At 42.4% G+C, this 144,179-nt stretch overlaps 1 protein-coding gene across 1 annotated transcript; it reads right to left on the reverse strand.

Annotated features, from left to right (window-relative positions):
• Window positions 1–41,020: 41,020 nt before the first annotated feature.
• JPH1 (junctophilin 1) lies at window positions 41,021–118,520 on the reverse strand. Its single transcript, XM_068525827.1, has 5 exons — window positions 118,142–118,520; window positions 112,765–113,524; window positions 58,641–58,759; window positions 48,317–48,957; window positions 41,021–41,101 (listed from the first exon to the last, which is right to left on the reverse strand). Exons 1-5 carry the CDS (start codon window positions 118,518–118,520, stop codon window positions 41,021–41,023), a joined length of 1,980 nt encoding a protein of 659 aa, XP_068381928.1.
• Between the last annotated feature and the right edge of the window lie 25,659 nt (window positions 118,521–144,179).

A 144,179-nucleotide genomic window follows, 5' to 3' on the forward strand; every position in this document is an offset into this window, starting at 1 on the left:
CAAACTCCTAATTTATCCCTCCCCCCACTCCTTTCCTCTTTGTTAACCATAAGTTTGTTTTCTATGTCTGGGAGTCTGTTTCTGTTTTGTAAATAAGTTCATTTGTATCATTTTTTTAGATTCCACATATAAGTGATATCACATGATATTTGTCTTTCTCTTTCCGACTTACTTCACTTAGTATGATAATCTCTGGGTGCATCCAATGCTGCAAATGGCATTATTTCATTCTTTCTTATGGCTGAGTAATATTCCATTGTAAATATGTACCACATCTTCTGTATCCATTCACCTGTGGATATTTAGGTTGCTTCCATATCTTGGCTATCGTGAATAGTGCTGCTATGAACATTAGACTAAACGTATCTTTTCAAATGATAGTTTTCTCCACATATATGCCCAGGAGTGGGATTGTTGGATCATATGTAAGCCCAATAATTTCTAATTTCTAATTTCTAAATATCCTTTAAACATTTTTACCCTCTGTGCTGCTCTCTTAATTCCAACTCTAATCATTTCTCGCCTCCTTTTGACTGCCTGTATTTTCAACTGGTCTCCCCCTTCAGAGTACTCTCTTTTCTAAATAATCCTCCAGTGTGAACTTTCTAAAATGGGAATGTGGTCATATTATGTCCAATTAAAAACAAAATCCTTGGATTGTTACCTGGTATCTTCAGGTTCAAGTTCAAACTCTTTGGCATGATAGACGACTTTCCATGAATTGGCCCATTCTCAGCTACACTTGCAGCTGCTCCACCCTGCTGGGTTACGACAAGCCCCCCTGCCCTTGCCCAAGCTCTTCCCTTTGCCAGGAACACCCTCGTTTTCCCTTGTCCATTTGGTAAACCCCGCTTAGCCTTGCAGCGCCCAGTATGAACATGACCTCCTCTTTGAAGCTTTGTTGACCTTTCCAAGCTGGGGAAAGTACCAGCCTCTGGAGTCCCTCCCCACCTGCACATGCCCTTCTTGTAAGACTTACCACTCTCCACCATAACCCATTGACTTTCCTGTTTCTCGTGCCGTCTTACAGACTGGAATGTTGCTGAGGCATTCACCTCTGATTCCGCAGCATTTAGCATAGTGCCCGGCCCTCAATAAATAATGGTTGGGTTACTACAGTACACTGGCTCATCCTTTATCTATCTATCTATCTATCTATCTATCTATCTATCTATCTATCTATCTATCTATCTACCTACCTACCTACCTACCTACCTACCTACCTATCTACCTATCTATTTAAGTTTATTTACTTAAAAAATTGAAATATAGTTGATTTACATATTATGTTAGTTTCAGGTGTGTTACATGAAGATCTGACATTTACATGTGCTCTCTCATCCTTTAGCACATTGAAGCTGCTGATAGATTTGGCTTTGCCTTATTCCATCCTGGTCTCCCTATTGCATGTGAACTGGTTCTAGACTTGTTTTAGGCTTCAGTTTTTATTTTTGTTTTTTTTTTTTAGAACTAGCTTGGTTTTTCTCCTGAATCACATTGGAGGGCGTACATTGGACTAATTCATCTGTAAGTTCCTCTTAGACTCTGATGTTATAATCACATCTAGTGGGAATAGAAACTAGGGGCCCCAGAGTCCTGTCCCAGCTCTGCCACTAAGCAGCTCGGACAAGTCACTTAGCCTTGAGCTTTGATTGTCTCTTTTGTAAAATGGAAGAATATTCTTCTACATATTTTTGAAGATTAACCAAGTACTGAAAGTCTCACATGCAAGGCAACCTCTTTAGGGTGTTACGCCACATATTTCTACATTTTATACCATCTTGAAATAAAGAGGGACACGTGTCGCATGGCTGCCTGGTCTTGCTATTTTGAATCAGGAGAGGCCGTATCAAAAATTGTGGGTGAAGTCGTGAGGAAATAATGCAGAGTCCTTAAATAACCCAGAGCATTCAGAACATACCACAAGACTCTCTCAGAGAAGTGGTCTAAGAATCCCTCTTTTGAAACCTGGACAAGCTGAGATGGAATTTTCTGGGGTGGAGCTGTGATGACTGGGACGTGTCTGCCTCATTGGGTCTCTGTGAGCGCTGGGCTGGATGAGTTCAGGGTGTTGCCCTGGAATATTCTGCTGACGTCCTCTTCTGAGGCCATTGATGATCACAGATGAAGATGTCTCTGCTGTGATTTAGAAATCCTGGAAGCCCCCAAAGAATGCTCCAAACATAGAGGCCCAGAAGCTGTCTTGTGTAACAGCTACAGAAATGAACAGAGGGGGCAGGAGACAGGAGCAGGGACAGAGCCTGTATGTGGATAAACCAGTCTCTTTGCATACAGATGGCCATGGACACATGAAAAGCTGTTCCACATCACTAATTATTAGAGAAATGCAAATCAAAGCTACAGTGAGGTATCACCTCACACCAGTTAGAATGGGCATCATCAGAAAATCTACAAACAACAAATGCTGGAGAGGGTGTGGAGAAAAGGGAACCCTCTTGCACTGTTGGTGGGAATGTAAATTGATACAGCCACTATGGAGAAAAGTATGGAGGTTCCTTAAAAAACTAAAAATAGAACTGCCATATGACCCAGCAATCCCACTACTGGGCATATACCCAGAGAAAACCATAAATCAAAAAGACACATGCACCCCAATGTTCACTGCAGCACTATTTACAATAGCCAGGATGTGGAAGCAACCTAATGCCCATTGACAGACGAATGGATAAAGAAGATGTGGTACATATATACAATGGAATATTACTCAGCCATAAAAAGGAACGAAATTGGGTCATTTGTAGAGACGTGGATGGATCTAGAGACTGTCATACAGAGTGAAGTAAGTGAGAAAGAGAAAAACAAATATCATATATTAACGCATATATGTGGAATCTAGAAAAATGGTACAGATGAACCGGTTTGCATGGCAGAAATTGAGACACAGATGTCGAGAACAAACGTATGGACACCAAAGGGGGAAAGCGGGGGGTGGGTGGGGTGGTGGTGGTGGGATGAATTGGGAGATTGGGATTGACATGTATACACTAATACGTATAAAATAGATAACTAACTAAAAAAAAAGTAGGGCAATAAAAAAAAAAGTCTGTTTGAAAAGACTTACTGAGCAACTGTTATGTGTCAGGCTCTCTGTCAAGTTCTGGGAATGCAAAGGTGCATGAGAAATGGCTTGTGCTTGTAGTGGAGGAGCTGGGAGAAACGGTTTCGCATCAGCAGGGTCTGTAGGAGGGGAATACCCCAAGGCAATGTGGTCCTTCCCTTAGTGGATGAACACCACTGAGCGCACTGCAGAAATCAGGGACCAGGCTGCCTGGTGTAGGGTGTACAGGAAGCCTGGCCTGCTCCCCACTCCATGCAGCCCCTTCCCCATAAGTGCGTGACTCTGTTCTCCTGTCTCTACACCGTGGTGGCCTAGCTGCATCCCAGAGGCTCAGAGGCAGAACCACTTGTGTGGTTTGAGCTTCAGGCCCCCCGAGAGAATGTTTGCTCACACGTGTGGTTCTCCTTGATCGACACCAAAGACATTCCCACTTATTACAGATAACTTCCCCTGAAGCCCATATCATTTGACCTTTCACTATTATAGATGCATTCCTTCACATGATCAATGGAGGATCATTTGAAAAGTGAATAATTCTGCAAGTACTAATAATAGCTAACACCTACTGATATTTCCTCCTTGAGACTCTGGTTTAAGTGCTTTACAACTATTAACTCATGTAATTCTCACAACAACCTAATGAGGTAGGTGTTTCTATTTTCCCCATTTTACATATGAGGAAACGGAAGCACAGAGCTATTCAGTAACTTGTCCAAAGCAGGTCCCACAACTAGAAAGTGGTAGATATGAGTTTTGAATCCAGGCAGACTGGCTCCAAATTCATGCTATTAATACTATGCTATTTTAGAAAGAGCAACATTGAGCCTTATTAGCAATTACTTCTTTAAATGACATTAGCTTATATTTAATAAGTATTTATGGTGTTGCAGATACCACACTAAGTGATTTTTATTATTTATTGTTAATAAAACCCAATAGTGTAGGTACCATTATTATTACCGTTTATAGGTGAGGAAAATAAAGATATAACTTGAGGTCACATAAGCAGGAAATATGGAGCCAGGACTTGAAATCAGGTAGTTGAATTCCAAAGCCCATGTGTCCAACAGGACACTAGACTGTGACGTACAATTGGGTGGGAGCATGACGTGGAACACCCAGGAGGAACGTTTCCTCAGGGAGAGAGCGGGCTCTGCAGCATTCCTGGGGAGAAGGGGATGTGGGACAGGATGGAAAAAACCTTTCCTCCCTCCTCGGTTATACCTGGGGCTGACTCTGCCCTCTGTCCAGCTGAGAATTTGTGGGAATACTCTTATCTACTAGAACCTTACTTAATAGACCAAATATTCTATCACTAAACTTTAAAATCAGGAAGGTTAAAGGTCTTCTATCCCAACATCCCACCTAATGCCATATGTAAGTTCCCTGGTAGACGCCAACTCTCCCTCTACTTGTACATTCTCATTCACAGAAGCTCACTGCTCCTCCAGGCAACCATTCCTTTATGAATGATGTGAGGAAATAATGCAGAGCCCTAAAACAACCCAGAGCACTCAGAACATTCCAGAAGACCCTCTCAGAGAAGTGGTCTAAGAATCCCTCTTTTGAAACCTACCTATCATTGCCAAATTAGTGGGCTGAAAATCTGCAGCCCTGTAACTTCTATTTCTACCCCTTGGAGCTAGACAAATTGAACTCCTCTGTTCCTGAGCCCATCTCCTCATCATTTCATAACAGGTCCCTTCACTCTGTGGGCTCTTGACACACCAACTTTCTTTCAGGCAATCCAAAAGATCTCGCGCTCTGCTGCCGCAGGTCCTTTGCTCATGCAAAGGACCAGCCTTTCCTCTGTCTGGAAGGCTTTCACCTCTCTTCCAATTCATTTTGTTAATTTAGACTTTTACTTTCCCTTCAGCTCAGTCATTTTCTCACGGAAGCCCTCCCTAGTTCCTCTGACTTGGTCAAATCTCCCAGTCATAGACTTTCAGAATATCACTGTCTTAGATGAGGTTCTTCAAAAGCAGAGCCTGAGGCAGGGATGTGTGTACTCATGATTTACTGAGAGCGGGAAGGAAGGAAGGGAGGGAGGGAAGGAAGCAAGATAGGGATGGAGAAGTTGCTGCATGGGAATGTGGTGTTATGTTCTGGCTTCAGCCTGATCTGGAGGGGAGCTCTGGAGGGTAGACTGAACTGTAGAGTCTGTCCTACCTTTGGGAAGATGCTGGGGGCTGCTATACTCCCCACTCATGTACTGGTCATGGGCTGTAGGGGTGGGTTAACTTCCAAGCACTTCCTGCAGATGTTGATGGGCAATCCTCTTGAGAAGGTTGTTGCACGTTGAGGCTTTAGATGAAGACTTTGGGGATGGGCTCACCAGCCCAACCAGTAAAAGGTATCTCAGAGGGCTGGGTGGGGCACCAGCCAGAACCTCGTCTTCATAGAATTTGCCCAAGTAAAACTTTTACATTTACATGTGTGATTGTTTGGTCAAAATCTGTCTCTTCCTTTGGAGCGTAATCTCTTTTTAGAGATTGCATCTTTGTTTGTTTATAAGGTTTCCATGTGCCAAGCTCAGGGCTTGTAGATAGACAGTATTCAGTAGGTCCTAGTTGAGTAAATAAATCGATCAACAAAGGAATGGATGAAGCCTACACTTCCTCTTTTGGATGATAACTGTCTCTTTTACTTCCTTTTCTATTTATCAGCTTTTGGACGCTTTCAATTCCATTCTGTCCCACGGACTATCTTCCTTTCTGGCTTCCTTGAATTACACTTTCCATCCTAAGAATCCTACATCCTGGTGGTTAACAAGCCAGGGCTTATAGAGACATTCCTTAAGTGCTTGTTCTCAAGAGTGGGGACCAGCCTGCTTTTGTAACAATGTATAATTGTCAAGAGCCTCAAGGAAAGAGAAAAACACAGCAGTTACCATTTAGATCAAGATTCCCTTGTGTTCTCTTAATGTTGCTTTCTGGGTGTCAGGGGAAACAGTGGTGACATAGTCTTTTTTTATTCTCTTGGAAAGTTCCATGGCCAACTTCCCATTGACCTTTTGCTATATCTCACTACCCTGCCTTATAGTACTATTTAGATGAATGAAGATTTTTATTAATTCTTGCTAATTTGTCCATTGGCTTATTTAATTAGCCAGATCCCACTTGTTGCCATATAGCTTGTTGAAGGGTCAGGGCCCAGAAGCAATGTGATGAGAGAAGGCTAAGCTTTGGTGGTGGAGAAACTGTTTGGAGCCTGAAAGCTTTTAGAAAGTTGAAGGCACTGAGCGCTGGGCAGAGGGGCTTCTATCAGATGATAGGAAGTTCAGAGGCACAAGGAGTCTGGCTTAAATCTAGAACTGGCTCTATCTATTGGACGAGGCAGTAGAGTTCTAATGAGTCCTCTGCTTTGCAGAAGTGTGCGTGTGCGTGTGCGTTTCAGTTAGTCAAAAATATTGGCTGGGATCTACTATCATCGAAGCATTGTTCTAGGCCCTGGGAATATAACAGTGAATGAGATGACAAAGTCCCTGCCCTCAAGGAGAATGCTGTGTGTGTGTGTGTGTGTGTGTGTGTGTGTGTGTGTGTGTGTGTGTGTGTGTGTGTGTGTCTGTGCACATATCCAACCCTGAGATTTGCAGCTCTCTAAATCTGCACCTAAAACACGCATGCTCATCTGAGTTTCCACAACCTCTCCTTCCACATGTCAGAGCAGCATGGTGTTTGGGACAGAGCACGAGGCCAGGCGTGGAAAGAGCTGGTATCCATCCTCGGCTCTGTATGGTCCAGCTGGATCACCTTGGGAAATATACTTCACCTCCCTGAGCCTCAGCTTCTTCATTTATGAAACAGAAGGGTTGGAACAAATGGCCTGCAGCTGTAGAATTCTATGGATGCCTTTACTGTGGGCCTAACTATGTGTTGGGTACCTTTGTGGGATCTCATTGGAGTTCATCTTCTCATTTAATTCTCTGCGGAGCTGGTGTCACCCTTGATTTATAGATGAGGAAGCTGAAGCCAGAGAAGTTGAGTTACTTGCCCAAAGTCACTTAGCAAATTAGTGTTAGAGCCAGGATTAGACCCATTAGACCCAACTCCACATTCAGTGCTATTTGTCGTCGGCACGGCTGACCCTCCTCCACTCCTCAGCCCTCGCCCCATCCTTACATCTGCCTCTCGCCCCACTCGTGTGCCTGCTGTCATCAGGGACTGCAAGGTGGGTGGCTTTGGTGGGGAACCAGGAGACAGAGGTCCCATCAGGACTGGCTCCGAGACTCCCACTGCCATCCTGTTTTCAATGCCTGTCTCTGCAGCTTATCCCATGCTTGTACCAGCGGATCAGAGCGTCAGCGGGGAAGGGAGAGCCCCAGGCAGGAACGCTGAGCACGTGGGAGCAGGATTTAGTGTTGTCAGCGAATCTGACACACACTTAGTGATGTGCGCAATAGTTATATTCTGCAGTAATGAAGAATAAATAGTAAATCGTAACATAAATCTGATTAGTGTTAGATTTTAAAGGTCAAGCTAAGCACTGGTCATTTTAGAAGAAGACCTGGCCACAGTAGGAAATTCTTCATATTCAACTTTCCCCCCAGATTACTCTTGTCCCAGCTCTCACCTTTCCCGATTGTGTGTCCTTGGGCAGTGGTTCATTCAGCTCACTGACCTGCAGTTTCATGACCTATCAAATGGGCACAATAATACTATTTCCTGGGGTTTTGGTAAAGATTAGATAATGCCTGTGGAAGCACTTTGTAAACAGCAAAGTGCCAAACAGATGTTAGTTATTGTGGTGGACGTTGTGCCATCCTAGTGGCTGGGAATATAAGAAAGAAGATACAGGCCTGGCCTGTGAAATGCTGTCTTCTTGAAGCCCTGTGGTTGCATCCAGGCTGCCTTTGACTTGAGTGTTCCCGTTGCTGCAGGTTACATATTTTCCTATTTCTATCACTTCCCTTGGTTAATGGTACACAAAGAGCAGACTGAGTTGATTTAAGGCAATACCTTCTTTCCTCCCGTGCAAAACTTCAATCTCCTAGTGTAGATTTTCCTAACAGCAGCATTCGTTTGTCAGCGACCAAGGGCACAGTACAGAAGCAGAAGCAGAGTAGATGCTGGTGTGGGCTGCTGACGGGGAGGAGAAGCCCCCAGGGTGGCCTGGCCCAGGAGATTAGGAGCGAGGGACCTTGCCCACCTTCGCCCAGATGTAAGGGGTGAGTGTAGCAGAGACTGGCCACTGGCCACTCATAGCAACCGTCCTTCTTCCATTATGCAGAGAGCGCTCAGTCTGAGCTGAGCACATGACCGCCAAGCTCTGTTACACTTAGATGTGGCTTTGCGAATAAGTTCTGTGATGTGAGCAGAAGTGATGCTGTGTGCAGCTTCTGGGCTGTGCCCTTAAAGGGATGAGGTCTTTTTTTTTTTTTAATTTTATTGGAGTAGAGTTGATTTACAATGTTGTGTTAGTTTTAGGTGTACAGCAGTGATTCAGTTATGCATATATTCATTCTTTTTCAGATTCTTTTCTCATATACATTATCACAGAATATTGAGTAGAGTTCCCTGTGCTCTCCAGTAGGTCCTTGTTGGTTATCGATCTTATATCTATCTATATAGTAGTGTGTGTATGTTAATCCCAAACTCCTGATTTATCTCCTCCCCCCACTGACGTTTCCCCTTTGGTAACCATAAGTTTGTTTTTGATATCTGTAAGTCTGTTTCTGTTTTGTAAATAAGTTCTTTTATAGCAATCCTACTCCTGGGCATATATCCAGATAAAACCATAATTCGAAAAGATACGTGCACCCCAATGTTCATTGCAACACTAGCACTAGCTATTTGCAATAGCCAGGACATGGAAACAACTTAAATGTCCATCGACAGATGAATGGATAAAGAAGATGTGGCACATATATACAATGGAATATTACTCAGCCATAAAAAGAAATGAAATGGAGGTATTTGTAATGAGGTGGATGGAGTTAGAGTCTGTCATACAGAGTGAAGTAAGTCAGAAAGAGAAAAACAAATACAGTATGCTAACACATATATACGGAATCTAAGGGGAAAAAAAAAAAAAAAAAAAGGCCATGAAGAACCTAGTGGCAAGACGGGAATAAAGACACAGACCTACTAGAGAATGGACTTGAGGATATGGGGAGGGGGTGGGGTGAGATGTGACAGGGTAAGAGAGTGTCATGGTCATATATACACTACCAAATGTAAAATAGATAGCTAGTGGGAAGCAGCCGCATAGCACAGGGAGATCAGCTCGGTGCTTTGTGACCACCTAGAGGGGTGGGATGGGGAGGGTGGGAGGGAGGGAGATGCAAGAGGGAAGAGAAATGGGAACATATTGTATATGTATAACTGATTCACTTTGTTATAAAGCAGAAGCTAACACACCATTGTAAGGCAATTATACTTCAATAAAGATGTTTAAAAAAAAAAAAAAGAAGATGTGGTACATATATACAGTGGAATATTACTCAGCCATAAAAAGAATGATATAATGCCATTTGCAGCAACGTGGATGGACCTAGAGATTATCATACTAAGTGAAGTCAGTCAGTCAAAGACAAGTATCATACGATATCACTCATGTGTGGAATCTAATTAAAAAAGGACACAAAGGGACGAGGTCTTTACTCAGTCTCCTCCCCTTTCTGTAGGCTGGAATGTTGGCATCATGGCTGGAGCTGTAACAGTGAACTTGGACTATACAATGGAAACTGCCTGCTGAGAATGGCAGAACAACAAGATCAAAAGGGCCAGTGTTGCCAACACCATAGAGACATCGTGAATAGTAATGGATTGCTTACAGTTGGCCTGTCACATGAGGGAGAAACATATCCTATTTTGTTTAAGCCTCTGTTATTTTAGCATTTGTTATAGCGACTGTCTCTTAGTCAGTACAGTGAGAAAGGGTATTTTGTGCCCTGGTAAGGACCGACACTTCCATGCACCATGGGAACCATTTGATGAAGTCGTTGTAATTTAGCGGAATGAGCTTGGATGTCGATACTGAAAGGCTGTTTTGGTGTTGCCACATAATAATTGTTGGGGACGTTATTAACCTCTCTGTGTCTGTTTCCTGATCTGTAAAATAATAATAATAATAGACATAATGGTACCAGCTTCTCACATTTTATTGGGCACATAGCTTGGTTCAGGTGCCACACGTTGTTTGGATTAAGTGAAATAAGAGTCTTAAGTAAACAATACAAATGTTAGTTATTTTAAACTTTGTTATATGTCTATAAGCATTATTATTTAATTTTTCCCATGCTGATTTCTTGTTTATTTCAACTGCTTATGGGCATTGACCATTTCTGAGACTTTGAATCCCCCAAAAGACCTAGTTCAAAATTGAGCACATAATAGATACTTAGTGAATATGTGTTGAAGGCATAGCTTTTTTTTTTAATTAATTTTTTTTGGAGTATAGTTGCTTTACGATGTGTTAGTTTCTACTGTACAACAAAGTGAGTCAGCTGTATGTATACATATATCCCCTCTTTTTTGGATTTCCTTCCCATTTAGGTCACCACAGAGCACTGAGTAGAGTTCCCTGAGCTATACAGTAGGTTCACATTAGTTATCTGTTTTATACATAGTGTCAATAGTGTATATAAGGCATAGCTTATTTTTAAGTGGGGATACTTCTATTCACAGAGTGACATTTTATCTTGATTTAAAAAATTTTAATTGTTATATACATAACATAAAATTTACTATTTGAATCATTTTTAAGTGTACAATTCAATGGCATTAAGTACATTCACAGTGTATAACCATCGCTGCTATCCATTTCCAGAATTTTTCCATCATTCTAAATAGAAACTTCGTACCCACTAAACAGTAACTCCTCATTTCTCCCCTCCTCCAAATCCCTGGTGAACTACTCTACTTTCTGTCTCTATGATATTGCCTATTCTAGGTACCCCATATAAGTGGGATCATACAGCATTTGTCCTTTTGTGTCTGGTTTATTTCACTCAGCATAAATTATCTCAAAGTTCATCCTGTTATAGCACATGTCAGAATTTCATTCCTTTTTAAAGCTGAATAATATTCTATTGCCTGTATATGCCACATTTTGTTTATCCATCCTTACATTGACGGACACTTGGGTTGTTTCCACTGTTTGGCTGCTGTGAATAATACTGCTGTGAACATGGGTGTGCAAGTCTTAATTTGATGTTAAAGCAGCAACTTGGGCCTCACATCTGGAATGGACCCCTGTGTTTCTCTGGGGCAGTGCAGTGCTGGGACGCAGCTCCAGTGTTTCTGTCGGAGGCGTGCTTGGGATATCGGAAGGGTCTTGTGGATGCCTAGTCACGACATCTAGTCCCTGGCACAGCTATGAGAATGTTCACAGTTTGCGGCATCTCCTTACTTTGCACAGAAGGCCTCTAAGGGACGGGAAGAACACAGGGAGGATGACATCGGCGTGGATGGGCACAGCATGTGTTTGTGCAGGTGGATCTCTTCCTGTCCTTTCCTGGATGTGACATGTCCAACCTGCTCTGGGCCGACTGGATGAAGATGTGCATCGATTTGCTGAAGAATCAGAGGTTGGTGTCTCGGAGCTAGAGGTCAGGCTTCCATATCCTGGGACTGTTAGTGCTGTATGTGTTTGGCTGATAAGCCTTTGGTTGTTGGCCGTCTGTTGTAGACGCAGAAGCTGATGACTCTGAAGGCATGTTACGGCAGAAGAATGCGCGGGGAATGTGGCCATTACTCCGGCTCCTGAGAAATGCAATCAGGAGGATTCTTACTTAGGTCATGTAGCTCCGAAGACACAGCTCCCCAGGCCTGCAGGTTTTATACCAGCTGCCAGTGACTTCTCCAATCTGTGTCAACAGAGAAAGCACTGCACGGCCCTGAAGTCTCTCACATTGATCCTGCCGTCTGTGAGATCAGATTCCAGGATGATGGAATTTTGAACATCTTTGAGTCTCAGACGAAGTCAGATGAGGACAGTACAGGCAGGTATTCTCATATGACCTTGGTTTTGGGATCTGTCCCTCTGAGTTTCAATCATTCGGTAAAAATTCAGATCCTTTCATGCATTGTGGTTGTAAACTGTTTGTGTTTACTGCTTGCTAGACTGTGTAAAAACCCTAATAAGACACACTAAGAAAAATAAGGATGTTGGGCTGTTAGGAAACAAAGGACTTAAATTTCATTTTTTGGTTAACTGTACAAATAAAAGAGTTTATGGAACGCTATAGCTCCAAACCCAGTGCCTGGGCTGCAATGCCCTCATTTTTGTTGCTTGCTGGGTTTCTAAAAATTTAACTAGTTCCCTCTCTTTCTCTCTCTCTCTCTCTCTTAAAAATTAAACTATAGTTGATGTACATTATTATATAAGTTACAGGGGTACAATATGGTGATTCACAATTTTTAAAGGTTCTACTCCATTTATAGTTATTATAAAATATTGGCTATATTCCCCACATTGTACAATATATCCTTGTAGCTTATTTTATACCTAACAGTTTGTGCCCCTTAATCCCCTACTCCTATGTTGCCCCCCCCCGCTTGCCTCTCTCATGTTTCTCTCTCTCTTTTTTAATTGCAAAAGAAATATCTGCATATTGCCTTAGCCTAGGAAACAAGAGCTTGAATGAAAGTGCTGTTGCATCATCGGGAGGTACAATGCCAAGGTGGCCAGAGTGAGGGAATTGGAATTGCAGAGGCTGGGAGGAATGGGAAGCAGATATAAGGTGGGGCGTTACTTCACAGAGACACAGAAGGTGACTGCTGCTTCACGGATGGATCTAGCCAGTTTCTCAGCCCCATGTGTTGGCTCTGGACGAGATATGCAGAAATGCCATACCCTTGAGCAGTGTCTCTGGGGACGAGTGAGGAATAAATTTATTTGTTGGCTCCCTCCCATCTCCTGTGTTTCCATACGGTGAAGTTCACCTACAGGGCATTATTTCCCCTGCACTCCCAGGTTGCCCCCCTGACCCCTTAGCGGCTGCAGAGAAGTCAGACCCCAGGGTGTGGTACTTCATCTGAAGCAGTGGGAGGAGCCAGAGATGCTGGCCATTTACTTCACCTGGTGGAACCAGTGTGTTACAAGGGCAGCAGGTGAGTGGGGCAAGCATCAGAGGTCTAGGAGAGAGCTGAAGCTAGAGAATCCAAGGCAGCCCCTAAGATGTGTTGATACAGACATGGCAGACATTGAAGCAATACTAAAGAGTATTAATAAGTTTCCCTTCCATTGCAGACCTTCAAGTCACTGTCTGTAGTTTGCCACAATATCCCACGTGTACCAAACTCTCATCTATGTTGATAAGATTGTATTTTTGCTGCTTGTAGCAAACCCCCCAGATATGTGGCTTAGACAAGATAGAGACTTATTTATAAAAGTCAGAGGAAGCCGGGAAGGCAAGAGGAAGGCAGACCAATGGCAGCTTGCTGGTTATCATTGTGTTCCATTGTATGTAGCATGGCTTCTATCCTCAAAGTTGCTTTATGTTTTCAAAATAGTTACTGGAGCTCCAGCCAGTTCCAGGCCAAAAGGAAAAAGAAAGAACAAAAAGAGGTGCTCTCCTAGCTGAGTGAACCCCATTTAAGCAGTTTTCTCAGAGGCCCTGCCTAATAATGTCCACTTATGTCTCATTGGCCATCCCTAACTGCAAAGGAGCTGGGAAATAAGGCCTACTTGGCAGGTACCCTGCAGCCCGGAATAAAATCAGGGTTCATTTAGTAAGAATAAAGGAAAGAATGAGTACTGGGTAGACAGCTAGCAGCTTCATTTTACACAAATTCAACACCTTGCTTGTAAAAATTTAGTGCATCTTGGGTATTGCTCCAAAGTAATGCATGTAAACTTACTTCATTAATTTGAATACCTGCATTGTATTTTATTGTGTGGAAATACTAAAATTGACTTAACATGTCCTCTGTGGGTAGATACTTAAATTATTTCCAATATTTTGGCTATTATAAACTGTGCTGCAGTTAACATCCTTCTACATATGTATTTACTCATTATTTGAGTATATGTCTCCAGGATAAATTTACAAATGAGGAATGGCTGGGTTAAAAGGGTAACTGTAATTTACATTTTACCATATATTGTCAAATAGCTTTCCAAGGTGTTGGCATTAATTTATATTCTACCCAACAGTATATGAGTGCTTATTGCCTTTCAGATAAGCACTGTGAAAATAATACAGATAACACCGTGTATTATTAACCTTTATGACTCCCTCCAACTTGATAGGTAACAATGGTATCCCATCAATTTGAGTTTTACTCATTGTGACATTAACTTTTTAACTGATCTTGGAAGTTGTCAATTTTACCCGTTTCCTTGTCCTAAAGCAGTTTAGGTCAATGGGTATTCATGTTACTCTTAAGATTCAGAAGGAAAGATTAAAATTTTCAATTTACAGTCCATTCTAGTGGATTAAAAAATTTTTATACATGTTAAAAATAACAGTTTTATTGATATATAATTCACGTACCATAAAATTCACCCTTTTAAAGTGTACAATTCAATGGTTTTTAGTATAGTCACAGAGTCGTGACTCTATTATCTAATATCAGAATATTTTCTTCATCCCCAAAAGAAACCCTGGACCCATTAACAGTCACCCCCATTCCTTACCTCTCACAGTCACTCATCTACTTTCTGTTTCTGTAGACTTGCCTATTTATCTATTCTGGACATTTCGTATGAGTGGAAGCATACGGTGTGTGGGCTTTTGTGACTGGATACTTTCACCTGGCGTAATGTTTTCAAAGTTCACCCATGATGGAGTATGGATCAATGCCTTGTGCCTTATTTTATTTTGGTAAAATATACATAACATAATATTTATCATTTTAATCATTTGTAAGTGTACAATTAACTGGCATTAAATAATGCATAGCGTTGCTTACCCATCACCACTATCTATACCCCAAACTTTTTCATCATCCTCAGGGTCAATTCTGTAACCATTAAACAGTAACTCCCCTTTCTACCTCCCCCAGTCACTGGTAACCTGTCTCTGTCTCTGTGAATTGCTTATTTTGGGTACCCCATATAAATGGAATCATGCAGTAGTTGTCCTTTTGTGTCTAGTTTATTTCATTAGACCATGATTTTTCAAGGTTCATCCATTTTGAGGCATATATCAAAGTTCTGTTCCTTTCTGTGGCGGACTAGTATCCCTTGTGTGTATATAACACATTTTGTTTATCCATGAATCTGTTGCTAGACAGATTGTTTCTACCTTTTGGCTCTTGTGAATAATGTTGTTAAGGACATTGGTTTATAGATGTCTATTTGAGTTCCTGCTTTCAACCCTTTTGGATATATACCTAGGAGTGGAGTTGCTAGGTCATAAGGTAGTTCTATGCTTTACTTTCTTAGAAAGCACAAACTTTTCCACAGTGGCCACACCATTTTATATTCCCCTCAGCAATGCATGAAGTTTCTAACTTCTCACGTTCTCACCAACACTTGTTATTTTCCATTAAAAAAGAATTATAGCCATCCTAGTAGGCGCAGGTGTGAAGTGAGGTGTGCATTTTCCTAATAAGTTAATGATGTTGAGTGTTTTTTCATGTTCTTATTGATCACTTGTATATCTTCTTTGGAGAAGTGTGTATTCGGATCTGTTGCATTTTTTTTTTTTTTTTTAAACGTTGAGGGTTGACAGGCAACCAGATCTGTATTTTATTTATTTATTTATTTATTTATGGCTGTGTTGGGTCTTCGTTTCTGTGAGAGGGCTTTCTCTAGTTGTGGCAAGCGGGGGCCACTCTTCATCGCGGTGCGCGGGCCTCTCACTATCACGGCCTCTCTTGTTGTGGAGCACAGGCTCCAGACGCGCAGGCTCAGTAATTGTGGCTCACGGGCCCAGTTGCTCCGTGGCATGTGGGATCTTCCCAGACCAGGGCTCGAACCCGTGTCCCCTGCATTGGCAGGCAGATTCTCAACCACTGCGCCACCAGGGAAGCCCCTGTTACATATTTTTAAATTGGGTTATTTGTCTTTTAATTGTTGAGTTGTAAGAGTTCTTTATCTTTCTGGATAGAAGTCACTTGCAAAATGTATAAAAAAATGTACGATCTGCAAATATTTTCTCCCATTCTGTGGTTTTTTCCACTTTCTTGATGGTGTCCTTGACGCACAAAAATTTTAAATTTTGATGAAGTCCAAGTTATTTAGTTTTTCTTTTGTTGCTTGTGTTTTTGGTGTCATATTTAAGAAACCATTGCTTAATCCAAGATCGTTAAAATTTATTCTCATGTTTTATTCTAAAAGATTAGAGTTTTAGCTCTTATATTAAGTCTCTAATTCATTTTGAGTTAATTTTTATATATGATGTGAGGTTGGGGTGAAACATTTTAAAAATCATCTTTATAAAACAAGAAGTTCTTCATTACATTTAAATGGTATACATCCTCCCTTAGCTTTAGCTTATTTTCCTTCAGTGGAGAGTTCTTCATTCATTCACGTACTCAACTAATATTTATTGAGCAACTGCTTTGTGCCAGGCTCCAGTATAGAAGAATGCAAAGGGGAATAAGGACTAGTCTCTATTTTCAATGAGCTAACAGTGGAGAAGGAACACAGACAAGGCAACCAATAACTATTGGATGCTGTGGCAATAGGAGGGGCACTTAATTCATCTTGAGAAGGTCGGGGGAATGTTTCTCTGGAGAAATTGTGATTGACTTGAGCATTGAAGAATGAGGTCAAGCTTGTCAGGGGGAGAAGTGCGGTGGGGGAGAGATAGCATTCCAGGTAGAGTGAAAGCACATGTAAAGAAAGTCATGGAGCCCATGAGGAACTGTGGTACGTGTGTAGACAGCAACATGAGGTTGTTATTATGTGAAGTACCATATTAGGGGTCTGTATTACAATTCTGGCAGCTAAAAAACAAAGGTGAGTAGACCTTGTTCCTGGAGGCCTTTGTTACTATACAGATAAGAAGTTATGAGAGGCTCAACTCTCATAATCAGGGGCAATGGAAGTGAAGCAAGAGGTAGATTCAAGGAATATTTCAGAATATTGAACTGATGAGAGTTGATGATGGATGAGATTTGCCAGTGAAAAGGAAGAGAGGCCTAGCATTATAGCTCTGGGAAACTGGGGGGACAGGGGTGCAGTTAATTCACTGAAATGATGAACTTAGTTAGGGACCTAAATATTGTAAACATCTACCACATTTTAAGTAAACCTGGGCCAGGTCCAAAGCTTTCAAAAGGCTTCAAAGATGCTTAAGTGTTCTACTCTTCCTTCAAAGACCAATTCAATTTCTTCCATCTGAGCTCTGGAATTAAGGTGTTTCTTATACCATTGCTAACACATTACTGGATCAGGCTCATGTTCCTTTCCCTCCCTCCCTCCCTCCCTCCCTCTTCCCCTAATTCCCTTTCTTTTCCAATACTCTTTTGCAAGTTTGTATCGAGCTAGCCTATTGCAGGCAGGGGAAAGAAAGAACCCAGGACTTTCCAGCACTGCTTGTTTGCTCCCTGGGCTGCGGTTCCTCTGTATGTTGGGGAGTGCACCAGATCCCAGAGGGTACAAAGGAATTTGCTTTCCTGCTGGTTCCCTTGGTAAGAGCACTGCATGGAACAAGCAGATGCCTCATAAGGAGGAAAAGCTGTTGCTGGAATAGGAAATGCGGATAATTGGCATGCTTCCTTCATCTGCCAATGCTGCCCTGAAAACAAGCCTCCACGGAGCACAGCTTTTCCGCAGTGCAGCTGTGGCTCCCAGCACGCAGAGTCTGTTCTCTGGGAATTAGAAACACATTGATCAGAGCTGTAAAAGCTGATGGCTAAAAACAGTCCAACTGCATATGTCATCTGACAGTTCAGTCGATGGGGCCGTCAGGGTGGTGAGCGAGCCAGCTTTTTGCTGCTGCTTTTGCTTTGCTGTGACCCCACTTTTCAATGGCAAGATAATGGGCACCTGCGCTTCGTCTTCAGGCCCGAGAAACCCAGGGAGCGGGGAGTCAGTGCAGGTTGGTCTCCTTTGCTAGGGTGCAAGCTGTTGGAAGTCAGGGGCGTGGAATTTAATTTTGCATTTCCCGTAGCACCTAGCAGTATTCTTCCAGGAGAAAAGGTAGGTCACGTCATTCCCCCAAGTGCCTTCTGGGAAGGCTGCAGCTTGGCTACATCCTTGACCCTCTCTTCCCTGGCTCACCCTCAGGTGAGCTTGCGGGACTTGGAGCAGGCCTTTGGGCCACCACTTTTCCGGGATCTCTAGAGACAGCGGACAAAGGACTGCCTTCTCCCTGGTATCTGGGGAGGGCTGAGGGACTGGTTGAAGAGGGGAGAACCTGCTTCGCCTTGGGACCTGGGACAAACACTGACATTTTATAGTTGCCCAGGAGGCTGAAGTTGGAGAACTCTTGCCTACAGGAGTTCTCTCACCTGGAGGTCCTGATGACGCCGTTGGGAACACCCCCTCCACGAGCCTCAGGTGAGTGGTACTGATTTGCTGGCTTGTTCACCGAAGGCCCACCTTCAACCCTTAAGTGGTTTGCTCGTGTACCAGAGCCCACAACGGCCTGACTTGTCTGCCTGCAGGGCTGGGGTCGGGGTATGGGACACAAAATCAGGAACAGGCCAAGAAAGAACCACAGCCACTGGATACAAAAGCCAAGGTGGCTCTGTCCAAAGCAAAGCTCTTTCTACAGACAAGGTAAGAAAGAACTTTAACCAAAAAGAATCATGAAAATTCTTAAGGAGATAAAATTAGACCTTTAAAGAGGCTTTCTGGAACTAAAGAACTCTGGTTTTTGAAGAAATTCAATTCAATAGATGTATTCCGAGCTCTTATTACTGTTTTAAAAACCTTATGCTGAGTGCTACGAGGAGTACAGCGATGACCGAGATTACCCCTTTGCTCAGGGAGTTTACAGTCTATTGAAGAAAAAGTTATATGTAACTAGACGTGGTGCAAAGGAGGGTGACATGAGAGCTTATATGAAGTAGGAATAAAGTGTTTTTGCACGTAGAAGGAGCCATTAGTTCTAAATGGCAGATGAGAGAAGCTTCACGGAGGGAACACTTTGCCAGCTGGGCGGTGGGAGATGGAAGGGTCTCAGCCTGGGGGAAGGGCGGGCAGGTCAGTGAATGCAGAGCTCTGGGAGCAGAGCATTGAGGCCGAGGGGTGTCGTGGAGATGAGGTTGGAAGGTGGTGAGGAGTCACATCAGAGGGTCTTGGATGCCATATTGAGAAAAAAATTTTTTTAATTAATTAATTAATTTCTTTTTGGCTGTGTTGGGTCTTTGTTTCTGTGCAAGGGCTTTCTCTAGTTGTGGCAAGCGGGGGCCACTCTTCATCGCGGTGCGCGGGCCTCTCACTATCGCGGCCTCTCTTGTTGCGGAGCACAGGCTCCAGACGCGCAGGCTCAGTAGTTGTGGCTCACGGACCTAGTCGCTCCGCGGCATGTGGGACCCTCCCAGACCAGGGCTCGAACCCGCGTCCCCTGCATTGGCAGGCAGTTTCTCAACCACTGCGCCACCAGGGAAGCCCCCATATTGAGAAATTTGAGGGCCGTGGTGGTGGATGAACAAAGCAAGACCTAGGCCACCCCTGAGGGGTTTCGCGGGGGTAGAAGCAGCGTGAAGGACCCGGACTTGGGCTCAGGCCGCACTCAGGGTTCAAGGGCTGTTGTCTCCCTCTCAGCTGGTGGCCCTTCTGTTCTGGCATTGCTGATGTAAAAAGAGAAATGTCCTGAGAACTAGGAATCATGTATGTAAAGTGTGTTTGGTACATCGTGGCCTCTCGGTGTAGGTCTGCTGCCTGAATAAACAGCCCAGGGAGAGGCTTGGGTATGATAGAGTCAGGTTATAGTCGGCGTATTTGAGGCTGAAAGTAGCTTGTGTGAGTTGCCTGGGCCAGTCAGAATTCCAGTTCAGATTCGAGCCCAGAGCCCACGTTCTGCCCCTTGAATAGCACTGCTCCGTGGAGACAGAGGCCGACGCAGAGGGGTTTATAACCCGTGTGTGTTGCTGTCTTTGAGGAGTTTACCATCTGGCCTCTTTAACACGGGAAGTTGGCCTTCGAAGCAGAAGCTGCCTCCGGGCTGTGGTGCTAGTGAAATCAGAGGAGGACCAGTCCCTGAGAGAGGCTGTGGTGATGGGGGGCGGGGGGGCTTTCCTGGAGGCAGCCGACCTCCCCGTGGACTTGGCTGAAGAGAGGGAGTTCCAGGGTGGTGGGTACGCTGAGGTGCTGCCCCGAACCCGTTTTAGGAACGAGGGACTTACTCCTTCAGCTGCTGGACGTGCTGTGGGAAGATGGCCCTCAGCTGTCACCCTCTGGCGATTGCCTCAGCTGAAGAGAACTGCCTCACTCACTCAAGGTCCCGTCTCCTTCCAGAGGAAGTCCCTGCTCAGTGACTGACCAAGGCCGGGTGATAGACCTGTCCTCTTCCCCAAGCTGGGACAACTTGGAAGGTTAGCTCAGCCCTCAAGCTCTCTGTAGGGTCGGTCCAGTGACGTCCTCCTTGGGGCTGCATCACAGCTCAGCCTCTCCCTCTCCTGCTCCTCCTTTCCTGGTCTTTCCACAGGTGCTGACCCAAGAGCATCCCTAACAGACATCTGCCTGCTAATCCTTGTCTCCGCTGGCTTCTTGGAGAATCCCCTCTATGACATCTGGGTTCAGAGGATAACTCGTAGCTTTGGGCTGCAGCTGAGCCTACATGGTTCAGACGTTCCCTGGGTGCTGTGTGGTGAGAGGGCAGAGGTCAACGTAGAAGGTTGATGGGTCCCAAGAGCCCACCCGTGCGTGCTCTTCTAGGACCTGGGGCCTGTCCCTGCCCCCCACCTTCTGCCTACCCCCTTAAAATTCTTGTCTGGGATGGACACATCCCTTAATGCCTGGTGGGACAGAGCTGAGTGTGCGTGGGTGGTAGACAGTGGCTGGTGGGGATGGGAGGGGGATGGGAGGGGCGTCAAGTGGGGGAGGTACCATCTTCTAAACGCCTTTGCAGCTGCTCTGTCGCATGGAGAGAGGAGCAGAGCGTGGAGAGGATAGTTAGGAGGGACTGGCTGGGAATGAGGTTCCGTGTTGAGTGGGAAGGGAAATTCAAGCCTGGGGAGGACCCCTAAGTGGTCTCAGTCTTTCTAACCTGTGCCCACTTTTGATGGATGTAAAAACACCTGCTCGAAAGGATCACTAATATGCAGAACAGAGAGCCCAACATCTGCAAATCTCCAACCAGGAGAGTTCCATTGGGATTGATTTTCAGTCGTTTGGATGATGAAAGAAGCTTTATGCACACAAAATTCTAATTTGTAAAACTGAGACTCCCCATTGGAAACGCTGTCTTAGTAGAGCACAGCAGCCTGAGGTTGTGTCGATATGAAGCCGGAACGTCTGATGGGCTGGGGCTGTGGGTGCCCCGTTGGTGCTGAGCAGCTCCTGGAACTCAGGGACCCCAGGAACCCTCTTGCACACTAGTGACAGGAGGGCACATGCTTGACAAAATCTCTCCGGCTGCCTGTGGCTGTACACACACACACACACACACACACACACACACACACACACTTTCCAGTGAGTTTTCTGAGTGGCTCTCTGCTCCTTGTCTGGCCAAGTTCTCATGGCCAAGTGTTGGCCAGTTGGAAAGTCAAGACCCAGCAGGGGACTGGCTCCCATATACCACCCTCTGACAGTTCTTCCTCAGATGCCGAGAACCTTGTATTGAAAGTGTCTGGCCTGGTTCCATGAATGCACGGGGGCTTGTTTCCCCGTCTCTTCTCATTTTCAGGGCAGTGAAGGAGCTGGTGTACATTCTTTAATAAGGAGGTCACAGGCTCAGAGCTAGGTTGGAGAAAGCTTTGGCTTTTGTACCTCTGGCGAGTCCTAGCAGCAGCGACAGAAAGGGCAGACTGGGGGCAGAGAGGCTGGTTGGGACGCTCTTGTCATCCATCCGACCAACCAGTGGTCACGAGGAGCCGAGCTGGAAGGGTGGCAGTGGGACTGGGAGAGAGGATCATTTGAGACACGCTGGAGGCAGAGTGGGGGGGAGGTAACAGTGGCTCCAACAGGGAGAAGTCCGGTTTCAGCCCCGAGGGAATGGTGGCTGACGAAGCTGTGAAAAGAAACTAGGAAGTTAGTTCTCACAAACCCGATGAGACAGTCTTCAAAAATAGATCTGGTTTCGAATTCTAGCTCTGTTTACTACTAGCTGTGTGCGAACCATTGCATAGACAAGTGTGATTTGTTGTTGGTTTTTAATTTGTAAAATCTAGGATGACAATGATCACTTCATAGAGTTTTTTATTGCAAAGAATAAATGGAGGGAGAAAATATCACAAAGCCTTTACCGTAGGCCAGTACACATCACACGCCGATGGTAGTGACTGGATAGAGCCTGATTAGCACAACTTACGAGGCTGTAGCAGGGAGATGGTCCTGTAGAGGAGAGAGGACAGTTCTAGCTGAGCTGCTTGGGGAAGGGAAGACCCATGGAGGACTCGAGAATTTACACTGGTGTTTCTTCATGACTTTGATATTAAAGGGGTTCGACTTTCCCAAGCACAGAAATGAATTTATTTAGAAAACAGTCTCTTATTTTTCAGAGTAGATACAAATGACAAGCGTGAATACTGTTGATAATCTCTTTCATACTTACATAAGGTTGAAATTATTTTCTTTCATTTCCATTATAAGAACAGCTGAGCTTTTTTTTTTAAACATCTTTATTGGAGTATAATTGCTTTACAATGGTGTGTTAGTTTCTGCTCTATAACAAAGTGAATCAGTTATACATATACATATGTCCGCATATTTCTTCCCTCTTGCATCTCCCTCCCTCCCACCCTCCCTATCCCACCCCTCTAGGTGGTCACAAACCACCTAGCTGATCTCCCTGTGCTATGCGGCTGCTTCCCACTAGCTATCTATTTTACGTTTGGTAGTGTATATATGTCCATGCCACTCTCTCACTTTATCCCAGTTTACCCTTCCCCCTCCCTGTATCCTCAAGTCCATTCTCTAGTAGGTCTGCCTCTTTATTCCCATCTTGCCCCTAGGTTCTTCATGACCATTTTTATTTTAATTTTTTTTAGATTCCATATATATGTGTTAGCATGCAGTGTTTGTTTTTCTCTTTCTGACTTCATTCTGTATGACAGTCTCTAGGTCCATCCACCTCACTACAAATACCTCAGTTTCGTTCCTTTTTATGGCTGAGTAATATTCCATTGTATATATGTGCCACATCTTCTTCATCCATTCATCTGTTGATGGACATTTAGGTTGCTTCCATGTCCTGGCTGTTGTAAATAGAGCTGCAATGAACATTTTGGTACATGACTCTTTTTGACCTATGGTTTTCTCAGGGTATATGCCCAGTAGTGGGATTGCTGGGTCGTATGGTAGTTCTATTTGTAGTTTTTTAAGGAACCTCCATACTGTTCTCCATAGTGGCTGTATCAATTTACATTCCCACCAACAGTGCAAGAGGGTTCCCTTTCCTCCACACCCTCTCCAGCATTTATTGTTTCTAGATTTTTTGATGATGGCCATTCTGACCGGTGTGAGATGATATCTCATTGTAGTTTTGATTTGCATTTCTCTAATGATTAATGATGTTGAGCATTCTTTCATGTGTCTGTAGGCCATCTGTATATCTTCTTTGGAGAAATGTCTATTTAGGTCTTCTGCCCATTTTTGGATTGGGTTGTTGGTTTTTTTGTTATTGAGTTGCATGAGCTGCTTGTAAATCTTGGAGATTAATCCTTTGTCAGTTGCTTCATTTGCAAATATTTTCTCCCATTCTGATGGTTGTCTTTTGGTCTTGTTTATGGTTTCCTTTGCTGTGCAAAAGCTTTTAAGTTTCATTAGGTCCCATTTGTTTATTTGTGTTCTTATTTCCATTTCTCTGGGAGCTGGGTCAAAAAGAATCTTGCTGTGATGTATGTCATAGAGTGTTCTGCTTATGTTTTCCTCTAAAAGTTTGATAGTGTCTGCCCTTACACTTAGGTCTTTAATCCATTTTGAGTTTATTTTTGTGCATGGTGTCAGGGAGTGTTCTAATTTCATACTTTTACATGTACCTGTCCAATTTTCCCAGCACCACTTATTGAAGAGGCTGTCTTTTCTCCACTGTATATGCTTGCCTCCTTTATCAAAGATAAGGTGACCATATGTGTGTGGGTTTATCTCTGGGCTTTCTATCCTGTTCCATTGATCTATATTTCTGTTTTTGTGCCAGTACCAAACTGTCTTGATTACTGAAGGTTTGTAGTATAGTCTGAAGTCAGGGAGCCTGATTCCCCCAGCTCCATTTTTCGTTCTCAAGATTGCTTTGGCTATTCGGGGTCTTTTGTGTTTCCATACAAATTGTGAAATTTTTTGTTCTAGTTCTGTGAAAAATGCCAGTGGTAGTTTGATAGGGATTGCATTGAATCTGTAGATTGCTTTGGGTAGTAGAGTCATTTTCACAATGTTGATTCTTCCAATCCAGGAACATGGTATATCTCTCCATCTATTTGTATCATCTTTAATTTCTTTCATCAGTGTCTTATAATTTTCTGCATACAGGTCTTTTGTCTCCTTAGGTAGGTTTATTCCTAGATATTTTATTCTTTTTGTTGCAGTGGTAAATGGGAGTGTTTTCTTAATTCCACTTTCAGATTTTTCGTCATTAGTGTATAGGAATGCAAGAGATTTCTGTGCATTAATTTTGTATCCTGCTACTTTACCAAATTAATTGATTAGCTCTAGGAGTTTTCTGGTAGCATCTTTAGGATTGTCTATGTACAGTATCATGTCATCTGCAAATAGTGACAGCTTTACTTCTTCTTTTCCGATTTGGATTCCTTTTATTTCTTTGTCTTCTCTGATTGCTGTGGCTAACACTTCCAAAACTATGTTGAATAATAGTGGTGAGAGTGGGCAACCTTGTCTTGTTCCTGATCTTGGAGGAAACGGTTTCAGTTTTTCACCATTGAGGACGATGTTGGCTGTGGGTTTGTCATATATGGCCTTTATTATGTTGAGGAAAGTTCCCTCTATGCCTACTTTCTGCAGGGCTTTTATCATAAATGGGTGTTGAATTTTGTTGAAAGCTTTCTCTGCATCTATTGAGATGATCATATGGTTTTTCTCCTTCAATTTGTTAATATGATGTATCATGTTGATTGATTTGCGTATATTGAAGAATCCTTGCATTCCTGGGATAAACCCCACTTGATCATAGTGTATGATCCTTTTAATGTGCTGTTGGATTCTGTTTGCTAGTATTTTGTTGAGGATTTTTGCATCTATGTTCATCAGTGATATTGGCCTGTAGTTTTCTTTCTTTGTGACATCTTTGTCTGGTTTTGGTGTCAGAGTGATGGTGGCCTCGTAGAATGAGTTTGGGAGTGTTCCTCCCTCTGCTATATTTTGGAAGAGTTTGAGAAGGATAGGTGTTAGCTCTTCTCTAAATGTTTGATAGAATTCTCCTGTGAAGCCATCCGGTCCTGGGCTTTTGTTTGTTGGAAGATTTTTAATCACAGTCTCAATTTCAGTGCTTGTGATTGGTCTGTTCATATTTTCTGTTTCTTCCTGGCTCAGTCTCGGAAGTTTGTGCATTTCTAAGAATTTGTCCATTTCTTCCAGGTTGTCCATTTTGTTGGCATGTAGTTGCTTGTAGTTATCTCTCATGATCCTTTGTATTTCTGCAGTGTCCGTTGTTACTTCTCCTTTTTCATTTCTAATTCTATTGATTTTTCTCCCTTTCTTTCTTGATAAGTCTGGCTAATGGTTTATCAATTTTGTTTATCTTCTCAACAAACCAGCTTTTAGTTTTATTGATCTTTGCTATTGTTTCCTTCATTTCTTTTTCATTTATTTCTGGTCCGATCTTTATGATTTCTTTCCTTTTGCTAACTTTGCAGTTTTTTTGCAGCTGAGATTTTTATTTAGCTATTTATTCATGTATCATTGACATATAACTTTAGTTTCAGGTGTACAATATCATGATTTGATATTTATATGTATTGTGAAATGATCACCACAATATGTCTAGTTAACATTCATCACCATTAATAGGTGCAATTTTTTTTTCTTCTGAGAACTTTTGATTTGTTCTTTGCAACTTTCAAATGTACTATAAGATAGTATTCTTAACTATAGTCACCAGGCTGGACATAATATTCCCCATGACTTATTTACTTTATAACTGGAAATTTTTGCTTTTTGGCCCTGTTCATTCATTTTGTCCACCTCCACCCCCACCTCTGGGAACCACAAATCTGGTCTGTTTCTATGAGGCTTTTGTTTTTGTCTTTAAGATTCCACATATAAGTGAGAGCATATGGTATTTGTCTTTGTCTGGCTTATTTCACTGAGCATAATGCCCTCAAGGTCCATCCATGATGGTTGCAAATAGTGAGATTTCATTCTTTTTTTATGGCTGAATAATATTCCACTGTATGTATACGTGTATGTATATAGATACCACATCTCTTTATCCATTCATCTGTTGGCAGACAGTTTATTTCCATGTCTTGGCTATTGTAAACAATGCTGCACTTAACATAGGGATGCATACATCTTTGAATTAGTGTTTTTGTTTTGTTTGAATAAATACCCAGATTTGGAATTGGTAGTTTTATTTTTAATTTTTTGAGGAACCTCCATATTTTTTTCCATAGTGGCTGCACCAACTTACATTCCCCACAATACTTCCCAAGGATTCCCTTTTCTCTACATCCTTGTTGACACTTGTTATTTCTTATCTTTTTGGTAATAGCCATTCTAACAAGTGTGAGGTGATATATCACTGTGGTTTTGATTTGCTTTTTCCCTGGTGATTAGTGATATAGAGCATCTTTTCGTATACCTGTTGACCATCTGTATGTCATCTTTGGAAAAATGTTCAGATCCTCTGCCCATGTTTTAATCAGATTTTTTTTTGCTATTGTGTTGAATTGATATATTTATATATTTTTGCATATTAGCCCCTTACCAGATATATGATTTGCAAATATTTTTTCTTATCCAGTAGGTTGCCTTTCACTTTGTTGATGGTCTCTTTTGCTGTGCAGAAGCTTTTTAATTTTATGTAGTCCCATTTGTTTATTTTTGCTTTAGGTTTATTTTTTGCCTTTGCTTTTGGTGCCAAATTCAAAAGACCATTGCCAAGACTGATGTCAAGGAGATTACCACCTATGTTTTCTCCCAAGAGTTTTATGATTTCAGGTCTTACATTCAAGTCTTTAATCCATTTTGAGTTAATTTTTGTGGATGGTGTAAGATAGTGGTCCAGTTTCATGCATTTGCATGTGGCTGTCCAGTTTTCCAAACATCGTTTATTGAAGAAACTGCTGTTTCCTCATTTATATTCTTGGCTTCTTTGTCTCAGATTAATTGACCGTATATGCATGGGTTTATTTCTGGGCTGTCTATTCTGTTGCATTTATCTACGTTGCTGTTTTTATGCCATAAAATGCTATTTTGATTACTATAGCTTTATAATATACTTTGAAATCAAGGGGCGTGATGCCTTCACCTTTGTTTTTCTTTCGCAACATTGCTTTGGCTATTTGGGGTCTTTTGTGGTTCCATACAAATTTGGGGATTATTTATGTGAAAAATGCCATAGGAATTTTGATAGAGATTGCATTGAACCTTTAAATCACTTTGGGTACTGTGGACATTTTAACATTAATTCTTCCAATCCGTAAACACAGAATATCTTTCCATTTATTTGCATCTTCTTCAGTTTCTTTCATCAGTGTCTTAGAGTTTTCAGTGCTCTTTCACCTCCTTGCTTAAATTTATTCCTAGGAATTTTGTTCTTTTTCATGTAATTGTAAATGAGATTGTTTTCTTAATTTCTCTTTCTGAGAGTGTATAGAAATGCAACAGATTTTTGTATATTGATTTTTGTATCCTGCAACTTTACTGAACTAATTTATTCTAACAGTTTTTTGGTGAAGTCTTTAGGGTTTTCCATATATAATATATCATCTGCAAACAGTGATAATTTTACTTACTCCTTTCCAATTTGGTTGCCTTTTATTCCTTTTCCTTGCCTAATTGCTATGGCTGGGACTTCCAATTCTATGTTGATTAAAAGTGGCAAGAAGTGGGCATTCTTGTCTTGTTCCTGATCTTAGAGGAGAGGCTTTCAGCTTTTCACCATTGAGTATGATGTTAGCTGTGGGCCTCTCATATATAGCCTTGTATTATATTATGGTGAGGTATGTTCTTGCTCTACCCGCTTTGTTAAGAGTTTTACCAAAATGGATGTTGAATTTTGTCATAAGCTTTTTCTGTATCTTACTGTGATGATCATGTGATTTTTATCCTTTATTTTGTTAATGTGGTGTATCACAATGATTGATTTGTGGATGTTGAATCATCCTTGCAGCCCTGGAATAAATCCCACTTGCTCATGGCATATGATCCTTTAAATGTATCATTGAATTCTGTTTGCTAATATTTTGTTGAGGATTTTTGTGCCTATGTTCATCAGAGATATTGGCCTATAATTTTCTTTTCTTCTGGTGTCCTTGTCTGGTTTTGGTATCAGGGTAATCCTGGCCTCTTAAAATGAATTTGGAAGTGTTCCCTCCTCTCCTATTTTTTGGAAGAGTTTGAGAAGGATTGGTATTAATGCTTCTTTGAATGTTTGATAGAATTCCCCTGTGAAGCTACCTGATCCTGGGCTTCTGTTTGTTGAAGTTTTTCATTACTGATTCAATCTTGTTACTAATAATCAGTCTATTCAAGTTTTCTAATTCTACATGATTCAGCCTTGGTAGATTGTATCTTTCTAGGAATTTATCCATTTCTTCTAGGGTGTCAAATTTGTTGGCATGTAATTTTCATGGTTGGCATATAAATTTCATCTCTTATGATCCTTTGTATTTCTGTGGTATCAGTGGTTTCCTCCTTCACTTCTGATTTTGAATCCTCTTTCTTGGTGAGTCTAGCTAAACCTTTGTCAACTTTATCTTTTCATATATGTAAGGTTGAAATTATTTTTTGTTACCATTTTAATAGGAGCTGAGATTTTTTTTTTTTTTTAAGTTACTTTTTTTTGTTGTTGTTGTTGTTGTTACTTATTTATTTATTTATGGCTGTGTTGGGTCTTCGTTTCTGTGCGAGGGCTTCCTCTAGTTGCGGCAAGCGGGGGCCACTCTTCATCGCGGTGCGCGGGCCTCTCACTATCGCGGCCTCTCCTGTTGCGGAGCACAGGCTCCAGACGCGCAGGCTCAGTAATTGTGGCTCAAGGGCCCAGCTGCTCCGTGGCACGTGGGATCTTCCCAGACCAGGGCTTGAACCCGTGTCCCCTGCATTGGCAGGCACATTCTCAACCACTGCGCCACCAGGGAAGCCCGGAGCTGAGATTTTTAAATGGGGATTAAATGATAATGAAAATATACTGTTTACTTAACAAGAAAAGTTCAACGGTGTTATTAAGGATCCAAGCTCTTTCCAACTTTCTGCTCCCCTGTTCTTGTTGAGTTTTTGTTCTTATGCTTGTTCCCTCATGATTGCAATATGGTTGCCATAGCAAATAACATCACATCTACACCCAAGATAGAACAAAAGTGCATGTTGCAGCATCATTGAGGTCTCTGCTCTGTCTCTTTTTTTTTATCAGGAAAGCAAAAAGTTTTCCAGAAGATTCAGCAGAGTTTCACTGGCCAGAATTAGATCACACGGCCACCTCCAAGGATTAAAAAAGGCCAAGAAAGCAAAAATTTGGCAAGGAGGAGCAAGATTGCCTGATAATCATTCCCTACCCTAGTGGGAGATTTTTTAAGCAGCTGAGGTTTTGGAATAAGGTTTTTGGCAACTTAGAATTCTGGTTTATCCAGTGATTTATTATTTAACTGTAGATCAGTAGATATGTTCATGGGTAAGTAGGTAGTCTCTCTGTTTTCTAGGGGATAAGAGAAATGAAAGACCATTTTAGAAGAAGAGATGTTTTTGCCTTTTTGGTATCCTAGGGCCTACAGAAGCCTAATTCCCTTTCTTTTCATTCCTTTTTTTTCTCTTTTTAAATTTCAGTAAATAAAAAGTAGTGCTCTCTATATAATGATTAAAAATGACTGGTGGACTTTAAATTTAAATTGTTGCTTTTTAAATTTATCTGTGAGTGCAGCAGTGGGCTCAGTTGCACAGGAAGCTGAGACAACAGGAAGGTGGACAAAGAAGCCAATTCCACCTCGTGCAGGAAGGGGCTTGTGCAGTAGTGATTAGCAGCTGCCCCTTTACTGCCCTTGGACTCGGTGGCAAAGCCTAGGCTCCTCCTTGTAAAGAAAAACTTTCTTGACCCTTCATGGAAGATAGCTTAAGCATTCACAGATATTTACAGTAGTTTAGTCATCAAATTCCTTGTTATAGAATCGATTTAAAAATTGTGCATTTGATGTGATAATTCAGGGACCTCAGACTCAGGGATAAAACAAGTTATTATAGTAACTTGAAACACCTTTGTATTAAAAAACCCTCAAATTAGTGAAATTAATGACAAAATAGTCATTTTTTTGAAGGGAGGCAAATTTTAAATATCTCAAAAAGTCTTCTGAAGATAGATCGTGGCGATGGATGTACAATGATGTGAATGTACTTAATGCCACTAAATTGTATACTTAAAATGGTAAACTTATGTATATTTTGCCACAATAAAAAAAAAATCTGAACGTAGTCTTGTTGCGGGACCTACTCTAATGAATAGGTAGAATAATTTGTAAAGAGAAGAGCAAATAATTGCATATCAGTGGATGTGTTCTCTTTACGCTCAGTACGTATCTTGATCGCGAAGTGTTCTCTTGCACTTTGGACCTGTATACCCAATGGCGTTCTCTCCATTTGGCCTGTCTCACCAACACCTCTGATCTCAAACTGAGTTCAGTGTCTTCAGTTTACCTGTGCACACCTGTTCCTCCTCCCACCTTCCTTGTCTTAGTTAAGGGGCCTAAGAAGCACCCAACTGCTCCAGCCTGAAACCTGGGTGTCGTTCTTGAATCCAAATTTTCCTTCAACCTCCACACCCAATCAAACACCACTTCGAGTTAATTCTGTCTCCTCAGTGTTGCTCTAATCTGTCCATTTCTTTTCACCTCCACAGTTGCCACTCTAAGGTAAATAAGGAATCAGGAACTCTCCTCTCCAAATGAGCTCCCAGCATCCATTCTGCCATCCACTTATCTTAATGTCTGAAAAACATTCAAGGTGTTAAGAAACACTTAAAAAAATCGTTTTATTGTGGTAAGACCACTTAACATAAGATCTGCTCTCTTAATAGATTTTAAGTAGAAAACAGAGTATCGTTATCTACAGATAGAATGTTGTACAGCAGATCTCTAGAATGTCTTGCTTTACTGAAACTTCATACCTGTTGATTAGAAATCATTTTCTTAACCAATAGATGATCTGTTGGCTTTCGTGGAAACATCATCAAATTGCTTAGCAAACTTTACAAAGGCACTCAGCCATAGTTTTTGCCAAATGGAAATGAGTGACATCTAAACTTCTAAAACTATCTAAAACTTCTTACTCTTCCACAAAATATTCACCCCCCCCCCCATTTAGCATAGTAATATTAACACTGTAACACACAAAAAAAGGGGGGGGGAGTGATATCTTCAGGGCAAGTTGTGGAAGATGGCTATCTTACACTAGTCCGTGAGTTGCCCAAGTGGGCAAGGTGATTTCAGTTTTATCAATTCACTTATCAGTCTTATTGGACATATACGTGTACCAGGCACTGTTGGGGCAGAGACATGGGCCAAATTCCCCACCCATGAGGAGCGCACAGCCTAGTAGTAGAGACAGGTTTGAAAACCAGATGATTTATGCAATGAAGTGCTAAGAGTCAAGCAAGGTGGTCTGGAGTCATTGAGGAGGGACATTCCATGGAACCCGGGAAAGCTTCCTAGAGCTGGAAAGTAAAGAAGATCTGTATTTGAGATCCAGTGCTGCCTCCAGATCAAGCCCTTTTTCCATTTCAGCTAAGAATGTAATCGATGTGGCAGGCACGGGATTTTAAAAATCTCATTATTTTCATTTGCATTTCCCTGGCTGTCCGTCAGGTTGAGCATCATTTTATGTTTATTGACAGCGTGCATTTTCCCTTCTGCGTATTGTCTATTTTTGCCATTTGTGTAAAATCCTAATGTTGAAAATAAACTCGGAGGCAGATAGGGGACTTGTCTGATGCTGATTGTAGGACTGATTTCCTAAGTCCTACACACATCTCCTGACAAAAAATAAGGATCGGGATGTTTTCCTAACCACCCCCCCTGCTTCCTGCCAATATCTGTCTTCTCTCTGCTAACTGAGCTTCCTCTTCTAGCCTGGTGGTCGCTGAGGAAGGTCGGCTGGACATGACGGAATCTGTATGTGCAGACACTGTCGTGCGTCATCTTTAACTGCGTAGTTTTTTTTCTTCTGTCAAAACTAGGGGAGAAAGTCTACACAGATGGACAGAGGGAGTTATGTGTAGGTTTGCAAATGTGAGCACTGTCTGATAAAACGGAAGTTTTTGAGCGTGCAGATCTTAGAGAATGAGGTCCAATTTCATATCTGGTTTGAGAGATATATCTATAGATAAACTACTACATGGATCTGAGAATGACTCTCATTCGTGTAACAGAAAATGCCTGAGACGTCAGTGTTTCATCCCAACTAATCCTGAGGACTCAACCTCCATGTTGTCTCGCCTGATGGCAGCCTGAAGGGCTCTCCACCTGCGCCCTGTGTTCTAATCTCTTGGTGGCCAGAGGAGAGAGCCGCTGAGATGTAGGGGAAGGAACATCCAGGACTTGGAGCCAGAGGCACCTGGCTGGGAGTCGTGGCTCTGCTCTTATCAGCTGTGTTTTGTTAAACAATTCTCTCCGCGCCTCTGGGCCTTGGTTTTCTCCTGTGCAAAATGGGGAGAGTGCTTTGTAGTTCCCAGAGTTATTTTAAGGATCAAATAACATGATTGCTGTACACACATTAGGTATGCATGTATTCTTTTTCACTCTTCTTTCTTCTCTTTGCCACACCACACACACAGCCAAGCCAAGGGCCTTGGCTGTAGTTGGTGCTTGATACATGTGTACTGCTTGATTACATACAGCGGTGGTTCTCCAAGTGTGGTCCCCTGGCCAGCAGCATCTGCGTCACTTGGGAACACGTTAGAAATGCGAAAACCCTGACCTACTCAATCAGAAACTGTTGTGGGACTCAGCAGCGTTTGACTTCCAGGTGATTCTAAGGCTCGTTCAAGTTTAAGAACCACTGCAAGTCTCCTTCCTGCTGTGGTCAATATAGAATGAGATTTGGCGAGAGGGGAAGAGAAGTGTGTTTAATGATATAAAAGCTATTTAAAGTCCCAGAAGGTGACTTTCATCTAATGTTAGGTTTTCCTTAAAATAGTGAATACAATGTTTCAAGAAGGAGAACTGTTTCCTGTTACCCTTTGGAGAAAAGCAACCACCTTTAGCTTAATGCAGGGTTTGAGATAAGCTCTCTGGACGTGGCTATCCACTGACCTAGAGCAGATAGATACCTTCTTACCCTCTTTTCCGTTCTTTTTCTATAAATATTAATGACAGAACTTATAAACTAATGCATGCTACACTAACTCCTGAGCTCTGGGAGATCTGACATGATGCTGTTATTTCTGATTCAATATATTTTAATTTAAAGGCACAGCCACTTGCCTATGTTCATAACCACAGGGATTAAACATAATAGCGGGGCCCATTAACACACTTCTGTGTATCAGTGAAAATCTTGACGCTCTACATGGATCAGGAAGCTTGCTCCTACAGCCAAGAGTGTCATCACCGTGGCAAGCCTTTGTCAAGCTCGTTTCTAGTACATCTTAACTGTAGCTTTTACTATAACGTTTCTGTGATCAATAGACATTAATGAATAGTTGTACCTAGTGTATATAATGAGTGTTCCGTATTATTAAACATTCCTAAGCTTCTTAGGAGAAACGCATTAATACTCACCAGTAAACCTGATGATCATTACAAGCTTTGATTTTTAACTGTCTGCCTTTTGCTTTTGATAAGGAACTCATTTAAATGATTTAAAGTACAACTGATTCTCTATGCAGATACGTTCCTTCGGGCAGGACCTGATACTTAATAGCCAAAGAATTTCATTTCAGTGAATGTAAACAAACATGAATTGAGTAATCATGAAGAATAAAGAAAACAATTTAGGTGATACAAACAAACTTTATTTTACACTTGATGAAGTAGATAGTTTTCTTTTGGAGAATTGCAAAATGGGGCAGAAGGTAGGAAGCTTTTATGGGATAAAGAATAAAGAACAAGGAAAAGAGAAACTGAACATATCTAATTGGCTGGAGCCACAGAGTCAACTTTGGGGTGAGAAGGTCTAGGTGGGCTTGATGTTTGGGGGTTGATTGGCTGACTGTATATATTGTTTCTGGTCAAGTAGAGCAGGGACTAGAAAGTTATCTACGTTTTGGTTTGCTGAACTGGCACCCTTGGCAAGAAAGAGTCCATCTTGGGCCTAGAAGTTTATTGATGAAGGAATAAGTAAACATTGCTAAGAAAGGTGAAAGTGTTAAGTGTAATCATACCTGCTATATGCTGAGAGTCTACCAGGTGCCAAGAACCTGACTGACCTTACCTACTTTGATTCTTACAAAAACACTATGAGGCAGATATTATTGTTCCCATCTTACAGACACCAAAACTATCCTTAGAGGGTCCCCAAATGGACATGAGATGTTTGGTGTTGGCATATCCAGTGAATATGGGGACGACTCAAAAGGAGGTGTGTCGCTGGTTTCGTAAAACTGCATCTGAGAAAGTGATGTGCCTGATTTTGAGGCCTTCTTATGCTTCTCTATTGGAATTAATATCCTCAGTTAAGTTGACCTGTTTGTCAAACTGCACTGGTGCGTTGTGTGTGTCTAAGCTTGCCCCTGGTGTGGGGAGCCTGATAAGGAGTGATGCTACGATTAGGTGAGATGGAGAGCTGGGGCCTCCCGGGGCACAGGGCATTGGGCAGTGTACTGAACACACAGGCAGCGTGAAAACTCCTGAGGGCCTGGAGCAGGGCAGCAAATAGGTTTCGAGTACTTCCTTTATAATTTACTCAGGTAGTCTTTGGAAGTCAACACAAGTACAAGGTAAATTTATAGAGTAAACCAATAAAAACTTATAGTCTGCTAGGATCTATTCTGGTTAGTAATACTCTTTTGTGAAGGAGAAAATGGACATGATTATTAGAAAAAAATGGAAAGATAATTCAGTGCACAAAAATTCTAATAGAAGACAGCCAAATTGCAAAGTAAGGAAATATTCTTAGTGCCCAATGAGAAATAAAAAAAAAAATTAAGAATTCCTCACATTACTTGTTGTATCCTGACAAAACCCATTGGATGTAGTTAACACCAAAACTTTTATTTGAAGCACAAATATGTTTCATTCTTTAGTGCTTTCTTGTGTTGAGATTATTTCCCAAATTCTTGCTTGGTTTCAGTGGATTGATGAATAACAAGACTTAAGTGATACTTGTTTATCCTTTTGAATATTGTATGGATTTGTAGGTTTCTAACCTCTCCTTTTATTTGGTTCAGTTATCTGATATAAAACTGCTTTTCAAATGCCACGCCTAGTTCTTAGGTGATGGGGTCCACCACCTCTTAGCTCCACAATGATGCTACGTTTGAACATCTTCTTGGCCTTTACCACCTTCGGAAACAGCTACCTGATTTCTAGGTATTTGCTCTAGTGGTCAGAGCGATTGTTAAAACATGCCTAGAACATGGGAAAATTAGATGACTCTTGGCTTCTCACCTTTGCCTCCACTTTTACTGAATTAGGGACATGATACTTAACTATCAGATTCTTTTCTTTCAAATATGCGCAATAAGTGGCAGGAATGTGGTATATACAGTCTTAAACTAAAGCCCTCTTCCACTGCTTTCCCTGAAGCAAGTATCATCATGAATTCCACTGAATGTTCAGTATTGTTCTTGATTATTTCATGAATGAGTTTGCTTGGGGCAAGGATGGGGACAAGGGAAGACTTGTACATCAACATTGCGGTCATCTTCCACTGATTTTATCTCTGCCTCCACACCTTCTCTCCAAAATTCTTTTCAAAGATCGATAATACTCTTCACCACAGTAAGCAAACAGCCTTAACAATCACTAGCTGACCAAATCTCTGGCCCTCACTTGTTGTGTTAATTCTGCTAATAGTTTACCTAAATCCGACTTGGGATTCAAGAGAATACCAAGGCAATTCTATGGAACACTAAGATAAAGTATCAAAAGAACATCGTGATATATATCTAAATCTTTTAGGCCTTCTATGTGCAGTTTCTGGGGTAATCCTAGAGATCAGGTTCAAACACAACCCACACCAAGTTCATTTGTAATATGCCTCTTACTCCAAAGTACCAAGCAAGATAGCACTTAAGAACTAAACGTTTATTAGTAATATTTAGTATTTTTTAAGGTTCAAAAATCAACATCTTATATAAATACCTAACTGAAAGTTAGGAAACTTAAATACACTTAACATTTAGGATTTTAAGTACCTTATTCAGAACTTTTGATAGACTCTGTTATAATTACATCAACTGAGTAGCACTCAGGAACTTACGGAAATGGGCTCATTCAACCCACACTGTTACCTTGAATTTCGTATTTTCTGCCTTTTCATGGCTGATCAGTATGATAGTCTGGAATGATGCTAGTCAATATATGAAATGAAAAAGCACAGCATTTAGTCATATCTGGGACTCTGATACAAATATTCATAACTTTTTGGCTACATGACCTTGGGCAAGTCATTTACCTGCAGGAAATCTTTCACAGGGACCTTGTAAGACTCTAATGAGACGAGAAAGTTCTTTGTAAAGCAAATGTCTCGTATCCTACTACATTAAAAATCACATTTTAGTGTAGAGACGGAGCTCTGTAAGTGTGGCCTTCGATTTTCACAGTGAGAGAGACTCAATGACTACCACTGAAGAAAAAACATCATATGACCTGTGGCATAATTAACCTTTATAAAGAGGCCTTTAGTGGGATCTTACTATATTTTTTTAATGTGTTTGAAACACAGGAATTAAATTTTCCCCTAGTTCTTCCAATTAGTAAAGGCTAACAGGTACAAAGCAGTTCCTATGCGCCAGGTACTGTACTAAGCACTTAACGTAAATAAGCTCATTTCCTCCTCCTATGAGGTGCTATGGTTATACCCATTTTACAGATGAGGAAACCAGGGACACAGGTTAGAGAAGAATCCCCAGTCAATCATGACCACAGCCAAAACTTCATCCATGTTCACTGCATTCATCAGTATTCACTGCATTCTATATATGCTGATATTTTCTCCTACTCCCATATGTCAGACCCCTGTAGAGGCTATGACAGAATCCTAAGTCCTTTCTGGTACTTTCGGGGTAAGAAGGAAATGTTGGACACAGGTAATTGATACACCTGGGATAATCGAACACGGCCTGATGGATCGTTACACTGTCCTGGCAGAATATGCCACGTCCACAGCTGCCTATGAAGTTGGAGAGAAGAGCCTACACCGCTCTCCAAAGCCTGGGGGAGGGCTGCGAGTGCACAGTTTGAGCCCAGGGAGCTGCTCACCACGACTCTTGAAATAGTTATTGTACGAAAAGGGCACGGAGAATATTTTCCAGATTTCCCAACCACACGGTCTTCACCCTAGCTTTGGCTTCAGCCACCAAAACATGTGGTTTGGACACGAATCTGGAGTCAATTATCTTTCTAGCACCCTGTGCTTCTCCCGCCTGCTCCAAAGTAGTCTGTTCTGTGTTCTGTTCCCTTAGGATTTGCTAGGAGATGAATCATGTGAGTTGATAAATCTGTTAACACCTAGAGGCGGTAACTGGGCATTGTTTACGTGGGGGTCTTCGATACCTCAGCCCTCAACAGGAGTGGCTAACTTAAAAAATTTTCAAAGCGCCGTGGCAGCTCCGTGGGAAGCTGTTCTGGAGAAGGTCCGTTTATTGTACCTCACAGGCTGCCTGCTGATGCACGGAGCCAGCCGACACCAGCACCGAGGATGGCTTCAAAGGCTGCAGGTTCTAGTGGCAGCAAGTTTATTCGGCTGCACTTTGGACCTAAGCAGCAGGGGCCAGGGCAACATAGTAATTTCTTTGGGCCACAATGGTCAAAAAACTGTAACTGAAAAGTGCCCATGCAGGAGAGAGACTTACTCCATCTTTAACTTTTCCTTAAAAACAGGAGCAGATTCAAAACCCGGGATAAGGCACTAATACAATTAACGAAGGCAGTAAAGCAGAGCGATGAATCTTACTTTGCATAATTATTCCAAAGGCCCAAGATGAAAGAGACGAAGAAAAAACTTAACGGTGCAGCGTAAGACCTTCTGCCAGGTGGGTTCTTTGAGCACTGCCCCCCCCCCCCGCCATTTCTATTATTAATTTCTCAGCAGATCTTTCTTTCACCACCATCACCAGCCAAAAATTCCACATAACTCAAGACAGTAATTTACTCATAAAGGAAACACACCTGCAACTTTATTAATAACCAACTTTTTTTTTTTATTAGAGCAGATACAGTTGTGAAAACTGTACATGATACATTTTGGTTTCAAGGATTATAAATAACGGAACTCGCAGGTAGGGAGTTCTTTTTCACAGCAAGAAACTTTAAATAAACAAAGTCATGTTTTATTAAGTACATTGGCAGACTTCATGTGCTGTCCAAAATGTAGAGTACAGTATAACAACCCATTAGAAAGAGACTTTCATGTAAAATACAGCTGTGCACATTTTAGAAAAATACCAACAATTTGAGCTTTGTTTTTAAAAAAGCTTATAAATCATACATACATTTATAAATGGAACCAACATGCTCACTTTATAAACATATCCTTTATTATCTGTTACCCATTATTTCCAAAGCATTACACATTCGAAATAAACACTTAAGATTAAATATTTTATTTAATTTTTTTAAAAAATCAGCTTTCCCAGCATCGAGAGCTATGGGGTTAGGAAGGAGCAGTGAGAATATTGAGACTGACACAGGAACTGAAACGTTTCTTGGGTAAAAACGTATACTTCCTAAATTTAAAAGTCAAAGCAAAATGTAAAAAATAAATAAATATACAAGTTGTAATTTTTATTTGCTCTCTTTCTGCTTTCTTCTTTATTCCATATTGGTCACACCCAGGATTCTCAACATATTGTACTTCTGCAAAAACACCACTGCGTTCCTGCCCTGCAGGTGACAAAGCATTCAGTCCGCACCTGTGCTAATATGGGAATTGTCTCTTCTGCATCGGAACCGCAGCAGATAAGGCAAAAATCTGATTAAACCATGCAGATCGTGAAAATGTTTAGGAATAGCTCCCTCTCCTCAATAACGTCTTACCAAGATTGGACAGATAACTTACCTCCCCTGATTTTCTTTTCAAATAATTATTTTTATAAAGACCACGTAGTTTCTCTAAATAAGCATGCTTCTGAGTAATAAAGAATAAATTATAAAACAGCAAAAAAATCAGATTATGTCAGAATAACAAAGGACTGCAAAAGACAGATACTTAAAAATTGTCTAAGCCTTTAAAATGTGAAATACAATTACAAAAGGACTTTGAAAAACATGAAAGGCGTAAAATTGAGAAGCACTGATTTAACAAAGCTTTATGCTCTACCTGAATGTATTCAACAAAAATTTAAGTTTGGGGAAAAAAAAAAGAAGAGCAGTTATTAATAGCATGTTGCTTAACTTTCATGGGAATTAACATAGCTACTGACAAGATTTTATTTGGTTGGTGAAGTACGTCAGCAGTGAAACTGAATCCTTTAAACACCGATTACTGCAATCCATGCAACATTTTGACGATACTTCTTAGAATCCTGTTGTCTTTCAGCTTTTAAAATCTAGCACCTCCTAAGTGCGTAAATAATTCATCTCAGTAGTGTTAAAAATGTTTAAAGTTAAATTATTCTTAGGTAGGTGTAATGCCTTCAAATTGCTAAATTTTAAATAGCCTTTTACAGGTTTAGGAAGACTAAACGACATGAAGAATGATGTATTGCTATCAAAAGAAACACATTTTCTCTAGCATTCTGTTGTTTCTTTTCCTTGAGATGCGACACATGTGCTTCATCCACAGCCAGGACCGCGTGTTGTAGATGACTATACGTCGGATTTAAATAAACAGCGGAAATGAACATAATCGTGCACAAGCCAACGAAACCTTCTCTCCCGGGACGTTCCAGGAGACGAGAAAGCAGCAGGTCATGGCATAAGACTGGTGAGTGTTGCTGCTACCTACTTCTTCTAATGAGACAGGAGTGAATGCTGGAACCACGGCCACAGCAACACAGTCCTCCGACCACATTCCTCGGGCAGTCGTTTGTTTCCCCAGCTCCCTACTAGAAACGTCAGATGGTAAAATAGTAAGGCAGCTGTTGACTTCCATCAAAAAAAAAAAAAAAAAAAAATGCAGCTCCATACATTTCCAGTTTAGTCACACTGTGCTAGGACAGATGGAGTAGCCAATGCCAGGAACTTCGCCGGATGGGGCTGCTTCAGCAGATTTTAAAAAAGAATGATTATTAAGTTTTGCTCTCCAACATGGCTGCTTGCTTCAGCTCCCAGAGGACCCCAAAGCATTCCCAGGGGGACCGAACGGGTCCTCCGGCTGAATTTTCCAAGTTTCATCCCTCTCTCTCTCTCTCTGGTGATCCCATCCTAATTCCAAGCCTCCTTCCCTGTGTCTGAGTCTGACCGGGGTGTGCCATTTAAAGGGCTGATGACACCACTGCAGAGAACTGTGGGCTAACACCACTAGTTGTCATGACTTCACTGAAGGGTCAAAACAGTTATATCATTAAGTAACTATGTTGAATCACATTCAGGCACAGCCAAAATTAAAGTGAAGGACAATACGTAGTTGTTAAAAAAAAAAAAAAATGTAAATTTGAATATGGGAAAAAAAATGTTATATATTGTGATTTTATAGAGAAATTAAGGCTATTCTTACCTTTCCTAATTCCAGTCAAGTTAGAAAGTGAACAAAAAGAATTGCCAACCCAATATTCAACAGCATGACGAGGACAATCATGATTGAATTAGGGCCCTGGAAACGAAATAGAACAAAACAAGTGTCACTTTTCCATGTTGATAGCAGTAGATAAATTAGCTCACAAAACCAGTTACCAAAAAATATTTAAAAAGACCCAACACAGTTGCAGTAAATAAGGTATGAAGAATGACGGCAGTTCCAAACGGTATAAACTAAAAATAGCTACGCTGTATTTAAATGGAGCCATCTCTGAACTTTCACTTAAAGATGAATCCGGTCTTGATTAAACCTAAAAAAAGACTTAAAAAATAATCGACTTCACCTCGAAACACTGGGCAACAGTCTGGGTGAGACACAGCTCACCATAAAGGGTTTAAAAACTGATGGGAATGAGATACGCATTTTTGTTAAGGTTAAGGTGTAAGTCGTCGGATAAGGAAGAATCATTTCCTCGTAAAGGCAGTTAGAACGGGAGAGTGAAATCTGCAGGACAAAGAGGCTGCTCTGGAAAAGTTTAGGAAAAACTCAAAATGCGGTTCTTTGACTCTTGCTTTTCCTGGTTTTCTTTTTGGATACTATCCCTTCCGTAAGGTAAAAGCTGCAAGTGGGAAATTGAGCCCTTTCAGAAATTACTGTGCAGGTCTAATTTTTAATTTCTCTGCTTAAAGCCACAACATTTCAGAAATCAGGTTACATTTTAACAAATGACAGAGTCCTATTTTGCCAAATACTGCTATAATAAATACCACGTAGCCCAAGGTACCCAAAATTTACTTGTTTTTTTTTTTAAAAAAAAAAACAAAGAAACCTTATAACGACCCATCTTTTTAGATCTGCCCGTGCTCAGCCATCTTTATTACAAAGACGCGATCTTAGTATTTACTATTAAAATAGTGTCTTTTTTTTTTTTTTATAAATTTATTTATTTATTTTTGGCTGCGTTGGGTCTTTGTTGCTGCACGTGGGCTTTTCTCTTAGTTGTGGCGAGCAGGGGCTACTCTTCGTTGCGGTGCGCGGGCTTCTCGTTGCGGTGGCTTCTCTTGTTGTGGAGCATGGGCTCTAGGCACGCGGGCTTCAGTAGTTGAGGCACATGGGCTCAGTAGTTGTGGCTCACGGGCTCTAAAGCACAGGCTCCGTAGTTGTGGCGCACGGGCTTAGTTGCTCTGCGGCATGTGGGATCTTCCCGGACCAGGGCTCAAACCCGTGTCCCCTGCACTGGCAGGTGGATTCTTAACCACTGCGCCACCAGGGAAGTCCGTGTCTAATTCTTAAGTAGCATTAAAAGTGTTCTAAAACTTGCCATATAAGAGAGGTTGGGTAGGTAGTTTTATTCTCCTTCTACAGATGAGGAAACACTTGTACTATATTTGACTATCCAATGAGACTACAGTGAAACTGGGTCAGAGTCCTCAAGTGTCGTATTGATGTGATTTTTTTTGCGGGGAGGGGTGGGTAAGTGAGTAAGGGAGACTGGAACTGCCACTGGTCCAGTGCTCATCTCGCAGGACCTAGGGCTTGAATCTCATATACTTCAAGGATGCCTCCTTTCTGGATGAGGTCACAACCTCCTTGGTAGAGGTCAGCGTACCCTGTTCTTTACCCTAACGCTTCACACTTCATTGTCGTTTCTTGTTAACTGCCGTCTTTCCCCCTAGACTGAGTTCCACAGGGGCACTGCCTTGTTCACCACTCTACACCCACACATAAGGGCTGCCCAATTCATCCAGGCAACCAATGTTTAATGAAAACCAATCTTTTGGTACTTTTCCAAGTGCTATGGAGGTGGTGGTTGAACTGATATATTCACTGTATTGTATTAAATGAGGAACAGGGTGATTAATAAAATCAGGGTGTGAGAGAGGAGGAAGAAAAATGGGTGCTCTTGATGTAGGGACTGTTAGGAAGAAGAAAAAGCCTAGTTCCTAAACCCCAAGTAAATGGGAGGAAAACAAACACTTTAATTCTTCACAGTGACTACTAGTTCCATTTTACAAAGCTCCGAGAGGGTAAGTGTTTTGCCCAAGGTTACTCAAGCCAGTTTGAACAAGTTAGAACTGGGATTAAACTTCAGTCTGTTCACTTCAGAGCTACATGTTCTTTTTATCTCTATTAAACCCACAGGCCTTAGTTTAAAAATAATTTCCCATCAACTTCTTTAAAATGGCATTTTCATCTACATCCTATGATACTGTAGTATCAGAAAAACATCAAATCTTGTTAACGACCAATGGTTCTTTTAGTATAGTTGTGTTCTAAACCTATGTAACTCCTCAATTATGGTTAACTTAGAACATATAAATAATGTAGGAAACTCTTATAACTCAGAAAATAATTGAGATGATCTTTCAACATTATTACTCAGCATGGAGATGAAGGAAATGCTATTACTACACAGACTGATTAGATCTTGCTCATGAATGTGTTAAGAATTTGGGGATCGTCTCAACTCTTTTGGGTGAGTGGATTTCATTTCATAATTCCTAAAGACAGTGATATGAAAGAAGATGAGGAAAAGTAACAGGGTCAGAGCAATACAGTGTGGAGTTCAGTGACTTACACGGACCCTAGGAAAGCAGAATAATAGAGCACGTTCAGTAAAGCTACTTTCAAAGACTTAAGGTGTGCCTGGACCTTTAACTCCCGTTTCATAAATCCTTATAAGGTTCTATGAATTCATCTAACCTTTTTGAATTGGTTAGTATTTTGGGCTTGTGTGTGTGTATATATTTATATACATACACTATTGAACATGTATTTCTCCCGTATATATTCTAATATACAAGTACATGTATATTTATCCTACTAGTATAGCTCCATTATATAAAGCTATTTTTAAGGATGAAAGATGAGGGTAAACCAGCAATAAAAGACTCAAACAGCAACCAGGTAAAAAATAAATTCTGGGATGCTATGTTTAATAGGCAGATACCAAGACGTGACCTCTGTGCTCTTCAGATACCTGGGCTGGGTACAGGGTGGAAAGCTTTATGGTGAAGTCTCATAAATACGACTGTGGTGGCCAGTTGTAGCTTAAAATAGCAAAATGAAAAAAAAAAATCAGTCTTGATTTTCAAGACTGACTGGGACAGGTGTAATAAAAGAGGCTGTGGCAGGGCAAAGTGCGAGTCTTGTTTGGAAGAAACTTTCAGGCAGTTAGAAAATAAAGTGCAGGAAGTCAAAATATGGAAAGACGTTCTAACTCAAATTTTTTTTCTTCAAGATACTATCACTTATTTAAAATTGTGAAGAACTTTCTGAAGAGTTAGTATAGATTATGTTAAACCTCAAACTTCTCCAAAAACATGGAAAAAGCAAAGTTTAATTATATGTATTTATTGAATGTGTGTGTGTGTGTGTGTGTGTGTGGTTCAAACCTGATCTAACAGGGATAGGGATGCCTTAGGTTTTACGACAATTCAGAAGAAAGGTCGGGTAAATCTCAAACTCGGAGGCTGACCGGTGTACTTGCTAACAGAGAAGTGCAGGTAGTTTTCAGGAGTTGAGATTCCTAAAGAGAAGACTCCTCACTAGTCTATTTGATGATAAGGTTCTAAAGATACCTCTACTGCCTCCTAGACAAGCTGCCATACTGCAAAATCCTACAAAAAATGCTGGCATCCCATAGAATGTGCTCTCCTGGGACTTGCGTCCACAGGAGTCACAGGCTTGGAGGGACGTTGCAGAGTGATCCTTGCCAGGGCTTCCCTTCCCCTAAGTGTCAGCCTGTGTCCCAGAAGAGTCTCTGGATTTCTAGAGCAATATCCAGGGTGATCCTGAGGGTGGGTCAAAACCTACTGGAATATTTATGAACTATTTATGCTCCAACTAGCGTTAAGGCAAACTCAGTTAACAGTCAATGCTCTTTGAATACTTACTTTGTGCTAGGCACTGTGCTGAGAACTTTATAAAGTAGCAACTCATTTAATCTTTACCACAACCCTTGATACAGGTACAGATGAAGAAATCAAGTCATAGAGCAGTCAAGAAACTTGCCTGAGGTCATCGAGCTGGTAAGTAACACAGCTGGGACGTGAACCTATGAGGTCTGGCACCAGAGGCCACACCGTTAGCCGCTAGCCTGCACTGTCCCAGTAAGCTGGCTGCCTAAAATTGTGCAGATTGTTTGGTCAAGCCACCCTACAAACGGTGATGCTGACTCAGAGTGGATCTCTCACAGCTGCTCACGAAGATGGATTCAGTCTGCTTCCCCTCAAATGTCTGCTTCAGCGTGAACTCTTCCATCAATTTCCATGTTGTTATTTGTAAACTTCTAACTTACACAGTGTCTTTTTACCTCGAAATTGTATGCAGTGCTCCTTTGTTTTAAAGGTCATTCACTGACTACCTTTAGGATGATTTTGTCACTTCCTAACTGAAGAAAACAGTGATAAGGGGTGTGAGAGAGGCAGCTTTACGTTATTAAGGAAGAGAAGGTTCATTGTTAAACTCTCCGCGTGAAGGTGCCAACTCAGTCTTGCCTTCCAGCTCCTGACAGAGGTGCAGAGCTGCTGGCCTCCCTTCTCTCCTGGGGTGTTTGGGGAAGCCCTAGAGACCGGCCTGCAGAGCTGCACGATGCTTGGCCAACTCCCAGGATCCGACTGTTCTGCACATTCGTAAGACAGATGCTGTTTCTAAACAAGAAGGCTCTGAATTTACCAAATATACCTATTAGTAACGTTTTACAGAAAGACTATTACAGATAAGAACTAGGTAACTCATCTAATATGAGGAACACTGGGGCACACACTTCTCCTTGGGGAGTTCTGGAAATCAACTGAACCCCACTACTGGGTACCCAGAGGTATAAACGATATAGCCTTGCATTGCTTGAATCTCCCCTTTGTAAATCAGGCAAACCAGTACTAATACGTATGTGAGGCTTTATTAACCTATGGCTGTAAATGCTGAAAGCCAAATGAGAAGTGAGTTATCATCACATTTAACAAATTCAGTAGTGATGATATTAGCACAGACAGTTATAATATCAGGATACTGACATACCAGTGTTAAAATATTTTAAAAGATGAATGCTCACTGATGAATGCTCTCAAAATTATTGTTTTGAAAACCATTTACCTATATGGAGGTTGACTCTCAGAAAGTTAATCATGTTAACCTGATTTATTTACATTTAGATAATTAAAACGGTGAGAATTTTAAAAAGGTGGGAACCTGTGTTGATATTAGCAAAATAAACCTAAGAAATTTCAAATGTAAGTTAATTAAAAAATGAATTTCAATGTTTAACCCTAGGAGTAGATAGAACAGTAAGAAATTTTTCTTAAAGGGAAGAAACTGATGGTTGTATCGATGGCCAAAATATTAATCCACACCTTTATGCAAATATGTTTCTGAAATTACTAGTAAATACTGGGTCGGCTATGGCTTCCTCCCTAAATTACAGTCTTTTCCAAAGGCATATGGCTAAGTCAACAGATCAGTCAGCTTTTTATCAAAAATTACTTAGCTTCAGATTTTATTAATTCTACAGAATTTGATAAAATAACTAATTCCTTTTATCATTAACAAATCTCATTGAATGAGGATGTTGATATTTATCAATAACTGAAAGCTTTCTGGTTGAATAACAAAAACCTTAAATGCTCCAGACTCATAATAAAACTAGCATCTACCAGAAAACTGAAATTTTAGGAGCACTGACACTCGGAGGAGTTAGTTAGAAGACCAAAGTGATTTTCTTAAACAGTTGAAAAATTTCACTTCTCATATGGGAAAGAAAAAGTTCTAGCTGCAAAGCCTGGCCATTAAATAAAATCCACACTATTTATGAGAATAATTCATAATAGCTAGAAAAGATGTTCTTTTGTCTAAAGAAAGATGCTGACCATTGTGGGTGCGGAGCCAAAAGGCAGGTTAAGGACTTAGCAAATGGCAGTGGAGCCCTCCTCCTGGTTAGAGCACAGTGGCAGGGGCTGGTGGGCCGTGATTACTTCCCAGCCCTCAGAATTAGCTATTGTTAGGTACTGCATGTTTGGATCTATCCCCTGCTCCCAAATTCATCCACTGAAGCCCTAACCCCCAATGTGATGGTATTTGGAGGTTGGACCTTTGGGAGAGAATCAGGTCATGTGGGTGGAGCCCTCAGGATGGGATTAGTGCCCTTCCAAGGAGAGACACCAGAGAGAGAGCTTGTTTCCTCTCAGTCCTGTGAGGACACAGGGAGAAGACGGCCTGTGTTCTATGGACCAGGAAGTAAGTGGGTTCTCACCAGACACTGAATCTGCTGGTGCCTTGATCTTGGGACTCCTGAGCCTTCAGAACTGTGAGAAATGTTTGCTATTTAGGCCACCCAGTCTAGGGTAGTTTTGTTATAGCAGCCAGAGCTAATAAGACAGCTACCATTGTAGTCCTTTTTTTGGTGGTGCCTCATGGCTTGTGGGATCTCAGTTCCCTGAGCAGGGATCGAACCCTGGCCCTCGGCAATGAAAGTGAAACAGGACAGAAGGGGGCAGGGCACAACCTTTAAAAGAATGATATAGCCATAGTACATGACAAAGACTGGTTAGAACCAACTAGGTCCAAGATGGCAGAAGATTTGACTTCCAGAAGACCTTGAGCCTCATTATATGCTCATTGTAATATATTACCATATGCTAAATGACACACCCACCAAGCACCATGACAGTTTTGAGGTCAACCATAAAAGGTCAAAAAGTGGGCAGTGACCCAATTCCTGGAAATCCCCACCCCTTCCCCAAAAGTTGGAATAGTCCTCCCACTCATTAGCCTATGAAATTACCAGCCCATAAAAACGAACCAACCCCATATTTCGAAGCCTCTTGCCTTCCAAGATGGCCCACACTCTGTCTGTGGAGTGTGTTTCTCTCTAAATAAATCTATCACTTTGTCTCCGAATTCTTTCACAACGAAGAAAGAACCTTAAATCCACCAGGAACAAAAGTGCAGAGTCCTAACCACTGGACCGCCAGGGAATTCAACAGCTACCATGAAGCTCACCAAGAAGTGCTGGTAAAGGCTTGTAAAAGTGGAGCTGCAACAAGCTAGTCACGTCACCCTACCTGCATGAAGCCTGAGGGTGGCCGAGTGAGCACAGAGGAATTTCTGCCCGAGAGCCCATTGTGGCTCAAGCTACCAGTGCTAGGCTCTACTCTACACAGCCCGGTGCTCCCGGGGACTTTTGCTAACCTAGGTGCAAATCGTCATCATCAAGGCGCAGACGCCCCACGCTGCCCCCTGAAAGAACCAAAAGGAGCAAAGGCAGAGAAGAACACGTCTCGCACAACTTACCGAATTGGCTTCTTTTTCCACAGAAGGGCACGAATCGCTGCTTGCTGGATTCTTTGGTATAGCAAGTTCAGACTTCTTAGCTTTTGGCTCAGCTTTGCTTTCTTTGGCAACTGGTTTTGTCACAGATTTAGGGGGACTCCACTTGTTGGGCGATGGCTTGTGCACCAGCGCCGAGGAAGACTGGCTTGGCCCTTCCTCCTCCTCCACGTCCTCCGGGGGGTACTGGGGGGCGTTCAGTTTCACGTAGTAGCCGTGGTACTGGGTGTGCAGCTCCCCGTTACTGGGGTTAGGGATGTGGTGACGGCCAGAGTACCTGGAGTGGGGCACAGCCGCTCCCACCTCCTTCGTGGGAGCCTTGGAGGTCAAGGGCTTATTGACGGTGGCCGTCACCTGCTCCTTGGCTGCACTCCTTTTGTCTTGGTTGAGTCTTGCCCCTGAGCTGGGATTCTGCTTCTTCACGGGCTCTGGGGAGGGAGAGCCGCCTTGTTTGTGACTTGCCTCGGGAGACCCTGGGGGTGTCGTGCCTTTGCGATAAAAATGAGGAGATTCCTTTGGTGTAGGTGGCTTTTCCGGGACCTTTTCTTCTGGATTTTCTTTAGCATCTACACCTTCCTGAAATCTCTGTTTGACATAATCTGGGCCTGGGGAGAAAGGGGACAACACAAGGGAAGGTGATTAAAAAAAAAAAAAAAAAAAATAAGGCATAAGGGCTTGTTCCTTATGGCTACTCATATATTTTTTTGCTAAATCAGCTTAGCCTTTTCTCTTTTTGTTTTAAACATATTTACGAGGCTTTGACTAAGCATAAGGATGTTTCATTCCCTGGGAGAAAAGATTATTTACTGATGAAAGGTTTTTAAGTTAATATATACCATTATTTACACTACTGTGATAGCCGCAAAAGTTAAACAGTCCTGATTTTTGCTGCTGGTAGAATACAGAGGCAGAATTCAGATGGATGGAGCACTGGAGACAGCACCGTAATTAATCTGAACGTTCAAACTTACACGGTCTAACTAAAATACAGAGTATACACTCATATACAAAAATAAACCGACTCGTATGTTTAATATGTAATATATTAGAACACTTAAATATATTAATGTTTAATAAAGTATCTACACTGTAGGTGGAGAACATGCAGATAACATATTTTTAATGACCCTTCATCAAAGGAGCATTTAAACTGCCTAGTTAGGAACGACTTCTGAGCTTTGGGTTACACTTTATAACTTACTCGGAGTCCCTTCACAGCCTGGATTTGCATCAGCAGCATTTCTGCAGGCATCAAAGTCAAGACAAGGCAGCTGTCTTTGGCTCTGTAGTCTCAGGATTTTTTTTTTCTTTTTCTGAGTACTTTAGAATTGTGTAACAATCATACGTTATTTTCATAAATAGAAAAAAATTTCACTTAAAAAAAAAGGGACCCTGGTGCCATTGTTATTTTATGGGCAGATTTTGGGGGGAGTGGGGAGTAAGGAGAATGTGCATCACAAGATGGTACCAGCAGTGAGCGCTTAAGGTGGCCAGTGGTCAGAGACATGCTCCAAGGCAGTGCCCTTCTTTCTAGGCACTTTGCCCCTCAGCCCCTCCCCAGTAACCAGGTCCTGCGCATCCTCTGGCCACCACTTCACCCATCAGCCATTTTTCATCACAGGAAGTCAAGTCAAGGTCACACAGTCCAGCTGGCCCTCTTCCCTGCAAATGGGCAGGAGCTGACAATGTCATCTCTGGAGTATCCAAGGAAGAAATCACCCACCAACTTGCTTACAGGAGCTGACCAGCTCTTGTCAACTCCAGAGCACTGCATCTGTTCGCTTCCCTTCCTGTCTCTACTCCCACCTCTCAGCCCAGAGGGACTGAAGAACAATTATCCTGAAAATTGTTAAAAACACATACTGCCTCCATCAACAGATGAATGGATAAAGAAGAGGTTTTATACACACACACGTGGAATACTACTCAGACATAAAAAAGAATGACATTTTCCCATGTGCAGCAACATGGATGGACCTGGAGGGCATTATGCTAAGTGAAATAAGTCAGAGAAAGACAAATACCGTATGAGGTCACTTATGGAATCTAAAAGATACAACCAACTAGGGAATATAACAAAAAAGCAGCAGACTCACAGATACACAGAGAACAAACTAGTGGGTACCAGTGGGGAGGGAGGGAGGGGCAATATAAGGTGGGGGAGTAGAAGAGCTCCTGGGTGTAGGATAGGCTCAAGGATGTATTGTACAACAAGGGGAATGTAGCCAATATCTTGTAATAACTGTAAATAGAAAATAACCTTCAAAAGTTGTGTAAAAATAAAAAATTTCAAAAAGGTAAATTAAAAATATTACATACCACCGACTTGTAATTGCTCTTCCCATGATGGTCTGAATAATAATTTACTGTTGTGAGACTGCCATTTATTATACAAGGCATTTTCCAAAGTGTAAAGCCTCACCAAAATCTTAGGAAGCAGGCAATATCCTGATTTTACTGATATGGAAACAGCTGTGTAGCAGCTGAAAAACCCAAAGTCACACTGCTCCTGTGTATCCTTAAGATAAAATATAATGCAACATGGAATATACTAAGCCCAGAAATGAGAATCCCCAAGAACCCACATTTATAGCTTGTACTCAGGGCCAAAAGCATAAAAAGAGCATTATCTCACATTCCATCCTCCAGAAGACAAAGCCAAAGAGGGTTCAAATTTCCCAAACAGGTCAAGATCGCCGACAATTTGAGATTTCCTTTCTAAACTTGGTTAAGGACCCCCTTTAAAAAAAAATTGGCAATTTTCTTTTACATCCTCCATCAAAAATGGCAGTATGAATTCTTGGCACAGAGAGATGTATCTCACTTGAGTGAAGAAAAAGAGGCAACCGCAAGGATTCAAAAGGTGCTGTCTTTGTTTCTGGATTCTTCCTTGGTGGTGTGACTGGGACATACCACCAAGAGAAAGAAGCAGCAGCAGCACCAGAAAGTGACATTCTTCATCAACAGGCTTGCCCCTACTTTCAAAAACCCGTGAAGAACATTCATACTGGCCTTTCACGGAGAAGCCCCTCATCTACACACAACCCCTCCTCTGCAGTGTGCTGTTTACATATTTTTCTCCCACCCCTCTACCCCAGATTTCATCAGACTTGGTTTCATTTGTGCTTCCCTGTTATCCAATTTCACAGCATTACTGAAATACCCATCCATCTAGGCATGGTAGTAAGTGTTCCGTGCAAAAGTAATTAATGGTCAAGACTCTTAGAGCCAATCATTTTTCATTTAAGCCACCTAACTCTGAAACACAAATTACGAAGTACTTTTAATGTCTTCAATCTTAAGGGGTAAGTGCAAAAGTTAATTTTGCAAATCCTTCTATCTTAAGATTAAGTCATATTAAAAGCTAATGTTTAAATACACACAACAGAAAAGAACGGGAAAAAATAATCTCTGGCAAACATGACTAGTTATACATTCTTGATTTTGGAAGGAGAAGACAGTCACTGAACCACGAGAAATAAAGCTGTCACAAAGCCTATGTGCTCCATTTTGAAAATGTGAGACCCTAACAGTGACACAAGTTCAGGATTTATCTGGGTAACCACTGGTCTCACCTGCGTTTACTGCAGAGAGCAGATTAGAAGCTGAAATGGGAGCTGCTTTGACAGATCCCAGCAAGTGACAGCTGCCAGCAAAGGATGAGACTGCTGAAACGCTAACAGTGACAAGAGATCGTTTATTTGGGAGGAAACTCAGGCAATTCAGTAATAGCGGGTCCAAGAAAAATAATTTTTAAAAAAGTGATATGCTTTAGTTATCTGGAAAAAGATCAAAGACTTACAATACCTGAACACAAAGCACAGTTTCAAATGCTCTTTGTAAAGAGTAAGTAGAACTCTGCCTACCTCTTAATTTATGCTATCACTAATAGGCCAAGCAGAGAATGATTTGGCCGTTGGAGGATTTTGTAGTAATGGACTTACGAAGCTTTATTTTGGATTCCATTGAATGTATTTATTATGTTTATTAACTCTCAAATACCGGTCTAACCACTCCTTTAGATCTTTAGAAATCTCACGCATTGCTCCTTTGGACAGTTTTCCTGTCTTAAATGTCTTAGGAAAGGCATTTCTTGTGCCCATCTCCTAAGACATGGTTTTCAAGCGTATTCAATTCAGATTTATCTACAGGGTTTCTAATGATATTCAAAATCTGCTGAGCTCAAAGAATTTACTAGTACCACCTTTCAGATGAAAAAATCCCTCCCAGCTTTTATTATGCGTTAAAAATTGGCTGGATAAAAAAAAAAAAAAAAAAAAAAAAAATTGGCTGGATAAGGGAATAAAGGCACTCCAAAGCAGTCGCTCCACATTTGCTTCCCATCAGAGGCACCTGCGGTGCGATTCCCAGAGAATTTAATAAGTATGAATCGAAGCCTAGAAATCTTGATGTTTAACAAATGCTCCAGGTAACTCTCATGTACCCAGTATTGGCATTTAAAAGCATGGCAAATTTGGGATTGACATGTAAACACTGCTGTATTTAAAATAGAAAACCAGGGACTTCCCTGGTGGTGCAGTTAAGAATCCACCTGCCAATGCAGGGGACATGGGTTCCAATCCCTGGTCCAGGAAGATCCCACATGCTGCAGAGCAACTAAGCCCATGTGCTCTACTACTGAGCCTTCGCTCTAGAGCCCGCACGCCACAACTACTGAAGCCCGTGTGCTCTAGGACCTGCGTGCTGCAACTACTGAGCCCGCGTGCTGCAACTACTGAAGCCCGCATGCCTAGAGCCTGTGCTCCGCAACAAGAGAAGCCACTGCAATGAGATGCCTGTGCACCGCAACGAAGAGTAGCCCCCGCTCACCACAACTAGAGAAAGCCTGCGCACAGCAACGAAGACCCAGCGCAGCCAAAAATAAATAATAAAAATTAAAATAAATAAATAAAATAAAATAGATAACCAACAAGAACCTACTGTTCTTGTAGCACAAGGAACTCCACTCAATATTCTGTAATAACCTAAATGGGTAAAGAATTTGAAAAAGAATAGATACATGTATATGTATAACTGAATCACTCTGCTGTACACCTGAAACTAACAACATTGTTAATCAACTATACTCCAATATAAAATAAAAATTAAAAATTAAATAAAAATAAATGAAGAAAAAGCACCTGGGTGAGACCATGAAATAAAAGACTTCTGACTCAAAAAAAAAATTAATTAAAAAAAAAATTAAAGCATGGCAAAAAGTATGCGGACTAGAGGTAAACCCAACTCCAGCCTTCCTTACCTGCATCCAGCTGGAAATGGTTCCAACATGGCGTAGTCAACTGGGGACTGGCCAGCTAAATGAGGATATACACTTAGATTTTACAGAGTAAGATTAAGTGCTTTTAGAACAAGATATTTAGTATAATGCAGAGGGCAGAAGTTTTTCCTGGACAAGTTTCTTGGAAGGCACACGGTGTGACTACGACTTGTCTGTGTAGTAATGCGTGTCAGTGTTGCGATGCCAGCAGCATAAAGTTGATGAGATGCAGCAGTTCATTAAGAAGACTAGTCAGAATATCACCAAGGAGGGAAATTATGAGAAGTGTTGATAGTTGTTGCAGTCAGCGTTTTTTGTCTGTTTTTACAGACAGTATTTCTAAATCCTAAGGGATTTTATTTCCCCTGGGGATTTGTATTGGGAAGAAGTCAGAGACGGGTCACCTGCTCACTGACATGCCACACAACACGAAACAACAACACTGAGCACGTGTCATGCACCCACACGGAAAGGTTACGCGTTACAGCTGGCATGAACGGCGGATGGAAACAGCAGGGCGTTCAGCTAGTTCTTCATAGCTGAGCCTCAGGGCAACGGCTGTGGGCAGAGGAAGCACCACGAAGACTCCTCCAAACAAATGTCTACCAGGGCAGTGCTGATGGCAAATGCTTTGTAGCAACATCAGAAGTCATTAAATAGAAAGTAGGATTTTTCTACGGAGACTGCCAATCAGTAAAAGAAAACCAGATGGAAAGATTTTTAAACAATTATATAACCGATAGCAGGATCCCTTTTATATTCTATGTGGAAAGAATGCTACATTCCCATAGGACTTTAGAGTCCCATCGGTAACAATACCGCAACTTCTGAGAACACAGCCACAGCACTCTTGTCTGCAAGCCGTGGGACACCCAGCCCAGGGCCCCTTGCACATGGTGGGCTTTCAATACACACGTGTGTGGAACGGGATACACTGGAAAGAGTGGTAAGAATAACCAGCAAACCCATGAATTAATTAATTTCACGTCAACTAGTGGACTATTCAGTTTTCCTTTTTCTATGAAAAAAATTTATTCAGAATTTTGCGTCTGGAAAGTGAGTTTAGAAGGCATCTATTCCAGGATGCTTCTTTTTTCTTCACCAAAAATATTACATATTAACGATAGGCACGGACAATTCTTAAGACTTCTTAATCCATACCAGAAGTGTGAGCTTAGTTAACATTTTCTCAAGATAATCTATACTAAAAGACTTCACTTTAAGTAATCAGCACACTGTGTGTGTGTGTGTGTGTTACACCCTGTTTGTCTCCCTGCCCCTCACAAATTCATATGTTGAAGCCCTAACCCCCAATGTGATGTTATTGGAGGTGTGGCCTTTGGGAGATAGCTTAGTTCACGAGGGTGAGACTCTCACGATGGGCTTAATGCTCTTATGAAAAGAGGAAGAGACACCAGAGTTCTCTCTCTCCAGGTGCATGCACTGGGGAAAGGCCATCTGTGAGCCAGGAAGATGGGCATCACCAGAACCCAACCATGCTGGCACCCTGATCTTGGACTTCCAGCCTCCAGAACTACGAGAAATAAATGTCTATCGTGTACGCCACGCAGCCCATGGTGCTTTGTTTTAGCAGCCCAAGCTGACGAATACACACGCTTACACACAGAAAGACAAAGCTCGTTGAGGGTGCTGCCTAGGCCACCTGGCAAGAGGGCCCTAAGTAATACATTTACCACATTCTCTTTTTCAACCCATGACCAGTGACCCCCCCACAACGGATAAACATCACTGGAAATTAAAAACAAAATAAGCATCTTGATGGGAAGGAAATTGAAACAGTGGGGAAATGAGCCACACATATAGTTTCCCAATCATTCTCCACCATGTCCAACTCCCCACTACCTCCTCAGTGATCACCCAAAGTCTCACCTCAGCTTTCCTGGCTTAAAAACCCAATTTCATCAGCACTTTGAAGTAGAGCCCATCCCTTGGGGCAGACTCACATCACCAAAGCTCACAAGACTGATGGTTGACACCAGAGGACCAATTCATCAGTTTACAATGAGCAAGGTAAATGTCACCAAGGCCTGAGACTTGCACTGATAACCACCAGTGCGTGCTCTCCCTGTTGGCAGACCTCCACGAGAAGCTCAACGAAAATGAGAAGGTGAGTGGTGGATGTGGAATTAAGACAGAGGCATGAGATGAATCAAGTATCTAATGGCATCATGCTGAGCTAACCTGATGCATCCATTTCCTCACTCGGATGATCTTGCCAGGAAAGCCATACACAGCTGGCAACAGTTCCCTGCATCCTTCCCCATAACAGAAACGTCCTTGCCAATGCAACTGCAGTACGCCAAGGTTTTGGGCCATGGGTTTGCTCTCCTCTAGATAGCATTTGGATGGGCACTGCCTATTTTTGCCTCTGTGACTCTTTTTTCTATACTACTTTGGGTGACCAAGTCTTTAGAGGTTTCAATACACTCAATCAGGTTACAAGGAAATCTTGCTATACTATAGCCATGCTATCACTTGTGATCACTTTATACACTTCTGTGCAGTCTCATGGGCTCATTTTAACTCCCAGAGGGCAAGCTCATTTCTAAGTTCTTGGGGGACAACTCACTGTGTCACTCATACTCATGGCAAGTTAGGTGGGTACTATGCAATTATCTACATACACATTCATACACATCCATTTGTATGCTTTTCCTTATATGTTACGACTTAGCCCTTTGAGTGATAAAGCCATCCTACATGGCTACGTTTTTTCTGTAGTTTTAAACTAAACTATAGAATAATACAGTTTTGAACTAAAAGTATAAGACTGGACTAAGATGGGAAATATCTGAAAATACCGCCAGCTCCTGAAAAGAGGTAACTTACTATGAAAGTGTTCGAAATATAAGCTATGACAGACATCCTTTTTTCCCCAGGGTTAACAACTATACAAGACACATCCATTCCAAACAAAGGGAACATTTGTATCTGAGATATGTAAATTAAACAAGCAGCCTGACTCAGAAAAAGTACTTGAAAGCCCTTTCAGAAATGTCTTATCTGATTTGATCACCCTGTAAATGCAGAGTGGAAAGCATGAGTTATACTCCCGTGAGACGATCAATAATACTCAGTACAGAAAAGGCTCTCTATACAGTTGCCGAAGGAAGTGTTGGCTGCGGGTCAAAGGGGATTGCAGCCGCCGCCCTTAGCTCCTGTCTCAAACAGACCCCTTGTCATCTCGTGCTACTGTGATATATTCATTACTGGCAGACAACTTGCTTATATGAAGCTGTTTTAGCTAAGAAAGGGTGGAATTACATTTTCCCACAATATGCTTTCCCCTCTCAAATGCTTTCACATCATAAAAGGCTTTTAAAACCATTTAGCCTGGAAAATTGAGACGACCTCCCATATCATTTACCTCTTGTTAACACCTAATAGCAAGCTACAGGGACCCTATCCCCCAACAGAATTAACAACAGAATCAAGAAATGACCGTCTGCAGATAACAGCAAGTCTGTCTGCTTCCAAAGCAGCTCAAGCCCAGGGCTGCTACGTGAAGCTGCACTGTCTCCTGACTGCTGAGCTGCTTGCTCCCAATAGCTTCACTGCTGGGGAGGAAAAAGATGATCCCTCCTGGGTGGCTGAATCCCCTCCCCAGCTCTCACACCCTAGAACAGGTAGCTGCTAACGCGTGTGAGTTTCCAGAAGAGCGTTTATTCCTACTGCAAAAAAATGGAAAATTTCCCTTTCCTGATAAAATACACATACGTATTAAATGATTTAAATCCCACCCAGAGGTTTAGAAAGGATGCACACAAAAGAAGACACCCATTATCACTGGTTACCTCCCTTGGAGTTGAACTAGTACAGAAGTCACCCTGTGATAACTCAAATCACTCAGCAACCGGACTGGGCCCCCCCCCCCAAGCTCTCGCTCCTAAAAACTGAGTCTTGTTAACATGGCCTTTTACTGTCTTCATTCTTTGCAGAAAAAAAAAAAAAAAAAAAAATCCTGTCATTTCCTTTTCATTCTCCCATCCTTTATTATAGCCCAGTTCCTAGCTTTTAGAATACACGGACACTTGGTCTTCTATTCACTGTGACTTACCTTGTTCATGTAGTCGCACTAATGCCCTGCGGGTTCCAATATTATATCACCTTCACTGGAACCAAACAGGTATTGGACACATGTGTTGTGCAGGGTGCTACTTATCCAGCTTGATTAACAGAAACCAATGTGAAAAAACTCTTTACCAAGACAATATAAATTTCGAGACTTAGAATTTAGAACATTGCTTTTAGTCTCTCTTGCCTAGAAGTCTGTTGATCCCTCAAATCAACAGGAAGATGCTGTTTCTAAAACAATGGAGAAACATATATAAAAAGGTGGCGACTGCCGTTTTACTAACACCAGTATATTAAAGAAAGGGATGGAAGCAGTCTACTAGGAGACCACTAAGAAGTGAGTTAACTATTTAAACCCACTGTAAATATCTCTTTACTGCTATTTTATAACATCTGAGCCAGATGATCTGGATTGATTTTCTCCTCTTAATCTGTGCAGATTCATCTGTCTTTAAGTGGTATATTTCTTTACGTCCTACCCAAATTCCTTTGAGGTGTATTAAAAAAAAAAAAAAAGTCGCAGTACTTACTGGCTCTTCTCTTACTGCTAATGTGATTGTTCCAGGTGTTTCTGATTTTGAGGTATCTGTTTGAGCACCTGAGATGGTCCCCAACACACTAACACAATTTCTTAAATACTTCTCTTTTAGATTCCTATCTTGTTTACTGCTATCAGCTCAAAGTCTGTTGCTGGGGGGTGGGCAGGCAGGAAGTGGGGGGAGAGGCACCGGGGAGGAAGCCAAATCTCGAGCGCTAACACTCAGGCTTCAGGCACGTGTCACTCTAAGCTCCCACTTGTTTTGTAGTATTGCTGAAATTCATGGGGCACAGACCTTTGGATTAAAAGGAAAATTAGGAAACAAGGAAACCAGAGGCAATGTTCCTACCCCTCCCATCACAGGTCACCTGTCCTACCTGGCTGGTAGAAGTCAGGTGACAGCTCTCTGGCCACAGCTCTCGCGATGTCACACTCCTGGCGGGCGGCCAGAGCAGCCTGGTCGGCGGCGTCAGCTTTGGCTCTTGCGTGCGCGGTCCTACAGGAGCACAAAGGGCGCGTCAGCAGGGGCGGCACCTAGTTAATTACACAGGACGGGCAAACGGCCTACGGGGCAGGCAGGGCCTGGAAAGAAATGCTAACCGTGACCCTCGCCCCACACCTGCAACAGAAAGTTGTGAGACGTCATACTGTTGTGAGACATCAATGTGAGACGTCATACTGTTGTGAGACATCAATGAAAATAAAGCGGATGAAACCACCTGTGAATTGCCTCAATCTTTCTTTCAAGGTTAGTGGAAGTATAACCCGTTGTATGAAAGTATAACAAGTTCTGCGCAGCTTAACGCAAAGCCTGGTGTTCAAGACTTAAAGAGGATGAAATCCCCCGTTGACTTTGGTTGGCATTCCCCCTCCCTGCCCCCCAACCATGGAGAGCAGAATTAGAGCATGTGAATTAATACAGTGTTCATGGATTTAATTTCTACGGTAGAATCAATACAAGGATTTGATTAAGAAAGATCTGCTCAGTGGTGTGCTGGTAAAGTAGCTCTCCGGGGGAAAAAAAGTAAAACTGATTTGTAGCACTGACTGATTTCCGTGGTGTAAATGCTCCCAACATGGCCAATTCACACTATCAGCGTGACTTTGCTGAATGTGTGGTTGGGAACAGACGCACACCGTGGGCTCCCCCCCCCCAGCCTGTAGGAGCAGACCCAGTGGTCTTCTGGAAGAATGTGCTCAGGAGGGTTCCAAGGAGTCCATTTAGTTGTTCTTTAAGCACGTTTCTTGTGTGAAACCGAAAGCAGGCAGAGAGGTGGAGCTGGAAAGAGCAAAGGGATCTCTTTCTGTCTTCCACCTTCTCCCCGGCCCGTCCTCACCCACTGAAACCGCTTATCTTTCCAGAGGACAAGGGCTAGGGAGAGGGCAGCAGGGATGAGAATGGGGCTCCTTATGGCAAGACAGGGGGACTGATGTCTGCCTGCCCAGGAAGAGGGCATTTGGAGGCTGAGACTTTGGGTCATCCTCTTCCAAAGGAGGAGATCTTGTCCAGCTAGTATTTAGACAATTTTCATGGGCACCGACTTCTTATAATTTTGCGAACTATTTTGTTTTATTAGCGCTAGGCAGGGCTATAGATAACTAGTGGTAAAAGCCTAAGGGGAGTCTAAAAGAGGTGCCTGCAGGCATTTCAGAGACAGCAGGAGAGGAAGTTGGGAAATGGCATCGTGCCCTAGCTCGTCTTAGGAGAGAAAACCCAGGTGGCATCTGGAGGAGGCCAGCAGACGGGATTCCTGGAACTAGACTGCAGGCAGAAAAGACGGGGAAAAAGGGGTCTGACCTGAGACTGTGGGGCTAACTGGGAGAGGTCCCATTTCACTCCTACTTAGGACCCAGCTGAGCCTGGAGGATTGATGTACTAGAATATAAGTGTAAGGGAGATATTTTATTTTGGGCATTTTTTAGTTTTTAATTTTTGGTTCTCTACTATACTCCCAAGGCACAGAACAATGCCTGGCACATAGTATTTACTGAGGGCCCACTTTATAAATAAAGGAATGGTAAATAAATAAAGGAATGTCCTTAGGAACAGCTGGGAAGTTACTTAAAAATGAATGGATTGACAAAACCAGAGACAGTAAAAAGACCAGTGGTTGCCAAGGGTTCAAGGTGAAAGTGGGTGAGGGATGAACAGGTAGATCAAAAGGGATATTTAGGGGAGTGAAACTATGCTGGATAATCCTCTAATGGGGGATACATGACATCATGCTTTTGTCAAAACCCACTGAACTGTACAACACAAAGAGTGAACCCTAGTGTAAAGTATGGACTTTATAGTTAATGCTAATGTTCCACATTGGTTCATCAGTTGTACCAAATGTACCCAACTAATGCAAGATGTTAATAACAAGGGTAACTGGGTGTGGGCAAAGGAGGTATATGGAAACTGTACTTTCTCCTCAATTTTTCTGTAAACTTAAAACTGCTCTAAAAAATAAAGTCTATTAACTAAAAATGAATGAATCAAATTCTAATCATCGAAATTGTTATTTATGAATCATGGAGGATGTTTTAGATGATCTCTGTCTACAGGGTATGGAGTACAGAGGCAAAATCAAGGGGGTAAGAACATATTCCTAAAAAACCTGGCTGTGGTAACCCCTGCAAGGGAGCCATCACTAATGATGCTTTAGTCCCATGTGTTGTCCTGAGACTCAGTGGATGCCCTCTCCTATGTTCTTTCAGTTTCTCAGAATCTCAGCTCTTTTTTTCCCAGAATTATTTTCCATTTTATCTGCTATTCTTAGCTAGAACCTAATTATGTCTAGGTACCATAATTAATGAAGCCACAGGAGTAAAGTTATCCTGCCCTATAATAAAACCTGCTAGCCCTTCAATGATAAACTTACAAAACTCAAGTACCGTTTACTCCGAAACAATCACAACCCACCACCACGGAGTGGAATAAAATGGTAGTAGTATTTCCACCACTTTTGACAACACGCTAAACTGGAGAACAGACAAACGTAGCTTAACCTTTCTGCAAATATATTTTGGAAGCACAGAATCAGTGAAGCCTTAACCCTTTACTTTTTTACTTGTTCTTTCCTGTAAGACCAGACAAGGAGGGGGGACTTTTCCATCTAGCACCCCTCCCTGTGTCAGTGCTCCTGCATGGCTGGCACAATGGTCAAAACCACATTCAAGCCTGAAACTAGGTATCTGCTCAGGAGCTTTTGGTAGCCCTGGACCTGATCACAAGAAGTAGAAGAGAACAGGAAGCCATCTGATTTTGCTGTCCTCAAAAGTGTTGTGCGGCCAGCCCATTAAAACATCTTGATTTTGCCCAGGGAGAAATCTGGGCTTGACCCTGGCCCACGTTATTGATGTGTTCCAATCCCAGGCTCAGTTCTGGAGCAACACACGATCCCTTTAATCACCCAACGGGTAAGACGTGCCATTGTTCATGGGTTGGGGGGAGGGAGGTTTGGGCTAGTCATTCTGGGGAGACAGGTGGAAAAAACTCAAAGTGGATGCCTGGCACGTGCCAACAAGGAGCACGCCTGCATGCCCAAGAAGGCTTTCATTTGTTCCAAAGACTGCTGACATCCATAAATCTTCAGACCCTCAGGAGTCTCCAAATACCATTATCATCATTATACTTTCTCGCATAACATGCAGCAAAAAGTAAGTAAAAAGCAACGTCTTTCACTTAGGCGTCAGTGGTAGACTTTCTTTTAGGGTCCTATGACAAATAAACCAAAATTTTAACTTGTAGAGAGTTACTATTTTGGGGTAAAGAGATACAGAGAGGCCTGGGCAACTGGCTAAGCTGGTACAGCAGGTAGGTGACCCCCTCCTGGACATCAGCCCTGCAAAGGTCACTCGGCAACAGCTGAAACAGTAAATGTGGAATTTCTTTCCTTTTTTTTCTTTTTAAAATTTATTTATTTAATTTATTTATTTTTGGCTGCATTGGGTCTTCGCTGCTGTGCATGGGCTTTCTCTAGTTGCAGCGAGCAGGGGCTACTCTTCATTGAGGTGAGTAGACAGTGGCTTCTCTTATTGCAGAGCACGGGCTCTAGGCGTGCGGGCTTCAGTAGTTGTGGCACGCGGGTTCAGTAGTTGTGGCTCACGGGCTCTAGAGCACAGGCTCTGTACTTGTGGCACACGGGCTTAGTTGTTCCACGGCATGTGGGATCTTCCCGGACCAGGGCTCGAACCCGTGTCCCCTGCATTGGCAGGCAGATTCTTAACCACTGCGCCACCAGGGAAGCCCAATGTGGAATTTCTGAATGGCAGGCATCACCTGTACTTAAGAACTTAATTACAACTTGTTTCTTTCCAATCAGTAACTTGATGAGAATCTGAGTTTTTTTTTTTTCTTTAGTGACTAAAGTGGTGTTTCACAAACTCTCAAGTCACCTTACTCAGAACAAAATGGTCTGGCTTTCCCAGTTTTTCTTAAACTTAAGAGTGCTTTAAGAAAAAAAAAAAAGCATATAAACAATACACTGAACATGCCCGGCACACAGGCCTACTACTAATAAGGTAGATGCAAGTCCCTTAGATGTCTGTCCCAACTTCTTTCAATCTTTTATATACCTATTCACTGACGTAGCTGATAAAGATTTTAATCTAGAATGGACAAGGATTTTGCTAAAGGTAAAACTGTATACAGTACTTATACTTTTCTATTTCTACTTCTTACATATTTTCTTCCCAACAAAAAACTGCTTCAAAAAATATGCTGATTTTTGATGTCTTTTAAAATTTGTTACTTATTAAGTCAAAGTTAAGTTTCCTGACCTGACTCTGAAAATTTGATGGCAGAGGCTGTCATCTAGTTGCTTCAGGAGCTGTATATGTGATTTGCTTTGATACCCATATATTTAAAGAAAATTCTTAGCAACATTTAAAAATAAGAGCAATTGGACTTCCCGGGTGGTGCAGTGGTTAAGAATCCGCCTGCCAATGCAGGGGACATGGGTTTGAGCCCTGGTCCGGGAAGATCCCACATGCCACGGAGCAGCTAAGCCCGTGCGCCACAACTATTGAGCCTGTGCTCTAGAACCCATGAGCCAAAACTACTGAGCCCGAGAACCACAACTACTGAGCCCGAGAAACACAACTACTGAGCCCGAGAAACACAACTACTGAGCCTGCGTGCCACAACTACTGAAGCCCACGCACCTAGAGCCTGTGCTCCGCAACAAGAGAAGCCACAGCAATGAGAAGCCCGCGCACCACAACGAAGAGTAGTGCCCGCTCGCCGCAACTAGAGAAAGCCTGTGCGCAGCAATGAAGACCCAATGCAGGCAAAAATAAAAAAGAGAGAGAGCAATTGTACGTAAGACTCCGAACATCAGTTAATGGCAACCCCATTCGTCCAGTTGCTCAAGCCCAGACCCTGTGAGTCATCCTGGTTGCCTCCCTTTCTCTCTCACACCACATCCATGGTCAGCAAGGCAGCCGACAGGACCTTCAGAATACACACCCGACCCCGCCATGTCTCCTTCTCATCACCGCTCCTGCCCAGGTCACATCTCACCGGGTTCCTGCAAAGGCTGAACTGATCTCCCTGCTTCTGTCCTTGCAGCCCGCCATGCTATTTCCCTTCTGGTTTTCTTGAAATTGCCTGACAATAACCAAAATCCTTTCCTGCGTTATGGCATCACGTGCAAGAAAATGCCAAAAAATGGCCTTAGTTAGCTTTCCTTTTGGACTGTGACATTATTCACTTATGAGAGACCTAGACTTGCAAAAACCAATTATCTTGTGTATACAGTGGGAGCCCTTTTAAAGAGAAATCAGTCTGTTAAGCAAGGACTACTCTTGATATGAACAAGAACTAGATGTCTCCACAGCTCTCAGCTAAAAATCAAAGGCATGATGTCTGAGTTCCTGTACCGGAAAGAAACTGGTCTCTCAGTATCGATCTGCTTCTCTGGTCAGACCAACCCCACGAGACTCAGCATACACTCCTCCTGCTAAGGCACAAACGGCCCCCTTAGCTGCCTCTCCGGACTTCTAACTTTCCATCTCTCATACACATACCTATTCATTGGCACAGCTGAAGAAGATTTTAATCTGCAATGGACACTGATTCAGCTAAAGCTCAGTACATTTGGTTTAGGAAGACTACTTCTTGCGGGTCCAATCTTTACGTTTATTAGTTCTTGAATGTTAATTTTCTTCCTAAGTTGCTTTTTTGTTTTGTAAAAGACAGGACCTGGAATAATAACATCAAGACTGTGTTCTTAGGTCCTGGTTAAAAACAAGTTACAGCTTCAGCAAACAGTCGTCTTTTTTGCCGGGGTGGTCCATTGCTTCCTTTTCTAAAAGCATTATCAAGTTATTTAGATATAAAATGTAAATGTAGGGGCATGGTGTCCCCACTGAAATCTGGTATTTGACCTTTCAAGGGCCCAAACTCTTGCAGAGGTATGACGACACAGGCTTTGAAAGTGTGGGTAGCCAGAGACCAGGCTGAGGCCAGTCTAGTCACAGATAATTCTTGTCCATGAGATCAGAAGTTAAACCACATTACTTTAGCAATCTTAGAGATGCCTTCTTAGAATCATAATTCATACCATGCCCTTGGCCTTTTTTCAAGGGGAGATAGGAGGATGAACCAAGATATCCAAGATAGGAATATGAACCAAGATTCATGTGAAGAATGTGAAATGCTGTCCATTAGGTGTATCACTGTCATGTTCATAAAGATCTGGGCAATACATTCCTCAAAGTTTAGTGCCAGGAAAAATCGGGTCTATGATGATATACTGGTGTGCTTCCTTGCATCATACAATGAGAACTACATTATCTATTGTTTCTCTCTTTGTTACAGCTACCAGGATACCTGGAGTATAATTATCCTCAATCTATGTGCATGATTACCTTCTCTAAAGACACGGCTTTAACATTCCCTGGTCAGGAATGCTACTATGTATGTGACTTATAATGCCCTGAAAATGCTTTTTGGAAACTGGCAGGATACTGAAAAAAATTACTTGTTATACTAAGTTTTCTGAACTTCAGCCCCTCATAGTGTGTGAATGCTTAGGGACATACGTGATAACTTGGGGACATCAGAGCCTACTATGCAGCTTCCTTTACAGAATTTTTTTCTATATTCAGAACATTTTCAAGCTTGGAAAATAAGTCCTCATTCTTAAGTACTTTACAGGCTTTACTCCCTAACATTTTATCAAACTTAATAAGCTTAAAGGCTATATTCTCTGGATAGGCCAGGTCAAAAGCACATTTCTAATCCTCGGCTGGAATATGCCAAATAATTGACTATCTTCTACTTTATCCTGAGTTTTATAAAATTTATCTAAAATTTACCTTGCCATATAATTTATGTAGTGAGAAAAACCTGATGTAAAAACAAATTTAAGGGATGTTTTATTCTTGAAATAATTTTTAGAGAAAAGTCCTTTTAATGAGGGTTATTCTACAGGTCAAAAACATTACCACTAAATAAGACTAAAACTTCATTTTATGGGAGAAAATATTTGCTGATCATATATCTGATAATGGGTTAGTATCCAGATTATATAAAGAACTCTTACAACTTAATAAGAACAACAACAACAATTAAAAAATAGGCAAAGGACTTGAATAGACACTTCCGCAAAGGAGATATAAATGGCCAATAAGCACATGAAAAGGTGTTCAACATCACTAACCATAAGGGAAATACAAATCAAAACCACAATGAGATGCTACCTCACACCCACTAGGATGGCTACCATGAAAAAAAACACCCAGAGAAGCAGCCACATAGCACAGGGAGATCAGCTCGGTGCTCTGTGACCACCTAGAAGGGTGGGATAGGGAGGGTTGGAGGGAGACGCAAGAGGGAGGAGATATGGGGATATACGTATAGCTGATTAACTTTGTTATAAAGCAGAAGCTAACACACCATTGTAAAGAAATTATGCTCATGTAAAGATGTTAGAAAAAAAAGAAACCACCCAGAAAGTAGTAAGTGTTGGCAAGGATGTGGACAACTTGTAAACCTTGTGCACTGCTGGTGGGGATGCAAAATGGGACAGCTGCTGTAGAAAACAGTATGGTGACTCCCGCAAAATTAAAAACAGAATTACCATATGATCCACCAATTCAACCCCTGGGTATATACCCCCTAAAATTGAAAGCAGGGTCTCAGCGAGATATCTGTACAACCATGTTCACAGTGGCATTATTCACAATAGCCAAAAGGCAGAAACAACCCAAGCGTCCATCAATGAAAGAATGGATAAACAAAACGTGGCATAAACATACATGGAATGTTATTTAGCCTTAAAAAGGAAGGAAGTTCTGATGCATGCCACATCATGGATGAACCTTATGCTAAGTGAAATAAGCCAGTCACAAAAGGACAAATATTGTATGATTCCATTCATAGGAGGAACCTAGAACAGTCAAACTCCTAGAGTCAGAAAGTAGAAGGGTGGTTGTCAGAGGCTGGGAGGAGGGAGAACAGAGACTTGTTATTTAATGGGTATAGAGTTTTAGTTCTGCAAGATGAAGCAGTTCTGAAGATTGGCTGCACAACTATGTGAATGCACTTAACACGACGGAACTGTACACTTAAAAATGGTTTAGGATGGCAAATTTTATGTCTATTTTACAATTAAAAAAAAAATCACCCATGAACAAGTATTTCTAGAACATCCTATGTGTCCAGAGGAAGTGAGGAGAAAAGACCAAAGGCTGGGCTCTCAGACGAGAAATTGCTTCACTAATCCCAGCCAGGGCAAGCTAAGTCTAGTGAGGGGAATGGCGGTAAGAAAAGGAAAAGCTGAAGGACACTTTAAGGAAAGAAGTGTCAGAACTTTGAAACATGAGGGCAGCCTCCACATCTGTTTTTCCAGCTCTTAACATAAAGCCTGGCCCAGAGGCTGTCCTCAACAAATATTGGTGGAATAAGTACATAGGTAAGAAGGAGAGAAACATAAAAGATAACCCCAAGGTTGCTAACTTGGTGTCCAGGTGAATGGCTTTACTACAGAGAGAAATTGTACAGGTGGGAAGGAGAGACAGTTTGAAGGTGATGACGAGCTCAGTTTTAGACGGGTAGGATTTTACACGACACAAGTACTGCCCTTTGGAAATACAGGGCTGCAGTGCAAAGTTAAGGGTCAAGGTTAGCAACAGGAATGTGGGCATCGTGATCACAGACGATGAGCTCACAGAAGATGGATGAGCCCATCAAACACATGAGTCAAAAAAGCCAAGAACCAAGGGTGGAGACAACAGTGTCTGCTGAAGGAAATAAGTAAAGTGAGAGGCAGTGGCATACGGGTAAGAAGGCGCACTTCCAACAGAACCATTCCAAGTTCTTGTTCTTGGATAAATCCTGTGCTCCTCTTAGGAGTTAAGCGGGCCAGATCTGAATTTGTCTCTTCTCTGGGGCAGCTGCACTGATCGGCTGATTTTTAGGCAGTTAGAATTAACAAGTGCAGTTAAGAGTCTGAGAGAAGGATCGTTTGTCAATCCTGTGATGTGCTGGAGAAAGTGAGGGCTGAGAAGAGGCTGCTGAATTTGATGAGAACCTCTGGGAGGGCAGTTCTAACAAGAAGGCCACTGCAGAAGCCAGACCGAAGGGGGTCGGTGAGGAAGGAACAGAGGAAATACAGGAAGCAGGTGTGGGCCACATGCTGGTGATTTCTGACCCAGAAAGGAAGGAGGAAATTTGGACGGTAACCAGGAGGATTAGCTGGGCCAAGGGAAAAAGACACTTTACTTGTAGCAGTGAGAGCTGATCCTGTTGGAAGGTGGGAAGAAAGGTGCTCAGAGAATAGAAGAAAATGAAAGAGCTTTGAGAAGGTAACAACCACTGGAGTCGGGTCCTAGATGAAGCAAAAGAAAGGAAACAGGAAAAAAAACACAAGGACAGTGATGGGTTGATCCAATGTTTTAAAATTATTTAAAGGATCCTAAGCTTGAAAGAGACAGAGAGTGCTTTGGGCTCTGGAAACCAGACAGACCTTGGTTTACACCCCAGTTTATCACATCCTGGCTGTGTCACTTTTGCCTCAGTTTCCTTACCTGTAAAATGGGGATGATATTACTTTGTATAGATGCTCTGGATCAGAACTGATTTATATGAAGTACTGAGTACTAATGTAGAGAGAGTATTTAGTTGATAAATGGCCATTATTAGTCCTTGGCTGAAATTTAGGGCTGGTAGGGAAAATCTGGGTGCTTAAAGAGGTGAGGATTTGGAATCAGCACTGCACAAAAGTTCTAAGGAATGGAAGAAAGGAAAACTGGAATTGCTGAACAGCACGGGGAGGACCTGATCTCAGGCCCACATGATTCTGCATCTTCCTCTGGCAGGGGTCTCTTTTCTGAGAGAAGCAAAGAAGGAAGAAGGCGCCATTGATGCAGGGTAGAGATCTGAGCAAGGAGGATGGAAATGTACCCATCACAGAGCTTTGGGTGGGAGGAAGGGCACATAGCCAGTGATAGACGCTGGACCAGATGAAATACAAAGGGTTAAGTTAGGATCCAGTGAACAATGTGAAGTCAATCTGATGACTGTAAAGTCACATAAACGCAGATTATTAATACAGTTATTACAGTTTTAGGTGCTTTTTAATTGCTTGAAATAAGGCTTCTTTCCTATGGCAAATTTCATAGAAATGGCCTATTCTGACTAAATCTGGCTTACTACTAAAGGGTGTTATCTTTAGTTCAAGTTATCAGCCAGCAGCCTTTTGGTAATAAAAGGCGGGTCAAATTATTTCAAAATGGATGCATAGTCTATAAAACGAAATTAGATATAATCATGGCTACATTTCTTTTTAGTGCTGTAACAGAAACATCTGGATGTGCCTAAAAAGAACTTTACAACCTTCGGGATCTGGGTTGTGATGAGAATTGACGAGAATTGTCAGGTCAAGGCTGTTTTTATTTGCATGTCAGTGCTGTTATGCTTTTTGTCCTTTACCAATGGTCACTGTGGCGAAAGATTAAAGTATGACTAAGAGCAACGTAAGACTACCTAGTGGTCGAAACACACGATGGCAACTAGCAGTGTTCAGCCGAGTGACTGAGGGGCTCTAGTGGCTGGGTCACGGACAGACCTAACTTCCGCTTTACTGCAGCAAATGCCCAGGGGATGCGCACTTGGTGGTGCTAAAACAATCCCATTTCATAAATACTTAAACATTAAAACAAATAAGCAGACATCACTCATGCCTTTAAAATGACATAAACCATGTAGAACTCCTAGTTGAAACAGTCTCTTAGGTAGTAAAATATCCATTTTGTAAATTACCTAAAACGGCTCTCTAAAGATCCCAAATCTACCAGTTACCACTTCACTTTGATCTGTCTAGACCTGCCAAGATAGTGAACAATAAAGGCATCCATTCCTCTACTGGGCATGCGATGCTGAATGGTACGAACGTGAACTTGCTTGGGACTGGCTTCCGCAAAGCCATTCTGCATCTGAAGCTTTATTATATTCAACGTACGTGTTCTGAAGTTGTTGAGTTTATAACAGGTCTGCTTTGCGAGGAAAGCCAAGATAGTAGGGGTACAGTTATTCTCTCAGCAAACCAGTTTTGTTCACTTCATGTTTCCTTGTAGGAACTGTAATTCAGTGACTCCACTTATTTTACACCCAGTCTGTGACAATGACTCGTTCCATAGCTCAATTAAGAAGTCCTTGACTGCTTTCACTTTAAATCTTTAGTCTTTTGCTGCAACAGATACTGGGGACACCAATACAATGAGCACAAAGGATTTGCTCTGATTTATGTTAACCTTCTGGATTGGAGGAAGTGATTCTTGAAAGTTCTGCTTTACCAGACAAATTAAAAAGCACAATTAGAACTAGACAAGCCTCGGAGAGTCTATGAAGTCCCTCCCCTGTGGTCAGATAATTACTATCCCTTCTGTAGGGATTTAAGACTCAGAGAAACCAAGGAACATATTCAGTCACACAGCAACTCAGTGGGATGAACGGGCAGAAGCCAGGTCTCCTAACCTTTAGGGCAAAGCTAGCTAACTATCCTGTCAAGAGAGATTTCTGTACTACTGTCTGCAGATTTTGTTTTAGCAAATGTTCTGTGATTTATTTCATCTTCTAGTTATAAACTTTCCTTTCTGCTATAAATATTCCTTCATAACCATAGTTCTATCTTCTTATATTCATGCTTTCTCATTATTGAGTCTGCTGCCCTCCTTCTTTCTCTATTCAGTTATCTTTAATATTAATAGATTTTTAACTTCCACTGAAAAATGCAAATGTTGAGCTTTCTTTTCCTACATATTTTTAAAACCAGTTTTGGCTGACTTTCAAATGAAATACAGCTTAGAAAACATCTTACTAAAGACTATAGGAAAGATTTGGTTTTCATCAAGGTTATTCTTTCGCGGGAACATTTTAGGTGGTGTTAAAAATACTGCAGATTCATCTCATAGTTGCCTTCCCCAAATCACCAAATTAGTAATTAACGCCTCCAAGTTTCAAAGGAAATATCAGAAGATCATCCAGTTCTTCCTGAATTCTTAAAAAGTTGTCTTCTTTTTCCTCATGAGAATCTTAAAAAATTTCTTGTGATTTTATCTGTTTTTAAGCATTTGCTGTGTTAAACTGAGAACAGAAAATTTTCATCCCATACTCAATGTGTAAGATAATAGCTTACCCAAGGACACTGAGAAAAATGGAGGCTGAGACAAATATATAAGCGATGACTGGTTTTCTGTTTAGTACGTTTAAATAACACTTGGTACAATTTGGAGGGGGGGGGGCAAAGGCAGTTTTGAAAATGAACACATGTATGTTGAGATAAAAATGTGTGCTTCTCCTTCGTTAGAGATGGTGCTGGAATGCAAGGCAGAATTCAAATAAAATAAGTAAAAGAATCATGTTAAATTCTTGCTCAAATACTAGGAATCTTTTCCTTCAGTTCTGATAGACTGTCAATGACCTGCTTCAATACTATTATACATCCTTATGGGACTTACAATATTCCAATACTTGGAATATTCTTGACCAGGAGCCTGTTGCTGGCTTGAGTTTCTATTCTAGACACACTCTGATGAACTTTTAACCTTTATTTTTTTTCAGAGTGGAATTAATTGACTCGGGGGCCTGGGATGCAATGCCATGCCCGTCGGTGGGATGGATAAACTCCTGCTGCAGCCACTGGGGAATGTGGGGTGTGCCTTCCTGGACTCCATTCCTTAGTGACAAATGCATTGACCCAAACGGAACTACCCCTCACCAGTCTGAGATTCAGACCAACTCCAAAGAATGTCAAGAAGAATTCCAGGCACAGAGGGAATGCCGCACATCCCAAGAACAAGGCAGAAATTTAGGCTCTGACTGGCACTTAGGAAGGGGTTTCCTTTGAGGCCCAAGAATTCAACATCTACTGACTACCATCTTGTAATGGGGAAAGCAGACTGAACTCTGGAGGGACAGGAAGAGTTACCTACCAAACCCCAAAGTCTGCCCACCGCCTGGTTGAGAGTTGCCCAGTGTTAGCATAAAGGTCCAGGGCCTTCCCTGCTGCTTCGCTGGTCTCTGACAGCTGCTCTAAAGGTGTCCAGGTTTACCTTGCAGCATGGGCTGTACTTCTCAAGTTAGATTACCTGCATGTGCTAAGTTTCAGGCAATGGCAGGAGTACTGGAGGTAGTTCTGTTTTCCCTTTCAATAGCATCACAGTATCTACTGGAATGACAATAGACTTGATAACAAAAGGATGTGCCCTTGTCGTATGGCTGCTTGGGAGTAGCAATGTTAAAAATCCACTTGTACTGAAGGCAGAGAACCTCAGAGCCATGAGAAGCTCTGGAGGATTCTGGTGGAAACGTGTAACATATATTTATAATTGGACCAATTATATACATAATTATATATATATAATTGGACTATTATATAATAAATTGCAGTCCCAAATGGACTGCAATGGACACAGTGGAGGATGATACTTCCCATTCTTCACTCCGCTCTGGCATGAATGAGATGGGGCACAGAAAACCCTCTTTATAGCTTCATATGGAGTCCCTTTGGGTCGACCAGTTACCCTGAAAACGTACAGGCCATCATGGAGAGGAGAAGCCTATGAGAGCCAGTCATCAAGTCCAGAACAAGCCCATTCTGAAGAGGCCTCCATTCCTTTTGGAGGATGTGGGAACCCCTCCGCCCTGCAGACAGGGCTTCTTCCAAGGAAGAACTGGAATGCCCTGGAAAAAGGCATTTGTTCCACAGAGTGGGAGGTTAAGGAGCCTCTTTCCATGCAAGACAAGGAAGCTGGAAGCTGGTGAGCGGCTTGCTGCTCCACATCTCTGCTGTTAGGAGCTTTTACTGATATTATTAATGTCCTGCTGTCCCTTGTCTTTCTACTGACATGTCCCTACGGGTTTCAGATCACTTGTGAATTGGTGTTCTCTAAAATAACCACCCCTGGCCTGTCTCCTTTCACTGCTGTCCAAATCGTCATTTCATGATCAACTCCTAATGTCTGCTAGCTCAAACAAAACCTCAAGGTACTTAGTGATTGACAAACGTCCAGAAATGCTTTCAAATTATTTGCTACTCCGGGCAGCACACATAAGTCTACTTAATTCTAAGTCCCATGGTCATTTTTCTTCCCCTACTTACTATATTTATATTGCCCACATCACCATCCTGCTCTGACCCCTCTGTAATTCTGGGGGTGAAATTCAAGCTTTTTTTCCCTTAAATTTCTCTCTGGCAGATGATCACCGTTGGCAACAGTTAATTGTAAATACGGAACTTCTCTGCAATGTTTTTCTGAGACATCACAGCCACAGCAACTCAAATGACTGAGCCTGCGTGGAAAAGTGAAATTAAAAAGGTTCTCACGCTGGTCTGAGAGAGGCCTCTGTCACACCCTGAGCTCTGAGACACTATAGTAAATCACCGTAACACATTTTAATATGATAAATAACTTCTTGGATTCAATTGTTAAAATACCTTTTCCAGGAATCCAAATCGGAAAAGAAGAAGTAAAACTGTCACTGTTTGCAGATGACATGATACTATACATAGAGAATCCTAAAGATGCTACCAGGAAACAACTAGAGCTAATCAACGAATTTGGTAAAGTAGCAGGATACAAAATTAATGCACAGAAATCTCTTGCATTCCTATAAACTAATGATGAAAAATCTGAAACAGAAATTAAGGAAACACTCCCATTTACCACTGCAACTAAAAGAATAAAATACCTAGGAATAAACCTACCTAAGGAGACAAAAGACCTGCATGTAGAAAACTATAAGACACTGGTGAAAGAAATTAAAGATGATACCAACAGATGGAGTGATATACTATGTTCTTGGACTGCAAGAATCAACATTGTGAAAATGACTCTACTACCCAAAGCAATCTACAGATTTAGTGCAATCCCTATCAAACTACCAATGGCATTTTTCACAGAACCAGAACAAAAAACTGCACAATTTGTATGGAAACACAAAAGACCCCGAAAAGCCAAAGCAATCTTGAGAAAGAAAAACAGAGCTGGAGGAATCAGGCTCCCTGACTTCAGACTATACTACAAAGCTACAGTAATCAAGACAATAGGGTACTGGCACAAAAACAGAAATTTGGCTCAATAGAACAGGACAGAAAGCCCAGCAATAAACCCACACACATATGGTCACCTTAGCTTTGATAAAGGAGGCAAGAATATACAGTGGAGAAAAGACAGCCTCTTCAATAAGTGGTGCTGGGAAAACTGGACAGCTACATGTAAAAGAATGAAATTAGAACACTTCCTAACACCATACACAAAAATAAGCTCAGAATGGATTAAAGACCTAAATGTAAGGCCAGACACTATAAAACTCTTAAAGGAAAACATAGGCAGAACACTTTTTGACATAAATCACAGCAAGATCCTTTTTGACCCACCTCCTAGAGAAATGGAAATAAAAACAAAAATAAACAAATGGGACCTAATGAAACTTAAAAGCTTTTGCACAGCAAAGGAAACCATAAACAAGATGAAAAGACAACCCTCAGAATGGGAGAAAATATTTGCAAATGAAGCAACTGACAAAGGATTAATCTCCAAAATTTACAAGCAGCTCATGCAGCTTAATATCAAAAAACACCCCAGACAACCCAATCCAAAAATGGGCAGAAGAGCTAAATAGACATTTCTCTAAAGAAGATATATAGATTGCCAACAAACACATGAAAGGATGCTCAAAATCACTAATCATCAGAGAAATGCAAATCAAAACTACAATGAGGTATCACCTCACACCGGTCAGAATAGCCATCATCAAAAAATCTAGAAACAATAAATGCTGGAGAGGGTGTGGAGAAAAGGGAACCCTTTTGCACTGTTGGTGGGAATGTAAATTGATACAGCCACTATGGAGAACAGTATGGAGGTTCCTTAAAAGACTAAAAATAGAACTACCATACGACCCAGCAATATACCCTGAGAAAACCATAATTCAAAAAGAGACATGTACCACAATGTTTATTACAGCACTATTTACAATGGCCGGGACATGGGAGCAACCTAAGTGTCTATCGGAAAATGAATGGATAAAGAAGATGTGGTACATACATACAATGGAATATTAGTCAGCCATAAAAAGAAATGAAATTGAGTTATTTGTAGTGAGGTGGTGTTATTTGTAGTGACCTAGAGTCTGTCATACAGAGTGAAGTAAGTCAGAAAGAGCAAAACGAATATTGTATGCTAACATATATATATGGAATCTAAAAAAAAAAAAGGTTCTGATGAACATAGAGGCAGGACAGGAATAAAGATGCAGACATAGAGAATGGACTTGAGGACACGGGGAGGGGGAAGGGTAAGCTGGGACAAAGTGAAAGAGTGGCATGGACTTATATACACTACCAAATGTAAAATAGATAGCTAGTGGGAAGCAGCCGCATAGCACAGGGAGATCAGCTCGGTGCTTTGTGACCACCTAGAGGGGTGGGATAGGGAGGGTGGGAGGGAGACGCAAGAGGGAGGGGATATGGGAATATATGTATACGTATAACTGACTCACTTTGTTATACAGCAGAAACTAACACACCATTGTAAAGCAATTATACTCCAACAAAGATGTTAAAATAAATAAATAAATACAATAAAATACCTTTTCCATGGTGCCAGCATGATTTCAGAAACCAGCTCATGGACCTTGGTTCTCAAAGTCTGAAATTTAAATGCTATCAGATGACAAATCCCTCACACCTTTAAAATTTTCTAAAGTAGCACTAAATGTCTGCTTGGTAGGTTTAATATGACAGTGAATTTTGGGGGAAGAATACATTAATATACATCAATATATAATACACACACATTTTAGTATGTGTATATTACATGTGATTTGAAATATCTGCACCAACAAACATTAACCACTGTTGAGTGTGTTTTTTTGCTTGTTCTCATTTGGGGCAAATACTTAACTATCCTATAATAAAATGTTTTTTGGTTTTGTTGAATCCCAGGGAACACGACAGCTGGAATAAAGAAAAACTAAAAAGCAACGAACCAAGCAAAAAATTTCAGGAATGAATAATTTAACTGAAATAGTAGCTAAAACTCTTGTACTGACTGCTGTCACTGTTCTGGCAACTAGTAAAGTCAGGGCTGTTCATATTTTTAAATTATAATTTCATCACGTGCAGCACCAGGCTCAAATAAGGCTTTGTTATAGGGTTATTATGTAATTCAATTCATGGGTTCAAAATGTCTCCTATGCCTGGAAAGCCTAATTGCAATGGTACTGTCCTTGACTTCTGATGAGAAATCACTGAAGGGGAATTCAGGGACCAGATTTAATTTTAAAATAATAATAATACAGCACATTTGAAGTAGCCTTCTAAGTTGCTGAGCGTTTTAACCAGTCTTCTCTTTTGCACTCTGGGCATTTACGCTGACCTGAAATTTAAGTTATGAAGTAGGATCCCAGGGTGTCCTATCCGCTGTTGTTATCTGAGCCTGTACAGTCCATCTCAAAAGCCCGTTTTCCCATCCCTTAGCCATCTCTTGGCAAACAGCCCTGCTCCCTGCCATTTGCCACTTGTTCTGGGCTATTTTAATTCTGGACAAGCTGTGGTAGTAGGCTATATTTAAATTGGCCTGCTCTGTGAAGAAACACGGCAAATTCACATGGCACCTCTTCCCTTTTTGACATAATCCAATTGTGCTTTGGCTTTGCACAAGCTGCATGAGTTTCTGTGTCATACATGCTGGCTTAGCTCCCACTCCCGGCCTGCCAGGTGTTTACCACCCAAAAGGTGCAGTGGGGGAGGGCTTCTGGGAGGGAGGAGACATGGCAGGGACCCAGGGAGCAGTCACCAAAAACTCTAACTGAGACACACGAACAACAATGAAAGGAAAAGGAAAGATGCCCCCAGCTCCTGGCTGCGTGTGACTGGAATATCTGCAGAGTAATTTCTCAAAGGCCAATCTGCAGATATGAATTTCTGTAAAACAATGCATCTACTGAGAGAGCCTTAAGAGAAACTGCACACCCATAAAAAGCCAGCTTTCTCAGGTGTCTGAGCTTTTAGATAAAGTGGACATTCTTAGAAACACTTGGATTCTAACCGGTCCCTCTGACTGGCCGCACCTCCGTCCCCTGCCATTGGTTTATACACTTCTGTGCTAGACAGAAGGCGTACGTCCTCACTGGAGTCACGCTCGTGCTTCAGAGAAGACGAATAGGCCGGAAACGTCCCCTTAAAATCATTAAAAGTTAAATAGAATGTAAAATACACTTTTCTAGAGAACTGCACTTGGTCTTGTAAACTTACTGAGGTCTTGTAAACTTTCAGAGTTCAAAGCTAGCCGAAAGCCAAAATCTATTATGAAGAATCTGAAGACAGTTAACTTTCAAGGGACTATTTTACAAGTCCAAGACTTCTGCCTTGAGACCTTAACGTACCAATGCTGTATGGACATACTCATTTTGCTGGCAGTGGAATTAAAATCCAGACTAATTATAAGATCCTCTTCATCTAGCCGATCTAGGGAGCTGAAGTACAGAAACCAGGATTTCTGCCTATTTACTTTTGTGATATTTACTTTGACTACTTGGGCCATTAGACTTCACCTGCAGTCAGCCAGGATTCTACTTGATTTTTTGCTGAATAAACCTGACTACCCAAGCAGGTGGTAAACAACAGACTGGGCTTCTGTTTTCTGGAACGAGCAAGAAAACCATCTGAGAAATGTCATGTTAAAAAAGCATTCACCCACATAGACTTATGAATTAATACAAAACCATTTTTAAATGTCCCTAACAAAGGAGGGGCCCTAGTAGACTATTTGGTTACACGTAGCCAGGGCTACAAGCTTTCAAATTTATCTACATAGTAGCAAAACAGAGATGAAGAAAATGGATCAAAACAGAGATGCCTGTTTTTACCAGAAGGCACACAAGTGTTACTATCATTATGCTCTGAATATCATGGAAACACAACTCAAAATAAATCCCATATTACCCTTAGTGCTCTAAGCTTTAGGAGAGCTAATTCCCAATTTCGACAGATAAAATGCCATTTTCTTTCCCAAAGGCATTCCCCCAGCCTCCCTGGTATTCTTTCAGGTAATAAAATAACCTAAGGTCTTCTTAGTGTTTTTTGCTTTTCCTAAAATATTGTCCAAGTTCATTCTTAAAGGCAACACGACAATGAAAAAAAATGTGAGGGACTCTTCCACCACAACTACACACAACTATTTAGAATAAATCATGCAGTTATGAGGCTGGATCAAGGACCTGCCATGGAAACGCTGCCAACGGGAGTATAATTTTGGCTACATCACAACAGAGAACGGGAGTATAATGTCCCTAAAGGACCCTCGAATCCTTTAATGTCGCTGCTCCAACAGTCACTAGGACTTTCCTCCCATAACCAGCACTCCCTGCCCTGAGAACAGAGGGGAGGAAAGGTCTTGATGAGACATCTTCTTAGGTCAGTATCAAGGTAGGAGAGACCAATTCTGGCCTTAAAAAATTAGTTTAAATGATTCTTAGCACTTTTGAAGACCTATTTTTAATAACTTCCTAATTATTAGTTCAACTTTTATTATATTATGTGCTTCTCTGTGATAATTACCAACTAGAAGACACACATATAGATCACACATACTCCAAGATTACAATACCAGTACATTATTTCTAGGAATGACAGAGTAAAGGGGAAGTTAAGGGAAATTCTATCACATTTCTTAAGGAACCTGGGAGAGGAACGAACATTAAGCAGACAAATAAAAACCACAGGTGGTAGGAGTTGAAAATAAAGGGGCACAGGCCAACGTCTGGGTTTCGGAGGATAAGGCGGGGTGAATAAATGGGACAGGTCCCAGAAGTTTATACCAGCGGTGGGCATGCTTCACACAGCCTGAACAACAGGCTAAAAAACTGAGGCTGGGGGGCTTCCCTGGTGACGCAGTGGTTGAGAATCCACCTGCCAATGCAGGGGACACGGGTTCGAGGCCTGGTCTGGGAAGATCCCACATGCCGCAGACCAACTGGGCCCGTGCGCCACAACTACTGAGCCAGCGCGTCTGGAGCCTGTGCTCCGCAACAAGAGAGGCCGCGATAGTGAGAGGCCCGCGCACCGTGATGAAGAGTGGCCCCCGCTCGCCGCAACTAGAGAAAGCCCTCGCACAGAAACGAAGACCCAACACAGCCAAAAATAAATAAATAAATTAAAAAACAAAACAAAACAAAACAACAAAAAAAAAAAACTGAGGCTGGGAAGGTGTGAGCAGGGTGGTGACCTGTGAACTCTGCCCTCTGTGGCCTGGAGGTCAGCCCCTGCCTTTGGTCATTACACAATATGACAGGACAACAAAGGAGAGGTGCAGGCCCCTCTTAGTCAATTCAATGATCTATAGAGTATCACCATTGGGAAAATCCAGATATCTGGGATATATTTATTGTATTAAGCCAGCAAGTATTGATGATCATGATAATTACTGTTGACATTTACTGAGTCATTCTTTTATACGCCAGGTTCAACTTGCATTATCTATTCTAAAAACTTTATGTGCAATAGGTCCTGCAACCTACCCTGGGTTACCAGCTGGTGAATGGTGGGAGCTAATTTGAACTGAAGGCAAGAACTGTGCACACACCCCTCGCCCCAATCCTAGTCAGGCTGTAGACTTTCCGTATGGTGGTCTTTTCATTCCCTCCATGAACACCTGGTTTTTCTCATCCTCTGAATTACTAAAAGATGAACATTCTCTTCCAGATACGACTAAATTAACATACACATTTCTCTTTTGCATGAGTTGATCGTTGTCTATAATAACCTTTTAGCAATAAACAATTCTTGGTTTAAACAAAAGTATGATCAACACTGTCAAGCAACAAGTGATTATGAGCTGCACTAACTTTCCCTGTGATTTTGCTCCAAGATCAGGGATTTTTTTTCCTATCAACATCTCCCTCAGACCCTGGTAAGACGCTAAGGCGTTGCTGTCTTTCACTGGGGTTTCAGTGGGTGACACACCCCAAACCCCCGTGTTGGTGGCATATGAAGCCCCCTGCCTGCTGGGCCACCCTGAGGCCACCACGCCATCCATCCCGGTCTCTGTTGTCTCCCTTCATCTGGAGGCTCTGACTGTTCCCCGCCCCCCACTACTGCCCTCGATGTGTCCTTAGGTGTCACAGCATTTGTGACTGTCGTTGGCACTGAAAGCCCGATACCTCAATCTACGGCATATTGTTACAACTACAGCATAAATGTAATCCTTGGATTAGATTAGCATAATGGAAACTGCACGGTCTCCCTGGACTTGCTCTATAAATGTAGACACATTATTTAGGATTCACAGACTTCGAAAGTGCCAAACTAAAAATATCTCTTACATCATACTGGAACGCACTCAAAGTTGAGTTTCTTGCTGTTTGTCTAATCCCTTCCTATAGTGGTTACAAGCATGAGGTTTAGAATCAGACTGCCTGGATGTGAATTAGCTCTTACCACTCGCCGGTCTGTAACTCAGGGCAAGTGACCTAGCCTTGTGACACCTTTGTTTCTTCACATGTGAATTGAGAATAGTGGTAGAACCAACCTTGCAGAGTTATTATGAGGATTACAGATGATATATGTAAAGCCCTAAAAACAGATGATACAGATAAAGCTGGGCATAGAATACTCAACATCATTATAGACACTATCTATCCATTTAGTTAATTGAATAACTTAAACAGATATTAGGTTTCTAAATAAGCAACATCTTCAAATGGTTCAATAACATATAAAAGACAACAAGGAAAGTCTCCCTCTTCCCTTGTTCCTTACTCACTCTGGTACTAACCCAGCACAGCTAACCAGTGTTGCTGCTTTTTAAAAAGATTTTTGCAGAGCTTCTTTAAGGAATACAAGTTCCTGTTTTCTCCACAACAGGAAGCAATATATACGACACTTCTGTACCTTCATGAAATGCAGCCAGAAAACCATGACCAAACCAAGCATTAGGTATCATACTGTGCCAAATTACTGCACCCTTGACCTTCGAGAGGGACAACAGTGAGAGTAGCTACCCAGGGGAAGCAGGGGTGCTGGGGGTTCCAGTCAGAAGACCTGTATTTGTGTCCTGGCCCCATCATTTGCAAGCTGTGCAAACCTGCGCAGCTAACTTAAAAGTCCTGGAGGCACAGAATTGGTTGTCAATGTGTTTGCTGTGGGACTATGAGATATGAAAATTTGAAGACTCACACACACACACACATACACACACACACACACACACACACACACACACACACAGCATTACCACCAGTTAGAAGCTACCAAAGCCCATAAGGCCACTCTTTCCACGCTAGAAACACCAGCGGGTGAATGTGGAGAATATGACGTCTCTACTCCTGACCCGGTAACCTGGCTGGCCAGGTGATGTTCCTTGTCTAGGGTCACAAAGGTCTACATTTCCTTGAGGAACAAAGAACTGGCGCGGCCTGTGCTCTGTGCCTTAGATCTGCCTTGTCCAACTTTTTCAATGTGGATCCGGTTTCTCTGAGAGCTGTTCTAAAATTGTGTCAACAATAGTTTTTACCTGACACTGGGCTTAAGGTCTGGAGATGAACGAGAGGTAAACTGGGAAGGAGGAGAGATGATCCCGAAGACTCTAGTGGTCTTCACGTCCTTAGAAGCAGCTAAACGTGTTCGGTCCTCTGAAAGCATGGCTGACGGGCCCCGGCCCTTCTGTGATCCTGACACTGGCTGCAGCCCGGCCCTCCCTCAGGGCTCTGGGCACTGGTGGAGAGAAGCTCTGCCTGGGGTTTAAGAAATCCGGGTTCTATTGCTGATTCCTTACTACTTATGACCAGAGGCCTCTCACCTCCCTGTGATATTTTAGCTCCCTCATCAATAAAACGAAGGGGTTAGAACGAGAATTCTAATTCATTCTTATAACAAAATTTAACATATCTTCCCCACCCATATGAAATCAGGTAAGTGTGCCTATGTTCTGGTTTGCAAGGGCCCATTTCCACCTCCTCGGCTTTCCCCTGCTTCCTACTGACAGCCCTTCCATAAAACCTGAGAACTCCAAGGTCTGAAACTATAGCCTGAAGACCCCTGGGAAAAGTAAGAGTTCTAAAGTTCCTTTCAACTTGAACATTCAATAACTGTGGTCGCTACACATTTATTTCTAGGGAAATTCGCTTCTTATATATAAGTAAAATCTAGGCCTCTCTTTATTGGTTTGTAATTTGTTTTTAGAGTGATAATAGTCTTCCTACTAAATCTAAATTATTTTTCTTTGGTAAATAAAGTTAGAAGTATCAGATTTAAGTAAGACTGGCGAATATACCTTCTAACTAAAACTTTCCTATAATGTGAATGATAAAGCACCCAAAACAATGGCCTGTACACAGCAATCAAATCATCTGTGGACAGTGAACAATGAAGTTGTATGTCTTTTACAACAACAACAGTTTACACCTATGATCATAAAGCCTAAACATCCTCAAGGATTCACGGCTGATTATTTTTGTAAGTGAATCTCTAATGCTAGCCACAGTCTTCAAACATCCTGTAATCTTCTAACTAAACCTGGAATCATTCATCATGATATCAACATATGTTGCAAAATCTGGAAACTAAGAAAGACCTCAGAGATCATTTAGTTCCAACTAATTTGTGCAGACCAGGCAGCTCAGGCCTAGAGCAGTTAAGGTGACATCACACACACGCGCGCACACGCACGCGCACACACACACACACACTCTCAGGTCCACAACAGAGATGTCTGCATTATATGACCCCAGCCTCCCCAGGGCCAGCACCCATGGTGACAGCATGGCAGGAGGCATGAGAACAGCACCGTACAGGAAGCAAAGTACTAATATTCCTAACGAGCTGGGCAAAAGGTATCACTCCACCAGCCATTAGGTGGCGAAACTTGCGGGACGTGCCATCCTCCTGGGACTCAGGACGCATTGTGGGCCGGGGTGGCACTTTTAAATTTGATTGCCAAGAACTGGGCTACTCTTCAGCAAAGCAGAATGTTAGATGCTGCCTAAGTATTTTTTTTAGTTAATCGTACTACTACCGCATTCACTTCTCTCACTAGTGATGAAATGGATGGAAGGGAGGAGAGGGAGGGAAGCAACAGCCCAGAGAAAGGCGGGCAGACAGGGAAAGCGAGGAGGAGAGGAAGAGAGAGATGGCGGTGCCCTGACTACTGTGGGTTCAACACGGCAAAGGGCGACGAAGCAGCAAATATTCCAGAGTTATGCTCAACGCTGACAAACTATCTTAAGTCCCCGAGAGAAACATGAAAACAAAAATTTTGATATTTATAGACTACTGTATTGTGTGTGTTGGTGCACACACACACACAATAATGATAATAAACGTACAGAACTGCCCTGCAACCACTAAACATCCATATTCCAGGAACTTTATGAAACACTTTATGAACAAAATTATGGTGCTGGACTCTCCCTACAATCCTTCAAGGTTATTATTCTATTATGTATAAGGAATCGTGCTCCGGTAAGTGGTGGTCTATTCAAAGTAGACAGAAAACAGCAGAGTCAGAACTCAACCCAGGTATGTTTAATGAAAAAGCCCGTCTTCTTTCCTCGAGAGAATAATTAAAATGTTGTGTGTGGCGGGGGGGAACTGCCAGTGTGTGATAACTGTTCGCTTATTATACTGGTTTTTGTATTTAAGTCACACATAGTCCTGATAAAATGAATTTTCAGTAAGTTGATCATTCAGATAAAGATTCTTGTCAATTCTGCGAGCTACAGACAAAATTACAACGGGAAATTAAACAGCATCCCTAAACCAACTCTACTTACCGTTGTCCTCCCAGGATCAGAATGTTACCAGTGGTCACTTGGGCATGGAAGGCTTGCCTTAATATAGTAGGAGCAAAACCCCTACTGATTCTTCGGTGAGCCAATTTGGTCAAGAGAGCCGAAAATACTAAGTGGACAGATGTGTTTATCCAATTATTTCAGGCGCACAGACCCAGCCTTAGTACCCAACACACTGAAATAGCCCCATTCTTCTCTGGAAGCAAGTGTTCATGGACGAACATTCTGTTTTTATGAGACTTTGTAAAAGGTGCTCAGTGTTCTTCTGATTACCGGAATCCAAGTGTCTAGGCCCGGCTCCCCACACCAGATCCACTCCCATCTGTCCTGTGTGGTTAGCGGGACCTACCCCAACCCTGACCTAATTCAGCCCACAATTACCCCCTCATATTCCTACTTCGATGCTCTTAGGCCATGGGAAGTCTTCCTAAACACTGTGGGATTTCGCCCTCCCACACCCTGTCCTTTTCTTATAACCCCTGATGATGCCACTGCCAGCCTCGGCCTTCCCAGGGGTGCCCGGCAATAGCCATCCTTGACCTCGTGACAGACTGGAAGATGGGGAGAGGCAACACAGAGATGACCAAGCTAGCTCTTAGAAACCCTCCGAAACACGTCTGTGAAGGTGTCTAACCCGAGTGGAGGTGAGGACATTTTCACGAAGTTCCACAATTACCCCTTATGGAAGGCTCACTATGCGTCAGGTGTTAAACAAGATCCATCTCACACATTAGTTCATTTAATCCTTTTGATGTCCCTCTGGGAGAGCTCCATAATTAATCCTATTTTTACTGATGAAGAAACCAAGGCTAAGAGAAGTTAAATAACTCGCCCAAGGCAGAGTCAAGACTTTGCCTGGTTCCAAAGCACGTGTTTTTCCCACATTGCAGGACCTTATATTACAGCGTGGATAAGACCAGTCCTTCTTACTAGTCTAGAATCTTCCTCCAAGTTTTGCCTGTCAAAGACCCAAACTATTATTAGGGAAGATGTGTGAATATTTTATTCTAAAACAGAAGACCCAGAGGCTGTCTGCCCAGCCATGCAAGGCATTCCACTCTCTATCAGGAAGTTTTAATTTTTTCTGTGTCATTAGGCCAGAGATGCCAAGAATATTCATGCTGGGGTGGGTACCAACAGTACTCTAAACTGTAGAAAAAGATTTTCAATGAAAAACTTTAGAATGGATACGTTTGAATTTAAACAGGTACCACAATATTTTACTGGAGGCGCTTTACTGAACTGTATCTTGGTTTTTTAAAAAGATAGTTGAATGCAATGTTGATTATAGCACTGCTCGTGATACGGGGTGTTTCAGGCAACCTAAGAGTCCATCACTAAGGGAATGGTCAGTGAACCGCAGTGCATGCATACTTTGGAATACCGTGCAGCTGAGAACCAACAGCCCAGGTGTACATATGGCCACAAGGATAAATCTGAACACGCTGTCTTGAGGGGCCAAAAATATAAACAAAACTAAAAAAATTATACAGGACTGTTATTAATCTCTTAAGTATAATTATAAATAAAAGAAAAGGAGCTGTGTGACTTGGTGCCGTTCATATAAACTAAAAAAATATAGGAAATGACACTTTTCCCTTTATACAGCATCAATGACATAATAAACATCTATTACTGAGTGCTTCTAGAGTGGAAGGGAACAGGCCTGGGTAAACAGACACAGGGGACGAGGGGGGCCTTGCATACAGAAGGCCAGGACCCGAGGAATGTGATTACTTCAACCTTCTACGCTAAGGGGTTCAGCAAAGGAGAGGGGGGTTCAGGGAGGGGTGGGAGGAGGGGAAGGTAGGAGGCAAGAGGGAAGACAGAGAAGGAGACAGTCAGAGGGTGGACACGAGTTATGAACCCAGCTCAGAGCTTTGCTTCCACACGGTCACTGTAATCTCGTAGTTCTATTTCGTGGTGGTGTAATACTCCGTCATCAGTTCTGGGAACGTTCAACGTGCTCACGTGCACACGGTCACTCCCCACCCCTGTACAGCCAAGCCTGGATTGGACCCAGTTTGCAGGCTGGAATACTAACGTAAACTGAAAATGGCAATTGTTGGCATGAGAATTGAACCCTTGGATTGATGCCTATAAAAAATGCTCCATTTTCTTTTTATAAATACACAGACTGGCAGAGTATAAACACCGCAATGCGCAGAGAGCAAGGAAATGAAGAGAGAGGTGGGCTCACAACTGGATGTGACTGGAAGTTCCCTTTCCTCCCCTCCCCCTGCACGCACTGAATCCAGCGGTGGCAGTGACCACACCTCTCCTTCCCTGGGACCCCAGCCTTGGAGAGTCCGCCCGTCTCTTAACCTCAGGCCGGGTGGGGAGGCACTGCGGTGGTGGGGGGAAAAGCCGTCAGGAGCCAGGGATGGTGAATGAACTCCTAAACAAACTCTCCACTGACACATCACTAAAAATAAGTATGCTTACATGCGTGACACATTTTTGGAACAGTACACTGAACTCTCTCTTTTCTCCTCTCTAGGGACTTAACATTTCATACTCATCTTTATAGGAAGTAAAATGCAGGCACAAGAACTCTGAGCGTGGTAGGTAGGCGCTTCTGATGTCTGTGATCAATGCACATTTGCCAAGAGCTGCAGAGAACGGCTGGGCACCGTGTATCAGCCGCTAGTCTGCACCCCGGTCAAACGCTGATAAGGCTCACTTGGGCATTGCCTTATTTAGTCAGACTTCTGTGCCCAAACACCGGTGCACAGTGACAAGTGCACATGCTATTACGTCTTCCTCCTCCTGGTCATGGGTGCTGACACACCAATTACAAAAAGTGTCTCCATTACTTAAACAGCCTCTTGCCTTTCCCAGCAGGTAATGGTATTACAAATAAGCCTGAACATGTCTACTGGGCAAAGAATTCCCATAAAGAACACCGACAATTAAACTCTAATTCTTATGGCTTTCCACCCCCTTTACCCCAACACTGAACAAATTATAATGTTATACATTAATACTCTATTGGCTAAACCGCTTATTTTTTGTAGTGTTGTAAATTATTACTCTATTTGGCTAAACTGCTTTTTTTTCATAAACTAGTATTATCACTATTTCTAACTATATTATTTTTAAAAAGAAGCATAGTGTTGTAAACAGCCTAATATTAGAAGTCAATAATGTGACCTAGACCTTATTGTGCTCTTAACTGCACCAATATATATGAATCTTGTATGTCTATATACACACATACGTGTATGTACATAAACCACTACATGTATTTAAATTATCTTCTGCAAGAAATCTAGCATATAAGCAGTTTTAATTGCTTAGAGGATGAAGAACCTCTTTATGTATTGATAAGGAATGAATTCCAATACGTACTGTTAATTAAAAAAAAGCACAGAGTACAGAATAGTGTGGATTCCAGTTATAATCCTATATATACAAGTCCAAGACCTAAAAACCTTTAAAAACCATAATTTTCTTTTTGTAAGTTTAGTGCCAAAACTTATTTGACAGTAACACCTGAATGCAACTGACATGAGTTGCATTTATGGTTCTTATGGCTATTTATGGTTTGTATTTATCCCACTTGGTATGAATATTCAGTTTCCCTGGAGAATTAATTTCTTTTATTACTCAGCGGGGCTCAGACCCCCTGGGGGGGTGTTACGTAATTTATGCTATATGCACCATATTGCTTTTCTAAAAATCCAATAAACTGAATTCTAAAATGAATCTGCACCCAAAAGGTTTTGGAAAGCAGTTATGGACTTGTGGTATGTAACCATCTGCGTCAAAGGGAACAAAATGTGTATCTGGATGTATGAATATCAGAAAAATTTTATAAAGTCCTAATAACACTGGTTGTCTTCAGGGGTCAGGAGCGGGAGAGAGATTTACTACTCAGTCTATTCCATTTTGTAACTTTAAAAGTTTGAACCATGAGCGTGTATCACGCATTCACAAAATAAAGAAAATTAAAAAAATTTTAAACCACAAATTATAAGCATACCACAAGAGCCTGATCCACTTAAAATCCATCCTGTTAACAAGTCTGACAGGCAATGCTTCACACCCACTGTCAGTGGGTCCCTTTGACCAAACTCCCTCAGTCACCGTGAACTCTGGTTTCTTTCGACTCTCGTCTTGAGCACATCCAGGTCTTTCCAGTGCGTTCCCCTCTTCCTCTAAATACTGTTTGCCTTTTGCTTCTATGGAAATTATGTCTGTAACTCTCTAAAACTCATGTAGTTGGCCAGATATATGCTTACTTATTGGTCCTATTTTTTCTATTACACTGGAATCTCATGAAAGCAGGGATAAAATATCTGGCTTTAAAAACTCTACTTGCAGGGCTTCCCTGGTGGCGCAGTGGTTAAGAATCCGCCTGCCAATGCAGGGGACACGGGTTCAATCCCTGGTCCGGGAAGATCCCACATGCCGCGGAGCAACTAAGCCCGTGCGCCACAGCTACTGAGCCTGCGCTCTAGAGCCTGCGAGCCACAACTACTGAGCCTGCACTCTAGAGCCAGCAAGCCACAACTACTGAGCCCACGAGCCACAACTACTGAAGCCCACCCGCCTAGAGCTCGTGCTCCGCAACAAGAGAAGCCACCACCGCAATGAAGCCCGTGCACCGCAAGGAAGAGTAGCCCCCGCTCGCCGCAACTAGAGAGAGCCTGCGCACAGCAACGAAGACCCAACGCGGCCAAAAATAAATAATAAATTAATTTATTTAAAAAAAAAAAACCATTTGAAACCCCCACTCCAAACAGAAACCATATTTTCTCTCTTTTTTATCCTCGTAAATTAAACCTACTACAGAAATTCACTTTTTTTTTTTTGGCCGTGCCCCACGGCTCGTGGGATCTTAGTTCCCCGACCAGGGATTGACCCTGGGCCCGTGGCAGTGAAGGCTCCGAGTCCTAAGCACTGGACCGCCAGGGAATTCCCAAGAAATGCACTTTTAAACCATGTCTGTGTAATCATAAAATAAAGACAGAACGCCTAAATAGTTCTCAATACAAATATGTACTTGTTGTAACTAATAATCACTGAATTTTTTTCTTTAAGCCAGATAAACCTTGGTCAGAATTCTAAGTCACCATTCTCACTTTACAGATGAAAAAACCAAGTCCAGAGAAGTCACAGTTTATTGGATGTGTTCGATCTGCTGTGCACTTTGAGGTATGCAATTATCAAGAAGAACTGGCTGGACTTATTTAAAGAAACAAGTACATACCTATAGCCTGTTAAGTACTGAAACAGAGGTCTGCACCCAATGCCAAGGGGGGGGGGAGAGAGGAAGACGGAGGGAGCTAAAGAAGGCAGGCCGGAGGGCGGGGAGCAGGGGGGGAGGGGGGCACTTCCGCAGGGACAGGTTTCATCGTGCCCCCTCCTCCGTGGGTCGCTAAGCCTCCTGCCACCCTCCCTGGCAGAATTTCAGCTGCACCAGCACTTCTGCCCACTAATCGGCTGTTTACTTGTCTGGCTTGCCCAAAGGGCAAGGGCCGCCTTTGAAAACCCATTTCTTGACCATACGTAAGGTCAGCACGGAGTAGCTCTCGGTCAGCATCCATCAAATGAACTGGATCTACACATGACTTTATGGTAAAAATGGGCCAATCCAGAAGGATGGTGGATGCTGTCTTTGAGTGGAAAAGTAGGAAAAGTGGGAAACAGGAGAAGGCAGATGTGAACAGAGGGCAAGAAAAAGCAAGAGCTAGAAGGCAAGAGATAGTTAAAGGAACACGTGAGTGCTCAAGGAAATGCTTTATGAGGGAGGCGAAACAAAAAGAAAGTTAAGCCCGTTGTCAATTTCTCAACAGAGATGAATGTGCGTGTCATTCTTAGTTAACACTAAATAAACAGGTCAGGAAACGAGACACTCCTTAGGTTATTTGAACAATCTTTTTTCCCCACATTTCCGATAAGACCTAGTAAATATTTTAGCTGTGTAGAGCTGACTTGGCCTTAAAAAATGACTTTCAAACTATGCACTTCTTTTGTGCACGGAGTGGAAATGTTACCTAAGAGTTCGCTGCTTGGCAAACACAGACTTGCTCAGTGAAGGGAGTGTATGAGATACCGGAAAGGAGGCTGCTGTGTAAACTGTGAAAGACACCAACAAACCAACCCAAAGAAATCCATCTATTCTAAAACCACAGGATCCATTAAACCAAGCTACCTTCAATAAGGAGGAAATAGATTTTCTATAGAAACCTTATTTGAGAAGATGGGTGTATTTGTTTAGTTAGATCCGATTGTCATGTCTTTCCAGGATTAAAACGATAAATGGCCACCAGGGCCTAACGTAACTGCAGTCATGGCAATGGGCATCTGTATCCATCACAAGTATGCCACTAGCTAGAGCATGGTCCTCTTTAAAGAAAGATGCTAACACGCATTTGCTTAGCAAGAACAATAAGATGGTCTCGCAGATTTATAATGGTAATTAAAGCTTTGATTTTTAAAAAAGGTGATAACCCCAAAGGTATTTCATTGAAAAGCACGCAATAATCACAAACCTTCAGTAGCACACCGGGAATCAGGTACATTACAAGATGTTCCCCATTGTGCTCCTGTTGCCCTCACACCTGCTTTTGTGCCCTTTTCTCAGGCTCTTTGCTCTGCTTAGAACACATTCTCCCGCCCCCCCCAATTTCTGCTGCCCAAATCCTTCTAGTAGTTCAAGTCCAAACTCTAACCCTCTCCCCATAAAGCCTTTCCTGATGCTCAAAAAGCATAAATCACTTTGCTCTTTTAAACTTTATCCAGAACTGAAGATTCTGAAAAACTGATTCTATCCGGGCACTTACTCTTCACCTTGGATCACGGTGACCCGTCACGTTCCACCACGAGACACTAAGCAGCTGGAGATCCAGCATTATCTCGGGCTCACTTGCAAACGCCTAGCATTGCTCCCTCACGGAAGCACCAACAGTATTCACTGAGATAAAGGGGGGGTGGGGTGCTGGGTCTTCCACGAGTTTTCACAGTACGAGTGGCATGTGGGTCTGTACTAACCTCTCCCTATTTTTTACTTTATTCTTCTGATGTCATTTTGCAAATGGCAAATTTACCCAACTTTACATGGAGAGAAGGGTGGTTTCAGTTGTTTCCCTAAAGCCTAAGCAGACACACTTAGAGAAGAATAGAGTGAAGATGCTTTAATAATCTTACAATAGACACTGCACACCCTTTTTTCTTTGATTAAATGGAGAAGTAGTATAGGAGAATTTTCTATCCAACTTTAGTGTTATTTTCTCATACTTTCAAGTCTGGCTATTTCTTCTAAACAAGTTGACTGAAGCAATATGAGGTGGGAATACAGAAATGCAGGGAAGTAGGTGGGCCACTGTGTTGAAAAGAGAAGTCCAATCAAATCCTGTTTAGCAAGGCGAGACCAGGACAAAGACACAGGTGTTTAGCTTAAAGCTGTTTAAACTTCCATGGCAGACAAAACACAATGGTGAATCAGGCTGGTCTCAAAAAAGAAACCTGCATCACAAAAATCTGTCTTTATGGCCACAGTTTGCACATACCCTGGGGCAGCCTTCAGGCACCTCACCCAGAGGCCTGGCCATGTACACAACAGGCTGGGGTCTTTCTTCACATTTGTATGTGATGTATTAGGAGAAAATCATTCGTCCTATTCTAAAATTGAGTGAGAATCTCCACAGCCCTCTTTCTCAGAGACCTATGACTGCCAATGCACTCCTACTCACCCAGTAACTGAACCTGTCTATAATACTTGAACTTCTTTAAAACCTTGGATGGTGCCTCAAAAGGCATCATATCCTCGTTGGATATGCCCAACGAGGCAGCAAGAGAACAACTTTACCAAAAAACCTCTCTCTGTGCCCCATGATAAGAGCCCACACCTGCATAGCACTTGCTGGTGCCAGACACTGTTCCAAACACTTAATACATAACAACTCGTGGGAGTACTCACTCCAGCCCCATGAGGAGGCATCATTAATCATCACACTCACTTCACAGATGAGGAAACTAAGGCTTGGAGAGGTGTAATTGTTGGCTTGAGGCCACTCAGCTGAAAAGTGACAAAGCCAAACTTGTAGTTGCTCTGGGCTCTTCACTGCTATACCATGTTACAGAAAGATTTCAAAAGAATTTCCTAAACTTCTCCGGGCAAAAATCAGGCTGTCATGTTAAAGATGTATGTGAACTGCTTCCCCCTTTCTCCCATCTGAAATTCTCTGCGACGCAGCCAGCTCACATTCACCTCTTCCTTGATCTTCCGACGATAATTAAGAGTTGACTTACGAGCCTCTCTTCCCAGGACCAGACTGACTAAAAAGAGGGGATGGCATCTTCTCAGAGCTCAAACTATGGTTCAGAGCCAGGCACACACCACCATCCCCGACAAATTTCTGCCAGAAACAGGAGAGTTGGGACCCAACGGTTGGAAGACAGTGGGCAGTGGGGGTGCGGCAGTAGACGCCCGCCCCCCAGCAGTGGCTGGCAGCCCCTGGGAGACACGGGGACTCTCCTGCAGAGCACAGAAGGGTGATCCCCCACTGCAGGCAGGGGTTGCGCTCGCCTCTCTGCTTTTTCAAATCAGGCTTCCCAGGCACAATGCAGGCCTCACTCTGGTCTGTCCTGGGGGAGTGATGGGGATGGCAACCTGCAGATCTGCGGGAGCTTCTCTGACTGTGGGAGTTGGTGAAGCCACTGGAACCAACAGCAATGAAACAGGTGCAGCCAAATGGCTGGAAGGGGAATCTGGGAACGGGCTCCAGAGCCCAGGGCCTCACCTGTAAGATGACCTCTTAGCACTGGAGAGAAAGTCCTCGGCACTGGCTCTTTCTGTACCTCTCTGAGGCTGGTCATAGAAGCCTACCTTACTCACCTCTCCAGCTTCAGTTCTAAGGGAAGCATCTGAACGCTGTCCAGGTAGACAGGAGAGGAGCCTAGGTGAAGTCGGCCACAAGGAATGAAACAGGGCCAAGAGCGGGCCTGGGCGGAATGGCAGGCAAAGACTCCACACCAACCTCTCTTTTCCCAAGAATTCCTCCTCTTCCTTGGAACAAACCTCCTATCTGGTGATGCGCCCACACACTGCCTCAACCTCCACGTAGCTCTTATTTAATTTCCAGCCGCCTTGCTAGCTGCTTACATACCCATCTCTCTGTCACTTGGTTATAAGCTTCCGGGAGGATGGGTCCCTATCATCCTCATTTTGATTTCTCCCAGGGCACCAACCTTCCTCCCTTGCTCTACACAGAGCATACATTCGGGAGAGGGTGGAAATGATTACAAAATTGACTCTAGGCACTTCCCTGGTGGTGCAGTGGTTAAGAATCCGCCTGCCAACGCAGGGGACGTGGGTTCGAGCCCTGGTCCGGGAAGATCCCACATGCTGCGGAGCAACTAAGCCAGTGCGCCACAACTACTGAGCCTGCGCTCTAGGGCCTGCAAGCCACAACTACTGAGCCCGTGTGCCACAACTACTGGAGACCTCGCGCCTAGAGCCTGTGCTCCACAACAAGAGAAGCCACTGCAAAGAGAAGCCCGCGCACCGCAACTAACAGTAGCCCCTGCTCGCCGCAACTAAAAAAAGCCCGTGCGCAGCAATGAAAACCCAACACAGCCAAAATAAATAATTTAAAAAAAAAACTGACTCTAACGTGAGAAAGTTATCATCCACTTTCCACTTCAATTGATTACCTTGTTTAACCCTCATGACAATCTCCTGAGGAGCTATCACATTCCCGACGTGCAGCTGAAGCGGCATGAGGCCTGGGCAGCTCGAACCACTTGCTTAGGGCACACCACTGGCAGCTGCAGGACCTGAACCCAGACTGGAGCTGCAGTGTCTGTTCTTAGCCACTAACAGTTTAGACCGCCTCTCTGTGCCCTGGAACCACGTGGATATAAATGACAATAGAGGTTTTTTGCAGGGAAGAAACAAAAGAGAGCTCTTCAGCCTCCAGGCTTTCGCCCTCGTGGTTCCCTCTGCTTGGAAAGCCCTTCTTCCCCTTTCTCTTCCTGCAAACACCAACTTGTCTTCTCAAGAGCTGTCCCTCGAAGTCCCTTGTGGTTCCCCCGGGTGTTTAAAGACCCTCTGTCGGGCTCTTACGCATACTGTCCTTTGCTGTATTGCACCAGGTAATAACCTGCTGGTTTTCTCCTCAACCTCCTGCTCTAGTATATGAGCTCTCTGAGGGCAAGGGCTGTCTCTTCGCAACACTCCACGTGGAAGTATTCAACAACTATTGGCTGTATCAGTTTATGTAGCTGAGCCCTAGGAAATCAGTGTCATGAACCATAAAGACCTTTTAGTAATGAATGATCATTTCTATTAAGCTGAACAATTTTTATGCAGTAATCTCAGTATAGAGATTTTAAAGATACATATATGCAGTACTGAGCTGATAGAGGAACTGGCAGAAACCTGATTAGATTTTAGCCTTGTCCTGTGGATTCTAAATCTCTAAGGAAGAATACCAACCTAAAGACAACAAATCAATCAAAACCAAGTAGAGTGCCAACAACATCTTGACTGACACCTGTGCTGGGTTCCATGCAAGGTATAAAAACTGAATTGTTCTTATTGGCTATACAGTATATATTAATAAGCATCAAACAGGCCTCTAAAGTCTAAAAAAGACCTACTCATGATGATAATTTTCTTTCCAGGTGTGCAGTATAAGTAAACATTTCATTCGGCATACAACCCTCCCAGTTCTTAACTGAAAATGGCTCTAGCTAGTTTTAGATTTGTGCTGAATTAGGAAAAACTTTCAGTAATTCTGTATCGCTTTATAGCTCATTAGTTCAGTGTTTAGTAATTCAGACTTCTAAAGATTATTTAGAATTTAAGCGAACAGAATTTCATACTAATCAGAGATGAAATGGATGGGTGAAAGGAGGAAAAGAAAAACTAGGAGGAAAAACCCCTGAAAATGTCATGAGAGAATCCAGTTCTGCACAGACTATCTTCAGTTCCTAAAGGTCCTTACACCTATTTAGTGCAGGAACTGTAAATATATCAGTTTGCCTAAAAACTCCATTTTTTTTTTTCCTACAAAGATATCCCTTCTTCATCTCCATGACTTGAAAGCTTAAACTTTTACATCTCTGGCTAATTCACAGTCCTCATAGAGACAAAAATTATACAGCATGATTCAATGTAATCCATGGTGTTGAAAGAGCAGCTTATATCTGAAGAGTTTATGATGTAAACAACTTTACATTTTGATTCACTTAAGAAGTATTCATCATTTAGTTAAAAATATTTTTTCTTTTCATATTTTCCTGTTTTAAAGGCAAGAAAAACCTTGACAGACTAGAAGCAGTAACCAGTTTCTTCCTAATGGAAAAATCAGACTGCTCGACAGAGACCCCTGCACCTCATCGAGCACTCCCACACCTGCCCGTTTTCCAGCAGGAGTGGTGTTTTCTCAGATGGTTGGTCAGATCCTGCTGAGAAGAAGGCCCTTAGCCAGCAGGAGGTGGCTAAGGATTTGCACAAAGCCTGGACCGGGCTCCTGGACATGCCAGCCCTTGGAGACCAGGTGGATTTTCTATTACAAGCCAGAGAGGGGATCAAACAGAACAAACCTGCAATGAGTTAGAGTGGGGGCGGGGTGCAGAGAAAGAAAAGACGTAGATGGTATCACGGAACATCATAAGCACAAAACAGACCCCTAGCACCCCCATGGTTTTGATCCTAAGCTGAACCCAAGTGCTCTTCCTGGGACTCCTAACTCACTCACTGCCCTACCTACTCCATGTAGGGAAAATGTCTACTAATGTCCTTCTAGAGATACACCCTGGACGATACGGTTTGGGGCGTGAAATCAGCCACTGCAGAGTTTTCACACTCTTTAACTAGTAAGGCATGCTATCTTCATGCAAGTCATGTCCTTATTCTCTCCGTTTTGTACACCTTTTTTCTGTAACGCAGGTCACATTTTAATATAGTTTTAGAAACACTTCCGAATATAACTATCACTTTAATCAGGAAAAATACCTGAAACATGTATGTTAATTGGCCATTAGTACATTATTTAAAAGAATTTTTTTTTTTTGAATCCTTGGTTTACTTCATTGGGTTTATAAAGGTATAAACCTACTGATTTTTCCATTTGAGTATTTTGTACTAAATGTAGTTTCCCCAGTAAACCTGTTGACAAAAATCATGTTTTAAATAGGGAAAAAATGAAAGATGCCTTTTCTAAGCATCTTAGGCAAAGAAAGTCATGGATGTTAATTTCATTCTCTTACGTGGACTTAGTCAAAGACACCAGGCAGCATGAAGAGTTAATGAAAGCTATGACTAGAGTATGGCTAATCAACTAGATAGTGTGATGGCTAGTCTCTTAATAGAGTAAAAAAAAAAAAAAAAGGATTTGCTAATTTGATTTCAGACAGTGGAATTATGCAAATAGAGATGTTAGCTATAACCACAACTAAACCTTGTTCAGCATCTTGTCTTAGTTTATCTTATCTTAGTATAAAATAATTCCCTGCTTCTTTCCACTTACAGGCCACTAGCTCTCTTTCTTATTAATTTCTCTACCCCAGCCCTCTCTACTCATTTTCCTAACAACTCCTTATTATAAGTGACAATGCATATCTTTAACTTTGATGGTTTCATTTCCTTTGGAAGCTCTTAAATGCACAAGGCTTCAAAGTGCCATTCTTACAGGAATCTCATCTCTCTGTTTTCTTCCTCCTTGAAGGGCCATAAATTGAAAGCTCCTCCCCAAAGCGTCTCCATCATCATTCATGGTCTCCTTGTGCTCTTAGCTACCTATGCTCAGATCCTCAGAGCCTGAACTCCCTTGTACACAACTACTTGTATACAAGATGAGTTCCCCTTTATAAATGTCCAGAATCCAGTCCTTTATGCCTGGATTGACTTATTCAGGTCCTGATGGTCCTGTCCTAACTTTTGCTGCTTGAAATCCACCTTGTGCAGGGCAGCTAAAATCATTCTCCTCACATGTTGTTTTGCTCATGTCACTAACTTCCTCAGAACTCTGAAACAGCTTCCACTTGTGTGTTGTATAACACCTGATTAGTGCTTTTAGGATTCTTTAATAGTCAGCACCCCTTATCTAATTGTCCTCCTCTCCCGCCATGACTCAGCTGTGCTCTACACCACTGCAAAGCAGAACATTGTGAGGCTTAGATTACACACGCCCGAGGGTGGTGCAAAATGCAGAAGGGGTTTGAGTACATTTTTGTACACACATTTGTAAGATTCCTCAAAAGGGGATGAAACCCCGGAGTCTGAATCTGACATCAGGGGGTCTTGTCCAGCGTCTCCAGCCTCCTACTTTCCTAGTATTTTTATTCTTTTCTACAAACCAACAGCATTAATTTTCAGGAATTTCAGAGCAGCTCCACGACTGCCCTCCCCAGATTTACCAACTTTCTGGGTCACTGTTCCTGGTGGTAGGATGAGGGTGAGAGGGAAGCGCTTGCCCATGAAAAGAGCCTTGTTTTCAGGTTTTACTGGCAATGGGAGTCATTAGGGAACATCCACACAGAACACTAGATGATTAACAAGGCTATGAAACTGAAAGAAAGATCTACTCCAGCAAGCCACAAGGACAATAGTGCCCACAGATAATGAGCACCGGCGATATTCACTGCCTTTAAGCGGGTTTTCTTTCTCTTCAGGCTGTTGAGTCATCAGATATGCTATTCTTCCCCCACCTGGCAAAATCTCCGTTTGCCTCTGTGACAAATCATGCCTTTGCTTCCCTTTAAAATGTTGCTGAAGACTAAAATTCCTTATGAAATCACTCCAGACCAATTCCACCTGGCATCAGACACGCCCGTTATACCAAGAACCCCTCTTTATTCACGCCGTCTAATTTTTCTCCCTTTTCTCATTACTGGGCATTTCTTTAGGGCCAGCACTATTATACATACATGTTCACGCAGAAACCGTTTATGGGAGGGATGCTTGAGACTTGTTTTGTTTTCTTTCTTTTGTTGGCTTACGCCTTCTACTTCCCTGGAAATATCTTTAAGGTCTTATTACTGGGCACCGAACACAGTGGAGGCCCTGTAACGATTATAAATATAGCAACTGTAATTTAAAGAAAACTTTTAAACAATAAAGTTTAGTGACTGAACTTTAACGCCACACAATTAATGCATTATTGAAGACTCCAAAGCAAAAAAAAAAGGGAAAAACCTTTAAATAAGCTCTTCTTCCCCTTGTTTTCATTTATGGAATTATTGACTGCTCACTTTAGAACCACATTTTAATCATTCCAACAGTGACTCGAAAGTTATTCTGATTTAGTGAGGAGTAAGAAGAATAGCATAATTTTGAAAAGTGCTTTCACTGTCAAGTTTATCCACTAACATTAAAAAAAAAACCAGGGGGCTTCCCTGGTGGCGCAATGGTTGAGAATCTGCCTGCCAACGCAGGGGACACGGGTTCGAGCCCTGGTCTGGGAAGATCCCACATGCCGCGGAGCAACTGGGCCCGTGAGCCACAACTACTGAGCCTGCGCGTCTGGAGCCCGTGCTCCGCAACAAGAGAGGCCGCGATAGTGAGAGGCCCGCGCACCGCGATGAAGAGTGGCCCCCGCTTGCCGCAACTAGAGAAAGCCCTCGCACAGAAACGAAGACCCAACACAGCCAAAAAAAAAAAAAAAAAAAGAATAATAAGTAAACCAAATGACATTCAAAATATTAAAAAAAAAAAATAAACCAAAACCCAAAATATTACTACAATATGTGGCCAAGTAAAAAGTCTTTGGACCTGTTTCATGAACAATTTATTTCTTTTTAATACCTATAAGACTGACCATTTAGACATTTTAATCTTCTTCAAAACCTGTATGGAACGGGGGCAGAGGGCTAACAGTTGACTGAATGTATTACTTTGTGCTATTATTTAAAGACTTCTATGAGTACAAGTTACCTCCCACCAACTCGAAGCTTGTGTGTGGTGTGCGTGGGCAGAGGGGCACGGGGTCAGGCTCACGCTTCCTCTCCCTCTTCAGGGCTAGTGCAGGTGTAAGCGTGTGAGCATCTAACAATGCCTCTGACTTGATCAACATTGACTGGTATGTCAGGCGTGCTTCAAAACCGTTTTGATTTTGGCTCGATGTTCCTCACTACAAGCCTGTCCCTAACAGTTTGCACGGTAGGTCATTTCCCCTTTCAGTCCACCATCTTCTGATTGCAGACAAGTCTAGAGTTGGAAGAGTAAAACATCAGTGGTGTTTCACTGAGTGATTTACTCACGGAGTAGTTTCTATACGAGGCATCGTTGGTAGAGTTATGTGAAGTCAAGGTTCAAAAACAGGCAAAGGAGGTGAATTCACAGGATGGCAGAGACCCAGACCGGGGCTTTCTGTGACTGCCTGGTCCAGTTTTTCCCACTTCCTCACTCCCATTGCATTGGTGAGAAAAAAGAAACCTGAACGATTACTTGTTCAATATGTCAGAAATAAATCACCCATATTCTGGGAATGAACGACACGTTTTGCTGACCTGATTTAGGGGCATTAGAGCATCAGACACACAAGGTCCCAGACCTGCCTCTGCTCCTCACCCACCACTTCCAGTCTATCAATTTCTGCTCGTTTTATCCCCTGCTCCTCTACCACCCCAGCCTTCGACTGGGTCTCTGTCATCTCCACAGACCAGGCCTCCAGCCTTGGCCCCATTTAAATCCATCTCAAAGGCAGATGGTTTCCTGATCAAATTCCTTCAAAGACTCCCCAAGGCCAGCAGTGGAAAACCCAGCTCCCAAACCCTCACCACCCTCGTCTCCCATCGTATCTCAACGTAGCAAACTTCAGCGTGCCTGAGAGTAACCTGGGAGGTTTGCGAAATGCAGACCTCTGGGCCTCGGCCAAAGAAGAGTTAATTCAGCAGCAGGGGGAGGACCAGGAATTTCTCAGCAGCCCTCGGGGATCTGCCCTCGGGGAGGATGGGGGCACGCCTGGGGAGTGCTGCCCTCCAGACCCACTGCTTGCAGGAACTCACCCCACGCGTTTTCACTCCACTCTGGCCTCCCAGGATGTTCCTTTGGTCTGGAGCACCCTTGCCACCGTCTGCTTCCTGCCTCATCTCCACGGCTCAGGCTCAGCCCCACTCCCTTAAGCCCCACGCGCGTTTGGTGTTCCTCTTCCACTATGCATGCTCACAGGTTTCCCTCAGCATTTACCATACTATGTTGACAGTATCTGTTTACGTTTGTCTCCTGCACAAGGTTTGTGGCTGTTGAATGAATACTGTCTGTTAAAGGAAAACAGTGGCAAATGAAGTATATGACTAAATAATTCTGCTTCCAGACAGATCTTCCTTTAGGAACCGAGAGAGGATGTGGGTTAAAGAAAAAAAAAAAAAAAAAAATCCTACCCCAATTCTCACAATCCAGTGGAGGTTAAAGCCTTGGGCTCCGATGGTTATGCTGGCTGGGATCCTCCTTTGATAGGTCGTCTACTTGTTTTGTGACCTTTCTATACCTCAGTTTCCTACCTACTCACAGAGTTGCCATGGGGATTAGATGAGATGACAGATGACAAGCTCACAGCACAGGTCCAGGCACCAGGTAACCACTCAAGACATGTCTGTCTGCACGTGGCTAAAAGGTAGCGCCCCAACTGCTATCCTCAGAGCAAAAGGGGAAGGACGCTTGCACTGATGCATGATATACACGGGGGAACCGTTTAGAGTGTCTACACTGCTTCCATATCTGGAAACACCGCCAAAAAATTCACTAACTGCTAAACAGCTACCTTTGGTGTTTCTGTATCCAAAGGCTGCTAATGAGATTCCTGCTACCGTCAAAAATCATCTTATATACCCAATCCAAAAATGGTTAGAAGACCTAAATAGACATTTCTCCAAAGAAGATATACAGATTGCCAACAGACACATGAAAGAATGCTCAACATCATTAATCATTAGAGAAATGCAACTCAAAACTACAAAATGAGGGCTTCCCTGGTGGCGCAGTGGTTGAGAATCTGCCTGCCAATGCAGGGGACACGGGTTCGAGCCCTGGTCTGGGAGGGTCCTACATGTCGCGGAGCGACTAGGCCCATGAGCCACAATTACTGAGCCTGCGCGTCTGGAGCCTGTGCTCCGCAACAAGAGAGGCCACGATAGTGAGAGGCCCGCGCACCGCGATGAAGAGTGGCCCCCACTTGCCGCAACTAGAGAAAGCCCTCGCACAGAAACAAAGACCCAACACAGCCATAAATAAATAAATTAATTAATTTAAAAAAAAAAAAAAAACTACAAAATGAGATATCATCTCACACCGGTCAGAATGGCCATCATCAAAAAATCTACAAACAATAAATGCTGGAGAGGGTGTGGAGAAAAGGGAACCCTCTTGCACTGTTGGTGGGAATGTAAATTGATACAGCCACTATGGAGAACAGTCTGGAGGTTCCTTAAAAAACTAAAAATAGAACTACCATACGACCCAGCAATCCCACTACTGGGCATATACCCTGAGAAAACCATAATTCAAAGAGTCATGTACCACAATGTTCATTGCAGCTCTATTTACAATAGCCAGGACATGGAAGCAACCTAAGTGTCCATCAACAGATGAATGGAAGAAGAAGATGTGGCACATATATACAATGGAATATTACTCAGCCATAAAAAGGAACGAAACTGAGGTATTTGTAGTGAGGTGGATGGATCTAGAGTCTGTCATACAGAGTGAAGTAAGTCAGAAAGAGAAAAACAAATACCGTATGCTAACACATATATATGGAATCTAAGGAAAAAAAAAAAGGTCATGAAGAACCTAGGGGTAAGACAGGAATAAAGACACAGACCTACTAGAGAATGGACTTGAAGATATGGGGAGGAGGAAGGGTAAGCTGTGACAAAGTGAGAGAGTGGCATGGACATATACACACTACCAAACGTAAAATAGCTAGCTAGTGGGAAGCAGCCGCATAGCACAGGGAGATCAGCTCTGTGCTTTGTGACCACCTAGAGGGGTGGGATAGGGAGGGTGGGAGGGAGACGCAAGAGGGAAGAGATACGGGAACATATGTGTATGTACAACTGATTCACTTTGTTATAAAGCAGAAACTAACACACCATTGTAAAGCAATTATACTCCAATAAAGATGTTAAAAAAAAAATAAAAATAAAAACCTACTTTTTTCATACAACATATTAATAACTTTCCATGCAATAAATAGTCATCTGCAATCTTATCAATAGATGACTATAATTTTATTGCATGGGCTAGATCATAACTTATTAAGCTGATTTTCTACTAATAGGGCATTTGGGCTGTTTTGAAAATTTTGTATTACAATCTTCCAACACATTTTTCAATTATTCAGTTGAATTGCGCAAAGTAGAATGTATTAAAGGCTATGTACATTTTTAAGACGTTATGACCAGGCCTTGTTATAAATAAATGAATTATAAAATGAAAAAAGAAAAATCATCTTATAGACTCTATGCAGAAATCTTAATTTAAATTAAAAAATGTGATTTAAATGAAAATAATTTAAGTATTTTAACAGTTTAATATTTTTTAAAGAAAGCACAGTTATCTGCCCTTCCGCATTATAAAATTCTTCTGTACTTTACGTTCTTCCCTTACTTTACATTCCTATTGTTAGGGGTGACATCTCATATTTGAAGAGACATTTTATTAAGCTTCCTTAACTGAGTCCGGGCCTGCTGTGCATCTTGAGAGTGGTCACAAGAGACTAACAGGGGTTAGGCAAAGGAAAGGGGCCTGGCAGAGAGGGCATTCCAGGCAGAGGGAGCTACTTGTGCAAAGAGCACGGGAAACGGTCTGCAACAAACCACCCAGGCTGGATTACGTGCTTCCAGGTGGGCCCTCCAGCCTGCAGCCCCACCTCACTCCCAGCTCCTGCCCTGCTGCACAGGAACCCGCCAGCGTATCTGGTCTTAACAACACGTTTCGGTTCTTATTCATCTCTGTATTCCTAGGGCCTAGTGCCATGTTTGGACAGGGCTGGCACTAAATAAATGTTTGCCAAATGATGTTTCTTTAGCCTAATAATTTCAGATAGTGATATTTTGTTCCCGTGCGTTACCAAGAAAGAAACAGGCCAACAGATCTATCTTGCTCGCTGAGTATGTCCCTTGAGCACAAATCTTAGAAAGCGTAATTTCACAAATTCAAGAATGGACATTCTGATACCTGAATTGCATTGTCATAAGGCAACAGATTCCCAAGCACTTAATGTGAGGACTGCTTTATTGGTACTTCTTAAAAAACAGCTGTGTCTAGTATCACGTACATGGAATTCCTCTTTCGTGGCAGGGCTCCTAGATGTCATTGTTCCTCAGGGTTACCGTCTGAGCTCTTTACATACAGTACAAATCTTTCTGAGTTCCAGGCCCACGGCCCCTTTTGTCTTTTGGGCATCTCAAAATTTAAGAAGTCAAAAATCCAAACTCATCTTCCTCTTTAAACCTGTACCTTCCTCCCTGGTCCCTTGTTTCAATAAAGAGGACCAGCATCCTTCTAGCTGTCCAGGCCAGAAACCCGAGTCACTGTCTCTTCTGGGTTCACCACACCATCAACCAAGTCCTACTGGGTCTGCCTGGGAGGCTCTCGCCCATACATTCACTTCTTCCCACCTCCACTGCCACTGCTTAGCTCACCCCATGGGCTCTTACCTAGATTCCTGGTCAGCCGATTACTACTTAATCTGTCTCCAGTTTTATTGCCTGCCCCTTCCACTTCCCAATCTCTATACCACCTGCAAACAGACTGATCTTTCTAATACTTGATCATGTAATTCTTCTGCCTGAAACTATCAATAGGTCTCCTCTGTCTTCGGGATAACGTCTGAATTCCTTATAGGTCAGTGAGCCCCTGCTTACTTCTCCACCTCATCTCTCAACAACCGCCACCTAGCACCCTCTTTTCCAGCCATACCAAACATTTTACAGCCTCCCAAATACACAAGTGCCACTGTCCTCTGCACCACCCTCCACCTTCTTCTGGAAAACATCTACCCATCCTTTGGTTCCCAGATTGATACCACCTGCAGAATCTCACCTCCAGCCCCAGCCTATGATTAAGCTCCTCCTGTGTGCTACCTAAACTCACAGCAAGGTGCCTATCATCCAATAGGTAACTGCTTTTTCAATCTGTACCAACCAGATGCTATGACAGAAAGGACTAGGTCCTAATCATAATTTTACATTTACATAGTACGTAATCGGTGAGTGACTGGAATTAATATTTCACTGAGATAAGAAGCAAACCTTATAAAATGGGCTGTCTTTTCTGGGAATCCAGGCCAGGCTGTTAACTAATTTGTTAACAGATGACAGATAAGGGCTAAAGGTACCACACTGTCAGGGCATTTGCATCTTTGCAAGGTAGCCTGTCAGTCCATAAGCTCAACTGATTCTGAAATCACTGGGATGAGTCGGAGGGGGTGTGAACAAGTGACTAGGGCTGGTGGAAGGTGGGTGGAGCCCCATCATCTGACACCCCACCATCCTCGCTCTTGAACCCTAAACTTTAGCTTCTATGGGATATTTCCTCAACAAGTTTTGACTAAGAGGCTCCCCCTATGAATCTCAGACCTTTCCCCTAATAGACGGAAGTATACGTATGAAATCTTGAAATCCTAATTCCAAAAAGCTCCCTCACCAATGTAAAAAAAAAAGAAAGAAATGAAACTGAGAGGGACACTTAGACCAAGCAACTGAGCTCAAAATTTGATTGACTTGATACTGTAAAATTTAGCAAAAAATTTTACCTCATTTAAAAGTTTTTAGATGCTAACAAAAAATATAACAAAATGATTTGTTAATCTCTGGCATAATGGATCAGTTTTAAAATACTAGAAAGTAAATTAAAAATTAATTGTATTGTACTTGGCTTGAATAAGTTTCTTTTGGCGCACAGGGAAATCCTAAGATTTGACTTCAAAGAGCTGTACTATTTTTGAGGCAATCTGGATTCCTTACACATTAATTAAATTTCTGATAAAGCAGCTTATTCTGAATTGAGCATATTATACAAATAAATGTGAAACACCAACTGAAACAGAAGGGCAAAATTATTAAAAGCTGATTTGGTTGTATTCCCAAGAGGCCACTGGACTGAAGCTGAGTGACTTACATAAATACCTTTGGCATTTGTTGGATCCTGTTCCTAAACACAATGTTCATATTTCATCTATAATAAGAAAAGCATCTCAAAGATTTGCAAGGCACTAGTCTTGCAAGCGTCCAGTTTGGTGTCTTGAGTAAAGTGAGATTGGTAGAGTCAGCTTAATCCATGACGGAAAGTTGTGAGCTGGGTGCTCGGGCCGTCTGGCAGCTGCCGCTCCCAGGTGCCGCCCCGCTAGGTTAGCACGCGCACAGAACGCTGCCACTGGCCCCAAAACAGCTTCTCCGGGGCGAAGCCCAAGTTCCTATGGAGCACACGGGATGGAACTTGAACCCAATCACACCTTCGCCTTTCCGGAAAACAGTTCAGCAGGGTGGTTTCCATTACAACGAAGCTGTACTAAAAAGTAACTGCTGCCTTAAGGCTCCACATTGACTGAATCAGGAAAGTGTCCTATTTCACAGCTAAATGAGATGGAATCTGCCGAAATTTGTACTGTCTGGGGCAAGCTCAGATTTCTGCAGTTAAAACCAGGCCAACGTGTGTCCCCCAAGCCTAGGCTATCATCACCCTGGACTGTTTTTTCCCTCCAGCCTTCACAGCCGGTTTCCACCCAGCAGGTCTCTGCAGAATTGACTATTACCTCACGTGCCACTCACACCACTTAAGGCACCTTCTCCTTGCCCTCCCAGTTCAAAGTGGAGAGCCACGCCTACACGATTCAGGGTTTAAAGAGGAATGCTTCTAATGGCCCTAGAGCCTGGATACCTGTGTGGTCCTCCCATCATGGTGGCCCAAGACTGAGTTTCATTAAATCTGTATTGCTTGGACCTACCTGTGAATCATTAAAACTCAGGCTCACCTCAATGCCTCAGGGTTTCTGAATGGGCCTGGCCCTGGGAGGGCTGGAGGAAGAATTTTTTTTAAGAAAGATATTTAGAAATGAGATGGCCTAAGAATGTTTTATAAGGTGCTCATGATACAATGTGTTCCCATGTCATGGGTTAATGACCTGTTAAGCCACCATGTCACATAACATCAGAGCTGAAGGAGAAGAGCAGGGCAAGGGCTTTCTCTGTGCTTCCCAGTTCGGCCTCTGGACTAGCATTATATAGCCAAGCTCTGCCCCCTGCTTAGGGGCAGGACAGGGCTGACGCCTAGGTTATCTTTGTGGTTTCAGCTGCTCTCTCCACACACCCACAGAATTCTCAGTGACTGCTCGGCCCCTTAAGAAGTCCTGGGCCCCGTGATAGGAAGAAGCATGTCTTTCTTTCAACAGCCTGGAGAAGAACGTGAGGAAATTAGAGCGGGTGCCTCACTTGCTCCCATGGGAAATGGGCAACCTTTGGTTAAAAACGACAAACGTGTATTTAAAACTCTGATGTGCAATACAGAAACCACAACACACGTAAAGGATAATGGTGACCGACGCTAATATATCCAAACAATATGACAATATATTGACAATATATTGAGTCCACACCGACTGAGGCTGGGAAAGGGGTGAGTCTGGACACACACGTCTGCACACAGGCGGTCAAGCCTGGTGGACTTAACTCCGTTCCTTTTGCTTAGCCCTATTTCTGCTCCCCAAGCCTTCCTTCCCTTCCTGCTTCCGTATTTACCTCCATCTCAGGCTGGCTTCTTGGTCTTCTATCAACCTTCACTTTTGGGAATGGTACTTGTAGGATCAACACATTTTCTAAAACATTAACTAGACGTAGGGATTTACAGGTTCAAGTCCCATGACACCCATTCTTTCACTCAACCCTTAAAACAACCCTCCTGTGAAGAAAAAGGCAAATATCAGTCCCTACACACAGAAGCTTTTCTGCACCTCAAGGCCTGAGTGTTTTAACCAAGCCTCTGGAATCTGCTCATAGGCTGGTGAGAGCAGGTGGAAAAGGCGACAGGCAGCAAAGGCAGATATGGAAGAACACAGGAGACACAACTGAAAAAAAATAACTAATGCTCTTCTCAGCCATAAATTCCCACATTTCAGGTGATGTGCCCCTCAAATTTCTTTACTTATTTAACAGTCTCTTCATTAAAATGACTTATGAGGCATTACAAGGAATCTACCTTCCTATGAAAAATCACTTATGCTAATCATAGTTGAAAATTAACCAGAGCCCCAGTAGAAGAAACAACAAAATTCATGGAAAAGGTAACCTAAAATTGTTTTTAAAGATGTGATATAGCCACTAATATTACAGAAAAGAAAGATAAAATATAAACTATAATATCGATTTTCAAAAGAGAAAGAGAAACCTTTTGTCCAACAGAATTTAAGAACCTCAAATGCCTTGCCCTTTACAATAACTTGGCAGATAGAGCTTCTTCCCAAAATTGGTGGTAATAAGTTTAATTTGGATCCATAATGTGCACTGGCTCATGGTTGACTTTGCGCTTTAATAGGTGTGAATGCAGTCAAGTAATCTTGTGAGGGACTGTTCCACTGAATGTTATTATTTGAGCTAAAGAAAAATGACCAAAAAAAACGGCTGGACAAGAAAACCTTTCAAAAGGAAATAGACAGGGCTTCCCTGGTGGCGCAGTGGTTAAGAATCTGCCTGCCAATGCAGGGGACACGGGTTCGAGCCCTGGTCCAGGAAGATCCCACATGCCGCGGAGCAACTAAGCCCGTGCGCCACAGCTACTGAGCCTGCGGTCTAGAGCCCGTGAGCCACAACTACTGAGCCCACGAGCCACAACTACTGAGCCCGCATGCCACAACTACTGAGCCCATGCACCTAGAGCCCATGCTCCGCAACAGGAGAAGCCACCGCAATGAGAAGCCTGCGCACCGCAACGAGGAGCAACCCCTGCACGCCGCAACAAGAGAAAGCCCGCACGCAGCAACCAAGACCCAATGCAGCCAAAAATAAAAATAAATAAATTAAAAAAAAAAAAAAGGAAATAGACAGCTGAATATTCAGCAAACTTAGATTTTTTTTAAAAGACAATAAGCTCTTATGTTCTGCCTTATCACAAATTTTGGTGATGTCAACTAAGTAGGATACACCAATGTTATTGTAGTTAGTAAAAGTTGACTTCCTGGAAATTTCTTATAGGACACTCACAGGTATCACTGGACCAGCTCATGAAGAATGGAATTAACAGTTTGGCTTAACCAGAAGCTGTTATTCCCTGGCTATGCTTTAGTTTTGACACTTTAATGATGTTGACCTAATTAGGGAAAAGGGCATCTCTAACACATACTTTTGCATTTTCTGCATGTCCTTGACTATTGCCAGATTACAGGGTGATGAACTGTGAGAGCTAGGTTTCCTGCCGGAGAACTGCGGTTTAAAAATGTCTGACAAAATGGAATTAGAAACACTGGCAGTGTACGTACCCAAAGTAGTGAGGATGTGATTCACTCATTCATCAAATATTTACTAGAGCTCTTATGAAAGTGCCCTGATCTAAACTAGCTGCTGGTAATACAAAAGTGAGCCCAGCTGCCTTCAGGGCCTGGTTCTCCAATCTAAGCTGGAGAAAGAGATATTACACAAACCTACTGAAATACAATGACGATTTAGACTAACGGGGGGGATTTGGACTGAGGGGGTGGGGTCGGAGGGGTAGGGGGTAGGGAAACCCTCTGTGAAGAAGAGGCTCTATGTCTAAACCAGAGTGGGGAGCAGCCCGAGGGGCTGGCCAGGGGAGCCCGGCCTGGGTACCAGCCAGAGGGAGGGATGAGCAAAGACTTCCCTGAAGGAAAGCTGTAGTGGCTGAGTCATTCTGGGCATGGAGGAAAGGGGGAGAGTGGCATGAAATTGTAATGTACCTTTTTAAAAGAGAAGGATGGGAAACATATTTTTCCTGTAGGATTAAAAAAAAAAACTGTCAGTTTAATATGTAAGTCCAAAATCGGCAAACAGGGAATCCAATCTCTGGTTCTGCAAACGGACAGAGCAAGCTCACCAGATCCCTTGATGCTGAGGTCCTCCACGTGCTATCTGGCTGCTTCCATCCCCCTGTACAGCTACACCTGTGACAAGCACAGCAGGGCTGGGCAGGGGACATGACAGCACATTCCCTGTCTAGTGCTGCCGTTACCACCTGAAGTGGCACTAATGGTTGGTGAGAGGTTGGGAGCAGACAGCTCCACCCCACTGGCCAGCCCGACCCACCACTGACACTTCACAGTGGTCCTGGGGGATTCCCAGCCCATCACCCGACTAGCTGCAGTGAGGCTGGCCACAGAGCTAGTGAGTAAGGGTCACTATCCCATTCCGCTCTATCCTCCCTTCTTAGTTTTCTTTCTTCTAATCTGATAACAACGAAGCTAGTATAAACAAATACCTGTGGTTCTCAGATGCTTTAGGCCAGAGCTCTCCCATCCTTTTCACCACACCTCTTCCACCCTTTACCATAACTACTCCTTCTAAGGCCCAGGTTCTACAAAGCTCTTCCTCTGTCTACACCCCTCCCTAAATTATCTATTCGTTTCCATGGAAGTGTGGTTCTCCAAGGGTCACTTAAATGCCTCAACCAAATGCCTCACCTTAAAATCCCTCCTTAAAATATTTTTCTCAAGAGTCATTTGAACATCTCTCTTAAGGAATTACTGGAGACAAGAGTTAGTGGAGTAAAAAATGACCAAATGAGAAAAATGACCGAAATGACAGGGACAATGGGGTGACCTTGGGCAGAGCCTCAGTCTCTGCCTCTGAAAGTGAGGCGCTTGAAATGTTCAGAGTTGCTCCCCTTTCTCTTGCACATTCCTTAAAAAACAAGGTGGAGACAGTTTCTCAATTCCATGTGATGATTTTTACCCTCAGGGCCAAGACAAGAGGAGAACAAAACATTTTTAAAAAATCTTATAAACATAAAATCATATAAACTTTTGGAATTAGAACAGACACCTAAAGAAAGGTTATAGGAGCTGGCAAATTATTAGCATCCCTTTAAAGTTTTAACTCTTTTTTTTCTTTAATTTTTATAAAGTTTTAACTCTTTAAGTGCTAGCCTGCTAGGAAACTTTCAGTGACTACTGATTCTATTGCATTATTTCTACCATCTACTACCTCTTCTCTGTCATCCTCGTATTCCCTGATCTATAAGAATTAAACAGGGGTCCATAATAAGCCTTCAGAAATAAGCCTCCTGTGTTTACTGGAAAGATACACCACTCCGTCTTCAATGAAGTAAAGGAAAGATCCACAGATCTACCATGTTTTCCTGAATCTTTGGGCCGAAGATGGTTGGTTCCATGTCTCCTGATTTCCCTGAGGAGCCATTTGCAGAGAAGGTTATTATTTTCCCTCAAAGCTAGGCTTTGTTTCCAGATAAAATAAGGTGATGGTACAAAAGCAGATCCATTTCCCTGGGATTTCAGAAACAAACAAAAATCTCTGTAGCATAAAAAATAACAGTGATACAATAATAATTAACACTATCAGGGAGGCAATCTGAAGTGGTCAATAACAATTAACAGATCATCTCCCTTTGTTGCTAATGTTGAACTAGTGATTTCAACAGTGGCCACTGCTAGGAGTCTTACTTTCTAGTTCTTATTCTGCCATCACTGGGGCAGGGGAAGGGGAAGAGTGTCTTTACGTTCTTAAACTTTTGATATTTTTAAAAGCAAAAACCATTAATAACAACTGCTAGAAGGGCCAGGAAGGACTGAGCAAGTTGCAAAACTCTGTATCTGAAGTAGTCATTAAAGCAAGGAATCTGGAAAGAGACTAAACCAGTGAAAGTGAAATATAAAAGGTTAATCGAGCATTAAAAATTTTTTTTGCCTGTCGTGTCATCAAAACAGTATTTTTTTCCTTGTGGTAAGAACACTTAACATGAGATCTACCCTGTTAAAACGTTAAGCGCACACTACAGTATTGTTAACTACAGGCACAATGTTGTAGAGAGCTCTAGAACGATTCATCTTGCTTAACTGCAGCTTTATACCTTGGAACAGCAACTTCCAATTTCTCCCTCCCTTCAGCCCCTGGCAACCACCATTTTACTGTTTCTATGCATTTGACCATTATAGATCTCGCCTATAAGTGGAATCATGCAATATAGTTGTCCTGTGACTGGCTTATGTCACTAAGCATAATGAACTGAGCATTTTTTAAACAGCTAAGCGAAATCTTTATGAAGGAGTTAACTAGCTAGAAGTACAAGCTCTTAAGTTAAATGTCTGTTAATTATAAACTATTATAACACACTACTCCCAAACTACATAATACCACCCCAAAAGACTTTTGACAGAGAGACTGTGGTTAGAACTCGGATAAGAGTTTTACGATACCGGTAAAATCAGAGATCTTTGCATCACAGCTTTTCATTACGTATGTTCCTCCAATTTAATCATAAAAGTCAATAATTAAAGCAAGCATAAGAAAGTTATTTGCTAGAATGTCCCGCATAGGTTTATCTTCCACCTGCCAAGACTGAATTACCTCTAGTATTATCACTAGGTGAAAACAAAAGGGAAGAATCCAAGAGCGCATTTCAAATTAGAGACTAGGGCCTAACGAAAAGTATATCAATTAGCTCTAAAAGTTATCAGAGGGCCACGGAAGCTGGCAAGGTTAGATGTGCCAAGTATCCTATCTACAAGCAGAGTAAAAAGCAAGTAGATGCAATGCTTGGTGATCAGAGAAAACCATGATCTAAAATAAAAGATGGTCAGCAGATAAGAGAGGAGAGACCGTTCTTGAAAGTTTGCACCAATTATCAAGCAATATTGACTTTAAAATTGGGTTAGTTTGGGATAAAGATGGAAATCTTGAACACTTTAATATCATATATATCTAAAAATAATACAAAACCAAGACCGCCTCCATTTTCCAATTAGTGTTTCAGACACTCAGAAGTAAACAGCAGCCATAAAATAGGGGCATTTTTTAAAAAAAGAATTTCAGAAGTCTAGAAGTATTAAGTTGAACAATATGAAATCGCCATTTTTTGTACATCGAAAAGTTTGAACATCAGAATTTTCACATGGTTCCACCAAAGAAAAGGGAGGGCTCATTAATTTAATGGTAAGACTAAAAACCTGAAGACATGCTAAGAGTTCGTGGTTTCACAAGGTTTACTTCAATGCGAGAAGAGTACTGAAGCAGGAAAAGGATTTTTAATATTCTATGATAAACGTTATGTCTCAAATCACACAAAACTAGGGCCAGTCAGTACCTGCTCAAATGAGCCTAAGAATACAATTTTCCATGTATAACCGTCCCACTTTCCTTTTTGACTAACATATGACATCCAACCCTAGTAAAATTCTATTCCCAGTTGGTTTCTCCATGCCCTGGTTGGATGCCTGAACCTGGCTATCATGGGTAGAACTTCAGGGGCGCGCCCACATACACCTCACTTCTCCATCTACTATTCACCACTTGGTCTTACTCACTCCAGCCCTCCTCTGCCGCTCTTTCTTTCAACCTTGGCACACTGACAATCCCCTCTGTCTTTGTCAGGCTCTCCCCACCCCCTTCCTTCCAATATACCAGTGATCTAGGCTTTCTTGCATAGAATGGGGGGATTCTGCTGAGCCTCAGTCACTCTGCCTTTCCCATGTAGGTAAGCTTTGCTCTTTAAAGAATGTCTGCTGGATGTTGTCACGTAACTTGACATTTCTGCCTTATCTGAATCCTGGTGAGTTTCTCATAACCAATCTCACCTATAAGGCATCCATAAACAGAATTTGAGTGTTATAAATTCGGACAATTTTCTAAGGGAGAGTTGTACACACCTCCAACTTTCATATTAGAATAGAGGGAAGGTAGGTTTCCATGTGGATGGTATTTTCTTTCCGGCACACGAAAGCACTGTGCTCCCTCTGGAAGTATTTCAGGGGTACTTTTTTTTAAAAAAAAGGAACTTTCTGGACTCTGGGAAATGTACACAGGCTCTGAGTCAACTCCATCACGTTCAGTATTAGGGAAGTAATTTATATGAGGAAGGGAACCGCAATGTGCCTTCGACATTGTTTGAGGGCGGAAAGTTTCAGAAGAGTGCAGGTACATTTCTGACTCATTCTATTGGGCTTAATCATTTTCCACCTTTGATTCCGGCAGTTGTAGAACCTATGTGGTGATGTCACCAAAGGACTGACAAACATATTATTTGATATTCCACTGTTGCGAAGGGCCCGGGCAGAACCACCCATCCTGTGCGTACGTACCTTGAATTTGCTATTTCCACTTTGGTTCTCGCCATGGCGGCTGCCCTTTGTGCGCCTTCGATCGCTCTGTCCACCTTCTCCCTAGTTTTTGTATTTCTTATTGGTATAAGCTGCTTTCTTATTCCACGGACCAGAATATTATTTTTGTATTTTCCCTCTTCCTTGGAGCCGTCGGGAAACACGGTGCAGCCGTACCCGTGCCTCTTGTTATTTGCCCACTCGCCTTCATACTTCATGCCGTTGGAGCGCTCGCTGATGCCGAAGCCGGTGCGCTTGTCGTTCTTCCACTCGCCCATGTAGGTTTCCGTGGTGGTGGCGTCCACGTGGTCTTCCACCGGGCAGAAATCACAATCTACGTCGCCGAAGCTGATGGTGGAGTTGCCGTCGCTGGAGCTGATTCGGCTCATGGCCGCGTCGCTGCGGACCGAGCTGCGCTTGCTGGAGATGGAGGACTTGGATTCGGACTTGCGCAGTTTCATGCTTCCCAAGAGGGAGCCCCGGCGGAAGAGACCGCCCTTCTTCTTGCCCGCGAGCTCGGCGTCGGCATGGAAGTTGAGTACGAAGCCCCCGCGGCTGCCGGCCGGGCTGTCGGCGGCGGCCGCGGCGTCGTGGAGCACGCTGCCGTTGCTCTGCTCGCTGCGCAGCGAGGCCAGCGACGTGCGCAGCGGCGAGCGGATCACCGTGGCCATGCCGTAGGGCACGCTCTGGCGCACGCCGTAGCCGTGCCGCATGCCGCCGGCCCACTGGCCCTGGTAGGTACCTTCGAGAGACCGCAAGAGAGCACAGCGTGAGTCTGGGGCCGAGGGGGCGCTGGCGCCTGCGAGCGCGGGGCGCGCACAGCGAGAGCCCTGCGCGCAGGCCCGGCGGCCCAAGGTCCAATCCCGCACATTGCCAAGTCAACTCTTAGGGATGCTTTTAAAATTCCATTTGTGAATCCCGTCCCTGAGATGTTGTGCCTAGACCTTTTCTGTAATTGTATATAGGCTTTTTGTATACAGCTGTGGTGGCTAAAAAGCGTGCACTGTTTACCTTTGGGAAAGCTGAGATAAGGCCAGAGGAAAACTTCCACACTTAACATTATGGAATTCATCTCAGAGCAAAGGTGTGCTTGACAGTGTCCACTAAAACTTTGTTGACACCAGATCACTTTGTCAATGAATATTATGCCTTCTCAGGAATAGGATAATCTCTAATCGAAAGCATTTGTTTTCAGTAAGTTCTTCTATTACATAAATTAGCAAAGACGTTTAAAAATTAATCTGGAGCAGCTTTTTAACTAACCTTAGGAGGAACTGAATGTTAAGATTAGGGAACTTAGAATTTTCTCTTCTACGTCAAGTTCATTTCCTTTTAATTAAAGGAAAATTTTAAATTAAAATATCCCCCAAAAGAAGCTATGTAGAAATTTTAAGATGTAATTACTTCTTTATTATTCCTAACTCACAATATCACAGAAGATCAGTCATGGCAACAGTCTGTCTTGACTTCTTTCAGTTTCTGATTATACAGAGCTACCTTGCCATTTTATATTGCCGTGAAAAGATTTCTATTGCATGGCATACATTTATTTTTAAAATACCGAGAAGTGCTGCTCATAGTTTTATATCATTGTGTTAACAAGGGCTGATTATTGCACTTAAAAGTTAAAGCCATAATGGCTCCAAAGTCAAAAGTTTTGACTAACTTCAAGACTACCATCTCTTTCTGTTCATTCTGATATATTTTTGGTATATAAATAGACAGTAGCAGGGCGACAATGAAATATGAAGTGGGTCTGGTACTGTGAATGTCATATTCTGGGTAGGTCTTAACATCTTAACCTGACACCTAAGAACTTCTGAGGAGGTAGGCATAAACTCCAAAGGATAAGACAGTCAAATAGAACATTTCAGATCAAGAAGCTTTCTACTGAATATTAGCCATCTCCAAACAAGAAAGGAAATTGAATTATTCCCTTAATAATTATTTCTTTAACAGGGAAGGAAATTGAATTATTAGGAAATTGCAACTGACTTGACCTTTTCCTGGTGGATAAAATTTTAAGTTCTAAGATAAAAGTTATACAACCTGACTTACACGCACTAAAACTACCTTATTTTTAAATACTTTGTTTAAATAAACAAGGAATGCTATAATTGTATCCTTCTAACTTTTCTACATAATGACAAGTTAATTTTGCCAGAACAACTTCCAACATACTGTTTGATATCAAGAAGTATTTACACTTTTAAAATGCAACCATACGGTCTTAGGAATTCCTAACACTGAGGGGAAATTAACAGCTAGTTTCCTTAAACTGCTATCTCCAAAAAGTATTTACAATTTCCAATGACGTATTGCTTGAAAAATCTAAGTGGTTTAAGGCAACAGCAATAATTAGAAAGTTTAGGTTGTTGCTTAACTGTCGAGTTGAGAAGCAGAACAATGGCATTGGCTATATTCCCATCCTATTCTGTTGAGGAACAGTATATGGAAGAATTCCTCCACAGAATTGCTAGAAACCAATTTACAGTCAAAGTGTTAGTGGCTCATCTGAAATTTAAAACAGGTTTAGTTTAGTCAATGAACCTAGAAAATAAAAGGGCCTCTAGTTCTTTATGAAGCAGGTGGTTTCCACCTGCTCCCTGCTGCTCAAATAAGGTTCTAATTAGTTCCTCGCAATCCCTTAAATATAGATGCATAGTTCACAAGTTTAAAAATTATTTTCATGGGTTTGAAGTTATGTTCTATGATTCTGTACCTGGGAGCTGATTTTCTAGATACAGCCATTTTCACTAAATAAACTTGTAGTGGAAGGCATCCAGTTCAGAAAGAATTCCAGTCAAATTTAGACTTTATTATGCCAAACTTAAATCTACATGCTATGAATGGGTATGTGCATGTGCAAGTATGCATATAATTAACAAAACAATTCCTAGATATTTTCAATAGTTTCATGACAGGTGAAAAAAGGAACCACAGCAGGATCAGAATTTGCACCAAATATTCTGGGCACCTAGACTTGGATTTCATGAGTATGGTACTAAATTATTCTTAATATTCAGGGGGTTTCTATTTCAGTAACACTTCACACACAAATCACTAATAAAATAAACCGAGTGATACTTGTCAATGGAATTATGACTTCCTTCCTCTAGTTTAATGTCACCACAAAATACATGGAATCAGATTTTCCCTAGGTCTGAAAGGGTAGCTAGGGATGGACTTGTGGTGCAGAGGCAAAAAGTAAAAATAGGGGAAGTGATATGTTCTGTTTTGGCCAAAATCTTTGTATGAAATAAGTTGTAGCAATACACTTCCATTTAGACCCCCATTTTATGATTCAGGACTTTCTAATTAACTGATTGGCATATGAAAGAAAGAAACAGAGTAGGAATTCAATAGTGATTTTTAAGAGTTTTTTCTCCCCTTCCTAATTGGTAGCATATTAGATTTTTTTTTTAGTAGAAAAAGAAAACCACAGTCCTACAGTGATGCCAAATTTTGAGGTTTTTAAAAAATTCTTTTAAAAGTTAGTTTTAAAACAAGATGCTGATTATCCACAGTCATCCTAGACACTTATTTGAGCTTCTACAACACATACATAGAGGACCTTTACTGTGCTAAATATATATTTTGATTGCTAGGTATAGTGAATACTCTAAACCAAGAGATTTTGTTTAATGAGTAGTAACTTTAAAAGAAGACTCATTTATTTTTAGCCTTCCAAATACTGAAGTAAAAACTATCCATGGCCTTCTTGAAAGGTTATAAAATAATGCACACATGTGAAAGATAAGTTTTGTATTCCAACTTTTGAGCATGGAATTTAGTTATATTGTAGACCTGGGGCTTCCAATAAAATCCAATCACAAGCTAACATGTTTGTAAGGCTGTCAACCAAGGCACTCTATGCCCATTCAGAACATTTAAGGGCCCTAATTAACTACTGTGGAATTTGAAACTCATGCAGCCCATATACAAGTATTAGAGAAAGCTCCCCACCCCCCTCCTTTTAATCCATGAGAACCATATCCTTCATTTATACTGTAGGATGAAAAGATGTCCTTTTTAGCAAATCCTACCATTCTGCCGTTTTGCATTTGAAACACGGCCCAACTGTTCTGAGTAAGTGAAGTGTACAAATTGTATAAGCTTTTATATAAGCAGTGGCCTGACTGGGGTTGCCGTGGGCTGGAGAAACTTTTAACTGGATCCCTTTAACATCCTCCAACTCTGAGCTGCAGAATTCTGAAATGTGACCTTGCTTCCTAAAACCCTCTTCAATTAACTGATTATGTTTATTATAAGAAAATGTATTTTGCCAAAGCATAAGACATTCATGCTTCTCAGTTTAGTACAAAAGGGAATTCATCAGATTTTGATACCTGTCTCAATAATATATGTTTCCTGGTTGGAAAAAAAAAAGGGGGGGGGGAACCCTGCCCTCATATATACAAAATTTCTTTTGCAATTATTGTCTAAATATTAAAACAAGGTGAATTTTGCTCACAGCCAGCAAACCATTTCGGTCACACACCTTAGTGCAAATCGGCGATTCCGTACTGCCATTCTCAAGAGTAAAGTAGCTGTTAACTTAGCAACTATACCTTCCAATTGTATTTTTTAAAACGTAGACTCCATTGTTCATTTCTAAAGTGTTTTCCTCATAATTTGTCCAGGTATCTGCAGCTCAACAATGAGTACCTTCTTTTGATGGAAAACCAATACTTCACGAAACCGAAAACAGAAAGAAACCCCCACATCCTCCGAATCGCACCTGCATCAGGTGGCCTCTCCACTCCCATAACTAGGATGTTTCCAAAAGCACCTCAGGTAAGGAACAATTCCCCAACATCCTAGTTAATGGGGTTCTGGCTTCTATCTTTAGGCTACTAGAGGACCAGAAGGGAAATACGACTCCACGTGAAACCAATCCCAGGAGCGGTCCGCAGCGACCGCCAGCCTCACAAGCCCAGGACGTTCGCTCTCACTCCACGGGAGTGGCGATTTCAAACCCGCCCGGGAGAGGGAGGGATCAGGAACGTAATGTGACGGGCTCAAGTGACAGCGTCCCCCTCTCCAGCCCAACCCTCCCGGGCGCGCTCCCTCCCGGTGGCAGCGCGGCGCCGGCCAGGTATATTCACGCCTTGCTCCCCCGGGTGTGCACACACCGCCCGCTCCAAGAACCGGGTCAGCTGCAACCCTTGCGCACCAGTCGCGTCCCACTGCACCCTCCCGGGAAGGGCGGGCGCGGGAAGAGGGTGGAAGGCTTCCCCAGGTGTTTTGGCGGGTTTCCGGACACGTGCGCCTCGCGTCCTCCCCGCTTCCCCGCAGTCTGGGCAAAGCCCACCGCACTGGCTCGCGGAGCAGCCGAGCCGCCAGCGACGCCGCTCACCTCCGTCCCCGTAGGTCTCCACGCCGTACCCGTCCTGCAGCCCGTTACTCCAGGTACCCTCGTAGCGAGCGGGGGTGCACAGGCTCTGCCGAACCCCGTAGCGCCCCTTGAAGCCATGTGACCACTCCCCCCGGTACATCCACTTGCCCTTCGTCTCCACCCCCAGCCCGTGCCTCTTGCCCTGCGCCCAGTAGCCCTGGTAGGTGTTGCCGCTGGGCCAGGTGTAGCCTCCGACCACCTCGAAGCCGTGCGACCAGGAGCCCGAGTACTCGCCCTGGCCCTTGGGCCCCGTGCAGATGCCATGCCCGTGCGCCTTGCCCTCCTCCCAGCCGCCGCAGTAGGTGCCGCCATCGTCGAAGTCGAACCTTCCGCCCGTCATTCGGGGGGCAGCCCCGGCGCGCTCCCCGCGGGGGCACGGACGCGGGCAGAGCTGGGCACGGCAGGGTGTAGCTCGGGGGTGGAGGCCCGGCGGGCGAGCTCACGACAGCGCCCCGGGCAGCTCGCGCCGCCGCTCGGCTCCAGTCCGACGCCGCCCCCGTCCTCCCCTCTTCTCTCGCCGCTGCTGCTGCCGCCGCCGCCACCGCCGCCTTCCTCCTTCTCCTCCTCCTCCTTCGCCGCCGCCGCCGCCGCCCTGGCCAGCGCCGCGCGCGAGAGGACAGCCCGGGCTCCGGAGCGGACCTTCAGCTGCTCCCGCCCGCCCACGTGAGCCGGGCGCCGCCCCGCGCCCGCCCCTCGTCCCCTCCCCAGGCGCCGAGGCCCGGCCCCGCGGCGCTCCCGCACCGCCCCCCTCCCCCCCCCCCCGCCCCGGGCCCTGCCCCCAGCCCCGGGAGCCGCCGCTTCCCCGGCGGGCGGGCTGGCTCGGGATCGGCCGGCGCGCGTGTGTTCGCGCAGCGGGATGTGGGTGGGAGGGCGATTGTGCCCAGGGCCGCGCGCGAGTCCCCGCCTGCCTGGAGGCGGAGGCGAGGCCGCGTGTGTGGAGGCAGCTCGCGGGCGGCGGAGGCCCCGGTGTTTGTGTTTGGGGTTTATCAGTGTGGTGAAGCGCCCATAAGTGCGGCCACGTGTGTGTTGAGGGAAAACTCATATGCGTGTTTGTCTGCACTGCATGGGGTTCGTAGTTGCATTTCTTCGGCCTTCCAATTTGTGTACTGTTGCGTTTGTCATGCTCAGCTGTCACCGTGAATTAACATCCCCCAGATATATGTATGCATGTGAGATAAGTCTGCCACAGCCTAGATAAAATTGTGCAGAATGTTCTTTTACACCTACCCATTTCGAAGCACATGTGTTTGCATTTATTTAATGAATATACAGGGGGAGAGCAATGCAGTTTGAAAAAGCACAGAATAAACTGGTGAGTTTTTTTGTTTGTAATAATAAAGAGGGTGTTTTTAACCTGTCTTTGCAGGGATGTAGGGCATTTGCTTCTACCTCAGAGCCTGTTCCCTCTAATGCCTCATTTATTGTTCTAACAACCCTAGAAATTCTTCCAGCCCGGAGCTGTGTACCCAACGGGCAGACGGCTCAGTCTGTGTATGTTGTATAAGTGTCTGGAATGTACACCTGGTACCTCTCCACTGGCATCCACAGTTTAAGAAAGTAAATAGAAGCTTTCAAGGAGGAATATGGTAAGTAAAACACTGCTCTATACTCACAGAGTCCCTGACCTACAAAAACTGGAGACAGGTGTCAGCTGATCTACTTTCCAGCTGCAACACTGCTTTGTTGAATTCACTTTAGACAACTCTTTTAAACTTTTAAACCTCTATTTCACCATCTTCCAAATGGGAATGGCAAGATTCATCTTTCACTTTCTATGTTAGATAATAACTGAATACACTGTGGGTGCAGTGTAAAGCCAAACATCAGAGATTTGTTAATAGGCAAGTTGCTAAGTCAGTATTGCCTCTGGGGAAAGCAGGCACTGGTTTCAACCTCACCCTTAAAATACCCATGGGAGACACTTACTTCTCCGTGGTTCATAGCCAGGGGTCTTCGGTTAGCCTCTCAGGGACACTGCTTTGCAGAGTATTCATGGTATTCCTTAGGCTGAGAGGCTTTTGGATGACATAGTGAGCACCAGAGGCTGCCAAAGGTTCTCTCACTAGGTTTTGATAGTCAGATAAAAATATAAGGACAGGTGTCAGGGAAGGCAGCAGGGAAAAAGGAGAGTAAACTGCACAGAAAAGGAACTGAAACTGACCTTGATTGGTTCTAGCTCAGGACTGGAGCTGGCCTTTCCTGCTTATCTGGCTGAAATACTGAAAGAAAAATCTCAGTTTACACAGAACCAAATCACCAAAGAGAATTAGAAACCCTTATCCATGGCGCTGCCGGCAGAGTTGCCAGGAATAGTGCTTACCCTAGTGGCCTGAAATAATTATGCACCTTGCTCAGCATCTTGTCCTGGGCTGGGGATTGATTTAGGCCACTGGGAAAACGAGGGCCCAGGATTTTGCAGCTGAGCCATAATTCCATTTTTCTGGATCAGGAACTAGTGTAGACAGTCACATTTCCATCTGTTCTGGGGTTCTTTTTGATATGCGAAACTGTATGATTGCTCAGGCCAACATATTTTTTTCTCATTTTGAACTGGATTTCTTCATAGAGAAACCTTTGTTTCTTTGCCTTTTTATTTTCGACACACCCATGTGTGTTAGGATCTACATATATGAACATTTAAGGGCTAAACTTGTGTTTGCAAGCATGGTGGAAACATTTAATGCTTTTTCACTTTTCCTAATTAGCTCTCAGGCAAATGATGGACTTTCTGAAGTACACAGCACAGAGTAAGTAAGTTTCTGGATCTATAATGGATGTGTAGTCCATCTACGGTAGATGGACAAAGGGCGTTGGTGCGAACACATCTGGGAAGAATATGGAGATTTGGGGACAGTAAATGATATGCCCATTTATCCCTTAATCTTTTCCTCTTGCTATCCCTAATAGGTGTCTTCCTTGGAAGGACCCTTCATTAAAAGAAAGAATCCACCACCAGGTGTCTGCTATTAAATTTCAATTAATCAGTCCTAACCCGACTCTGCCACTGACTCTCTTCACGGGGGAAAATTAGTATTGAATTTTTGGTAGTTCACTGAGAGATTTTTGGCAAAAAATCATACATACAAAGCATATAACCCATGCTTCCATTTACCTGCTGTCATCCTGGTGGAATGTTTCCCCAGTCTGACTGATGTGTTCATTAACGTCAGTGTTCAGGTTCAATGGTAATGGTTGGAGAAGACAAGGGAATGAGAACCAGGAAGAGGAAGAGGTGCTGAGAACGGTGGCACAGCACGTAGGAGGTAGAGGAATAACGCTTCAGTTTACTAGTTGGGGTTACTAATGTCCTTATTTTCCCTCTCACTCTGAACCTTTGCCCTGGATAAAGGGGGAGTTGAATTTAGCTTTAAGTGGAGATTAGTAAGAAGAGAATATGAATGTTGGTTTGACAGGTGGGGTGGGGGAGGCCATTAAAGCCCAGGGGCCAGCAGCCACGCTAGCGCTTGGTTTTTCTCCACTGTTCAAAACACGGCGCTTGCAGATTTCCATTCTAGAGAATTTTGTAACAAAAAGTAAGCCATCTGAGTGTGAATGTCTAGTAACAACATGTTGGTGAGGATGTTTTGCTTAGAATTTGATCTTTTTTTAATAGAAGATGTGTTTAAAATTTTATTGGTGATTTCATTTTATTTACATATTAGAATTAGTTACTGAGAATTTTTAATAAAACTACAAATGACAGAAAGCTAATCTGGAGGTGTATGCTGTCCAAAGTGTGTTTATTGATTCAAAGTGTGTAAAAAAGCAAGTAGAATTTAAATTACTTGATTTATTATATAAGTCAAAATGAGTTTTACTACTATTATATATAGGACGGATAAACAAGAAAGTCCTACTGTATAGCACAGGGAACTATATCAATATCCTATGATAAACCATAATGGAAAAGAATATGAAAAAGAATATATATGTATAACTGAATCACTTTGCTGTACCGCAGAAATTGACACAAATTGTAAATCAACTATACTTCAGTAAAATTTCAAAGAGTATTATTAGCATATTTGTGATAAAAGATTCATAAAAATTTTAAAAACTTGCCCACAATAAATAAAAAAGTTAAGAAATATGGCCATAAGGTTTGCAGATACCATGAAGTCAGAAGAGGAAGCGACTTACGAAATTAATGATCTTCACTACTTTGAAGGAAATTACGGTATGCCAGATTACGTGGTAAGTTCTTTACATGCATTAATTCATTCAAATCTCATAATAACCCACATGAGTAGTACTAGTGTTATAACCATTTTACAGAAGAAGAAAATAAGCCTTAAAACAGTTATGTGGGCTTCCCTTGTGGTGCAGTGGTTGAGAATCCACCTGCCAATGCAGGGGACACGGGTTCGAGCCCTGGTCTGGGAAGATCCCACATGCCACAGAGCAACTGGGCCCGTGAGCCACAACTGCTGAGCCTGCGCGTCTGGAGCCTGTGCTCCGCGACAAGAGAGGCCGCGATAGTGAGAGGCACGCGCACCGCGATGAAGAGTGGCCCCCGCTCGCCGCAACTAGAGAAACCCCTGGCACAGAAACGAAGACCCAACACAGCCAAAAATAAATAAATAAATAAATTTAAAAAAACAAAAAAACAACAGTTATGTGCCCAAGATCATTCGAGGTAGAAATGGTTGAGCTGGAATTTAAACCAAGTCTGTCTGATTCTCTTTATTACCACTCTTTATTAGAGTGAGGGTAAGAACTTGCAAATGGAGGAAGGAAGCAGGCTGGGTGGAGAGCAAGAAGGGGTGGTGAAGATGACTTTATTTATTTTTTAGAATAGCTGCCCAGATGGCGGTGATGCTACTGGCCAGAATGAAAGAAATGGAGGAAGAAGAGTAAATTATAGAGGTTGGGAAGATAGGTTCATATAGGAAAAGATGATCCAGAAATACATCTCAGAGATGTTCAATAGGCAGTTGGTAATGCAGGTCAAGAACTAAAAATAAATTAGTTGATAAGTAAATATAGTTGTCCTCAGTATCTGTGGAAGATCAGTTCCAGGACTGCCCCTCCCAATACCAAAACCCACGATGTTCAAGTCCCTTATAGAAAATGGCAGAGTATTGGTACATAACCTATGTACATCTTCCCATATTCTTTCAATCCGATCTAGATTTACCTATAATAACTAATATAATGCAAATGCTGTGTAAATAGTTGCCAGCAAGTGGCAAGTTCAAGCTTTGCTTTTTGAAACTTTCTGGAATTCTTTTTTTTTTCAAATATTTTCAATCTGCGGTTGGTTGAATCTGTGGATGTTGAATCTGATGCAGCATAAGGAAGGCCAACTGTAATCCCTGAATTTCTCTTCTGACAGCTCTCTTTCAGTAGCCCTTCCCTTTGAGACTTGTACCATTCATGCTGGCCCACTCTTTAGGAAGCCAGCAACTTGCTCTGTGCTGTATTTTTCAGAAAATCCATCTTCTCTAGGTCACTCCCCTTGTTTATCTAGGACCAAAGGCTTAGGTGCTCTCCCCCTAGCTGCTGTTGCCTGCCACTGTCCCAAGCAGCCTCATCCTGGCCTCACCGTCTGTCGTCTTTCTCAGCATCATGGCCTTTATCTTAAAGTCCTCAGACAAAGCGTGGCCCTTACTTTGACCCATACGTAGGCCAACACTGAAAACTAGAACTTGACAATCTCTCTCTTTGACAACACTCTCTGGTCTTTCCCATTCACTGAACAAGCCATGGACTCTTAGCCAAGTCTCCACTCCTTTGATGCCCTTCATGTCCTCCTGGCCCTTCCCTATCCTGCCTGAAGGCCCTAATGCGTCCTTTCCTCAGCACTGTCCTTTCTATAGTGGCCTCCTAGTTCATCTGCCTGCCCAGCCCCCAAGCCTAAGCCACAGTTTCTCATCCCCTGCTCCTAGGAAGCCCCTTCTGGAGAGAATCACATTTACCAATTGCCATTGCAAATCATGGGTGTCAAGCCTCAGGCTAACCCCTCCACACTGCATGGCCGATCTCTTCCCAGGCAACTTCCAGAAGCCCATCATCATCCCTGAGCCCCTCTTTCTTTCCTACTTGTCTTCTCCCTCATGGAGGAAAAGAGCTAACCCCTGGGAACACCTTCCTTCTCTTCAGATTGGTTCTCATTTTCTTCCTCTCTTCGTGACCTCATCCCAGAGGAAAAGATGTCCCTTTTCCTCTCCACGTTCTGGGTCAATTCCTTCTCTCTTGGATATATTTTAATTTCTTTTCTTCCCTCCAACAGAGGTGCTCATGTGTCCTCTATGTTAAAACAGCCTTCATTTCCTGGTCCCGCTTTCACCTCAAGTCTCCTGTCTGTTCTGGAAACTGCAGACTTCCCTGAATGAGTAGGTTACGTTCAAGTCTTTCCTCCCCACCTCTCATTCTCACGCCACTCGATTTGGGTTCTATCCTCACCAGTCTAGTGAAGCTTGTTTAGCCATTAGGGACCTCCTAGTTGACAGATACAATGGCATCTCTTCAATTCCTATCCTGCTAGGAGTGGCAGCTGCGGGTTGGATATTTGTGAACACTTAACCTCCCTCAGCTTCTGTAAAACCCATATCCCTCGGCTTATCTCTCCTCTCCCTCTTCCTCTCCTACCACTTTAGCTGTCTCACTCCCTGTGTATTTTTCTTCTTATCCCTTTCTAATCTCCTTAGGCTATCTTTTGTGTCCAAAACATTAGCTTCAGCGTAGCCAAATTTCGTGTAATTACTGGATACTTGTTGGCTTATTTTATTCAACTAGGCAATCCTGCCCTAGGCCCCAAGAGTCTAATTTAGAAATAGTCAAATTCTGATATAAAAACACCAGCTGAGCCTTGTTTAAGTCTCAAGGGCAGTTCTTTGGTTTCTTCCCATGACTTGTCCCTTGTGGCTCTCTGCCTGCTCTTTTTAATGAGCGGAGGTCCACTAGACTTAGCATATGTGTCCAATGATGAGGCTCACAGGGAGTTTCAGAAAAGTTCTAACAGTGAAAAATGTAAATGACAGGTTAAAGGGAGACTTAAAAGAGATAGTAAGCTTGAAGACACAGAGTAGATTGTTTCAGGTACTAGGTCTGTGCATAGAAGACCTAGTACCTGAAGCAAACCATAAAATGTATTTCTATGTGTGTGTATATGTGTGTGTGTGTATGTATATCTATGCATTTGTATATATGATTACTCGGTTAGGTTTGGAGACAAAGAAGTAGCTCAGACCTTGCTCTTAAGGGTATAAAACATAACTAAAGAGACAGGAGATAAAAATGAAAAATAATAAAAGTGCAAGGGAGACAACTATAAGCAAACAAGCACCAAGTGTGATAGGGTTCAGAGGATAGAGTAGTTTTGTGGGCTGCTATAGTTGAAACGATTCTCAGGAATCATGGGCGTACTGTTTAGCTTTGTGGATAATGTAGAAGGGGCATCCTTCCAGATATCTCTAAAGGGATGGTCTTCTTAAGAGACACTGTACAGAGGGAAGGAATGAGGGGAATCCATGACTGTGATTGGGAGAATAGAGGAGACCTCCTGGAAAAGAGGTCCCTGGAACTGAAGGAGAAAAGAGGATGAGTTCATCTCTCTCATGCAACAGTGAAAATCATAATGCTTTATTCTGAAAATATGGATGAAAGGCAACTCAGAATTTGAAATAACACAAATTGGGGGTGGGGGCAAGGGACTATAAAAACATACTTGAGAATGTTGCTATTAAGATGGCAAAAGTTGTGAAAATTGATGGGATAACCATTTCCTAAAGAGGTTGAATAGAGAAGGGCAGTACATCAACATCCATTCATGATAAAGACTCTTTCCAAAGTGGGTATAGAGGGAACATATCTCAACGTAATAAAAGCTGTTTATAACAAACCCACAGCCAATATAATACTCAATGGTGAAAAGTTGAAAACCTTCCCACTAAAATCTGGAACAAGACAAGGATGCCCACTCTCACCACCTCTATTCGACGTAGTATTAAAAGTCCTAGCCACAGCAATCAGATGATAAAAAGAAATTAAATGTACCTGAATTGGAAGGGAAGGAGTAAAATTGTCATATGCAGAATACATGACACTATACATAGAAAACCCTAAAGACTCCACACAAAAACTACTAGAAGTAATAAATGAATTCAGCAAGGTAGCAGCATACAAGATAAACATACAGAAATTGGTTGCATTTCTTTACACTAACAATGAAATATCAGAAAGTAAAAAAAAAAAAAAAAAACTCTTTTAGAATTGCATCAAAAAAATAAAATACTTAGGAATAAACCTGACCAAGGAGGTGAAAGACATATATGCTGAGAACTAGAAAACATTGATAAAGGAAACTGAAGATGATTTAAAGAAATGGAAGGATATCGCATGCTCTTGGACTGGAAGAATTAATACTGTTAAAATGGCCTTACTACCCAAAGCAATCTACAGATTTAATGTGATCCCAATCAAATTACCCATGACATTTCTCACAGAGCTAGAACAAATAATCCTAAAATTTATATGGAATCACAAAAGACCCAGCCAAATTGCCCAAGAATTGCCAAAGCAGTCCTGAGGAAAAAGAACAAAGCTGGAGGCATTACACTCTGAGACATCTGAAAATAATACCACAAATCTACAGTAGTCAAAACAGCATGGTATTGGCACAAAAACAGACATATGGATCAATGGACCAGAATAGAGAGCCCAGAAATAAACCCATACACCTAAGGTCAATTAATCTTTGACAAAGGAAGCAAGAATATACAATGGAGAAAAGACAGTCTCTTCAGCAAGTGGCACTGGGAAAACTGGACAGCTACATGTAAATCAATGCAGTTAGAACACTCCCTCACACCGTACACAAAAATAAACTCAAAATGGCTTAAAGACTTAAATATAAGACAAGGACACCATAAAACTTCTAGAAGAGAACATAGGCAAAAGATTCTCTGACATAGGTTGTAGCAATGTTTTCTTAGGTCAGTTTCCTAAGACAGCAATAGAAATAAAAGCAAAAATAAACAGATGGGACCTAATGAAACTTAAAAGCTTTTGCACAGCAAAGGAAACCATCAACAAAGTGAAAAGACAGCCTATGGACTGGGAGAAAGTCTTTGCAAACGATGCGACCAACAAGGGCTTAGTTTCCAAAATATACAAATTGTTCATACAACTCAATAACAAAAACCCAAACAGCCCAGTCAAAATATGGGCAGAAGATCTAAATAGACGTTTCTTGAAAGAGGGCATACAGATGGCCAATAGACACATGAAAAGGTGCTCCACATAGCTAATTATTAGAGAAATGCAAATCAAAAACACAATGAGGTATCACCTCACACTGGTCAGAATGGCCGTCATTAAAAAGTCCACAAGTGATAAAAATGCTGGAGAGGGTGTAGAGAAAAAGGAACCCTCCTACACTGCTGGTGGGAATGTAAATTGGTATAGCCACTATGGAGAACAGTATGGAGGTTCCTTAAAAGACTAAAAATAGAACTACCATATGACCCAGCAATCCCACTACTGGACATATACCCTGGGCATATATCCAGACAAAACTAAAATTCAAAAAGATACATGCACCCCAATGTTCATAGCAGCACTATTTACAATAGCCAAGACATGGAAGCAACCTAAATGTCCATCGACAGGTGAATGGATAAGGGAGATGTGGTACATATATACAATGGAATATTACTCAGCCATAAAAAAAGAATGAAATAATGCCATTTGCAGCAACATGGATGGACTTACGGATTATCATACTGAGTGAAGTAAGTCAGACAGAGAAAGACAAATATCATATATCACTTATATGTGGAATCTCAAATATGATGCAAATGGACTTATTTACAAAACGGAAACACTCACAGACATAGAAACAAACTTCCCTAAGGGGAGAGGGGGGGAGGGGTAAGTTAGGAGATTGGATTAACATATACATACTACTATATATAAAATAGATAAACAACAAGGTCCTACTGCAAAGCACAGGAAAATATATTTAATATCTTGAAATAACATATAATTTAAAAGAATATGAAAAAGTATACATATATATGTATAACTGAATCACTTTGCTGTACACCAGAATCTAACACAACATTGTAAATCAACTATACCTCAATAAAAAATGTTTTTTTAACCAAGAAGGAGGTGCACAATATTGCTGAAAGCACAACTAAGGAGTAAGTAGTTGCCAAGTGACTGATAGCTGAAGGAGAGAAAAAAACAAATCCATTATTAGGCAGTAAAGAAACGCAAATTATAACTGGGGAATGAATGGTACCAAGAGCTCTGGAATGGGATTTGAAACAATGGCCAATAATAGGAAAGGCTTCCCTCTAACTGAGCGACATTGGGGACTGTTGTATCCTTGCCAAGTGCTGCAGTCTCCATCCACATATCACCTCAGCACACACACTTTAGAGCCCTGGTGGATTCTTCAGATACTGACTGCATTCCGAATACAGCTTAAATTCCTCTTCCTTTCCTTAAACACACTCTAGAATGTTCGTTATCGCTTGCATCTCACTTATTACTTTCACATAGCAAGCGCTTTTTAAAGCTTACTGAGAAGGAGGAACACCCCATGGGATGGCTGCAGGGGTGCACTGCTGAGATCTCCCTCCAAGAGAACCTGCGGCGAGGAGGGTACTTGGCGCATAGCCTCCAGCTGCGGCGACTTCAGATCTGTGGTGGTGTTTGCAGTCAAGGCCATGCTCTGCCCTGGGACATCCCCCCCCCCCCCCCCCCCCCGAAGTAAAAGGCAAATCGCTGCATCTCATGGCCTCTGATATACAACAACAACAACAACAAAGAGCAGAGGACACGGTAGGCCTCTTGGATTCTGGAAGCAACACCACACTTAGAAACTGCTCCAGCCTATATGCTGAGCGACATGGATGGAAGGCTGCCAGCTTTGAGAGGGCTCAGAGCAGAAAAGAGTTTTGCAGGAGGCCCAGGCAAGCAGCCCTGCCTCTTGGGCCATACGATCAGGCAGATCCTTTGGTGCTGGCGTTTGGTGTCAGTGGTGAGAAAAGATACGATAGCAAGATTGTGGCAAGCCCCAGTGGAAGAATCACAGTGCAGGTCTGTGGAGATCTGAAACAAGGCCATAGCGTCTACAGAAGAGAATATAGAGCTTCTGAGAATCAGTTCCTTGACTTTGGCAAAAAAACAAAAAACAAAAACGACTGCTTGACCATGGGACCCCAAATGACTGTTACCTTAGAATTTCCCATTATGAGCTAGGTCCTGTAGAACCTGCCAAAACAAAGTTGTACAGACACAGAAGCAGTCTATTGTAAGATGAACATGGTATATCCAGGGTCAAGCCGAGCAGAACCAGAGGACACAAGTAAGCTGCAAGAACAGGTGGCCCAGAGCCCCATGTCCCCTAGAATTGCACTAGCACCCCTTCCCCAGCTCTTACCTGTGGGAAGATTGGGGTTCCATTCAACCAGCTAAAGAGGAAGAAAAGCCTGCACTTGGTTTATCGATGGACAGGCTATTATGTGGACGAAGCTGAAAATGAATGGAGGCTGCATTACAGACACACTCAGGAGTGGTCTTGAAAGTATGCAGAGAGGGAAAATCTTTCCAAGGGGCAGAGCTGTGAGTGGTGAACCTAGTCATCTATTTTATGTGAAAGGAAAAGTGGCCTGAGGTGGGAAAATATGTAGATTTCTGGGCAATGGCCAACAGCCTGGCCATCTGGTCAGAGGCCTGGAAGGGAAAGGACTGGAAGATGGGAGACATGGAGGTCCAGAGTAGACGCATGTGGATGAACCTATGGGAATGTGTAAAGAGTTTTGTGCTACATGTCAATGGCCTCCATGGAAGGGGCACCAAAAACCCAGGACTCTACCTCGACTCAGCCAATAGCTGAGCACAGTGGGATTGCTAGAGCTGGACCATGCCTTCTCAACACAGGCCTCCTCTGACAGGCTCGTATTTTCTGTGCTCCCCATTGACCTGGCTGGAACTTTCTTAGAGCTATTCTGCATTCTGTGTTTCCTCTACCCAATCCTCCTTCCTTCCCTCCTTCCTTTCACAGGTTTCAGACCTGCATTGTGACCCAAAGCCTCTGCCCACCTACTCCTACTTCCTTTGGCCTTTATGCCTCACATGTGTTCACCCCAGTAAATCTCTCGTATGTCTAATTCTGTCCTGACATCTGCTTGTTGGAGGCCCTGAACTGACACACACCCCGTGATCTTTCAAAAATAAACATACACACTCACACACTTACATTTACAGGTCAGCCATGGTCAAAGAGAGATGAAAGTCTGCTTTAGAACTTGATAAAATTGAATTGAAAATCAGATTTCATGGTCTTTAAAAAAGAATGAGGAAGCTCTCCGTGTACTGATGTGGAAAAATCCCCAAAATCTATTAGGTGGAAAAAAAGCAATGTATGGAATAGTGTATGTAACATGATGATTTTTTCTGTACTTGAATCTATGTAAAAACCTGTTGGGGAGGAGAGGTGGGGGAAAAAAAAAAACCCTGTAAAGATACAAAGAAAAAGAAAAATAAAGGGGGGGGGGAATGGCAATGCTCAGTAAAGAACATTTTGATTTGTTTTTATTTTGCACCTTGAAATTGTACTACCTATTAATAATTAAATTGAAATGTCAATCTTCAGCATCTTTGCATATTATTATCTTAAAAATCAATCCTTTATATGTGATTGAACATAACTGCCTGTTGGCATATGATGCAGTAACTTATGTACAGCAGTGAGTGGGCCTGATAAACTTAAGGACCCCCTAAAACGTAGTCTCCCAGTTGGAAAAAGACAGTCTGGGTGATCTAGACGGCCTGAGTGATTTCTAACTCAGGACCCCCTAAAACGTAGTCTGCCAGTTGGAAAAAGACAGTCTGGGTGATCTAGATGGCCTGAGTGATTTCTAACTCACCAACTGATTGAATAATTCATAGCCTCTCTACCTGAGTGTGACAGAGTGGTCATTTAGAAACTGCCAGCTGTATACTGTTGTCAGTCCCGCCATGTTTGCTGGTCTCAACGTTTTGCTACTTCTAGAAAGAAGTATGCACCGCCATTTCCTTCCTGAATGTTACAGCCTAGGCTAAATTATGCCTCGTTTCCACACCTCAGATCCATACTAAATATTCGTTTAGTACAAATACTTCATCAGAGTGCAGGTAAGAATCCCTTGTCGAGCATTTTCAAAAGATGCTTGTCCAGGTTTAACCCTCCCCTGGCAAAATCTGTGAGAGAGGCCCCATCACATACGTTCCCCAGAGATCCTAATGTATTTCTTTTTCTTTTTTTTTTCGGCTGCACTGGGTCTTCATTGCTGTGTGTGGGCTTTCTCTAGTTGTGGCGAGCGAGGGCCACTCCTCGTTGCCGTGCGTGGGCTTCTCATCGCGATGGCCTCTCTTGTTGTGGAGCATGGGCTCTAGGTGCGCGGGCTTCAGTAGTTGTGGCACACGGGCTCAGCAGCTGTGGCTCGCAGGCTCTAGAGTGCAGGCTCAGCAGTTGTGGCACACGGGCTTAGTTGCTCCGCGGCATGTGGGACCTTCCCCCACCGGGGATCGAACCCGTGCCCCCTGCATTGGCAGGCGGATTCTTAACCACTGCACCACCAGGGAAGTCCCCCTAATGTATTTCTGATGAAAAATCATTTCTGTAGGGCGATTTCCAAAAATCCCCTGATGACAATCACTAGGGGGCACTTGTTAAATATATGCATGCCCAGGTTTCTCCCATGGTGAATTCTGATTCAGTGGGTTTGAGTTGGGGCTCAGGAATCTGTGATTTTAATAAATACTCTGAGTCTTCAGGGAGACATTACTGTAGGGTTATGTAGCCTCATGTGGGCTAACTTAGATTCCATAAACTGATAAAATAATTTCAAAGTTGCCTGATACTAGTGATCCTAATATTACTTTATCTTTCTCACATGAATTCTCTCTCAAAGTGCTTTAATAATTATAAACTATATCCTCCTCATCATTTAAAAGTCAAAATTCAAAAGTGCTATGTAAGAGCATGCTTGCTAAGGATAAGTGTACAATAGATAGTGAATACTTATGCAATAAAAGAAGCTATTAATGAGGTGACCTTGAAATCCAGAACTTAATAGAAACCTGATAACTCTAGACCAAATCAGTTGGTGGACTTGTGAAGTCTCCATTCCTTCCTCAGTGTCTCTGGAGTGTGAACTCAGGGAGTTGTGCTGTCTTTAGAGATCACTGGCCTTGAGAGGTCTATCTCTTTCACCCATCTTGGATAAGTGACAGGGCATAGGGCCTGAGTTTAGGGTTACCACACAGCAGAGTACCCCTAGTCCCAGCTCCTGAGGTTTTCAGTAGTTTAGAATTGTAGCCTTGATCCTGCTGGCAAATTTTACATGGCCCTGGACTAGCTGGGCACTACGGCAGCCAGACACACTGGCCTGCCCCCTGCTCCTGATTAGGGGCACCTGGATTAGCTGGTTTTCTTGTCCATCACTCCTGGGGGTTTAGAGCAGTATTGAGATAGGAGGGGCTTAGAGTCGAATACACAGCAGGAGAATGTATCCATGATTGTGTGTGGGTTTATTTCTGGGCTCTCTATTCTGTTGCATTGACCTATGTGTCTGTTTTTGTGCCAGTACCATGCTGTTTTGATTATTGTAGCTTTGTAGTATAGTCTGAAGTCAGGGAGTGTGTAACCTCAAGCTCTGTTCTTTTTTCTGAAGATTGCTTTGGCAATTCGGGGTCTTTTGTGGTTCCATATGAACTTTAGGATTATTTACAATAAAGTGACAGGTAAGCTAAGCTCTGAAGGATGAGTAGGAGATGGCCTGGAAAGTAAGGAGGAGATCAGCTGGAGAAGAGGAAACAACTCTGATCTAGAAACAGCTTGGCACATAGAAGTAACTGAAAACGGACAGTGTGTTTGGATTCATTGAGCAAGGGAGAGGATATTGGTAAGAGGTGATGGTGGGGAGGGAGGCAGGCACCAGGATATGGTTGTGATCTTATTCTAAGAGCTCATAAGAAATGATGACTGTCTAGGCACTTCCCCCATAGCTGGGGGTAGGGCAGAGAAATGAAACGAGGAAGAAGTGTAATATTGGAAAGAAGATATAAAAAGGGTGTTAAATACCAGCCCTCCTTATTGACTCTGATACACACCCTGAAGCAAGATATGACCCCCTCTGCTACAGAATAGTGTTTTTCAAACTTGAAAAATGCACAGATAGCTTTTGAAGAAAAACAAAAGTTTATCCAGACCTCTTGCCCATGGTGGGTTCAATAATTTTATATATATTTAAATATACATTCTTTGTATATATGCACTTAAATATATAAACCATCAGATAAGGTATACCTCTGTATGCTTATAGTTTATTTACAACATAAAACCAACATAAATTGAAAACTGGTAAATTTTGAAATTAACAACCTGAATTTAATGTGACGTGATGTTTTGATGAAATAAAATTGCTGCTTGCATTTAAAAAAGTTATGGCGCTGCCCACGGAGGCACAGCTTCTCCTGATTCAGCAAATGCATCCTGCTGGATGCCACTGAGGACCCCTCTATAGGATTTCTTAGGAAGTCTTTCTTTGTATAGAGTGCTGGTATACCATTTGGCTATTGCTTGGTGGATATACATCATTTACACATTAGATCTGTCTCTCTTCTCATTAGTCAGAAGCAATTAAAGTAGAAAGACTCAATGGCAAAGTCTGCTTGAACATACACACAAGATTAACCACCAAAATCAAGTGACAGTCCACAGAGATTAAAAATTAGAGAAAACTACCAGACCCCTTAGAATACATAGCTGAACTCCCATAAGTGTGTGGACTTTTGTTTGGAAAATAGTTCTAAATATGAGAGCAGATTATTCCCAGAGACTTCCTAGAGGAGAAAAAAGGGCACTATTCCTTCTCACATAGAGCCATGGAGACAGGATAAATTGTTCCTTCTAACATTCTAAAAAGGGATCACTGGAATCCAAGGTTTGGTAGGGTCAAGAGGGATCATTAATATTTGAGTGAAAGGAGAGACCAACTTGGGTGTGGTCACAAGTCCCTGTGGTTCCTGCTATGGTACTCAGGACAGACAAGATTAGAAAGAGGCGACTGAGATGTCTCTGCCTCCCAGACGTTTCTGGTCAATTGGCTGAAAAAGGCTTATAGCACTAGCCTCCCAAGTCAGGTGCACAAACCTGTGGGGTGTGGGAAGAAAATATTAAGAGCCCTGGGAGACCTGAGCCCTGATCTCAGGCACATAAAGAGCAGCTCTCAAAGAAGTGTGAGTGGGGGCTCTGTAAAACTGAGAGCTCTCAACAGTTTGTATAATTTACCAAACACGAAGAGCAGCCAGGAAAAGAAGTGTGCATTTTCTGATAAGGTAGAATATCATGTCGTCTATCATTGTAAGTTGATCAGGTTAATATATATGAAATGTCAACTGAAGTTAAGTTTTACTGTTTCAAGGTGTCACTGGTCTTCCATCCATCAATAATATCCATTACTTCAGGGAGAGGGGTGGGCAAGGTACAAAGGACTAAACTTGAAACTTTCAGCTTGAAAACAAATTTTACGTAAGAAAAGGTCTACAAGATGCCAAGCCAAATATTTGTAAGATTCAGGCTTTGCTAAGAAAAAGAAATGCTTTGTGGGGTTCCCCAAAGCCATCAGTTGGAGACTTGAACACAGGGTTTTTAGGGTGGAACATGGATTAGAGAGGATGTAGGCTATGACATCAGAGCAGTTTGGAGGGATCTGGGAGAGGATGAGTGGGAATGAAAATTCCCAGACATATTCCCAGATACACAGAGAATCTGAGGGCACAAGGATTGCATATTCTACTTCCCTCCTGGACATCTGGGGAGAAGGGTGGCAACACCTCCTCAGACAGTTGGAAGCAACACAGGACAGCCACGTTAGGACAGAGGGGATGGAGTGGATATTTGGGCAGGCGGCCTGAGATGGCCGTGCAGTGGACATTGATGTGCTGCCCAGATACCCCTCCCGGGTCAGGTACTCGTTCCCCGGCTGCTGTGAGTCCTGGCAGCCGATGCCTTGCAGCTGAGTCCATCTCCAAGCATTGCCCTTAGCCAAAGAAGGCCTCCTAGCCCAAGGTCAAATGAACTCCCTAAGGCAGCATATCTCCAATGACTGGTCCATTGTTGGGGATAGAAAGGTCTAGACCCCTTGCCTCTATTGGAACAACTCTGAAATGCCCTCCCAGTTCCAGAGCTCCCAGTACTATCAGCTTCTTTGCAACTGCATGGCAGTAGTAACTTCTCTCTCTGCTCACCCAGCTTCCCTCATTCCCTTACAAGTGTTGTTCTGGAGAACATTTGCCAATAAACCTTTTATAGGCAAATCTCAAAGGCGGTTTCCTGGGGAACATTAGCTACAACAGGCCTCCTAGGTCTCTCTTAGCTTTGGGGCTTGGGGGTTGAAATATGGAGGAAGCCAGAGATGAGTTCTCCTGACTTGATATTGATGAGGGTTTTGAGGAGGTGGACTGCTCGTGGGTTTCCTTGGTGTGGTGAGAGGTAAGGCTTTGGATGGGTGTTACAAAGGCAGGGACTGGTTGGAAGGTGTGGTTGAATTTCAGAGGATCAGTCAGAGTAAAGACAGAGTCAGCATTGCGGGGGAGGGCTGGATGGCCACATGTTGCCCATGCCTGATGCTGGAAGGACTGGCCAGCTATGAAAACTTCAGCACATGCAGCAAGGCCAGGGGTCAAGTCTCGAAGATCCAGCTGGGCAAGACATCTCAGGGGAGACTATTGAGGACAAGGGGATTGCTTTCAAACCCCCTCTCTTGAGGTCAGGTGAATTGTAAACCACCAGAAAATTAGATCCATTCCCCACCCTCCCTACCACCACCAGAGGGAAAAAGAAGAGTGACTGAATATTTCCCCCAAAGACATCTGTATTGTATTAGAATGGCTGAGTTACCCTGAAAGGGACAAAATTAAGAGTGTTTCCACTATCAGTGGACATAAGTCTCTAGAGCTGTTAATTTTGGTCCTAGAGAAATAAAACAGTTCCATGTTTACACATCTGAGGTGTGATGGTACAGAAATATGCAACCGAAAAGAGGGAAGAAAGACCAAAACCATACCAGGGCAAAAAAGCCATCGTTGTGATATGTATTTATATATATCACTTTCTTAACAGGAAGAACTAGGCCTTGTTGTAAGGCCCTTTACTGAAATACTCCTTTAGTTTACGGACATTTCAGGTGAAAATCAGCCGAGCTGTCAGCTGAGAGTGCACTTTAAATATCCCCCTGGATATTGGAAAGGTATTTCCCAGGCAGACAGCCAGAAACCTCTGAATCTGCAGCACAATTGCCTATAGTGATTTTGAGACTGAACAGTCTGAAGACCAACTACAGTTGAGGCAAAAGAAACATGCTGGAGGGAGGTTAAACGTCCCTGCTCGGAGATGACAACAAGCCTCCTGTTATCGTCCTAATTTTGCAGAGGAAAGGGAGGCTTAAAGAGGTCCCACAGCTGGCTAGCCAGGACAAACCCCGGCAGCGGGCTCCAGAGCCCATGCACCCACCTCTGCAACCCACTGCCTCCTCGAGAATGTTCTGCTGCCTTGTATGTTACAGAGTGGAATTGCAGCAGGGCTCATGGAATCTGAAGAGTCACTTTTGCAAAGCTAGAGACATAACTGCTGTCGAGCGCTGACCATCAGCCAGGTGAGCGCGAACGTGGAGTGATTACAAGCTACGGCGAAGATCTGACCACTCGGTAAAGAACAGGGGTCCGTGGTAAAGTCAGAATCCCTCTCATTTGGTGCACCGTGTAACGCATGTGGTAATTAGTTATTTATGTATCTAAGTTCTTCATTTAGAAGGTCTGTATACAGTTACTTTCTAGGAGCCGTGTCACCTGTGCCCTGAACCATTGTATCCTTAATAGGAGTTTCTGTGGCTTGTCATTTAGTCCCTTTCACGTCACAAAAGAGGAGTGTCTTAGTAAGGAAGAGTATGAGGCAAGCGAAAAGCTTCAAGTGTTCTGGTAACATTTGGACACTCCCAACACTCAACAGTGGAAAACTCAACATTTGCCAAATTTCCAAGCCGTGTTTATCAGCCAGATTGTCACCGCCGCCCTGCCCCCCGCCCATCCATGTTTTCCTTCCTTAGCAGAGATACCACCAATAGCAGTTTATGATAATAGTGGGGTGCTAACGGTACACATTTAAAATACAGGACCACAGAACTTATAGCTTTTCAAGCCATAAGCGAATAGACTTGGGAATACTTCAGAACTTCTCGTTTTAACTTTCCTCCTGATAGAATCTATTTGTATCACTGGTTTTAGCCTTGCAGACTTGGAGGGAGTGGTGAAAGATGAACGGGCAGTGCTCAACCACAAGGGGAGAAAAACGTCACCCAGCACCCAGAATAGCAACAGCAATAAATATGGTCATGTCGCTCTTCTGCTGAGGACGAAACGACAGACAGGATCACATTTGCGGCACCCAATGCCTGCCGGCCTTGGGAGGCTGGCTCAGGGGTTTGGAGGAAACCTGCGCAAAAGTTGATGCTGACGGAGAGGCTTCATTCTGGAGCTGTGACTTAGCACGCAAAGAAGGGGGGCACAAATCCCACCGCAGAGCGAAGGCACCCTTCTGGCCACATGGGGGTCCATTCTAAATCGGCTTTCCTGACAGCTGGCTCAGGGCTCTGCAGAGCTGAGCCCAGAACTTCCCTGCATGTGTGCCTGAGAACTTGCTGTTATCTGCAGCTGCCACAGCCATCAGGGCACATGCGTAAGGAGGAAGGTGAAAAAGAGGGCTCTCGTTGGTTATCAGTTATTTAAAGCGGGCCCATAGGATTTCAGCCCCTTCATCGTACAGAATCAGCACCTTTGCTCCGGGAGGTCTTGGAGGAAGTGGCATCTCCCTCCCTTCAGACCTCCTCAAGTCTCCCTTTGCAGACCAGCCCCCCGGGCTCTCACCATTTCTGTGATTCCGAGTGCTTCATTTTCCTGTGTCCCTTTTCAGACACGTTTCAATTTCATATACTTTATGGCCACGTCTCTGGGTGGTTGTGGTTTTACCATCTTTACATTCTTTTGCCACGTGGAATTGGCCAAATTGGGCTTTTACATTTTCACAACTTGCATACAGCAGTAGTCTTTTAGGCTGAAATCAGTTTAAGCTAATATATGTGTACCTGATATTTTTCCGTGTTTCGAAAACCAAAGAATCACCTGAATTTGACCAGTTTTCCCTTTTCCTGCTAAACTTCCCTGCTCTAAAAGGATATAATTTCTTGTAAAGTCCAGCTCCTTCTCTCTGGATCTCTGTGGTTCACTTGGTCTCTCCAACCAGTTCCCAATGTCACACAGGGGGTCACTAGAAACAGGTTCACTGTGGCCACGTGTCACCTGTCTCCCTCATGTAGCTTTAACAGGCACAGATTGGATTCCACGCTTTCAGTTACATGCTTAGGATTTAAATGACTCTTTTCTCCATGGATCACAATATTGCTTTCATTCGGAAAATACAGCACATAAAAAATGAAAGGAAATGTTGCCTTGGACTTTCGTATCTGAATATAAACTTCAGCACTGTGTTTTATTGTCACTATTATCTTATGCTTCTTTAGGATTTTATTAAGACCAACAAGATAAATGAAGTAGTTTTTATAGCACTAGCTCTCATGTTTGTTCTCTCGACATCCCTGGTGACGTTGGGTGGTCAAGAAAAAAATCATGCCAGAGTGTTGAAGTTGGTGCCAAAGGAACAGAGATGACTGTTTGGTGCCTGGTATCCGCTGCTGCCCAGAACCTTATCTTGTCCTATTTATACATTCACAAAGCGAAATCTGACTTAGAACAATCCTTGCAACATTAGCATTTTCTTTCTTTAAAGCTTATGTCTCTGAGTCTTAATGTCATTTTTCTCATGTGGCCAGGGACAATGCAGGCATAAATTAACTTCTTTGCTTATTATTTAGTGATTAAAAGAACACAAAAGCAAGGACATTGGAAAAAGAAATTCCAATGTATTATTAAATATTCTAATTTGAATTACCAGGCTAAATGCCAAATGATCTTAAATCCCTGGAAAGATTCCTTTAAACATAAAAAGAAAGTGATAAAAGAAGGTGTCCTGGAAAACTACTTGGATCATTTATTGGGAAACAGGAAGAAAAAGGTATCCTCCACCGAGAGAATGGCAATTCTGTGGTTATGATGAAAGGGTGATTGGTACATAAGCATACTGCAAATTAGTAGGAAAACATTAACTTTAGGAAACATAACTAATCAAAAGCTGCAATTTCAGACATAAGCAATAAGTATTCTCTGTGGAATATACTTTTTTCACATCTAAATATCCTAGAGGCTTTCATCAAACATTTATGAATAGATCTCTTTATTATTGTAACATTAATGAAAGAAATGTTAAAGCTATTATTCAAATACCAGTAGAGCATACTGCGAAGCGACTCCTTTTTTTCCTCCTTAATTTCTTTTGTCCCCATCAGTGATATTTGCATAATATTAATGTAATCACCAAAGTATTCTTTTAGTGATGTACCCCAGTGAGCACAGCCTGAAGTCCAGAAATGAACGTGTGGGGCTAAGTCCCAGTTTTGACACTTATTAGTGTGAGTTTGGGAAATTTCCTGACCTCTCTGTGCCTTAATATCCTCATCTAGAAGACAGGGATGATATTTCTCCCTGCCTTAAGGGATTTTGCAAGTGTTAAAACAGAATCCACATATAAAGTCTTCAAAATAGTTCCTGGTACACAGTAAACACTTCAAAAAATATTAGCAACCATGTAGTGTAAATGCGTCTTTGTTTTAACTGTATACTGGTCCATATTCATGAATTTATTCTGAAATGTCCACCATCCATGTATTTATTCTGAAATGTACACCAGTAGAGATGGGTAAGAGTGGGTGGACAGATATGTCAAATCCTTTCCACCAGAATTACGGCTCAAAGTGAATTCTCTACTAAAAAACAGTTTAGTGCATCGTCAACATTAGTAGTGATTCTTCGAGAAACTAGGAAATTAATAAAATTATTATAAGTTTACAGTAACCTCACCATGAGAGCCTCCTGAATTAGTAAGTTGCACTTGGTATTAAATATGACTCTTTGCTCTGGGATGCATTTTGGAGTTTCAAAAGCAAGTCTGGGCTATTCTAAGGTTATTGAGGCTTTTGCCTAGAAGCCCGCAGAGAGTAATCTACATTTTCTGAGGGGATAAGCGAAGGAGTCTTGGCATCTTGCGCCTGTAAACTCTAACTGGTGGCTTGGCACCGTGGGGTTTTACCCGGCTATTTTGTGGAAGTGCTTCCAAATTATTTAACCTTTTCTTCCAGATACCATAAGTCAGCCTTTGGCTTTCAGGCACTATTCTGCTCTACCAATTTTACAGATGTGGCAAACTAGGGACTGAGGATTGAGATGGTTCATCAGTTATACACTAAATTGATAGTTCTCAGACTTAACGTGCATCAGAAAAACCTGGAGGGCTTTTAAAAACACCACTGCTGGGCTCCACCTTCAGAGTAGAATGTGCATTTCTAACAGGTTCCCAGGTGATATTGATCTGCTTGTCAGGGGACCACACTTTGAGAAGCACGGTGATAAGTATAGGAGTCAAGTTGATTAGAGCTCTGGTAAACTAGTTGAAACCATCGCAATTATTTTAACCAAATCAATGTATTGATATTTGAGGAGCTATCTTTTATCTCATTCAGTTAGATAATTAGTTTTGTAGATGCTTGAGAATATCAGATAACAGGAATTGTTCACATTTGAGGTAAAAATTCTCAAAAAAAATTTCTAAATAAGGACCTCTCCCCTTTTTTCTTATGTATATACCAGTTACAAATCCTATGCCATTCACACGGGTCAGATAACTGGCATGCGTCAGGCACAGCAGGCCAAATAGCTTCTGGGTGCTTAGTATTAATGTTGCTGTTATCAGGAGAAGTGGAGATATTCTGTTTTGTTTTTTTTTTACATATGTATAAGATTTTTTCCCCTAATTTTGGAAAATTTTGTTTTGAACTAGATAGCTTAATTAGTTAAATATATTCTCTGGAGAATATCACCATTTCTGTTTTCTAATTTGTCAAGGGAAAAAAAAAATGGCAGGGGATTGATTATTCTTAAAAAAATAGAGACCTCTGGTGGTCATTCATAAAAGTACTTTAAAAAAACAGAAACCTAGAGTATTTCAATTTGTCGAAAGGTTTCAAGATCTCTGGCTTAGTTGACATACATTAAAAAAATATAAAAAAATATGAATTACCAAATACCTGTCAAAATAGATAATATAAGTAATAGGACTTTACATAATGATAACTCTTATAAATATATACATCATTCAGCTATAACAGTTCTATATGATAAATTAAAAGTTGACAGAAGCATAAGACATAAAGGAAAGTGCACAAATCATAATTGTTTAGCTCGGAGAATTTTCCCAAACTGGCTATATCTGTGTATCCAGCATATCTGGTAGATTTTAACCATAATTATAGGTAAGTTGACTCAGGCTCAGAGAGCGTATGTGATCTGTTATTTCACAATATCAATCAAATCCATTTTAACATCATTCACTCAGAAACACTTAAATGAATAAAGAATTTCAATAAAAATGAACATAAAAAAACAGTCAATTTAATGAGCCCTGATCCACAGTCCAGGTTTGTTAAGTATCACATTTTGTCAAATAAAATTACCTTTACACATAGAATTTCTAGAACAGTGGGCTAAATAGGCTATAATTTATTATTACTATTGTTGTTGTTGTCATTGTTTGCTGTTGCTCTTGTTGGCGGTGGTGTTTATCTACTGTTTTTCTCAATTAATAAGCAGTTTTGGAACATCTTTTATGTACCAAGCACTATTTTGTTTTTAAACATCTTTATTGGAGTATAATTGCTTTACAATGGTGTGTTAGTTTCTGCTTTATAACAAAGTGAATCAGCTATACATATATATATGTCCCCATATCTCCTCCCTCTTGCGTCTCCCTCTCTCCTACCCTCCCTATCCCCCCCCCCACCCCAAGGTGGTCACAAAGCCCCAAGCTGATCTCCCTGTGCTATGCGGCTGCTTCCCACTAGCTATCTATTTTACATCTGGTAGTGTATATATGTCCATGCCACTCTCTCACTTTGCCAAGCACTATTTTGGATTCTTGGGGATACTAAAATGAATAATATTGGGTCTTTGACCTCAAGAGGCTCAGAGTCTAATGCACAAGAAAGACATATACGCAGTAGTTTGATATGGTAGTTTGTGTTCCAATAGAAGTATCTATGTATGTGGACTACTTATTAAGAAAGTGGCTGTATTTTCCCTAAAGTCTACCCCAGGCTGTGTAAAGCTTGAAAGTCCACAACTTTGTCTCTTTGGTGTAAAGCTAGCAGTGTTGTAGAAAGTAATACTTGACTAGTAGTCAGAAAAGTCATGTTTGAATGTAGCTCTTTCACTTACTAGCTCTAGGATTTTGGACCAGTCACTCAGTCATGATGGATGGTAGTTACCTCACAGGCTATCAGGAGAATCAGATGAGACCGTAAGAAAGTGGTCAGTGATTTTTAGATGTGAAAATTCTACATTATGCCTTTTGCTTATACGGTATTATTAATATTAAACACTAATGCAATAATCGATTCATTCAGTGTTTACTGGTTCATGGTTCTGCTGCTGGGAGGATGTGCTAGAGAAAATGCTCAGTGTTTAACAGTGGGCAGATAGATGTGTGCACATTTCTTTTCTTCCTAAAAAGAGTGAAGAGACTGAAAAGGAAATAAGGATAGTGGGGTCTGAGAAATGGAGAAGGAAGGAGAACTGAAGCTGGTTGGGACAGGAAAAGGTACCAAAAGGAGATTAACATACAAACTTAATCACGAATTTACCCCCAGTTCTCCTTATCATCATCATCGTCAAGACAATGTTTTGAATACTAAATAACATACATACATTCAATGGTGTGCTGGTAAATATTTAACAACCAACTCTCCAGAAAAAACCCAAAACACATGGTAGATAGCATTTGTCAATTTTGTAGTGTAAATACTCCTGTCACAGCCAATTTTAAGCTACTAACATGATATCACTGAACAGGGAGATAGGAAGAGATGCACCCACCCCTATATATGATTTCCATCGTACAAATATAATAGACATAAATAAACTCAAGAGTATAGACAATGGTAAACATAGAAAAATAATTTGAAAGTGATGTTTTGAGTATTTGCTAGCTTTATTTTAAAAATAATTTCTTAAATGCAGTTTAATTTTTGATAATGGCTGTGTTGAATATCCAGCTTGCAAAATTTCTGCAAATTTAACAATCAGCACTCTTGAGACAGTATGAGCCAGTGGCAGCAGTGGATAGATTGGTAATTGCTCTAGTACGGCACCAGTTAGGGTAAAGATCATCACCTCTCCGGGAAGCCTATCTATGTTAGGTGCCTTTCTCTATAATCCCATCATAATCTCTTACATATCAAAGCAATTACCACACTGTGTTGAAATCTCATTTTTCTCCCTCCACACTTGAGTTCCCAGTGACTGTGACTTTTAACTCCCTATGTTCTGCATCTAGCACTGTTCCTGGGACAGGTAGAGCTCAACAAAAGCATACTGAAGAAATAAATTGACCTGGATCTGGCTCCTGTTGTCCTGGAGCCCACAATCTAATGTGATGATGTACAAAGACACATCACTACAGAATACACACAAAATTTAGTAGAAGCTCTGAATAAACATGTGAATGGATAATAAGGCTTTTATATCACATAAGAGTGGCATTTATGAGGGTGGAAAATAACAGAGATTATGGATCAATCGAAGTAGATGTAGCAGTTCTATTTCTACCCCTATCGTGATTTCAAAACAAAATAAAACACCAACGTGTTTCCTTATCTCATCTATTTAATAACATTCTTTTAATGTTCAAATATTTAAGAGGTAAAAGCAGCACATATTCATTATAGAAAAATTACAGAATATAGAAGCATAAAGAAATAAAAGCCACCTATATTTTACA

The sequence above is a fragment of the Eschrichtius robustus genome, chromosome 17 (assembly GCF_028021215.1).
Source record: "Eschrichtius robustus isolate mEscRob2 chromosome 17, mEscRob2.pri, whole genome shotgun sequence".
In the NCBI taxonomy this organism is placed as follows: Eukaryota; Metazoa; Chordata; class Mammalia; order Artiodactyla; family Eschrichtiidae; genus Eschrichtius; species Eschrichtius robustus.

Bases quoted from the DNA above. Each gene is read 5' to 3' on its own strand.
- JPH1 (XM_068525827.1), bottom strand. From the start codon at position 118,520: ATGACGGGCGGAAGGTTCGACTTCGACGATGGCGGCACCTACTGCGGC. The intron at 58,760-112,764 runs GTACGTACGCAC...GTGCTCCTGTAG, and splicing joins GTGGAAATAGCAAATTCAAG to GACCGCGCACGCAAGAGCCA. The intron at 41,102-48,316 runs GTAAGTTGTGCG...TTTCGTTTCCAG, and splicing joins TGGAAAAAGAAGCCAATTCG to GGCCCTAATTCAATCATGAT.